This window comes from Elgaria multicarinata, chromosome 10, assembly GCF_023053635.1.
Source record: "Elgaria multicarinata webbii isolate HBS135686 ecotype San Diego chromosome 10, rElgMul1.1.pri, whole genome shotgun sequence".
NCBI classification, from domain to species: Eukaryota; Metazoa; Chordata; class Lepidosauria; order Squamata; family Anguidae; genus Elgaria; species Elgaria multicarinata.
Window position 1 is genome coordinate 16,226,092 of NC_086180.1, and position 144,179 is coordinate 16,370,270.

A 144,179-nucleotide genomic window follows, 5' to 3' on the forward strand; every position below is an offset into this window, starting at 1 on the left:
CACCATGGCATAAATAAGTTTAAATAAGCCATGGTGCACTGCTTGATCATGTGAACTGGCTCACTGAATGACTAACACCTTAGCCACTGCATTAATATAAAGTAGCTATGGGGCCTGTTCAGACAACACACTAAGCCACGGATAGGCCGCTGACTCTTTTGCAGCAGATGGTTATTGAGTGTGTTATGCAGCCACCATGGTTAGGAATGGTTCACATGACACACTAAGCCATAATGTTTAGCTCAAAATGCTTAACCACTATGGCTTAGTGTGTCATCTGAACAGGGTCACCGTGTTGTTAAATGACAGTTTGCATCCTATTTGAGTCATTTTGGCTGCAAACCAATACTGACTTAACTGGGAACAAACCCCATTGAACCCAAATGGTTCTGAGTAGACTGGAATAGTATTGCAATAGATATGGTAGATGCCTCAGTACCATCTCCATATGCTATCAACCTGCCTGAGTAGTAAGAACTGCAGGAGAGTTCTTTTTGAGGGCACCATTACTAACAAAGAACCAGTGTGGTATAATGGCTAGAGTGTTGGACTGGGAGACGGGAGATCCGGGTTCTAGTCCCCACTAGGCCATGAAAGCCCACTGGGTGACTTTGGGCCAGCCACAGACTCTCAGCCCAACCTACCTCACAGGGTTGTTGTTGTAAGGATAAAATGGAGAGGAGGCGGATCATAAACGATGCCTTGGGTTCCTTGAGGAGGAAATAAAGGTAGGATATAAATGTAAGAAATAAAAATAAAATAAACAGAGGCCTGTTTGTTGTCCACACATGAAAGCGCCTTCTCCTGTGGAATGCACTTCCTCAAGAGCTGTGATTGGCCCCCACTCTCTTGGCTTTTAGGAACAGTGTAAAGATGCATCTTTTTAATTTAGCCTTTCAAAATGTTTAGTTTGTAATGGTTTATTGTTTTTAATGTCCTTTCCCCCCCAATTGGTACAAGGTTTTATTGTTTTAAATTCTTGTACACCACCTTGATGGCTTTTTAGCAGATAAGGCAGTATATATATGTCAATAATAAATTAAAAAAATGCAATTTCATTTGGCCCCATTCACTATAACTGAAGTCCACCTGACCAGAAAGCCATTTTTAATTTGCACTTTAGAGGCAAAGATACCTTTAATGTCATATGCCCTGAATGCTCCTTCATTTATATGCAGACTTCCCATACTCAAAAAATGAGATGTTGGAACGAAGGAGTCTAGTGCAGCCTTCCCTGACACCCTGCACTTTGCACACGTCCCAGGGAACATTCATACATGCAACCATACCATCACCACTACCACCAGGGCAGGATCTACACTGCTGCTTTAGAACGGTATAGAAGTGCTCTGACAACTATTGGGGACCATGGGGTTCATCAGATGAGTGTTTTATTGCACGCTCAGTACTGCCCGCTCAGTTTTTTGCGCATCCTTTAGACGACACCATCCACCTACCACTCCCTCTTGCCTTTTTTACATCTCAAAATGGACCCCTTTTAATCCAACTTTTTTGTGGGGAAAACAGAATGTGCCGCCATTTCCTACTGCGTGCAGGAAATGGTGGCCCCTGAAAGGGCCACGTGGTCTTTGTTTACTTCCTCTTTCTCCCCCTTGTGAAGAAAGAGAAAATATTGTGGGACAGGAGCGGGGGCATCGAAGCAATGGTAGGGAACTGCAATCCCCCCCCCCGACTGATGACGCACCATAACACATTCCATATATTGTTTTCAAACCACTTCCAAAGTGTTCTATCCTCCTTGGTGTAGATGTGGCACTCTGAAGTCGTTACACAGTCTAGGTAGGCTTTTTTCCTCCTGAGCTATTATTTGTGTTGACAAGCTGAGATCAAGGAGAAAAAAAGAGAGAGAGCCTCACGACTGCTATCGAATGGCTCAGATGTCCTTTATCATCTGTCTACAGGCAGCCGTTCCCTGAACTTAGCTTCTAGGAACAACAGGGGAGTAAGGAACACAGTAAAACCTGTCCCAAGTGAGACAATATCAAACCAGCCCTAGTCTTTACCTATAGGGCTGGCTCAAGACATGTTGTTGCCTGAGGCAAAGGACAAAATGGTGCCTGTCACATTCCACTTACAGAATCTGTCTGGACAGGCAACTGGATCTTTAACTCTGGGGACGGATAATGGGGCAGAGCAGGCGAATTCAAGGGGTATAGAATAGGCTATGTGCCATACACAGCTCTGCCCTCCAACACAGTGAAATGGCCAGGAGGCTCAGGAGGAACAGCTGGGGCTGCTGCTGCTGCTGCCCCCCAGCCTCTGTCACCTGAAGCAGTTGCCTCAATCCGCCTAACGGTTGGGCCAGCACTAGAACATTCTCGGTAACGAGCCAACTTCTTTTCTTTTTCTATTTTACATCAAGTGTTGCTAATAAACGAAGCAAAAAATAGAACGTATTAACCATATGCACCGGAACCCACAGCTAGGAAAGAATGAGAAAAATAGCAAAAACTAGACAGAAAACATTGCAGATAATGAGACGTGAGGGTTTCAGCCTCCCCCCCACTTCCCCAGCCTAAGTGGTGAAAGCAAGCAGGGCAAATGGTGTCTGCAGCAAGAAGATGAGGGTGCTTCTGGCCTCCTTCTTCCAAGTTTTCAGCCATAGCCTGCAGTTGAATCTCTTCCCTCCTCCACCACCTTTTACATACAATGCCAGAGCAATCCTACCTCCACCCCCAAGGTCAGGAAATGACTCAGTGTCTCTTGGGTTTCATATTCCCCCTTCTTTTGTCATCTCCTAGGATAAAAATGGGCTATTGAGCCTGATCTCCATTAGGCCTGTCCAAGTCTATCGCCGGTTGGTAGGTAACCTTAATAGGCACCGTTGGAAATTGGAAACATGAAAATGGGCTGGAGTGAGAGTGCTGAATTCTTATTACTTGTGCAATACGTTTATTCATCAGCTATTTGGGGGATTCATTGGAAAACATGGATCAGTCCCTAACAAGATATATGATGTTTTTTGAAGAAGAAGAAAGTGAACTAGGAAATACTAATGATTGAAAAAGGATTAGCAATTTGGGGCAGAAAAAAACATCTATGTTATGGCTAACTATTCCCCATTCTCTGATCATGTTTTCCCCCCATTCTGAGAAACTCCTTCAGCGTAGGGATAAGGGCTAACAATTCTATGGATATACAGAATTTTTCAGCATGTTAAAACTCACTATTTTTGGAGTCAATCTAAAGGGCAAGGTACAAAATCAAAACGCTTCAGAAGAGAGGATACGCCATGCCTACATCCCTCAGTTTGGACCACAAAACTGTGCTGGAGCATTTGGAACGGAGTGCTAGAGATAGAACCATTTCAAAAGTTTCCAATAAAGGACTTAAGTCCTATTACGATAACCCTGGGCAAATAGCACTTCCTAAACCATGGGGGGGGGATTTCAATGGGGAAGGACATATGGGGCGATGTATGTATGCATGCCCTCAACTGTTGGTCTTCATCCAATGGATCAGGACCCACTAGTGCAGGGATAGGCAACCTTTTTGGGCTGTGGGCACATTTGGCCATTTGAAAAACTGTCCAGGGCACCAGCACAAGATGGCTGCCATGGGAGGTGTAACAAAAGACCAGTAACCTGCCCCAAAGAGTGAGTACAAGGTAGAGGTGGAGGTTTAAGTTCCAACACACTAAACATCTTTGAACCTAGTTTTTAGCACCAGAAGCCGAATTCGCAGCAATCTCAGCTGGCAGTAAGAAAACGTGTTAACTAAAAAAATAGTGGCAACGATAAAGCACCAAGAAAGGTGTCCAGTGACACACTGGTGCCTGTGGGAATTACACTGCCTACTCCTGCATATGGGTTGCAGTCTAATCTAAAGTGGATTGCAACGGCAGCACTACCACCACACAAATATATGGTAAAGCAGTAAGCCCCATATTTGGGCTAGGGGTGGATTTCGGGTCTGGAAAAGTTGAAGGCTACATCCCAGGACTTTGGGCTGGAGGAACATCGTTAGGTGCAGTTGGGTAAAGGAACAGGGCATGGATGTGTCCCAACTGTAAAAGTGCATGGGAGTGGGGAGAGAAATGAAATTGGGAAATTCTAGGAGTGGGCAGCTTTTTAATTTCAAACACACTGTGCACCTGAACGGGGCTACACCAGGCAGTTTTGACAGATTAGTCTATCATGCCAGAGGTGGGTCAGCTGGCATTTACTGGCTTTTCAATCCTGGAGTGGGTGAGTAGATAGGTACCCTTTGAAAAAAATCTGTGGAATCAGGTCTCCTCCTGTCTGAACATCCTCCAGTGGCGCTGTTGCCAGTGGTAATAGTCCATTAGCTCAATTACCCGGCCTGGAATCCAGTAGGATAAATGTCCCAACTGCTAAACTGGTTCAGCTGTAATTCAGATTGCACAGAATTCTAAACATTCAAAATATGCCACAAATGTGAAAGTTTAACCAACCTAAAAGGCCCAATTGCTCTTTTTGAGGCTACATTCTAATGTTATTGAGATAACTGAGATATACCAGTAAATTAACTTTACTCATGAGCTCAGAAGAGCAGATAGAATGTAGTCCTTCTAGCTCCCTCTTCGCACCCCCCACTTCTACAAAATGATGCTATTCACATTACTTGCTGCTGTGGCCTCATTTGTTTTTTTCCTCTCTATCATATTACAGAGCTGTCATTAAAACAAAAACAAAAGGGGGGGGGGAAAGATAGCATCACTGTTGTTCTATATCCCACTGCAGGATTTGTCAATACAGAGTTCATGAGTATCAGCATGACCCAGTTTCACAGAGGAGAGAAAATAGTTCACTGGAGCTAGAGGACAGCTTCATCCATGACCACCAGAGAGAGACAGAGGTGGAGAAAGGCATATCCCACAGACAATGTAGGGCCAAGGTTGGGAAACACTGCATTAGCCCTTACATCAGCCTTGTAAAATGGGCCACGTTTTCCCCCCACCCTGTATTGCAGTAGCAAGATAACGGCAGAAATGAGACTTCAGCCAGGGACTTCCAGGTTCACAGCTCTGTCTTTCAACTATTATACTATATAGTAGGTGCGAAAAGCCATCTTCCTCTGTCCCTGAGTTAATCAATGAAGCAGAGTTCAGGACTTGCAATTATTAGTAAGTGGGGTGGATACCAGAACCTACCACTGTGTAGGCTACGTGTCCTTGGTTCCCTCCCGTCTCTTCTAGATTGCTTTAAAAAGGCAGATGGCTCATCCTTCTCCTGTATATACAAAGCTGCCTGGGGATCATAGGTGTCGTAGTCCATCAGGATGGGGAAAGCTGGACTATTGGGTAACACACATGAAGCATTTGAAGCACTCTTAAGAGTGCTATATAGCTCAAGATATGGCTTGTAGAATGCCGGTTTGCTGTCTCCAATAGAAATTATAATGACCTGTCATTATTTTTATTTATTACACTTTTATACTGCCCAATAGCCAAGGCTCTTTGGGCAGTTCACAATTAAAACCATAAAATACAACAAGTCAGAATATATTTAAAACTTTAAAAGATAAACATGCCATGTAAAACCAAAATACGTTAGTCCAGGAAAATCCTGTGTGAACAAATGTTTTCAGAAGGTATTTAAAGGATGTTACAGTTCCCGCCTCCAGATGGTGGGTGCCGCTACAGAGAAGGGCTGCCGTCAAGTTTCTTCATGGTGACATTCCATTCGAGCAGGACCTCCTCTGAAGATCGTAAATGTCGTCTGGGTGTATATAAGGGAAGCCAGTCTGCTAGGTATCCTGGTCTCAAGTTGTTTAGGGTTTTATAGGGTAATAATAACATAACCTTGTATGTAGCTCCGGTATCTAACAGGCAGCCAGTGTAGTTCTTTTAGCACAGCTTTTATATGAGCAGAACTAGGTGTCCCTGTGAGCAACATAGCTGCTGAGTTCTGCACTAGCTGCGGCTTCCAAACCACACACATGGGTAGCCCCCACATAGAACATGTTACAGTAGTCTAATCAGGAGATTACCAGTGCATGAATGACCATGGCTAGGTTATCCCTATCCAGGAACAGGCATAACTGCTTACCAACCACAGTTGATAATGGACACCTGGGCCTCCAGTGACAAAGATAGATCCAGGAGCTCCTCTCTCCTCTCTCATCTCACACTATTGCCCCGCTCGTGCTCTTCGCTCCTCTGATGCCATGTTTCTCGCCTGCCCAAGGGTCTCTACTTCCCTTGCTCGGCTTCGTCCATTTTCTTCTGCTGCCCCTTATGCCTGGAATGCTCTTCCAGAACATTTGAGAACTACAAGTTCAACCGCAGCTTTTAAAGCTCAGTTAAAAACTTTTCTTTTTCCTAAAGCTTTTAAAACTTGATTTTGTTCTGACTTTATACTGTTAGTTTTACCCTACCCAGTGCCTGTTTACCCTACCCTGTGCCTGTTTGCATTCTCTTCCCCTCCTTATTGTTTTATTATGATTTTATTAGAATGTAAGCCTATGCGGCAGGGTCTTGCTATTTACTGTTTTACTCTGTACAGCACCATGTACATTGATGGTGCTATATAAATAAATAAATAAATAAATAAATAAATAAATAATAGGAGCACCCCAAACTACAGAGGGAGTGCAACCCCATCCAGAACATGCAAACACCCCAGTTTCTGGACCTGGGAACTACCAATTCACAGGGTCTCTTGTCTTATCAGGATTAAGCTTTAGAGTTTAGGGGTTGTTCATCCACTAAAACTTGAGACCCCTGATAGAATTTATTTTCATTGTGGCAGAAGTAGCAGGCCAAAGAGAGTTGATCCATCAAGCTCAGAGTGAAGATGTGGAAAAGTCTGATTTCCCTCCTGTACCTAAAAGTAGCGCTACAGATGTAGATCTGCAATTGCATTCTTGTTCTAGAAAGTACAGAGAAAACTTTTGGGTATAAAATGGATCAAGGGGAAAGTCACAATTCCACCCCGCCCCCAAGTCCCTAGAATGTGACATGTAGTGGGCACTTATTGTCCTGTTAAATGTTAGGAAAGAGCAATTTTACAAAGTGTTCCAAAGAAAAGCCCATTATATGAATGAGCCAATTATGAGGTAGGCCTCCAGAGGCAACTGCATGAACACAGAGCATGTAATTAAAACCAAGAGAGTTCTTAAATTTGTCAAAGGTCTTTCCAGAATATTATTGGTGGGAAATGCAAGGGGGAAAGGGAGTGTAGGAAGGCCATAAGAACAGAAGCCATGTTTATGCCTGCATTCCACAGGAGTCTAGAAAAAATAACAACACAGAATATAGCATTGCCACTGTATTCCAGCAGACCGAATGCTTGGCTTGGACATGGGTTGCAACTGTGGTCTGTTGAACTGGATGGTCTCAAAGCTAGCTCAGAGCTTGGCAGAAAAAGGTTCACAGGACGAAGTTGGGAGTTTCTGTCTTGGTTTACTTTAACTGAGATTGTTTGCTGAAGAGAGATTAGTTGCTCCTGCAGGGACTTGTGATATGAGCAAACCAAGCTTTCCTCGGGTTATGTGCTGACAAAAGGTGTACTTGGCTGTTAACTTTGTGAAAGTGGACACTTCCCAGTAGTCAAAGAGTTGGAGACGCAGCAGAAAGATCATCAAGGTAATACATAAAAGGCTTTGGTCAGCACAAAGCATTCCTCAGTCTTATTTGCCTTTTAAGTTGTTTCCTGCAATCTTACATATGTAATTTTAACATGTAAAGTGGAAGCTACCTTGTGTATTCCCAACCAGGATATAAATTGCTGCAAAAAATCTGGAAAATCCTATTTCCGACCATGGATAAAGCTGACAAAGCTTTATTTGAACCAACCTGAAGTCTCTGCCCATCTGTATCCTTCCTTCCTTGAGTGCCCAAGATCAAATAAATAAATAAATGAGATGACCCTGGAAGGCTGCAGGCCAGTTCACACATAACGATAGCTCAAGCTGGAGAGAGCGGTTGTGCTTCTTGCAGCAAGCCAACTACTTCCACTGTTAATCAACAACCTACAATTGGCCATGTCGTATGTTGATTGTGATGTGCGAACCTGGAGGACTGGGTTGTTTAGGGGCTAAAAAACACAAGGGTTAACCCACCAACAAACCATGGGTTAACTGCCCCTAAACAAATTAAAAGTGGAAGTAACTGGTGTGTAGGAGGCAGTGCTCCTGCTTCCTCCTGCTTGTCTCCAACAGCCCATGGACTGTTTAACCCAGGGCTGTCACTATGTGTGAACTTGCCCAACACAATGAGGAAAAGTCCTCCTGGTTCAAATCTAGTAACCTGTCTGGAATTTAAGTCTTCTCAAAAGTGGCATCTCCAGATTGTTGTAAATCGCCCAGAGAGCTTCAGCTATTGGGTGGTATAAAAATGCAATAAATAAATAAAATAAATAAATCCCAACGTTCCCAGACAGTATGACCAATGAACTAGGTGCATACAACCCATTTTGGCGCAGGGGAAAACTCCTCAAAAAACAATCTTCCCTTGGTTTGGTAGGCATGAGCAAATACGGAGTTTGTCCCAGGATGCATTTTCACCACATGCAGGGCAAAGTTTAGGGCCCATGGTATTGGTCAACGGCCCAGCACCATGCTGTGAAGATGCCGCAAAACCCTCTGGAACGTAAAGCACAAGACAACACGTAAAGCAGGGGTGTAGAACCTCAGGCTCAGGGGCCAAATCCTTTGTGGAGATCTCCAGATGGCCTCCACCCCTTCCGCTCAACCACCAATTGTTTAGTGGTTCCTTGGTTTTTGTGGATTTTTCCACCATTCTAAAAGGCTATGCTGGCATTTCTAAACTATGCTGGCATTTCTGGCCCTGCTCTTTATGCTGCCCCATAAAGCTTCTTAGAAATGGAATGTGACCCTTGGGGTGAAAGAAGTTCTCTACCCATGGTATAAAAGGTTCCCAGACGGTACAAAGTTGGAAAACCACTGCTCTGAAAGCTCAAGACGCACAAAGTGTTCAAAAGACATCAATCTGGCACTGTGATTATATCAGTGGCTGGACAGCATGGGGACTCTGCGGTCTTTGATCTATCAAGAGCAAGCGTAGTGCAATTATTATTATTTTATTATTATATAATAATAATTACAGTGAGGTTCTCTGACATTCATCTAATGCAAAAAGGACTCAGGCCCACTGGGAGGCTGTGTTTTTGAAGCTCAATTTCATGGGGGACGCATTTAAATAAATATTTATTCATGGAGCCCATCAAATAAAACGAGGCTGCTGAACTATTTAAGCGCACTGAAAATTAAGCTAATGACGATCGACGCAGATCAAGGTCGCTTGACAAGGAATAACTCGGCAGACGTATAAAATAGAATCTGGAACTTTTAATTGGTTGATGCTGAGGAATGTGGAAGGAATCTCTCTTGAGGGCAGCCTTACACACACACTCCCTTCTCTTTCTTGTATTTAAAAGCCACTTTCAAAGCAGCAGGTAACATGCATTTAAAATGGACGATATGGGGTGGCGTAATTAAATACATTATCCATAGGTAAGAATAAGAGAAGATGAACAGAGAAAGAAAAAGCACCAGGACTCACTAGCCCTTCTAAAATGAAGCTCATCTGCAGGACCCCGGTTGTGGCCAGCTTTCTAGCGCATCATGCTCTAAAGGCCAAGGTGCGGTCTGTGACACACGCTCTCCCGAAGCGCCGCGCTTCTCTGCGGATGCTCACTTCACACGCCGAGCTTATTGGCCTGGGTGAGGACTACTTTCAGCACAGGCATGAAGGCCGATGTCTCGCTGAAGTTACTAGTGCTGACGATGTGGGTGTGGATGTTCAGCCCCTCCGTGTAGTTCCGCGTTTCAATGCTCCTGGCGATGTTGTGCAAGCCGTTGATTATCGTTGGGGAGAGCTGGAAGGAAGCAAAAACAGTACGGAAAAGGCATCTGCCTGCACATTCCAGAGCTTGTTTCACAACCTGGCTTCACCCCGGCACTGTTGCAGCACCAAACTCTCTGAAGCAGGAGTAGGCAAGCCGGTGTGCTCTAGGTGCTTTGGATTACAGCTCCCACAGTCCCTGACCATTGGCCATGGTGGCTGGGGCTGATGGGAGTTGAAGTCCAAAACCTATGGAGAGCACTAGGCTGCCCACCCTTGCTCGAAGTAGTCACTCTAGAAATCTGACCTGCGGCTATTTATTTCCTTTAAAGCTGTTCCTTCTCTGCTCCAACAGCAGCTGATGTTGCCTGAGTAGGCAGAGGCAGCTGCTACTGAGAGTAATGAAATGGCTTTTTCAAAAGGATAGTTGCAAGGACAACAGGCTGATGTAAGGCAGTGGCAGCAGCCCAGCCTCCCTCTCCAAGGATGCATGGGATAGTGAGCCATTTCCCAAAGCTTCTTTTGCTCTGCCGACTGATCAGAAGGTCGGTGGATGGAAGTCCCAGGCCATTCCTGTCCTCCTCAATCCACACTGTGACAGTAATGTAGGAACTTAGCTGCTGAGCAAAGTTCTGGAGAGCCCCTTTGACGCAGAATAAAGTGTCCCGGACAATGCATAACCCAACGTTTGTGTTTGTTTGTTTTAAACATGTGACTCTCTCATCATCTATGCAAGTCTATGAAACAATGTTTTTCATCTTCCCAGGAAAAAAGGACTGGGACATACCCCATATTCATGGCGGATTGGTCAATCAATGGCTGTCAGCCGTAACGACTATGTGCAAGTTGTCTATTCAGAGGCAACTCAGCTCTGAATGCCAGATGCTGTGGGCCAACCGATCCCTTGTTGCTCCATCTTATTCTGCTTGGCTACCGTGGAAACGGAGTGGCGGAATCAATGGACCAACTCTTAGTCTGACCTAGCTCAGGAAGTTCTTATGCCCACAAAGGAGGTGTCATGATTTATGCATTGACCTGGGGACTCCTTAGAGCCTGATCTCACCACATCCCCAACTTATCAGACCATTTAAAACATCCAGCTCCTCATACCAAAATCTACCTCTTAGTGACATCGCCACTATACTGAACTTACGCTTCAGAGTCACTGTGCTATGGGCAAGTCCTGAACTTGCCCATAGCACAGTGACTCTGCACAATTGATTTAACAGCTCAAACAGAGAGAAATAAAGCTAAAAATAAATTAAAATGCCCAGAGAATGATCTGAGGACAAAACGAAATAGTTCTACTGGTGGCTTGGAGATCTCCTGGGACCTATAAGGCAGCTGCTGGGATCTCTACGGAAGAATTGCAGGGTACAAGCGTCATGCACAACAACAAGGAAAGCTTACTGTCTGATCTCTCAGTTTATCATACAGAGACTCCAGGCGTTTGTTGGCATCATCGAGTTTCCTCTTGGTTTGCTACAGGAGGGAACAGAACATAAGGCAGTTATAGTGAAAGTGTTTGCCTCACTTTACGGACGCAAGACCAGAGCCTTATTCGTACATACTTTGAAGTGCATAGAATGCATTTCTGGATGAAAGGAATGGATTTCCCCCTTCTTGCTCACCATCTGATTGGCTAAATCTCCTTGGACACACTGCTGCCTCTCCTAAGCTCCCTGGGCCCACTGCATGGGACTGTGCAACTTCCCTCTCTCTCCTGTGTAGGTTCCCCATCTGACCTGCTTAGCCATCATACATTTGGAGGTGGGACACTTAGAATCATAGAGTTGGAAGGGGCCTATAAGGCCATCGAGTCCAACCCCCTGCTCAGGAATCCACCCTAAAGCATCCCTGACAGATGGTTGTCCAGCTGCCTCTTGAAGGCCTTTAATGTGGGAGAGCCCACCACCTCCCTAGGTCATTGGTTCCATTGTCGGAATGCTCTACCGGTCAGAAAGTTTTTCTTGATGTCCAGCCGGAATCTGGCTTCCTGTAGCTTGTGCCTATTAGTCCGTGTCCTGCACTCTGGGAGGATCGAGAAGAGATCCTGGCCCTCCTCTGTGTGACAACCTTTTAAGTATTTGAAGAGTGCTATCACGTCTCCCCTCAATCCTCTCTTCTCCAGGCTAAACATGTCCAGTTCTTTCAGTTTCTCCTCATAGGGCTTTTGGCTGTAAATTTCAGCTGTAAATTGCCCAAATTGCTCAGAAATTTGCACAATTTGCAGAACTCGTGGGGAAATGTGCAAAAAAAGTTCCTGGACTTCTGCAGTCTGCAGTTCAGTTCACAAACGCAAATTGAGTCGCAAAAAAAAAAGAGGGGGGAAAAAGAACAAGATTTCCCAGTGACAGACATCCCTAGCTGGACTACAACTGTCATTATCCCCAGCAAAGGTAATGCCTAGCTGCTGGCTGTAAATCATCTCTGGTGACTCGCCACGCAGTGATGGACGCCACCAGTTTTGAGCGTGTGATTACACTTCGCAGATGTTTTGATTTTTTTTTAAAGACACAGAGCACCTGCCGTGCTGTATAAAAGACATACCGGATCAGTAGCTGAAGAGAGACATCTCTGGATCAAAGCTTCAAATGTGGTCTTCAGGATAAGGTGCTCCTCGGGAATGGGCTTCTTTGTTATCTTCTCGGTTGGCAAGGCCTGCACATGCTATGGGGGAGGAAGAGTGGCTTACGGTGCTGTCCTATGCAAGTCTCTTGGAAAGCAAGCCCCATACAGTTCAATGGGGCTTACCCCCCTCCCCCCCAGGTAAGTCTGAACAGGGATTGCAGCCTTAGAAGATCAGTTTGGGTTAATTTATTCCCAGTCTTTTTTACTGAAGGGGAACAACAACCTACAGTTTCCTCGGAGCCCACCACTTCCCAAAATGTAATTCTCCTCCCCAGCTGGACTGTAATGTCCACTCTGGTTAAGTATCCAGGGTTGGGCTAAGACATTTTGGTGCTTAAGTCAAAAATAAAAACCCAGCTTTCCTTTCCATTCCAGCCCCCACCCACCCCAATATGGTAAATATATATATATATATATGGTGCCCTTTAAGAGTTCCTCCCCCAACTCCCAAATTTGCCACCCAACAGTAGGGCCGACCTTGCTACCAATGGAGAAAACATAACACTGACAAATGCGGCTTCCCTGCTTATCGTGGGAGAATCGTATGCTGCAGATCAGTCTATAATTCTGCCCTCAGTACATCTGAGTCTACATTCAGCGATGAAGAAAGCAAACGTTAACCTCAGCATAAAACACCCCTGTGTTCCAGTTAAAATCAATTGTGATTGACAAATTCTGTTTGCTTTACAATGAGGCTGAAACGAGCCAACGTCTCCCACCACATAGCAACCCACCCACATGGCTCTCACGAGCCGCCATTTATGAATCATTTGCTTTTATTGACAGCCCACTGAGTCAAAGGGACGCTTGTTCCTTAATGCAGCACCTCACAGGCTTCCCACTGCATTAGTGGGAGGGAGAGCAAGCAACCACCTGCTCAGACAGCCAGCAGCTGCCTGTCTAGGGAGCCTCTGCAGCTTGGTAAGGCATCAAGGGATTCAGCCAGAAGATGGCCTCCCAACCCATGAGAGAATGGTGTCTGCACATACGATTGAGAAAGGGTTGCCTAGACCAGGGGTGGGAAAACTGTAGTCCTCCAGATGTTGCTGGACTCAACACACATCCCCGTGACTACTGGGACCAATGGGCCACATCTGGAGGGCCAAAGGTTCCCAGCCTAGACAGACCTCTTGCCTTCTGGCAAGGAATGACCAAATCTAATGGCCAGTTAGATGGCTTGAGGCAACAGACTGGAAGACAGGGGTGCAGGATCCTAGGCCCGTGGGCCAAAACCAGCCCTCTGGAATTCTCCAAATGGCAACATCCCCTTCCCCTGCCGGTGGATTTGATGCTTTCCTGGCTTTTGTGTAGATTTCACACACACACACCCATTCTGAAAGGTTGACATGCCTCTCCCGAGGCTTAGTTACTGGCAGGAAGTGCTTCAAGCTAAACTAGGCCGGATTCTTTCCTCGCCCCCTTCTGCCTTTGGCCCCGCCCTCTTTTGCCTCTTCAAGAGACCCTGGGCTGATTGGAAAAAGCTCTGGGGGCCTGCTCCAGAACTCTGGGGCAACAAGGTTTGGGGCAGAAGGGCAACAGTTGTCCATCACACCCCACTGCTTCTCCGCCCAGCTCAGGGATGACACTCATTTCACTTGTTCATTTTAGGGAGCAGAGAAAAGGAACGTTGGACTGAAAACCTAACTCCCCCCACCCCTCCACTGGGCCAAAGCCTGGGGGATTTTCCCAAGGGCAGCGCATCGTCCTTGTCTCATTGATTGAGGAAAGAGGGAGCACAGCTCCTTCCAAGAAGATGTCAGGCAGGGGCCACAAGTCCTTTCTGCCTAGGCCAGCAAAGGGCAACAGTCGTGGTAAGAGAAAAAACAGGTTGCTTATCTGTAACTGTGGTTCTTTGAGTGGCCATCTGTGCATTCACACACATCAGAGCTCCCATATGTGTGATGCACGGAGACCACGAAGAAGCAGCAGCACGTTCAGAGGGAATTTGGAGAGTCCCAAAGTTCGGGGCCGGCAGCAGAGACAGGGGAGGCAAACGCCTCGCGCCCCCTGCTGTCTTTACTGGCTGGATTTACGGCCGGAAAAGGGTCTGCATCCAATCCCAGAGCAAACAACTCTCTGCCTGCGGTGCTTTAAGACGCCGTGGTAAAATTACTAGTCATTCAAAATGCTCCGGAGAACGGTTTACCGTGGGAAGCTTGGCGGTGCAGTTCCTGCCATAACCCTTGCAAACAAGATTGCCCCCCAAACCCCATGAAGCCATAGCCCACCCCCTGGGATACGGACGGCTGCCCGAAAGGGAACCAACACATTGCACTGGCTCTTACGTGTATGGTATTGCCAATTGGAGCGCCTGGAGCTCCTTCCATGCTAGGTGTCGACACCGCAGGAGTCATGATGGTGTGACCCCCAGGCTGGGGAACGTTCTGGAAAGGGTGCTGTAACATGGGCTGCCCCGGAGGAAAGTGCGAGGGCTGGAACGGAGCCTGGGGCGGAGGCGGGCCTGAAGCCGGAGGCTGCTGCTGTTGCTGAGCTTGTGGGTCTGACAAAGGATTCATGATCGGGGTTGTGATGGGAACAGGAGGCATGAAGTTGTCAGTCATCTAAGGAGGAGAAAGAAAAAGAAGAAACAGCTTGACTTCTTATCCCCCCCACCCCCGCACCCAAAACATTAAAATTATACAAAAGAGGCACTTATATTTAAGACTTTATTGGGGATGGGGATGTTCACCGATTAAAGCAGGGATGCACAACCCTTTGGGGGCAGGGAGACGAATTGCTTCCCCAGTGGGCTGCATCTCCCCCACCCCACCCCAGATTTGCCTTTATTTATTTATTTATTTATTTATTTATTTACATCCTGCCCTATATCAATAAGATCTCAGGGTGGCGTACAGATAAAAGCATATAGTATAAAACAGTAAATACAGCTAAAAACAAATTAAACTATAAACCAAGTTAAAACAATATGTAATTTAAAAGCAGTAAAACTATTAAAACAGCGTGCCAGCTTAGTGAATTCAGCCAGTAAAAGCTTTGTTAAAAAGCCATGTTTTCACTTGGCGCTGGAATAAAATGAGCGTTGGCGCCAGTCGGGCCTCCAAGGGGAGGGCATTCCACAGTTGGGGGGCCACCACAGAGAAGGCCCTCTCTCTTGTCCCATCATAGCCAATGTTGGGAGAGGCTTGGGTTTCCATGCCACTCTGAGCACGAGGAAAGGGATTCAGCAAGCGCTGGAAGGCCGCTCTACCCAGCGCCAGCCTGGTCCCCAGCTTTGGCAATGCCTGCTGCATGAAAGGACTCAGCCAGTGCTCCACAGGCCTGAGGCGCCACATTTATTTATTACATTATTTATTCCTCAGTTGCCCAACTGGCCTTGGCAGCCAAGAAGCTGCGGTCTCGCCACATCAAGAATGATGATGTATTATAAACCTCGTCTTTTTAGCTTTGAGCGTTCAACTTCCTTGGTGGCTGGTTAACACCGCCTCTTCTGAACCGTCTTGCCAAATTTTATAATAAGCTTTTATTCAAACCAAAAATTGTATTGGGAACAGTCTCTTCCCTTTTAACTTTTTATGCACTGTAAAGGCCCGTGGCTATATACAGTAAAGTTTATGTATGTATTTATTACATTTCTATATTGCCCAACAGCTGAAGATTATTCTACTTCATCACTCACTTGGTTTTTAACTAATTAACTGCCTTTAAAACACATCCTGTTATTACCAAGCCTTAGTAGAAGACCCTTTCTTCAGCTGTTGAATGAATAAATAAATAATTAGGAGGGCCATGTCTTAAAATTTTTTTAAAAGGTGGATAAGCTATTTTTAAGAACAGAGCATGGGTTGATCTCCCTGGTTGCCACCTGTTTAACAGCCAACAGCAGGAACGCCTAGAGAACGGCCTTCAAAGATGCAACTCAGTGTGTGTGAATTTTCCTTTAATGTACCTTCTTTTTCTTTTGACCCCTGGTTAAGGCAGGAGGGTCGTTCCAGCCATTCTGCGGCCCTGCAATGAGAACAGATAATATCAACAGCTGTCTAAATCAGGACGGAGAAGAGAGAAGTTTGCCACGTTCTATCGGCTAGTTGCTATTTCATCAGGATCGAAACAATGCAGAGGATGAGGGTGTTCTGCATTTGCAACATGAATGCAAAACCCACCTCTCCCACGTAGCCTGTGGCCACAACGCCCTTTGCCCCATCCCCAAGTGAAATTAAGCCTAGCTACATTTGCCTGCGTTTGTGCAACATTGCCGCTGTTACCCTTTCCTCTCCTCCCCTGTTAAAACGCAGGTTACAAACCTCTTGGGATAGAGACCTGTGTGTGTGTGTTACTCTGTAGTGTAAAAGATTGTGTACATCAATAAATAAAATTATTAAAATTAATTACAGTCATTTGTAAGCAATGCTCTCTGCGAAAATTGGGATTGATTTATAAATAAATTAGCATATATTATAGATTTGTTATTTAGAAGATGATGATGATGATGATTAGCTTGCTGACCAAAATTTGAAATTTTAGAGATTTGTTTTGGCAGTAGTTAACAACGGAGAGCACCTTGGAAAATTGTCTTAGGAAGATGTGCGTTGTGTGGATACATGGGCCATCACCCACATCAATGCTCTTTGTATTTGACGTGGTGAACGATGCCTCAGAATCTTTATACTTGGAAAGCACACACTGGTGGCATCTGGGTAATTCTGTTAAGATGCATGCCTCTACTTTAAAAAAGCAAAGATAGCCTTGCTGGCCCATGAGAGAGGGGAAAAAAGAATCCAAAATCCACAGCTGGATTATACTTATATATTAGGACTAACCAAAAGGCCACAAAAGAGTGAACACGCTTTCGAGTTCCTCAAAAGCGAAGCGTGGGGAAACCCCAGCCTCAACCAAAAGGATGAAGATTAGGCCAGACGTCATGGCCATAAAGTCTGTAACTTAGTTTCAATCTCAAGATGGAGACTGTGGACTGAGCAGGTGAGCCACACGTTCGCCAGTGGGTATCAGAACACCTCTGCTTGTTTACTTTGGAAGATTCCTTTACCAGCCTAGGTTTCAGAAGACAGAGTGCTACCTCTGGCATCATTTTATTAATGTCAGGCTGAAATCAGCAAAGAATAGAAGATGCTGGAAGAATGCAGGTAGTTTACACACGCCGCTGCTCAACCCGTTTTGAATTTCGTTGCCTGCCCTTCTGAGAACAGACAGTTTAAAAAGGCAGCTAGACTTTGCTTGCATTAATACAACTGGAGAATGATTGGGCTCTTGCAAACCATAAATCCACAGCAGCACCAACATTAAATAAAAAATCCAGTTCAGATTAAACAAAGAAGATAAAAAAAAACCCAAAGCCGCTGTAAACATGGCTCAATTTGGCTGTCTAGTTGAGATTTGCAGCTGTTTTGCACAAGATGTGTTTAACAGCCAAAGGATGTAATGGCCAATCTTGCTACCTGAATTCATAATCATCGTAACTGGGTAGAGAGGCTGCATGCAATTGCTCCTCCTGGGCCTTGGAGTCCAAAAGCCTGGAACTCCCACACTGAAAATATTAGCCCATTCATGGAGAAAACAGTTTCACACATATACATGGAAGGCATATACAGAGCTGCTCCCTAGAGTGACATAAATGTGCAGCAGTTTGCACGCATTGCGGTTTGCACGCAATGGCAAATTGTCGGTTAATTAACCCATGATTTCCCAGCTATGAGTAGGAGCAAGCGAGCTGCCTCTGGCACACTCCTCACTACCACTATCATTTCATGACCTACGATAGTCCTGATCATACGTTGCTCTCGTGACGTCTGAGAATTTCAAAGTAGTGGATGCAGATTTTCCTGGCAGAATTTGCTCTTGTACAGGATTATGGAGGGTGGCAGCCTTCATTTGATCCATTGTATGCAAAGGATACTCAACTTAAGGAGAAACGCAGGTTTGCTACTCAACATTGCTAACTGAGCGAAAACAATCACAGCTGGAGTTTTTAATCACGGCATTGTAAGTCCAGCAAATTGCAACATCCATTCTCTTTAAAATCTAGGATCCAGTCAATTCTGCTGAGAAATTTGGTACACATTTCACATGGCTCCGCAGCTCACTTGCAACTGAAGGCAGGGTTGTGTGTAGACTCAGAATCTGTCCTGAGAATCTCAGTTTTGTTGCCATTGCTTCTTTTTTAAAAAGCAAGGTTCTAGCACTCATGACTGAGGAAAATACGCTGACGGCGCGTGGGCAAGGCTTGCTGGGCTGAACATTTTCAGGGGTTAAGGGTGGGGCTTCAGTGCCCTGCCTAGCTCCTTGGACAAGGAAAATCAGAATTACTCAAAATTGGAAAGGCTGCAGAATAAATTGGTTGAGGGCCCTCTTGATCAGATTTGAGGGGTGCACGGGGGGCGGAGAGCAAGGGGAAAGGAGGCCTGTTGCAGAAGTCCACTCAGGTGACCCTGGACTTAACCCATAACAAATAAACATTTTTTTCTTTTTAAGCACAGCATACACACAACCCTGACTGAAGGACAGCGGGAACTATTCTGAGAACTGGATCACCTCAGCTACTTCGACCACAAAATGTAGCCATACTGTCCTGCTTGCAAAAAAGGACGTTCAATAATTAAGAATGCAGATTATGGCAATTAATATTTTAGAAGAATACTACTGTGTATTATAAACGTCTGTTTTAAAAGTTGTTCACATCTGCAGATATAAAGCCCAGCTCTGCTGTTCCGGTTGATTAAATGTTATTAGGTGTTAAATTTCATTGAATTTAACAAGAATTATTAGCCCAGGGTATTGAATCTTTGGTCACATGCACTGCTATTGTGCGATTCGTTAGGTATTTCCATGCTGTGCCTCAATGATTTCCATTTTATTAGGTACCTAAATCACCTTGCAGGATACTGCCTCGTTCTTGTACGGATTGATATTCTGCAGACAAAATGCAAAAACAACTCAAGAGGTGATAAAAAGAAGATCCATCTCTCTTATTAGCTTTTTGATGTTTGCAAGGATACAGAAAACACGTCAGAATAGTCCACTCTTATCAGTTTTACCACCCAATTAGTCACGAGGGTTGTTTAACTCATAGGGTTGTTGTGATGATAAAATGGAGCAGGCTTATGTAAGCTAGCTGCCTTGGATTCCTTGCGAACCATGATTCCTCAGGGAAGAAAGGTGGGATATCAACGTAATAATAAATAAATAAATAAAATGTCTCAAAGTGCTTGTCAGTTGTGATCTTCTTGAGGAGAAGCTTCCAAGGAACGGCAGGGTCCGGAGGGATCTGTGTTTGAAAATCACTGGTTTAGCGGAGAGTGCTAGGCTTGGACTGGTTAAGTCCTGGTTTTAAATTTTCCACCCATTAATGAAACTCACTGGGCAGTTCATGAGGGCGACTCTCTTTTCGGCTTCATTTAACCGCACAGGGGGATTGCAAGGATAAAACGGGATGGCCCCATCAAGGCTGACCTAAGTTTGCAGGGCAGACATGTAAACCGAAGTAAAATGGTGGCAAGCAGCTGGAACATGCCTTCCACTCTTAGGAACATAGGAAGCTGCTGCATACTGAGTGCTTGGTCCATCCAGCCCAATACTATTGACACTGACTGGCAGCAGCAGCTCTTCAGGGTTTCAGGCAGGATTCTTTCCCAGCCCTACCTGGAGATGCTGGGGGTCGAACCCAAGACCCTCTGCATGTAAAGTAGGTGCTCTAACACGGAGCTACGACCTGTTCTGTGCCACTCTTCCTGGATTTATCCTAAGACCATGCCCTGTCTCTCCCAGCGACTCCACACCCTGAAATTTGGCCTCTCTCCCAGCCGCTCAATTCAAAAGCGATATCATCCCTAAAGGCCAAGTTAATGGACTTTTAATTGAAAACGCTGGATTTATAGTCATTTGCATTCAGGGAAGAAGGAATCTAGGGTGTGGCAAGGCAATGCATTTTTGCTTAAAATCAGCTGCGTCTGACTAGTGTCAGTCATCAGGGGGACACCTGGCTAAGGCACAGTTTCCTTTTTTTGTTTGTTTAAACAATCCAGCATCTACGGTTAATAAAACTGCCACATATTTGTCAAGGACAGGTGGTTATGTTATTGAATCAGGCCCCCAAGCTGAGGTGCTTTGCCCGTGTCAGATCTATAGATCTGCACGGAAACAGGATGCGAAGTAGTCAGGAAAAAGTAACGGATCCCTGGGTATCTAAGAAGCAGCGTGCACGGGCAAGGGGCAGAATACGGGGACACCCTCTTGAAGCCCGCTCTCTTCCAGGGCTTAGCATAGGACTCCTTCTGCTGCTCCCACCACCTCAAGTAAACACCACGAAGGAGGGGAGGGAATGATGTAGGCAATGATTCCAAGTGCCTGCTGCGCTCCGTGTTGTCATTGGGTGCATGACCGCGTCTAAGAAACCTTGTTTATTTGTGGCTGATCTGTTTATAAAATTTAATTCCGGACATCTGGTGGATGTTCTTAACAGCACAATCCTACACACACCAACTCAGAAGTAATCCCCGTTGACTCCAATGGTACTTACTCCCTGGTAAGTGCATATGGGATTGCAGCCGCAACCGGCTTTGAACCAATCCGTTGCAAGCTGGAGGCATCCAGCCGTCGCGACTGGAAACCTTCTGTCGCCAGCACCCTTTGCAAAATGAGTCAAGATGCTCTATATTCTGGACGTGAATTCCCCAAGTGCTCTAATCTGGTTTTCTAACACAAAAGGGCAACAGCCTTAAAAGTCTGCAAAGGCAGCTGCTGTGTAAGTAATGTCATTTCAACTAAGACTTTAATCTCCAGGCGTCTCGCTCCCTTCACCTCCTGGCGAAACACACACACCTCCCCCCTTTATCCCTTATATCAGGAGTCGGGAACCTCAGCCTGGGAGCCAAACCCGGCCCTACTGAGTTCCTCAGATAGCCACGCCCACTCCCCCTGGCTCCACCCCTTTCCCACAACAACATTGTTTGGTGGTTTCCTGGCTTTTTGCACAGTGTCTCCCTATTTGAAAAAGCTGAAATGCCTCTCCTATGGTGTCGTTCCTGCCAGTGAGGGCTTTCAGCTACAATATGCCAACATTTCCTGCATTTTTAGCCACGCCCCTTTTGCTCTCGGCCTTGCCAAAATGTGGCCCCCAAGAACTTCTCAAAAATGGAATTTGGCCCTTGAAAGAGGTTCTCCAGTCCTACTTATATTGTATACACATTCACACACACACACACACACACACACACACAAAACTCGTTATCCCTGACAAAATACAATCCATACATCTACCTCTTATGGTATACCAATTTGGATTATTATTATTTTTTTAAAAAAGGAAAAAAGATTTGAATGACAACTATAAAGAAACAGGTCTGCTACCTGAGACAAAAACACATTAACAGAAGCAGTGTCACAATCGCTCTTTGGTTCTAGGCCACTCATTCTGCACACCATGCAAGGTTCTAGTCATGCACACATGCTTCTGTTTAGTTTATGGGAAGGGAAGACATGCCGTTAAAAGGTGTTTCTAAATTGTTTCATCAATACTGGTGGAACTCCAAAGGGGGGGGGGAAATACTTTTCAATTAATAAAAAGGGCCGGGGGATTGATAGGCTGAGTCACCAGCCAATACATTTTGTTCTGTTTAGAATTATGATGCACTTTTTACAAGCGTAGCCTGATGGCAGTCTTCAGAAGTTTTTGTTTTTAACGGAACAGATCGGAACAAAATGTTCCCAACTTCTACTTTAAGCAAGAATCGAATTCCACATTCATCTAAAGCCAACTCTAACCCTATTAATGGAGCAATCTTTGTTAGGGACCGGGGCTAAAAAGGTGACAATTAAGGGTTGCTTTACACAGTGCTTGTAGAGGTGTGGTTGCTGCCACTACAACTGTCATTCCCATGATGCTTTGAGGAACTATGACGCTTCTGGAATTTTCATGCTTCCATAAATACACACGGGCACCGTTCAAATGACACGCTAAGCCACAGTGGTTAAGCATTTTGAGGTAAACATTTTGGCTTAGCATGTCGTGTGAACCATACCATGATGGCTACATAACCACGGTTTAAACACACCCATTAACCATTCGCTGCAAAAGGGTTAGCGGCCTAACCATGGCTTAGCGGCCTAACCATGGCTTAGCGTGTTGGCCTATTTATGGTTGCGCTCAGGGTGGCTAAAAATCAACGATTTTTTAAAAAAAAGCAAAACCAAAAGAATCGGATTTTTTTTTATAAAATGCTTTTTGAGGGGAAAAAAATCAATCTAAAGGTAGTTTTCTATTTAAGATACATTATAGTCCAATGGTTATTCATCATGAAATAAGGATTGGTTTTTAATTATGTTGCATGAGGCTGTATATTCACACAATGTTTAAATTTTGGGGTAAATGAATTCCATTAATCCATTCACAATGCCATGCTCTTCCAGAGGTTTCTGTAAGATTACTGGGCAATTTTTCTATCTAGAAGATATTATCACAGATGCTTGGTTTTACAGTTCTCAAAACTGTGAATTTGCGTCTGCAGAGATTTATTTATATTTATTTATTACATTTTTATACCGCCCAATAGCCGAAGCTCTCTGGGCGGTTCACAACTCTCTGGGCGGCACAATCCCATTGTGCCTTTGCAAACCTATGTACACAGAATCAACCCCTTTACCTCTTAAGTGCTAAGTTTAAAAAAATTAAATGAATAGAGTGCACCTTTTGTGTGTGGGGGGGAAGTCACATGATTAAATCGAGTCTTTCTGAGTAGTGGTTTAAATCATGATTTAAATCATGATTTAAATCAAATCCACCCTGGTTGCACTGCAGCGGTAGAAGCCTTAATAGATTTTCCAGAGCACCATGGGTTCAAGTCACAGAGATAAGTAGCTTCACCACCACTCCAGGTCACATGTAAGGAAACCCTGTACTGGGAGAAGTAATGCAGTATAGTGGTTCGAACCAGGGAGAAATGGGTTCTAATCACGGGCCGGTCATGATCTCTCAGCCCACTTCAAAAACAGGTAAGGGGGAGAGCCATACATGCCGCCCTTCCTCTATGGGAAGAAGGGTGGGATAAACATTTCAATAAAGTAAATAGGGCACACAGCCTACAGCAAGGGGACTCATGGGTGCTAGAACACAGATTGCAAACAATTGGTGAAACGATTTTGGGGCATGATAAAAACAAAACAGAAGAGGAGCCAGATTCCCTTGAGCTAGATAACTCCCTGTTCTTACAAGCTACTGATTTGGAGTCGCCAGCTAATTTAGACAAGCATTTAACACATTGGGTCTCTTTCTGTCAGCAGTTTTAGGTCACCCTTTAAGAAGATGCCCTTGTTAAAGTGAGAAATTGAAGTAGAGGAGCGGAGAGGACAGCAAGGTCCTTCCGCAATGGCACATCAGCTTGACAGCCTCCTTTCCATAGGCAACCGATGGCTCTGGGTCCATTTCTGGATACTCCACTTGCTGGCTTCTACAATCGGTGACGACGCATTTAGAAACACCAAAGGGAAAGCAAAACATTGCACCATTCGGGGAAACCAAACCAGCACAACACGTGCAATATTAGTGACGGGAATAAAAATCATAAATGAAACGTGATCCCCCACCCCACCCCACCCCACTTCCAAAATGCGAAACCAAAGCCCCCTTGTCAAGCGCAGACCTGTTCTTTGGGATGCAGCGAGCTCACAGGTTGCAGGCTCTGTACCTGTTGGTCCAGAAGGCAGCGCATACGGCAGAGAAGAGGCTGGGGCTCCTGGCCTGCCATGCTGGAAGGAGGAGGAGCCAGGAGGAGGGGGAGGAGGGAGAGGAGAGCTCGGGTTCAAGCTGGTCGGAGAGGCTTGGGGCTGTGCTGGGTATAAGGGAGAAGGCATGGAACTGGGAGGGTTAGGGGGCATGTAAGGAGGGTTGGGGTTCGCGTAGGAGGCCGAAGCTGGAGGGGCGAGGGGCGGCTGTTGGGGCTGATAGAGCGACGGTCCCCCCGTTCCGAAAGAATACTGCTGTGCTGGCTGACAAGCTACATCAGAGGGGGAAAAAGGAGAGCGTTAGTTTGCAAAAGTGAGGCCTGACTCATCAGTGAGAACACACACAGCCCTCCTGAGAAGGGGATGCGCGGGTAATTATTCCAGATCACAGATTTGGACTCGGTTCCTCGTTAACATTTAAAAAGAAAACTGCAATCCATCTCTACGCAGAGTTAAGAATCAAAACAAAGAACATCGGAACTTATGTAAGTAGCGTTTACTAGTTTAGAAGACACATGGGATTCAGTGGAACGCCATTTCTTCCTTTGAAATTATAGCCATTAGCGCCGGATTGACAATTCCTTGGCCCGTAAGATCAAAAAAAGCTCTGCCCCCCCCACCCACCCCGCTCCTGGAATAGAAATTGCTTGGCTGTTAAGCACTAGAACATTAGTTATTAACTTGGGCAGGGTGGGAGGAAAGCAAGAGGAAACTCAAAGGAATACCACAAGGTTGCAGTTATTTTATTGCAAAACCTATAGCTCTTTTATTTCATGCCTGCAAGAAACATTCATCAATCCTAATAGCAACCCACCCAGTACGGTGGACCAAGGACCGGGTTTGAAAGGGAGAAAGCCAGAGAAGCAGGATGAAAACCATGCTCAGGCATAAATCTCACTCGGTGGGACCTACTAGCTCTTTCCCAGGGTGGATAATATAAGACACAGTTACAAGCCATTCTGGGCCTTTGGGATAAGACAGGAAAAGCAGCCCAAAAGTAGTCCGATTTTTATTATTTAAAATGTATCTATCTCCTGCTTTTTCTGGCCAATTCTCGGGTTTTATAAGGTTACTATAAAACAGGGATGGCCTATGGCAATATTCTCAGAGGCCGCTCTCCACGCAGGGGTCCAAGAGGCAGATACGTCTCTTGCCCTCATCACACGTGGTCGTGCTGCTTAACAAATCTGGTGTGATCTAGCATCATGCGTTTTCCCCATGCCTGAGCACAGAAAAGGCACTCAGGCCTAGTATCCAGAATGAATACCTTTATTTACATATTATAAACAAGGTCTAAAGAGAGATGAAGAACGAGCGTTGGGTCATTCTTACAATTTGAAGGGGGGGGGGGAATCTTTTGGGAAGCGAAGAAAAAGTGGCTTAAACTTTTACCATCAGAAGTGCCCTTATGCTGGATCAGACCATGGGTCCATCTAGTCCAGCACTCTGTTCACACAGTGGCCAACCAGCTGTCGACCAGGGACCAATAAAGCAGGACACGGTGCAACAGCACCCTCCCACCCATGTTCCCCAACAACTGGTGTATTCAGGCTTACTGCCTCTGATACTGGAGGTTGCACTTAGCCATCAGGACCAGTAGCCATTGATAGCCTTCTCCTCCAGGAATTTATCCAACCCCCTTTTAAAGCCACCCAAAAGTGGTGGCCATCACCACATCTTGTGGTAGTGAATTCCATAGTTTAACTATGCCCTGTGTGAAGAAGTACAATCAACTTCATGGGACCTTTTGATTAATTTTTGGTAGGGCTACCTGAGCGAATGGAGGCTAGATTCACCCTGCGGGCGGCCAGCTGCTTTATAGCAGGGGTGCAGAACTTCAAAGACAACTTTCCTGGAGCCCCAATCCAGCTTTCCTGGATGCTGCAGATGGCCACGCCCTTTCCCCTTGCTCCGCCCTTTCCCCCGGCTGATCGGGGTCCCCCCGCTTTTGCATGGGCTTCTCCACATTCTAAGATTGAAATGCCTCTCCAAAGCTTTACTTACTGGCAGTGACCATGTTCATGGTTAACAAATCATGGTTTATTAGTGCGGCTGGGTTCAGAGAACACGATAACCCACAGTTCAACGACAACCCATGCTCAACCTTTCAGTGAGGGTTATCGTGTTGGGTGAACCCAGCCAGTAAGAGCTTTAAACTAAAATATGCTGATATTTTGGCCACAACCCTTTTGCCTTTAGCCCCGCCTACCACTGGAATGCAGTCTCCGAATGCTTCTTCAGAATGGAATTCGGCCCTCGGGCTGAAAGAGGTCCGACACCATGTCAGGTTATAGACTACACCATCCCACAAAGCTCTACCCAATCTACAGAAGGAAGTTTACAAGAATTCCCTGTTAATTAAAATGGGAGAGGAGGAGATCGTCACTGCTTACGTTGTGGATATGCCTGCCGCGACGCCACCTGCGAATACATGTTATAGCCAGGAGGTGCAGGCTGATGCGGTGGTGCATTCGGATTGATGGACCCTGGCATAATAAACCCTGGAGGAGGGGGGACGTTTTCTCCCTGTGAAACAAATTAGAGAGCGGGAAATTAAAATGAAGTTAGGTCTGCTTTGTGGCCACAATGCAGGACGGTCCTGGGATTATGGTTTTCATATGTCAAGGTTCTGAACTCACAGCAGCCATTATTAACCCACGTATAATTCCCTTCTACAGCCCACCTTTCTCATATGACCATCGTTGCACGCCAGGGATTTTGAACGTAAAGATAGACTATGTAAGAGGCTACAAGAAGCTGGCTGCAAAGACATTGGTGAAATGGTGCAAGCTAACATATGCTGAATTTATTACTTGGGTGTCTGTGTGATCATCTGTTTCAAGATGTTTTCTAAGGGCTAAATCCTTAGATTTCTTCTCGTTAGGGAGAAATCCAAGGGTGGGGAAGGAAGATTAGATGACTTAAGCCCATCTGTCTCCCCCCACTGCCAACTAAAGTTATTGGGATTAATGCCTGGACTCAGAATTTGACTCAAGGGCCAGCTGACCTTTCCTTTAGGCTTCTGCAAGGATCCTGAACGATAGCAATAGCAACAGGGGGAGGTGGAATGACACCTGATTGGGTCGAAAAGCTGAGACTGCTCCCCATATGGCCGGGAACGCATGGGGAATTACGAAGTGTATGAAGAGGCAAGGGGGCTGCAGGGAGAGGGATGCGTGGCACGAAGGGCGTGGGGCGCAAGGGTAGATATTTAAAAAGGTATATAGAAGGAGAGCAGATCCTGCTCAAAGAGGAATAATTGACGTTATACCTGTGTCTCAGAGGGAGAGGCTGCAGAAGGATGACTAGGAAGGGCAGTGGGGGTTTTGTTACTCCAGGTAGTGACAGTAGGGGCAACTCTAACCTGAATTGAACAGAGAGATACCAATCATGGAAAAATAAAAAATAAATAATAGTAATAATAATAATAACAACAACAACCCGAAGGTTGTCAAAACAGCCAGAATGTTCAAAAGCGCACTAATAAAAACAACGTTTTCTGTCTTTCATGCCATTTAGTATTGAGGATTTGTTTAAGATCTCGATCCTGGCACACGAGGAGCCAAGCAGCAAGGGACGGGAGGGGAGCGGAAAGACGAAGCACACTGGGGGAAGCGAGCAAACATTCAGGAGCGCTCTGCAATCTCCGAGAAGAGATTTGAACATGCTACTTCTGCCAGACTGTCGCTCTTGTGCATCGTTTGCCGCAGACACAAATGAACCGAAAACGGCGGTCTAGGTGCCAAATAGCTTATAGATGAAAGATTGAAATAGAAGCACACTTGTCAGTGTTAAAACGTTTAAAGGTAGCCATCCTTATATGTCATGCTTGCAAAGAAACGTCTATTGTTAAGACATGAATGAATAGAGGAACCCCGGGGCCACATGCAGCATGAAATCCAAAACATACAAGTAAAGAATTTGGAGCAGAGAACACAAAACTCAGTGTTGACACTAGAGCAGCCTTCCTCAACCTGGGGCGCTCCAGATGTGTTGGACTACAACTCCCAGAATGCTGCCTGGGGCATTCTGGGAGATGCAGTCCAACACATCTGGAGCGCCCCAGGTTGAGGAAGGCTGCACTAGAGTTCTATGCCTCGCAGAATTAAAACATGGACAAGTACATACGGCACATACGGTATTTCCCCCCAAAATCGATAAATGTTGCTATGCAGTTAAACAAACTAATGTAATTCCCACGGCACACGACTGCTAATATATAATAAACATCAAAGCTGGGGTAAGAGAATACTTTTTGTCAGATATCTCAATGTATATATTCTATATATACAATATCATTGCTGAAACATGAAATAACGTTGATACCGTTTTATAGGAACAAGCTGACGCAGCTGAGCATATAGCTATGTAAGGCTTTGCAATTCCGGCCGGGACTTCAAGTGAATTTCTATATCGAGCTGAGGAATGAATCCTTCCATCGAGCCACGGCAATAGCTTTCACGATGGTGCTAATACACAACAGTGTCTGATAAAGCTTATCGCAAAACAGGTTGAAAAAAACCAGGATACCGGTTGTTCCCTTTGAATAAGCCGTGTTTGTTCTCTTTGAAAAAGTTGTTCTCTTCGTAAAAACAGTGTGGTTCGTTTGCCTTGTTTACTCTCTTTGTAAAAAATAACGTTGAAAAAACCCGTTTGTCCTCTTGGTATAAAATATTTCTGCTATAGCATTTGCTCCTCATCATCGACTTTTCCATTGTTTGTCAAAACACTCACCCACTTCAACTTGTTAATATAAACTGTATCAATGTTATTTCACGTTTCAGCAACGATATTGTATATATATAGAATATATAAATTGATATATCTGATAAAAAGTATTCTCTTAACCCAGCTTTGATATTTATTATATATTAGCCGTCGTGTGCCTTGTGCATTACATTTGATTGATTTTTGTTAACTGCCTGCCTTCTGTATTGTTTTACTTATGTCGTTAAGCTACACAAAGGTAAGGACTTGGTCCATTTATCTCCCCACCCCCACCCCCAAAGACGGCGTGTGTCTCATGCAGTTGTCCATATTTTAATTCTAGAATCCCAAAACAGCGATCCGCTTCCTTTCTGCATACTGGTGTACATTTAAGTCTCCTTCACAGATAGGTACTTATTGGGGTTTTGGTGTTCAGCTCAGAAACAATTAGGAAACAACACTCGCTTCTCAAGCCTTGTCAAATTAAGTATATGCACCTGGTTTCAGGCACAAAAATGCCCCCATTTCCTTTCAGAGTTTACTTAATCGTTCAGTACCACAATATTTCTGTTTGCAAAACAACAACGGCCTGGGTATGGACTTAACAGGGTGACTTGTAAACCATGGTTTGGAGAAGAATAGAATTCCCCTCCTGTAAACCATGGTTTGGAGAAGAATAGAATTCCCCTCCTGTGGTTTCGTGTAACCACCGTCTAATATTATGCTAGAACTGGCATGAACATGTTTAAAGCTAACCAGGATTCCCCTGTAACCATGATTTTTGTAAGCACACTTCAGACTTTGCTTACGAGGGGAATCCTGGTTAGCTTAAACCAAGTTTGCATGATGCTACCTTGGCAAAACTGCTCACAGTGTCATGCGGATAAGGGATCAAAGTATTTATTGGGGAGAATTTGCAGACAACATGAAAGGGCGCTTAACTCTTACCCTGCCCACCATTTCTCCCTCCCCCTTCCCAGCTGTTCTTAATCTTTCTCCCCTGCCCCAAAGCCAGGCTCCAAAACTGGAATTAAGCAGGCTTGCATGGAAATGGAGGATTAAGCACCGGTCCCTCACATTGCAGAATCATAACATTTTGGAAGGACCTTGGAGGTCAACTAATCCAACCCTTTGCTCAATGCAAGACTGCAATGAAAGCATCTTTGTCCAGTGGCCATCAAGACTCTTTCCTAAATCCAAAGAAGGAGAGCCCCCAACTCTCACTGTAGGTGGGTTATACTTGGCAAGACAATGTCACTCAATTCTTTAGGACTCTGCAGTAATACATCTGATTACATCTGCAGTTCCAAACTGTCTTTGCCATCCCAAACCAATCCTTTAGCAATAGTGGGTTTCTGAACCTTAACTATGCTTTCCCTCTTTTATTAGGATTGGATACGCTACTCTTCCCCAACCTAGTACCCACCGGACATTTTAGACTACAACTCCCATCAGCCCCAGCCAGCATAGCCACTGATGATGGATGATGGCAGTTGTAGTCCAAAACATCTGGAGGGCATCAGGATGGACAAGGCTGGGATACACGGACAGCCCCTTTCTCTGCAACGTAGTACCTCCTAATATCTTACAATAAATTCATCCCATTCACTAATAGATGCAGACTGTTGACATAATATTGCTTTTAATTGGCTCTCTCCAGCCTAGCACCTCCTATTCCCCAATATAACTGCTTTTAATTGGCTCACCCACCTAACACTGCCTACCTGACTCATATGGACTTGCAGATCTTTTCAAAGCACCAATGGCTGACAAAAGCCGGCCCTGACCATCTGTGCTTTGGATGCAATCGCTCTCCTTGAGCTGCTCATATCCCACCTGCCTGGTTGCAAGGCCTGAAGAGAAATCTGACCTCCAATTCTGCTTCCAGGTCGAAGCGTGAGCGTTAACGAAGGCAATTTACTGCAAAACCAATAGGTGTAAGATTACTGGGAGGTGGAGCAGTTAATTGCTTTTGTTAACACGCACCCTTTGGCCTGAGGAAGGAGAAGAGAAGCTTCCCGAAGAGTGTACCCACAACCTCGGCTGCTGGCCCTGCCCAATTCATCAGAGGCAATGGAATAATGAAATACATGTCACATTTGTCCCATCCATAAAATAAACTTATAGAAGTTACTAGCTTCTAAAAATGTTCAGCAACCATCCTGTCCACAAACATCTCTGCTAGCCATTGTGGCCTAAAGAACGACTCATCTCTTTTCCATACCTACCTCCTTGGTCACCTATGGGAAGGATGTTGCTCACCACAGACAACCAAGACAGGCAATTTATCTATTTATTTATAAGCCTGCTATAAACGGGCCGCATTAACTAAGTTATAAATTTGCTCTCATAGCTGTTGGACAACTATACTGGTAGACTACGGAGACATAAGCTTTGGAGGGAAACTAGCTGGCTTACTCTGAGCTGAAGAAAACATAAAAACAAAAGAAGAGCCAATGCTGGATCAGACCATCTAGTACTGCACTCTGTTCACACAGTGGCAAACCAGCTGTTGGCCAGGGATTAACAAAGCAGGAGATGGTGCAACAGCACTCTCCCATCCATGTTCCCCAACTGCCTCTGATACTGGAGGCAGCACGTAGCCATCAGGACTAGTAGCCATGGATAGCCTTCTCCTCCAGGAATTTATCCAACCCCCTTTTAAAGCCATCCAAATTGGTGGACATCACTACACGTTGTGGTAGTGAATTCATAGTTTAACTATGCGTTGTGTGAAGAAGTCCTTCCTTTTATCTGTCCTGACCCTCCCACCAATCAGTTTCATGGGATTGACCCCACTGGGTCCTAGTATTATGAGAACGGGAGACAGCGGTAAACACAACCAAATTTCAAGACCCGTATAGTAGGGTGACCATATGAAAAGGAGGACAGGGCTCCTGTATCTTTAGCAGTTGTTTTGAAAAAGGAATTTCTGCAGGGGTCATTTGTATATATGGGGAACCTGGTGAAATTTCCTCTTCATCACAACAGTTAAAGCTGCAGGTGCCCTGGCCTCTTTTAAATCTGGTCACTCTAGTATAGCTCCTGCAGTTTTAACTGTTGTGATGAGGAGGGAGATTCACCAGAAGCTGCATGCATACAAATGACACCTGCCGAAATCCCCTTTTCTATGCAACTGCTAAAGATACAGGAGCCCTGTCCTCCTTTGCATATGGTCACCCTACGTATAGGGAATTAAAGCAAGGGGGTGCGGGAGGAAAACAGATTTTATAAAGGCTTCCAAGCAGTATTTTGGGACTGAACACTTTGCGTTTAAAAGCGCATTTTATTTTTAAAATGTGCAGGACACGGAATAATGGGCTCAAGTTAAAGGAAGCCAGATTCCAGCTGGACATCAGGAAAAACTTCCTGACTGTTAGAGCAGAACAACAATGGAATCAGTTACCTAGGGAGGTTGTGGGCTCTCCCACACTAGAGGCCTTCAAGAGGCAGCTGGACAACCATCTGTCAGGGATGCTTTAGGGTGGATTCCTGCATTGAGCAGGGGGTTGGACTCGATGGCCTTGTAGGCCCCTTCCAACTCTGCTATTCTATGATTCTATGATTAATAAAAGCTGATTTGGCCATCATGTAACACTTCAAGCAGAATGGTGGATAAAGATTTCCGAAACCGCTTTCTAGAAATGGGGAGCACAAGATGCCTTTGTACAAATTGTAAAAAGCACACAGACACGCACACGAGTCGCTATTCAAAAGGCTTAGAAGAGGCTCTTCCTACCCACGCCAGTGGTGGCGATGCTCAGAACACGGAATGGAGCAATTCAAACAACAACGTTTTGAGTGGCCTAACCGGAAGCTGAAGTGTGGCTGGTCCTTTACCTGCTGATAATATTGATGGGCTGGGGCTTGTGGCATCTGCATCTGGCCAGTCGCAGGCCCAACTCTTCCCTTGGCTGCAGGTTGTCTCTCGTAAGGTGCCTTTGGTGCCTCCGGGCCCCTGGGAAGCTCTCCTTGAGCTCTGCAAATTCTGTCCCGCAACTGCACAATGTTTGGCTGCAAACCATAAAAAAAGGCAACTGACACACGTACCCATGACCAGCGCTCCTGGTCCATTCCCCAATCCTTTAGAACAGCAGTCCCCTAGCCAATGCCCTCCAGATGTGTGAACTGGGTGTGTGTGTAGCCCAACACATCTGGAGGACAACAGATTGAGGAAGGCTGCTAAATTCTGCGAGTTTAATTCAGACTGTACCCAATCTGCATTCTTTATTCAGCAACCCCAGAAAAGGTGACATATCACCACCCTAGTACGGGCGGACTTCCGACATCATGAACTCAAGTCAAAAAGTTGGAAGGAGTTTTTGTCAAGTCCCCCCAGCAAAAAGAGAAGTAGGGAGATAATTCTCATGGTGAATGAGATTAAAAAAATATTCCTCAGAGAGAGACATGCAGAGAAGTACTGTCAGGCATACTAGTACAATCCCTATAGTTCCAGTAAAGCCTTTGCTCTCATTCTCAGCCTGACACTGACTTTTTTTTTGCAGGCTGCCATGCAGTGTTTCACCTCTCACTTTAACATGCACAAAACCACACCACCAAGTAGTAAAAGTTTGGTCTGGGACTCAGGAGATCTGGGTTCTAGTCCCCGCTCAGCCATGAAGTTCCTTGCAAGAAGAAAATGGTGGGATATAAACGTAGTAAGTAAACTGTCTTCAACTGTCGGTTTTATCTAGCATCTATATTGCAAAAGAAAGTTTTGTTTTTTCAAAGTTTGAAGGAAAACTAAAAGAAAAAGAGAGAGAGAGAGAAAAGAAGAAGCTAAGCTCATTTACCTGGTTGGTGTTAGCAGGAAGGAAAGCTAATGCTGCAGCAATGCTGCCCTGAGAAGCCAAGAGGTTGGCATACTGACTCATCTTTTCAGCCAGAACGGCCCCTACAGCATTGGCATCCATCACTTGCGTCTGCTGGACCGCTTTACGCAGGATTACCACTTTTTCAATGAGGTCCTGGAAGGTTAAGACGGAAGGGAAAAGGAAAAGAGCCAATAATGAAGTGGGAAGTAGAGCACCCCTCAAAGAAGAGCTTCACTAATGTACGTGGTACCCAATTTGCAGGGGTTGGTGGAGGTGACGGTGGTGGCCACATCCCTTTTAAGAGCGGGAGTTTTACTGGAGCACAGGCAATTAAGTGGCACAAGACCACAGTTGGCTTATTTCCACAAGCCCAAGCACTAGAACGGGGGAGCTACAACTTTGCAGCTGAGCAACAGTAGAGGGGGGGAAAGTGCGCGAACCACAGGACAAAAATACGGCAGCATTTATTTGTTACCTTTACACCAGGGGCGGGCAGATCACATGCACACACACACCCCGTCCTGTCCTCAGCTGTGGTCCCCATTGCTGTGCTGCCAAATTTGGTGGTGTGACAGTGGCAAAAAACAAGAATCATCGGCAAACCGCTGTTTCGGTGGTAAAAAGCTACGGATGCTCATGAAGGACAAATCGAGCTTGAAAACAAGCTAAAAGTGACCTTCCTAAGCTTCTATAGTGGGTTGAGAGTTTTGGTTTCTTTGGGCTGTTGTGACACCACCGAATCCGACAGGAGTGTGGCTCGGAGGAGTCAAAAGTGCCCCCCAAATCCTCTGAAGGTGCCCACCCATGTCTTACTGTAACATCTAGCAGCCAATGGGAAATGGAAGTAATGAAAGGGGCCTCCAAAAGCCGATGGGATTTCACATGAAGTTTGAAACGCCACGTATCTCACAAGGGAGCCTGCCTAAAGGGAACCAATTAATGAAGACGCTAACCTGCAAGGACAGCGGGTGGCTTCCGTCCTGGGCTTTAGTCCAGCAGGCAACTAGCTTCTCCACGTTCCCAGCACAAATGTAACACAGGCAAGCCTGCGTCTGCAGGAGGCTGTCCCCTTCCTTTTCAAGTCTAGCGCCCAACAAATCTAAGAATCAGGAATAAGAGCAAAGGAACGACACAACTGAATTAGTATTAACAAAATGCCCAAATCATTAAAACACATAAAATGGCAGGTGTGGCAGCCATTTTCCAAATCAGAAGCATGTGCTGTGAGGTCACGTACTCCTTCCTCCACTCGGGGGTGCCTACCTGCTCCTCCACCTGCTGGTTTCATCTAATCACTGTTTCCTGGGACATCCAACTCAGACAAACTCTGGTTAGTCCTAACCACAGTTTCCCAATCTGGACACAGCAACGGAGTGGGAAGAGGAGGGAAAATGAGGAAGCACACAAGCCTGTGGTATATAGCCAATTGTCCAAACCATGACCACGCTTTGGAGGATCATCTGAACGGAGTCAGAAAGGTGGTGGCAAGTAATTTGACATGGTTCAATTGACCTTAAGATTTGCTCTGCATGAGCAGGAGTAAGTGAGCCTGCTGCCTCCCACACACGCTCCTCATTTCCGCTTTTAATCAGCAATCTACGATCATCCAGGTTGTGGATTGCTGAGTGTGATGTGCAAACCCGGAGCAGTGGGATGTTTAGGGGTTAAACAACCCAATGGTTAACCTATGGCTGATTAAGCCATAATTTGCTGTTACATGCAAACTGGTTCACTGTATCAGATCCAGTTAATACATTGCAGTCCCTAGAAGGGCCTTGAATAGGTAAAACAAGGTTACATGGTTTTCACTATAAGTAGTAATTTTTCAGCAGACCTCAGAATTCACCAATTACAAACTAAGGCGGGTCAAGATCCAGAAAGTTCTCGTGTAAAGTAAGCAAAGAGGGCCCAACTCCTAGAGAACATTCCTTGCTGCTGTGTTTTGATTGGCAGCTCTCTAAGAGAACAATAAAGCTATGATGTTACTTGAGCCAAAAGACCAGCCTTCCACCAGACCTTAGCTGGCTGGAGATAATGGGAGTTGTACCCCAGTACATCTGGATGGTGCCAGGTTGGGGGAAGCCGGCAATAGATGATAAACACTGCCAAGCTCCGGAATGTCTGCCTCCCCTATGAATTCTCCTTCCTGTCATAGACCAATGGACCACTGTTAGCACAATGAGGTGGGGGAACACTTAAGTGATGTGACGAACTTAAGAACTGGAACGCTATTTTCAGTTTCAGGAATTAAAATCCCAAGAGCCAAAATTAAAGGAATTATTTAGTAACTGAAATGTGGCTGTGTACTATTTCTCTGAAAGAAAACACGAGGTGTATTAAAAATAAATGCTACATTTACATCAAAGAGAGTAACCCGACACTTCATCAGAGTCCATTTTCCTTACCGCAGAGAGCTGCAAATTCGTCTGGTCTAGCGTAAGTCAAGACAGCAGCCAGAGCCTCTCTCCAATTCTGCAGATCACAAGACTGGACAATCTCCTTCCAGTTCTTGGTCACAACTGCAGTGATGAGCTGGAAAGGAAGAAACACAAATTGTGCATTCAGAATGTCTTTTCCCAGCGCCGAGTATCTTATCGACGAAGGGCCCCCAATCATGAGATACACAATGCACTAAGAGCCAAGAATTTTAAAAGGTTCTGTAAGTCTTGCTTTAAAACAGGATCCAGTAACATTTATACTGTACAGTAACATTATTGTTACTTCTACTACTGCGCTAAAACTTTGGTCTTGGATCACTTCAACTGCAATCCGTCACGGCTGGGTCTCCACATGAATGGGTGGAAGAATGTATTGACTGGATTCAGACAACACAATAACCCACACTCAAGGGTTGAGTATGGTTTGCTGAAGTATCATGTTGTGCCGTCCTAACAAATCATGCTTTGTTAACCACAAACAACCCATGAAGAGAACCCATCATTTGTTGTTGGGTTGTGAACTGTGGGTTGTTTGTGGTTAACAAACCAGGATTTGTTATCACACCTGAGTTCAGACAGCACAATAACCCATGGTTCACACTCAAACCATACTCACCTCTTGAGTGTGGGTTATCGTGTTGTTTGAACCCAGCCATTGTGTCATTTCACAGTGCAGGCTGAGGATCACATTTTTGAATGCCCCCACATTTCTTTTAAAGCCTTGCAAGTAGAAAATTAGTATATAAAAGTGAGAAAAGTGGTGGTTCAGCCCTCTTGGTTGGATTAGCTTTTCCACTTACAGGGAGTTTATTTTTCATACAGGGACATTCAAAAATTCAATTGCCTCAACTTGGGGTCTGAAGTGATGCAGTCCAATTTACTACCTCACAACCTGATAACCTCAAGCTTGGAGGAGCGAGGAGTCATTTTACATTGTTACTGTTGAACAACTGGCCATCGGAAATCCTTTCCAATCTACTGCAAATCACCCAGAGCTCTACCAGTAAGTACTCAGAACTACTTCCTGAATACCCCTGAACTAGGCCTTACATTTCTACTGCTAAAATTCAGCCCATGCTCACAAATACCTGCCATTTTGACCCAGTGCCAGCTCCAGATTGTTGGGGGCCCTTGGGCAAGACACCCTCAATGCCCCCCCTCCATCAGTGAGTCCACCTTCTCACTGCCATTGTCACTAGCTGGTCTTGTTCCTCATCCTCTTCCTCATCATTTTTACCACCACTTGCTCGCTTGACAGGCAGAGAGCCAGTAGTGGTATCTACTGCTCCTTCTCCTCACCACCACCACTGTTATTTGGGCAGAGCGAGAGGCTGGTGAACAACAAGGTTCCAACGGTGAAAAGAAGGAGAAGGTACAGGAGGCTCTTGTCAGTGAGCCCATGTTGAGGTCTGAGCCCTGGGCAGTGGCCCAACTGTGTCTACCCTTGATGCCAGTCCTGCCTTCACCACTAAAACTTAAGAACACGAGAAGAGCCCTGCTGGATCAGACCAAGGATCCATCTAGTCCAGCGCTCTGTTCATGCAATGGCTGTCAACTAGGGACCCACAAGCGGGACCTGAGTGCAACAGCACCCTCCCACCCATGTTCCTCAGCAACTGGTGTGCATACGCATACTGCCTCTGATATTGGAAGTAGGATATGGCCATTAGGACTAGTAGCCATTGGTAGGCTTCTCCTCCAGGAATTTATCCAACCCCCTTTTAAAGCCATCCAAAGTGGCGGCCATTACTACAACCTGTTGCTTCTTGCTCAGCTTTTGACCAGTCGTATCTCCTCTCTTTAGTCAACCGGGGACACCTCCGATAAAAGTCATTCCCCTCTCCGGTCCCTTTACCATCTCATTCTGTCCATGCTGGCTTCCGGTCACCCTCTTAATCAACTCTGACTTTCTACACCCCCCCGCCCTTTAACCTGCCTGCTTTTCCTTTTATCTCCCAATATTTCTCATATCTTATTACACCCCCACAAGCTCATTTACAGTCTGGCGACACCCTCTCCTCTTTTTTGCTGTTCGCAGCTTCAAACATGATGAAAGTGCAGTAAATATAGGACAGCGATGGTGGCAGAAAACACGCGCATCTATCTGTACTTCTCCATCTATACATTAAAATGTTAAGGTTTTTTTTTAACGTTGTAGACACTGAACATCGGAAGACGTACAATGAACAACAAGACCCTCCCTCCCTCCCTCCCTCAAAAGTATACGATTATACAAACTAGAATACGGTGTATGTAAAATGGCGGAGAGTGGAGAGGAAAAGCTAGAGGTATGTATGAAAAAACAAACAAAACAGAGCCATATGAGAACAGGTGGAAAGAGGAGAAAGTCCAGCAGAACAGCATATCGTTGTTGCTGGCAGGTAATTCTACACCTCTTCAGCGCTGCCTATCTGGTATTTTCAAATGTTTTATTCATCAATCTCTATGCCACTAAAAACTGTAGATTGGCACAGGCGACGGCACCTTTTGTTTTATCAGTAGAACTTCCTGGATCTTGCTAATCTAATTCAGGAACTTGATTGCCTAAAGTTGTGCCGAAATGACTTTATCTACATCTCCCGGAGAACCGAGTTACTTTTGCGTCACAGCGGCCTTTGTCGGGACGAACAAAGAAGACTTCGATCTAGAGGAGGTGTGAACAGCTGTCAACCGGAGCAGAATGAGGGGACAGATAGAAAACAAACCAGGCCATGGAAATGGAAGCGCAATTGTTAGGATTGCGCCCTTAAGTTAGTTAAAATTGCACTGATGTGCGTGCAGGTATACACTTTATTTCAGAAGCACACTTTCTTTGAGTTTAGATGATGTAAATAATAGTAGTCATAGGAGAGACATTCTGTCTGGGTGTGAGAGAAGAGCTTGCAATTTGCAGTTTTTATAACCACTTGTTTAAAAAACAAAACAAAACCCTGCTGCCTACTTATTTGGAGACACTGTTTTTTAAAATAAGATTGTACAAAATCTATCACATTTCTTTCTATACTACTACGTTTATATCCTGCCTTTTTTCCTCCAAGGAACCCAAGGCAGCGTACATAATCCTCCTCCTCTCCATTTTAACCTCACAACAACAACCCTGTGAGGTAGGTTGGGCTGAGAGTCAGCGACTGGCCCAAAGTCACCCAGTGAGCTTGCATGGCCGAGCGGGGACTAGAACCTGGATCTCCCGTGTCCCAGTCCAACACTCTAGCCACTACACCACACTGCAGCCCTAGAAAGAACAGGAGAATGTTCCATGTTAGCTGCATCCAAGGATGTTTTCTGGGTCAGCCTTTCCCCAACCTTCCAGATGTTTTGGACGTCAACTCCCAGCAGGCCTAACTAGCATGGCGTAAATGGTCAAGGATTCTTGGAGATGTAGTCCAAAACATCTGGAGGGCATCAGTTTGGGGAAGGCTGCTCTATGTGAAGTAGAGCTCCCATTACCTGAACTTCCTTGGGCCGGTACACCTATTATGAGACCAATCTGTCAAGACTGGCTAAGTGACTGGGTAAAGGAGGACAGATTATGTGCTTTTCCCCAAAGCAGGCTCCCTGCTCCTGCCTTAAATGCAATTAAAAGTTATACTGACATCAGTGTTAATTGCTGTTAAGGCCAGAGAAGAGAGTTCATTCTGGAAAGTGGCTGGTGGTGATGGTGGTAAAACCTGCAGTCCTACAGCCCACTCCTGACTAACAATAGAACTTCAGCTATTGGGCGGTAGAAAAATGCAATAAATAAATAAATAAATAAATCCATTATTTGAATTCACTCGTCTCCCCACACAAAAAATATAATCTGACGTTAACATATTCTCCTGTAACTAGACACACCTGTTAACCTGATCTCTGGATTATCAGATTCTGCTGGATGCCTGCCTAATCCTTTGGATAAATGATGAGGTTGCGATACACACGTTTTGCCCACACTTTCAGCTTAAAAGCCTACATACCCTGGTAATTTTTCCATGTGTCTTTGCAAAGTATTTCTTCTGTGTCTTGGACAGCAGCTCCTGGCCACCAGCTATAGCCAATATAATGGCATCAGCCATGCGATTGTCATGGAGGCAGAGATTGACGGCGCCTTCAAAGTTGCCAGTCAGCAACGCCTGAGTGATTAAGCCATCGATATCTGTCTCAAGGAAAATAAAAGACATGCCGTTAATCACCATTGCAGCCTGGCGAAGAAATGTCAAACTGCCGAATTTAGCCACGTTTGAAGATGCCCTGTACAAAAGTTGGCTTGTTTGTTTTTACCTCCGGTGATAGAAATATTAAATGTTTCATCTGCAGATGGCAGCGCTTCCATCTCGTCTTTGGTACTCTAGCAGGGAGAAAGAACGCAGTTTAGTGTGCTTGTTAAGGACTTGTCGACATACATCCAAATCAAAAGGAGGCTAAAGGGAGACATGATAGAGGTGTACAAAATTATGCATGGTATGGAGAATGTGGATGGGGAGACATTTTTCTCCCTCTCTCAGAATACTAGGACCCAACAGGGTCATCCCATGAAACTGATTGGTGGGAGATCCAGGAAAAATTTATTTCATTTATTTATTTTATTACATTTATATACCGCCCCCCAGCTGAAGCTCTCTGGGCGGTTTACAACAATTAAAAATAGTAGACACTAAAAGTATACAAAAAAATTTAAAAACATAAAAACAGTATAAAAACAACAACAGTATTCATTTAAAACAACAATTCTGGGGTCCATTAAAACAAACTTAACGTTATTAAATGCTGTTAAAATGCTGTTAAAATGCCTGGGAGAAGAGAAAGGTCTTGACCTGGCGCCGAAAAGATAACAACGTTGGCGCCAGGCGAGCCTTATCGGGAAGATCATTCCACAGTCGGGGGGCCACCACTGAGAAGGCCCTCTCCCTTGTTGCCATCCTCCGAGCTTCCCTCGGAGTAGGCACTCGGAGGAGGACCTTAGATGTTGAGCGCAGTGTACGGGTAGGTTCATGTCGGGAGAGGCGTTCCATCAGGTATTGCGGTCCCAAGCCAAATAAACAAATAAAAGGAAGTACTTCTTCAGACAGCACATAGTTAAATTATGGAACTCACTACCACCAATCTGGATGGCTTTAAAAGGGGGTTGGATAAGTTCCTGGAGGCAAAGGCTATCAATGGCTACTAGCCCTGATGGTTGTGTGCTATCTCCAGTATTCGAGGCAATAAGCCTGTGTGCACCAGTTGCTGTGGAACATGAGTGGGAGGGTGCTGTTGCACCATGTCCTGCTTGTTCATCCCTGGCCGATGGCTGCCTGGCCACTGTGTGAACAGAGTGCTGGACTAGATGGACCCATGGTCTGATCCAGCATCAGCGCTCTTCTTATGTTCTTAAGATGCACAGAATTTGCACTGGAAAGGCAAACTATGCTTCCATACGGTCATTTCCCGACGAGGCTGCTTAGAAATGGGAGGCCGTTGTTACTGCTGCACATATATTACAAGGGACGTGTCAGTGTAAGTCCCTTCGTGCTAGAAACACAACATATACGCACCAGCTTTATAAGCACATACCCCAAACCTCCCAAGTCAGGGGGGGGCAAAAACGGAAGAGAGACTTATTTCTTTTTAATGAACTGCATCCTCGTAGAAGGGATGCTGGCAAACTGTGTGTAAATCCTGCAGGGAAACTTTAATTAGCCCTCCCAAGTTAAAGAATATTTCTGGACACACTAATGGGATACAATTGGAAACACAGCATTCATATTTCATTCTATTCAACATAATGGGGAAGCTGATATAACGTGTATTAAACCACACACACACACACACACACATATCTGATGCCATTTTACCTCTCTGGCCTCTTTTCTGAGAATGAGCAACTTGGGGGCTTTTACACCTCTTTTCAAGACGGAAAGCTGCTCCGTTAAAGGTTTCTGGGCATTGCTGCCCTCCGGTGTCATAGAGCTGTCAATGCTCCCAAAAAGGGAGTTTATATGCCGCACTGGGCAACAAGGAAGCAGCAGAGCCGAGCCTCGTATCTGGGGTGGGGGTGGGGGTGGGTTGCAGGGCCAGCATCAAAATTAGGCATGGTTGAGCACCTGATACCGAGAGAACTGGTCGGCCTCCCCAGGAAAACATCCATTGGAAATTGCCTCCTTCCAGGGCTAATTGTCCAACGTTTAGAGGACTTCATCTGAATTGACTTCCATTAGCGTGGAGAGAGCACAGGAAGCCCATCTCAGCTTCAGCTTTCCTGATACGCTTTTCACAAGCACCTGCCTCCTTCAATGTATTTACTGCCCCACATCACAAGGGTCTTTGGCTGTGGGGCAGATCCCAGTCTCCCTGCTCTTTTGTTCTGAGACTAGCAGCATGCATGTGGGGTCAATGGAGAAAGGTCACCTGCCTCCTAGGCCACTGGGCCAGGCCTGAGGAATGTATTTAGATCCTTAGAATCAGAGTCAGCGTCCAGGACAGACATGGTTGGGCATCTGCATAGGGCCCAGCAGGGGCCCACAAACCACACCCACACACACACACACACACACACACACACACACACAGAATTATTCCTCTTCTTCACCACTGCAAAGCGCTTATTCACCTGCCTCTCATTCCGGCCCAGACAATGGTGGTGATGAGAAGGAGGAACAGAAGGTGCTGCTGCCTACCTGCTCACTGGCTCTCTGCCTGTCAAGCAAGCAAGTGGGAGCAATGGTGAGAGGACAAAGAGCGATAGCAGCTAGTGATAACCATGGTCAGTAGGTAGGCTCACTGAGGCAGGGGGCTCACTGAAATTGCCTTGCCCAATGGCCTCAAAGTGATTCACATGTAATGGCAATTCCTGGGTTGGTTAACCCGGGACTGCCATGGTGGAGCAGCAGCTGTCACCACGCTGCCTCCCGCATACCCATTGCTTCCACTTTCCTGGGTTATCGTGATGTCCGAAACACAACAATTGCCCACAGTTTGTTGCTGGGTTAACTCTGGGTTGTTTAACCCCTAAACAACCCAAAGTTCCTGGGTTCGGACATTACCAGTTGTTGACTGAAAGCAGAAGAGTCGCGTGCTTGGGAGAGAAAGTGTGCATCTGCTCCCACTCCACCATGGCAATTCCTGGATGAAACAACCTAGGAATTGCCGTTATGTGCAAACCAGCCCAATGTGGCAGGAAATACACACAACTTAGATTAACTGGCATATTTCCTCAAGTTGTCAAGTCTGGTGCAAAAGAATCTGGATACTTTTTAGAATTTTTACAGTCTTGCCTTAGTACATCATACTTTATTCTCCTCAGTCATATATACATATGGCTAGCTATGAGTGTGCATCCAACGTACACCCACATGCAGACCCATTCAAGAGCAAACTAGATAGCTTGGAGGCAGTGAATAAGTACCCACGCGTACAGCACCCTTAGCATGGAAGAGAACGGGTACCTCTGCCAAGAGCTGATCCTTAGCCGGCAGACCCTCTTCGCCATCGCTCTGTGCAGACTGGTCAGATTCCTCAAGAGCCTTTCCCCGCAGACGAGAAGAGGGTGCGTTTCAATGATTGAAGCAGAGAGAAAGACACCAGTGCAGTCAAGCCAGCCCCCAAATAGAGCCCAATTGCCCCAAGTGTTAGTAAACCTGCAGTTCCAGCAATAAAAAAAGGGCACCAGCTTCCCTCCTTCCACTCCCCTTTCTAAGTCGTCTCGCAACACAGTGACTAAGGCTTGTCAAAAAATATACAGTTGTACAAGGATAATTGCAACCCACGCTGACAAAGGAGTGAGTGCAGTCAGGGGACAAATACTTTGCAGCTTTAGAGCCTAATTACTGCATGAATACCAGACTAATTAAGAGGAAGGATAGCTCATACTGAAAGGGGACGTTTTCAGTAAAAACTGCAGGACCGGCAGCTTGGGATAGCATCACTTTCTAGATTGGGCAAGGGTTGAGAAAGAGAGAGAGATTAGCAGGGACTAGCTCGAGGAACAGCTGCCATTACAGACAAGCATTATTACTGGGTTGAAATTTTCTCAACACAAGAAATCTCAAGAGCCATGAAATCTGTGACCAGAATGAGAATATGCTGGTCTGCATAAATTCCTCTACATGGGAGCTTTGAGGTCCTGACACAGGCTGAATTATTCCAATACGATTCAGCCCAATAGTAAAGATCGTCAGTGGAGTTCTGCTCATTCTAGTTCATTCATGTCATTCTAAACCAAGGGTGGGCAGGAAGTAAATCTCCAGATGTTTTGGACTTCAGCTGCCAGCGTTCCTGACCATTGGCTATGCTGGCAGGGCCTTCTGGGAGTTGAAGTCCAAAACACCTGGAGATCTACTTTCTGCCCACCCATGCTCTAAACCAGCCTTCCTCAGTCTGGTGCCCTCCAGATGTTTTGGATTACAACACCCAGCATTACAACAATTGCTCATGTGGGCTGGGGTTGACGGGAGTAGAAATCGAAAACATCTGAAAAGGCTGCTCTAAACCATGGTTTAGTGTGACATACAATCCAGTGTCTGCCATTTCCCAAGCTTTATCAACTCTGCGTTACAAAAGGGCTTACATTTGCTTTCTTACCTCATCTAGTTCTCTGCGGGGAAGAGCCTCTTTACTGAGAGCTGAAGTAATCTGAAGGGAGGAAAAAGAACAATACACTGTTTACCCTGGAGAAGGAAACAAAACTTCAACGCTCACAATTTGCCATAATGGCAACGGGGGGTGAGATTCCTTCTTTATGTGACACTTGCTTGCTGCCTAGTGAAGGGTTTATTATTTTGACATATCAATCTCATATGAGAACAGTAGTTTCTAAGAATTAGGCATATGTTTATTTAAAAAATACTTATTTTTAATCTTTTTATCTGACCATTATTTGTCAGATTGTGTACAGCAAGACAAAAAGTCCCAAAACAAAACCTAGAAGTGATACTAGAAATTCATGTAATCCTTCTCTGCCTCCTCAACCCCCCTCCCCACCTTTTTCCTTTTGAGTCAGGCATTTTAGATTAGTCGGTGAGCAGGGACTGACTGGGTTCGGATGACATGATAATCAACAGCGGGTTAAATAGTCAACGGTTGGTTATTATGTCATCTGTTGGGACTTTTTTACACCATGGTTGGTTATTCAGCTGAAATAACCAATGCTGTGCAGAGTTGATTATTTGAACAACCGTTGGTTATTGTGTTGTGTATCGGGCACCGTTGACTACTTGGCTGCACACCGCTGGTTATTTTCAGCGACCACAGAGTCCCCTGGCAAGAGCAACCAAAGTGGCGACAGCTGCTCTAATCTGGCCAGCAGAACTCGCAATAGCTGATGGGATACCAGCGGGAGGACTGAGTGGAGGGAGAGGGCCTGGTTAGGCCTCATCTAGAGTATTGCGTCCAGTTCTGGGCTCCACAATTCAAGAAGGATGCAGACAAGCTGGAGCGTGTTCAGAGGAGGGCAACCAGGAGGATCAGGGGTCTGGAAACAAAGCCCTATGAAGAGAGACTGAAAGAAGTGGGCATGTTTAGCCTGAAGAAGAGAAGATTGAGGGGAGACATGATAGCACTCTTCAAATACTTAAAAGGTTGTCCCACAGAGGAGGGCCAGGATCTCTTCTCGATCCTCCCAGAGTGCAGGACACGGAATAACGGGCTCAAGTTAAAGGAAGCCAGATTCCAGCTGGACATCAGGAAAAACTTCCTGACTGTTAGAGCAGTACGACAATGGAATCAGTTATCTAGGGAGGTTGTGGGCTCTCCCACACTAGAGGCATTCAAGAGGCAGCTGGACAACCATCTGTCAGGGATGCTTTAGGGTGGATTCCTGCATTGAGCAGGGGGTTGGACTCGATGGCCTTGTAGGCCCCTTCCAACTCTGCTATTCTATGATTCTATGAGGGCGGAGGATGTGTCTATCAGACACATCGTTGACTAACAGCCAACTCTACGCTGGCCTTAATTCACACCACGGCTGATTATAATCATGTCATGTGGGGAGCACCCCCTCAATAACCAACCATGAAGTTGACTATTAACCCGCCATTCACTGCTGTGTTGTCCGCAGCCTCTGTCTTGTTTTTAGCAATTGTACATCAGCTGCCCTGTGAGCCTTTTCAGCTGAACAGACAGGTAACAATGCTTTGAAATACAAACAAAACCTGGCTGGAAAGTGCCTTTGGGCATGTGCCAAGTACCTTCCTCTCCCCAGAGAGGAACAAATGAGCACAGGCAGCCGTGTGGTGCACCGACAGCTTTGAATTTACCTTTTGCCCCAGGTCATCTCTCCGGTACCCCAGGAGTTCCAGATATTTACCACGCGAATCCTCCTCAAAATGCACCTTTAGAAAAAAAGAAGTTAGGGAAAAGCAGTTGTTTTAGAAACCAAATCCACTTTCATTCTCTCTTCCCTCACCCAGCCCCTCACAACATCTCCCCTTCTAAACAATTACTGTTGTAAATGAGGCATGGTGGATTTTAAGCAGGATACGATACACAAAGAAAACCCAGTAGCACCAGTTGGTTCTCCGATGCGAAGGGGAAGCACAGGACAGCGGCTGAGCGGCATGAACAGTTTTGCATGCCGCATTGGCAACGGGACTCAGAACGCCCGAGGCTGAGGATTTCCCAGAGAGCGAATTGGGACGCCACCGGAATGGCAGACGAAGCTGCAGCTCTGTCCCTACTGGAATTCCACACACCGCTTACATCAGGCTAGAGATGAAGGGGGAGGGAGCTGGGGGTGGGGGGAGCAGGCAGAAATAGTCATGTAGTAGAAACCAGGTGAGCGGACTCAGGGTTTCCGGGGAGGGGTAGTGGGAGATCCACGATGTTTGCAAGGTGCTGCAGTTTCTGATTCTCCCTGCCAAATTTGCTGCAATCCTACAAATTTCAGCCCCTGTTTTTACAAAGTTAGCATCCACAGTCCTGGGCCAAGGGCCAGGAGAATTCACATAACAACTCAGCCTCCGCCAAAAAATAATATCTGAACCCTGCTTTGGGAGCATTAAAAACGGAAGATGGGAGAATAGGGTTGAATGAAGCCAATCAGGCCACATTTCTCATTTGACGGCTTTCCATACAGCAATATCTTCCATTCCAATAAAAATAAAACGTGTCATATATGGATAATTCCACAGTGCAAATGACTGAAGCCCATTCTTTCCAATGCCTTAATATTTCGCCCTTCAAACATTGCCCCTATTTTTTTTCTGAAAATGGATCCTGCACAGGTTAAGTGGCCCCAACCATGTGGGTAGGGAACCATGCACATGGGTCTCTCCTTCAAAATCAGCCCTTCTCTCTCAATGGGGTGCTGATTCTGTTGGGCAAGACCTGCACCATCTGCCTCTGCCCACTTAGCTGTATCATGATAAAAACTGTGTGCGACAGCGCCGACCTCACCCAGAAGGCCTTGCCTAGCACTCCCTTCTCAAGCCAAGCGCCACCTCTTGAAAAGCCCGAGGAAAGGGTAAAAACAACACAACCTCTCCCCTATCTGTGAGGGAACAAGGTAAAGGGTTTTGGCAAATAGGTTCTATTACTGAGGTACGGAACAGCAGGTGTATTTTTAGACGTTTTTAAACTGCGTAATACAGCAGGTAATCACTCTGAGCTGACACGTGGTTTTTGGTAACAGAACACAAAGTAATGTTTATTGCAAGTTAACAAATCTTTAGTATTTCAATTTAAATCAAACCTGCATTTTTTTATATTCAAAATGACAATCCCAAGTCCCGTAAAATTCTCACTCCTCACACCAAACACTCTCACAAAGCACACGCTAGACTAAAACTCCTAGACTAAAACCAAACCTCCCACCAAACAAAACTCAATCTCCCCAGCCAACCTATTTATACTCCTCCCTCCCTCTCTCTCACCGCATCATCAGCCACACCCACTCAGTCAAACATTCCGCACTCACTAGACATACAACCCCTAAGGGGCAGAAAGGTGGGTATTGCCACACTGTGCCTCAGCCTTGTGGGAGCTGCCAACGGAAAAAGGTGTTCGTAGGTGTATACTCGACATCCTAAGGAAATCAGGCGCTCAGATAGCCTGTTTAAATCTGGGGCACAGGGTAGAAAAGTGTCGAGGGGGACGATCAGCCGCTGGGTTAGGGCTTGCACAGCCCTAGCGCAACAGCCCAAGGGTAGCTTGGTATCAGGTGGCATAACGGCTCACTCTGTTGGCAGCGTTTGACCCTCTGGAGGGTATCTGTAAAGTGGCTACCTGGGCAAAGCCTTCCACCTTTATAGGTTTGATCAATATAGCATCCTTTGGACATCGGGTGTTGCAGAAGGTATTGTAACCGTCGCTCTCCCACTGTTCTTGGGATAGTGCTGATATACATTCCATTCATGTCATTTCCACCTTCCACTGACCCAAGAAGTGAAAGCTGGACTTACCATGAAGGCCTGGTTCAGACAACACGCTAAACCATGTTGCTTAACCACAAAATGGTTAAGGGAATACATGCATTCCCTTAACCATTTTGTGGTTAAGCAGCATGGTTTAGCGTGTTGTCTGAACCTGGCCGAAATGTCCTTCTGGTCAGCGAAAGGTGGATCCAACAGCCCATCCCTTGGCTTAGGGTCGTCTGTTTTTTGCCTATCTGAGTGGGTGAGGATCAGCATATTGCGTTTGTGCGGTGCCCCACCAAGGAGATAGATGAACGAAGCATAGGACACCCTGTTTGGTCCACTTTCTGGGCAAGTTGCATTTGCATTAGGTTGCGACTCAACTACTTTACAACAACAACAACAATAATACATTCATTAGATGCCTCCCTCCAGAAAAGACCCAAGGCATCTTGCAATGGAGTTTCTTTGTAAATGACTGGGAGCTTTCATACAGAAGCAACCTGTAAAATTACCTTCAAGAAAGACCACACGTTCTTCTCAAAGTCATTCTTGGCAGCATCGATTTTCTTCTGACAATAGTTGATGAACGCTTCGGCCTGCACAGCCTCCTGCAGCTGATCAGAACGGCTCAAGAATTCCTTCTCGGTGACAACTTGGCTGACGTAGACGTGGTAGCGCGGCTGAGGCTGCTCCGCTCCTTGCTGTGGAGGCTTGCTGTTCTCAAACGTAACCAGCTTCCCTCCAAACTGGAATTTAAACACACCGCAGACAAGGCACAGACAACAGTTTCAGTCCATTGCTATGAACATCAATTCTCTTAAGACTGTGTTGTGCTCAGAAGAGAGGGCATTTGCAAGCCAGAGGACTAGCTTTGAAATGGGTGCTTGAAGGAGGTTTGCAAGCCACAGTTAAAAAGGAATCGTGAGAAGATGCAATCCTACACCAGGGTTACTGCTGAAAAATGCAGGGAATTTGCACGGGAGAGAGCACAGACACCTGCAGGGCACTCACAACCTCTTAAACATAGGGCATATCTACACCATGTCTATATCCCAGGGTCGTCCCCAGGTCATCCCTGTGCATCCGCATGATGCACAGGGGATGCCAGGGGCAACCTAGGATGATCAGGGACTTTCCCTGGGATATCTGGGACCACGGATTTCCCAATATTTCCACGGTCCCGGGACCATCCCAAGGAGAGCAGGCGGTGTGGCTGCTGCTCCCAGGTTGTCCCTTCTTCCCCATGAGTAGCGGGGTTGTGGAAACAGGCATGGAGCTGTGCCGGAGCAGTCCGTGCCTGTCGGGAGTAGGGAGCAGTTGCAAGGTTTTTTTTTTTAAAACTTAACTTTGCAGTGGAGCACAATTGTGCTCTGTCTCAGTTCCAGGGCGGGGCGGGAGGGGAATGGTGGCTGCGATGTCCCTCTTCCCTTCCGGGATGTCACACGGCCGTCAAGACGCTGGGGGAGGACCGCGGAAGCAGCTAATTCCACGATCCTCCCCCGTCCCTCCCTCTACACCCTTCGGTGTAGACATGCCCACAGTTAGATTGGGAAACAATACTCCTGAACCGGGTTACACTTTTAATTTATTGCTTGCAGAAAACAAAACCCTCCACAATTTTTATATTGCTAATTTCAGCGTAAGGACCGGCAGTGAAATGATACATTCCTGGGCTCAGTTTATCTATATATCGACCAGACTCTACCAGATGCGGAGTTAATTACGTTTCATCATTTCTAGAAAGGGGGTGCCATTTTCCCTCCCTCAACCAGGGCTGAGTTGAAAGTAGAATGTCTACCTTAAGTTGTACGATACGATCTGGACTAGCCTTCCCTAACCTGGTGCCCTCCAGATTTGTTGGACTACAACTCCCAGCATCCCCCAGTCAGCATGCTGGAGGGCACTGGGTTGGAGAAAGCTGAGCTAGACTGTCATACCCTCCCAAGGTCTAATTTTAAGGCAGTCTTTAAATCAAGGCGCAAGAAGCCAAGCACATTACAGAGTTTGGCTTGTATGTCTACCTCATGCCGGGAGAACATAATTGTGATTATGGTAACCCTCACTTTGAAAAGCCTGGAAGTCTTCAAAGCAGCAGAACAATACATTCGTAGAACAGACAACTCTGTTCTCAAAATACAGTCTTGAGACTTGCTGATCCTTTTAAGCATCCTTTATTAAACAAAAATGGATGGCCACGGTCTACTTCCCAGTAAGGACTGAATGACCTAGAGCTGAAGCAAAGTTGTCTGCGCTCCATAACTTCTTCATTAATGTATGTAAAAAGAGGTATATGAGCAATCTGGGAAAGCTATAGAGAATCTAGGCTTGGAGCTGCTTGCAAAAGTCAGCTAAATAAACTTGGAAGAAGGGACGAGGGGATAAGAACAAAAGAAGAGCCAATGCTGGATCAGACCAAGGGTCCATCTAGTCCACCACTCTGTTCACACAGTGGCCAACCAGCTGTCGACTAGGGACCAACAAAGCAGGACATGGTGCAACAGCACCATCCTGCCCATGTTCCCCAGCAACTGGTGCACACAGGCTTACTGCCTCTGATACTGGAGGTAGCATATAGCCATCAGGACTAGTAGCCATTGCTAGCCTTCTCCTCCAGGAATTTATCCAACCCCCTTTTAAAGCCATACAAATTGGTGGCCATCACTGTATCTTGTGGTAGTGAGTTCCACAAATTAACTATGTGCTGTGTGAAGACGTCCTTCCTTTTATTTGTCCTGAATCTCCCACCAAGCAGCTTCATGGGATGATCCCCACTACGTTCTAGTATTATGGGAGAGGGAGAAAAATATTTCCCTATCCACATTCTCCACACCAGGCATAATTTTGTACACCTCTATCATGTCTTCCCTTAGCTTCCTTTTTTTCAATAGATAAAATGGCTTCGTGTGGAAAATGAACTAACTCCATGCAATGATGAATACGTGGTGTCCGTATAGCCCAAGGATGCTGAACTTTTTGCAGCCCAAGGACCAAATTCAATTTTGGGGATAACTCTCGCGGGCTGAATTTCAGTAGTAGTAGGGGCAAATTACCAAAAAATTCCAGCCTATTTTAGCTTAAAGCTCTCACTGTCAGTAACTCAGCCTCAGGAGTTGCATTTCATCCTGCTAGAATTGGGTGGGGGGGATGAAGGCAGCTGGGGGAAAGGCCATCTGGGGGAACCATTTCATTCTTGCAGGATCAACTTTATTTTTGACTAGAACCGTGACATCCACCGACTAGAATCAGATGCAACATAGAAGCTCACAGGCAAAGCCAATCGCCTACTGAACCCCATGAGCCCATACGCCAGGATTACCTGCAGGCACAAACACAGATCTATATCCAACTTACTACACAGGGATTCTAACAGTTTGCTTTAGAACTAAACATTGCAATTTTTAAAACCAATGGGAATTAGAGACCCTTGTTGATCTACTGCAAATCACCCAAACATTTACCAGTATATGCCCACCTCTGCTTTATCTCAGACTCAGATCTGCATCCCAGTAATTCTAATATCACCGTTGTATTATTTTGCCTATAATTGAGATCCAACTCTAAGACTGAGAGATAGCCCTTCTTTCAGTCCCACCTTCTTCACAGGCACGCTTGGTGGGAACATGGGAGAGGGCCTTCTCGGTGGCTGCTCCGGTGCTCTGGAACTCTCTTTCCGGGAAAGCTAGGCTGGCTCCCTCCCTGATGGGCTTTCGGAAGCAGGCTAAAACTTTTTTGTTCCAGCAGGCCTTTGGAGAATAGTCTGGCCCTCCATCTATGTTAATGTCTTATAATTTTGTTGTGTATTTTAAATGTTTATGGTTTTGTTTCCCCCCCCCTGTATATTTTAAACTTTGTAAGGCCGCCTTGAGGCCCAGCATTGGGCAAAAGGCGGGATACAAATAATAATAATAATAATAATAATAATAATAATAATAATAATAATAATAATAATGGCCTAGTTTACACATAATGCTAACCCATGGTTTATTTAACCCATAGTTTGTTGCTCTGCCAATAGTTTGTATGGCATACCATTGAACAAACTGTGGCTTGTTTTCTCAATCCTTGGGCTGTTTGTTTCCCTTCTCCTTCACCTGCTTCCATCCTGTATCTTAAATCCCTTGGGGAAACTGTAGTACTTGCATGCAGATCAGCTGGATGTTTCTTTACCACTTTCCACGCCATCTCTATAGCGGGATGAAAGAAGCTATGAACAGCCCCTGGTACTGGGTTCGCACATAACGACAACCCACTCGTAAAGACGACCCATGGCTTAAACAACCCATACCATGTGTTAGTGTTATGTGTGAAACAGGCCAGTGGCTTGTCTAAGAGCTTTTGCATCAAGGCTGCAACCGGAACACACAGAAAACTACAAATGGAGCATAGGAAGATGAATATTGGGGTTTATAACCAAAGAAACACTGGGCGGGGGGAGTGTCTGTAGCCCACTGCAGAAGATCCCCGGTTCAATCCTTGCCATCTTCTGCCTGAAACTCTGGAGAGCTGCGACCAGGATCATTTTCCCTCTCCTGTTTGAGGTTGGGGAAGGCTGCCATATGGCAAAAGAAAAGCCATCCTGCGATGTGTTTTGTGGAGACGTCAAGAGCGCCCATAGCTTCCCACATAACAGAGTGCAGCAGGTCTTCCACTTACAGAGAAAGAGGCACCCACGGGCCGGCGAATCCACTTGGGGGGCTTCTTCAATGGCAGGACTGTGGGGGTGGTCTGCTGTGGAAGTTGTAACGGAGGAAGGGGCTGCCCTGTTCCAAATGGATCAAGATTCCCAAAGGATGACGACAGCTTTTAAAGAGAGGAAGAGAGAGAAAGATTAATGCACAACTTCTGCTCATCTTCACAACTCATTTTAGAGCTTGCTTGCCCAACTGGCAATCAATTCCTGCGCTTGCTTTTTGCCTCTCATTTGATTATGTATTCAAGGGGAGGATCAGAGGATAAACTGAGCTGAAGAGTCAACAGCCGCTTATCAATATTATTATTATTATTATTATTATTTATTTATATAGCACCATCAATGTACATGGTGCTGTACAGATAACACAGTAAATAGCAAGACCCTGCCGCATAGGCTTACAATCTAATAAGTTGTAGTAAACAATAAAGAGGGAAGGAGAATGCAAACAGGCACAGGGAAGTGTAAACAGGCACAGGGTAGGGCAAAACCAACAGTGTAAAGTCAGAACAAACTCAATATTTGAAGGCTATAGGGAAAAGAAAAGTTTTGAGCTGAGTCTTAAAAGCAGTGATTGAGTTTGTAGTTCTCAAGTGTTCTGGAAGAGCGTTCCAGGCGTAAGGGGCAGCAGAAGAAAAAGGACGAAGCCGAGTAAGGGAAGTGGAGGTCCTTGGGCAGGCGAGAAGCATGGCATCGGAGGAGCGGAGAGCCCGAGCGGGGCGATAGTGTGAGATGAGAGAGGAGAGATAGGCAGGAGCTAGGCAGTGAAGAGCTTTGAAGGTCAGTAGGAGAAGTTTATATTGGATTCTGAAGTGAATTGGAAGCCAATGAAGAGATTTCAGAAGTGGAGTGACATGGTCAGAGCGGCGGGCCAAGAAGATGATCTTAGCGGCAGAGTGGTGGACAGAGACCAGCGGACTGATGTGAGACGAAGGAAGGCCAGAGAGAAGAAGGTTGCAGTAGTCACCTAAGAACCTAAGAAGAGCCAATGCTGGATCAGACTAAGGGTCCATCTAGTCCACCACTGTGTTCACACGGTGGCCAACCAGCCATCAGCCAGGGACCATCAAAGCAGGACATGGTGCAACAGTATCCTCCCACCCATGTTCCCCAGAAACTGGTACACACAGACTTACTGCCTCGGATACTGGAGGTAGCACACAACCATCAGGGCTAGCAGCCATTGTTAGCCTTCTCCTCCAGGAATTTATCCAACCCCCTTTTAAAGCCATCCAGATTGGTGGCCATCACCACATCTTGTGGTAGTGAATTCCATAATTTAACTAGGCGCTGTGTGAAGAAGTACTTCCTTTTATTTGTCCTGAAACTCCCACCAACCAGCTTCATGGGATGACGCTGGTTTATAGTATTTTGAGAGGGGGAGAAAAGTCTGCTCATATGAAAACAACTCCAAGATTGTTTTCCTTGGCAAGTTAAAGATTACAGCCTACTAGAAAAACTACTGACTCTTGAGATATCCAGGATAGTTAGTGAAACACCCTAGGAAAAGGATCAGACCCATCTCTGAATCCTGATTGTATGAGCAAGCTCCAAGAGCCTGCAGTATTGTGTTCTTATTGTTTTACTATGATTTTATTAGATTGTAAGCCTATGCGGCAGAGTCTTGCTATTTACTGTTTTACTCTGTACAGCACCATGTACATTGATGGTGCTATATAAATAAATAAATCAATAAATCAATAAATAAATAAATAATAATAATAATAATCGTCACAGTCAGTGCTTTCTGCATTTAATTTCCTTCCGACTTCACTTCACAACTCTGCCCCTAACCCCAATCCCCGATGTACACCTGAAACTGCAAAATATCCTTACATCTGATGAAGTGAGCTACAGTCCACGAAAGCCTAAATTTGTTAGTCTTTCAGGTGCCACAAGACTCTTTTGTTGTTTTTGCTGCGATATAGTAACACGGCTACCCTCTGGAAATCATTACAATCATTTCTGAACGTCAAAGCATTTCACTAAGAATAGCAAAGGTCTGCCTTCCTCCAACCTGACACAGAGTTCTGCTTTGTCTCGTTTTTCAAAATACCTTGTCCGCTTGTTTCTGCCGCATGTTGTCTGGGCTTCCTCCCATGATTGAGTAAATGCTAATCCTCCCATCGAAAGAAGCAGCGGAGAGGAGAGCAGGGTTTCTGGGGCACCACTGAACGTCAAAGCACCACTGGGTACTGGTAGGCAGTTCGTACAGCACCTGCGCCCCAAAACCGGACACATTAGAACAACAGTGGTGGCTACCGAAAAGAACAGGCACAAGAAAGATTGCCAAGGTACATGGATGTATTTCAACAACACGTACAGATCTCCAAGCACTTCTGACATCTTGAGTCCTCCTTCATCTGCTTGTCTGGAATGATTTTGGGACAAATTTAGCTTGTAAATACATTTGCTCTCGTCTACATTATCCTTGCTAACTCTTTCCCGGTCATTTTGCTTGGTTTCCAAGTGGATGCCAATGACACAAACCAGTGGGGTATAGCAGTCTTAAGGCCCAGGGGGCAAGGAACGGAGGCAAGAATCAAGGATCTTTGCCCCCAAATCATAGACCTTTGTGCACCTCAATGGGAGGCATGTGCCTACCCACTTGTACATTCCTACATTTGCCCGGTAGGAAAAATCTTCCACCCATACTGATCAGGAATGATACTCTGCTTTGTGTACCGTTATTTAGGGAAGTGTGATCTAGCAGTGAGGGGGATACAGCATTTTCAGAAATGGAACTGTTGCTGCTGAGCCATGAGAGGGAGCAGGAGGGAGCCACCCTTCCATCATGCCTGGATACAGATACAGCTGAGAGCCCCTCTCCTTCCAGGCCATCAGGAGGAGAAGCAGCAGCAGCAGCCCTTGCACTGCGCCCAGGACCTGCTGACCTTTGAAACTAAGAATCCAGTGCCCGGATTTGCTTTTTTCCTTCTCCCGCCCAATTCCCTTTCCTTTTGCATCATGCCTTTTAGATTGTAAGCCCGTGGGCAGGGACTGTCTTAGTTCTTATCTTTGTAAGCTGCCTTGGAGGCCTTTTGGGGTAAAGGGTGGGATAAAAATGCTACAAATAAATAAATAAGCAGTCCGAGGAAGCTTGAAAGTCCCTGTTGTTCCCCATGTTCTGCAGGAATGTGAAGTTGCAAATGTATTCCCACCCTAGTTTTGAAGTTGGTATCTCTTAAGTTGTATTGGGTTTTAAATAATGGTTATTTAACCATTATTTAGAGAGCTCCGGCTATTGGGCGGTATAAAAATGTAATAAATAAATAAATAAATAAATAAATAAATAAATAAATACTTATTGCTATCCAATTTTTAAGGATTTCCCCCCTTCCCCTGAATTGCATGAGTTTGTTTTATTATAACATTTGGCTGTTATGAGAACTTTATAAGGCTAACATAAATATTTTCATTATGCGCCTGAAAAAAACCGCATGGGAATCAGAAAGTTTGTTTGGACAGGTTGGCCCAGGTGAGTTCGCCCGATCACAGAGGGGGAAAATAGACCACTCTAGCTTATTTTCCCTCCGTGATCAGGTGAACCCGCTGTTCTAAAAGCTTAAACATTATTTGCAAACAGTACCTCTCCTGTGTTTGGATTGGAACAAAGGATTTTAGCATCCTTTCCACAGCTCAGCAACAGTTCAGGATCTGCCATACTCCATGCAATGGTCAAGATACCCCTACGTAAAAAAAGAAAGAAAGCAACAAATAAAGAGTTTTAAAAGGAATAAATTGAAACAAGTGCCATATTGATTTCACACCTCCCCACCCAAAGCTATAGCAATAAAGAGGATGTAGCAACACTTCCAACATCTGCATTTCTATATTTTAGCAATAACATCTGCTGTACACATTATATTTTGCTGTAATGTTCTCCATCTCCCCAAGATCTTCTCCATCTCTTTTGTGAACCGCCCAGAGAGCTTCGGCTATTGGGCGGTATAAAAATGTAATAAATAAAATAAAATAAATAATAATAAAGTAAATTTTGTAAGAGGGAAAATAAATATATATATACCTTGCATGGCTCTCCAGAACACGCAGTGGAGAAGATGCAAACCTGAGGTCCCACATCTGGATCACAGGCAGCCTGTCGTCTTCTGAAGCCAGGACCATCTGCGTAGCAACGTCGGGATGCCAAGCTAGCCCTGAGCAGTGCATCTGAAAGAGTATGACCAGGTTCAACTAACAATGCTAAGCAGGCTTAAAGGAAAAAAACCCCTCTTTCTTATATCCAAGACCTTCTTCACACAGTCCCTCACCAGCGTGGCTGCAGAACCATCCGAGATAGCTTCCCTGCTGGTCCGTGAGTTAGTTGGAGAGCAAAAAGGTGGACTTCACAGCATTCCTGTGTGCTGGTGGGTAGCCTCCAAGAGACCTGTGTAGTTTAGCTTAACCTGTAGCTTCACAGTTAATTAAGTAGGCTTTTACCACCACACCTTAATTGGTTTCAAGCAAGTACAGCTCCATAAGTCAACAACTGCACACTGCTAAGCCTTTGCCCAATTATCTCATGAAGTGAAAGAGATAAGGGTGCTGTGCCTTGAGTCTCACAGAATTGCTGGGAGGCTCCCTCCTCCCAGGAGCTGGAATGGTCCTGGTCTCAGAGAAGGGGGGTTTGATTTACCAGACTGCGATGTTTCGAGCAACTTTCGGGGACAGAAGCCCCCTTCTCCTGATTGTCTGTGATTGCCTATCAGCTCCTGAGCTCGAGGAAGGCATCTAGCACAGAAATTCTTAAGATCCAATCCACAGGCTTAGTGCTTTGGTTTCGCTCCAAAGGGGCAATGTCCCCGCGGCCAGCTTGGAGAACCTTTGCTGGTTCTAGGGGAAATGTATTCTCATACTATGTTGGGGAAGGGGACAGAGTACGACCAAAATTTCTTTGGATATATATTCTGCATTCATTTCCCATTCATAAACTGTCACCCAACTGGCTTTGTCTCACTTTAGTCATAAAAAGAATCTGTTTTGACTGGAACTTGATAGAATCAGAACCCCAGATCAACACACAGGCCTACCCACGCAGGGCCAAGTGCACGATGTATAGGATCCCTTCCCCGAAACAAAGAGGGGGAATCATGTAACCTACACGTGGAACATTTGTGTCATATGTTACTTCGGGGCATGGTGACAGAGGCCACCCGCCTGCCCCTCCACCACGCAAAAGGAATCTTTGGCCAAGCAGCTGTGTGAACCCATCCTAAATTTATTTATTTATTCATTTATTTATTTATTAGATTTTTATACCGCCCAATAGCCGAAGCAACACACTTGACTAAGATGACTGTCTAAACCAGATTTCCCCAACCTGGCTCCCTCCAGATGAGTTGTGACTGCAACTCCCATCAGCCTCAGCGGCCATGCTGTCTGGGGGATGATGGGAGTTATAGTCCAACACACCTGGAGGGAGTCAGGTTGGGGGAACCTGTTCTACAACAAACCGGCTGATCAGTTACCCGGTTACTGTGGTCGCTGACTTTGATGATGGGTTCGTTTTTCCTGAGATCCCACACTGTCGCACGGCCGCTGGGGCTCGCCGAAGCCAAGATATGCTGGACTTGCCTGTTCCACGCGATGCAGCTGATGTCTTCAGGAGGCTGATGGAAACAGAAAGTGTTGTGATACCAATCGCAGCAGCCCAGACTCCCAAGCTGTATCAACAAAGTACATCACTGCAGACGGACAATTCTACTGCTGCCTCAGCTACAGCCTATCGTCAGCTCTACCCCAGAGGTAGCCCGTTAGAGCCACCGCGCAAGCCCCCAGAAAACCCCACACTGCGGCTTCCAGCTGGGGAAACATGGTATAGCATCATAGCATCTGTGTGCTTATACTCCCTGTCCACTCCCCTTCCCACAGGTGTTAAAGACACCTGTGGGAAGGGCAGCAGTGACGGGCAGATAATGCTAGCAGCGGGGGAAAGGAGGGAGAAGCAGTCTGCTTGGAGGGAGGAGAAATAGAACAAGGAAGACAAGTATCCGCTGAATCGTAGTTGCAGGGCTGCGTTAAGAAAGTGGTATGGTTACTGCAAGGGTACAGAACCAGAATTGGGGTGGGGGTGGGTGGGTTGTATGCCTACCTGCCCCTCCATGGGCTGGATGATGGCAGTGGATATGGCTTTCTCAGCACTGAAAAAGGGAATTGGCCGGTGCTGGGAGAAAAGCTTCTTCGTCCTTGGCTTCGTGTGAAGCCCCCATGGGGGTGGCCGCATGAATCCACTCGATCGGCACTGGGAAGAGCACTGGCTCCTTCCAGCACTGTCTAAGTCCCCACTGTTATCCCAGATCAAAGATAACAGCAAGACTTCCTCTAGGAGGTGGGGCTTGGAGGCCAAGCCCCGCCTCCTGGAGGGACCCAAAGAGGCTCCCATGGGTCCGATGCAAAACTTCCGCTTGGCTGGGTGTGTCACATCCTTGCTGGGTAAAGCATGGAGGATCACACCTACAGATGCAAGGACAGGTTAGATAACCTTCAGAACTACCATTCTACAAATCTCTGATTCTAAGAATGATTATGCCTCCTTCTGGGTACCACACTTCAAGATGGATGCAGACAAGCTGGAGGGGGTTCAGAGGAGGGCAACGAGGATGGTCAGGGGTCTGGAAACAAAGTCCTATGAGGAGAGACTGAAAGAACTGGGCATGTTTAGCCTGGAGGAGAGAAGATTGCGGGGAGACATGATAGCACTCTTCAACTACTTGATAGGTTGTCACACAGAGGAGGGCCAGGATCTCTTCTCAATCCTCCCAGAGTGCAGGGCACGGAATGATGGGCTCAAGTGACAGGAAGCCCGATTCTGGCTGGACATCAGGAAAAGCTTCCTGTTAGAGCAGTAGAACAATGGAGCCAATGACCTAGGGAGGTTGTGGGCTCTCCCACACTAAAGGCATTCAAGAGGCAGCTGGACAACCATCTGTCAGGGATGCACTGAGCAGGGGGATGGACTCGATGGCCTTATAGGCCCCTTCCAACTCTACTAATCTATGATTCTATGAATCAGAAGTTGCCCTGCTGTTCTTTTCAGGTTTTTCCAGAGCTACTGGACGTTTGTGTGCTTTACAATGTGCACACACCTTAACAGAAATGAGTAAGTGCATTCTTTACCCAAACAATCATCATAAGACACACTCTCCAAGTGGAAACAGGACAAACCACAATAAAGGCACGTGGCAGTTCCCACTGCATAATCTTCCGGCATGTCTGGAGGAAGGGGAGAGGGGCAAATTTCTATTGGCAACTAGGAATGCATCTATGCTTGATATCTCCAATGTGGGGTAGTGATTAGGGCAAGTGTGGGACACCTTTTTTCTGTCAAGGGCCATTTTCCCTCATGGGTTGGGGATTCACCTCGCTTCTCTTTCTGCCAACTTCTTATTGATCTCTTTCTGCCACCCCCATTTCTCTCTCTCTCTCTCTTGTGTCTTTCCTGTCCAGCGGGCTGCCAGGGAAGGAACAGATTACTCTAGCCACAACTTCTCTTTTTCCTAAAGCTTTTAAAACTTGATTTTGTTCTGACTTTATACTGTTAGTTTTACCCTACCCAGTGCCTGTTTACCCTACCCTGTGCCTGTTTGCATTCTCTTCCCCTCCTTATTGTTTTATTATGATTTTATTAGAATGTAAGCCTATGCGGCAGAGTCTTGCTATTTACTGTTTTACTCTGTACAGCACCATGTACATTGATGGTGCTATATAAATAATAATAATAATAATAATAATAATAAGAAGAAGAAGAAGAAGAAGAAGAAGAAGAAGAAGAAGTCTGATCTAGTCACATGCAGAGGGCATTTTAAATTAGTCCGTGTGGTATGCATGAAATTAGGCTGAAGTCTACACTAGCCCTAAAGTTGTGGGCTGCCCACCCCTGCTCTGTAGAAACAGAGATTCTGCTGGGATACATAGGGCAAAGGATTGTTCCCCCACTATGCTTCAGCCTCGATGCAATTTCGACACACACATCCTACCATCCTTTCAGTCTCTCTTGCAGTCAACAGTGTGTCATGCTAAATCCGTCCATATCTATGGTGCCCAAGCACTATTAATCTTACTGCTTCCACAAATTAATTCAGCTCCCCTTCGGGAAAGTTAATTTTAAAGTAAGCGCCAGGCCTGCTGGGAAAACACACTAAGCCATGGTTAAGCTGTCAACCCCTTTGCAGTAAATGGTACGTGAGCATGTCTAAACCATGGTTATGTAGCCACCATAGTTAGGAATGGTTCACTTGACACATTAAGCCATAACGTTCAGCTCAAAATGCTTAACCACCGTGGCTTGGTGTGTTGTCTGAACAGGGTCATCCTCACACAACTGGACGTTTATCAAATGGCTTTACAAGATTCTAAGACATTTCCGCACAACCAGGGGAGCAATCCTAAGGGTGTTTAGACAGAAAGACATCCTAAAACTCCCAGCATTCCTCAGCCAGCCATGCTGGAATTTGTAGGACTTTTTCCCAGCAGAGTTTGTAGGACCCATTTCTGTCTAAACATGCATAGGATTATGCCCTAAGACACTCCTGAAAACAACGTGAGACCACAGCAATCATATAAGCTCTTCATTCTCACAACCGTTACCCAATGGTTTTCTTTACACTATATCTATATCTACACCTACATCTATATCACACACAGACACACACTCCTTTTACCTGTGTCTTGGCTCCCGGTGTCATTGGTGTTGCAAAGTTGTTCAAGTCCCAGATGTAAATCTCAGACTCATTTGCACCAGACGCTACTAGGTTTGTCTATAACAGAGAACACACAAAGAAATCATGCAATGAGATTTAAATATAATCTAAAATGATACTATGAATATTGGGGTGGGTGGGGTGGGGCTCTAACCTGGAATACGTTGACGTCCAGAGCTCTCACAGGTCCTGTGTGCTTATCCTTCTGTGCAATCACAACTTCGCTTTCACCAGCTAGTATTTTAGCTGGGTCATACAAAATGATATTCCCATTTTCGCCACCAGCAATAAGTACCCCTGAAAGAGTCCCATCGGACGCCGTTTTGTGAGGGCCCCATATCAGTTTGTGATACCTGCAAGATAATTTTGAAAGGAATGGGAATAAAAGTTATCTGTGAAATACATATTCTCCTATCCATCTAATCAAGCCACTAATGAGTTTGGCCTCCCCTCGTGTGATGACCAGCGTGGTGCAGTGGCTACAGTGTTGAGTTTGATAGGAGGTGATCCTGAACCAAATTCCCACTCAACAATGACATGAAGTGGGTGGCCTTGCCTTCCTCACAAGGTTGTTGTGCAGATAAAGGAGAATTCTAGAGAAGTTTGAACTGTAAGTCAGTAGGCCTTACAACTGAAAAGCTTTAGATATTCACCAGATTGCATATATTGCATTTGGTGTAAGATGTGGGTGGGAAAAAAGCCTAATTTGCTTATGTAAAAAATAATAAGTCAACACTACAGCCTAAGTAAGCCAGGTGCCTCAAACGATAACAAAAGTAGGAACGGGGTCTCCTGTTGACATCGTTATCTGCTATGAAAAATTCATGGACTCACTCAAACGTCAATGAATTTATTTATTTATTTGCCTTCCTCATCGCTCTAGGAGCATCTCTGCTTTCGTTGACATTATCCGAAATGCTCCGTCACAAGAAGCAGCTGCTGTTAGCTTAGCACTAGTGCTGCTAAAGAGGCCACTCAAGACAATTCTAGCTAAAGATAAATTTAAAAACATGGAAGGAATTCAGGATCACTCTAGAAATGAAGGGCACGATCCAAGGGCATTTCAGTGGGGACAGGAGCTTGTGCACATCATTGGCTTGTGCGCTGGACTATATTTGGGGGGGGGAGGGGGCATCCCAATGATAGGGCCCTCCTATAGCCTGTGTGGTGCTCCTGTTTATGAGGACAAGGAGGGAGGGAGGAACTAGCCAGTGCAAAACAGTCTGGCTTCCCCCCCCCCCCCCCACGATCTAGCCATCCTAAGGACTATTGTAACCTTCTTCTGACCGGCCTTCCTTCTTCTCACATCAGTTCGTTGGTTTCTATTCACCACTCTGCTGCTAAGAGCATCTTCTTGGCTCACCGCTCTGACCATGTTACTCCACTTCAGAAATCTCTTCACTGGCTTCCAATTCACCTCAGAGTCCAGTATAAACTTCTCCTGTTGACCTACAAAGCTTGTCACAGTCTAGCTTCTTCCTAGCTTCCCTCTCTCATCTCACACTATTGCCCCGCTCGTGCTCTTCGCTCTTCAGATGCCATGTTTCTTACCCGCCCAAGGGTCTCTGCTTCTCTTGCTCGGCTTCGTCCATTTTCTATCGCTGCCCCTTATGCCTGGAATTCTCTTCCAGTACATTTGCGAACCACAAGTTCAATCACAGTTTTTAAAGCCCAGCTCAAAACTTTTCTTTTTTCTAAAGCTTTTAGAACTTGATTTTGATCTTACTTTTATACTGTTAGTTTTACTCTCCCCTGTACCCGTTTGGTGCATTCCCTTTCCTTTCTTATTGTTTTATTATGATTTTATTAGACTGTAAGCCTATGCAGCTTACATTCTAATACATTCTAGCAGGGTTTTGCTATTTTATGGTTTTACTCTGTACAACACCATGTACACCGATGGTGCTATATAAATAAATAAATAAATAAATAAATAATAACAATAATAATAAGCCCCAGAGTACCTGAGCATGATGCTCTTGCTAGCATCTTCCTTCTCCTTCCCACCTGTCTGTCCCAGAAAGCCCAGGGGACGTAGCGGGGACTGTTGGGCCCTGCTCTAGGTAGGGCCTGCAGCAATGATCCCTCTCTACCAGAGATTGCTTTGGCATGACCCCTTCCACAGCCTCTGTCTGGGCCTGCCATTGCTATGCTCTGGCCAAATGCACAGCGGCACAGTTGCCTTGGTGTGGCAAAGAAGCTGTGCATAGGCCCCCAGGGCTGGATGCAGACCACTTACCCATTTGGCTCCCGTGTCCAAATCCAGATGTTGAATGCTGCAGCCCTTAGCTGCCAGCATTCACAGCCTGACCTTTCTACGCATGTTATGTGCTGCGGTTATCATAAGTGGATAGTTTTAAAAAAAACAACACATACCTATGTGAGGAAGAGAAAATGGCACAGGACTTCATATCCAGCGAGGGGTCTGTCAAGTCAAGTTCAAATATTTCCAGGGAAGCATTGCTGCTGAAGGTCGCATCTAACTGCTGAGCAGATGTACCTGCATAGAGACGTGCAATCACTTCCTTACCACTGATCTACTATAAACATGTCACTTTTGAGGGTTAACACAAAACCTAAGCTTGTTTTTCAACTATTTTTAAGAACAAAAACTATCACTACTCTTCACCAAACTTTGAATCCTTTTGTGGCTGTTGTTGTTATTAACAATATTTATAAGCTGTTCAAGGATTTCAGAGCGCTGGGCAAACAGAATAAAAGAATACAAACAGAATAAAAACACATTAAAACTTTATTTAAAAAACAAAAGCAAAGTGCAATAAAACCACGGCTGGTCATTAAGGGAAGGCTTCCTGGAACAACAACGTTTTCAGGAGGCATCAGAAGGAATACAAAGTTGGAGCCTGCCTGACCTCCAGAGGCAGGGAATTCCATAGGAAGGGGGCCACCACATTTAAGGCTTTTCTCCTGGGGGAGTCCAGTCGGACCATAGGTCCATGTGGAACCACCAGGAGCATGCCCTCAGATGACCTCCGTGACCAGGCAGGTTGATAGGATTAGAACACATTTTACTGTTTGCACAATCTCCCTCTCACTTAATGATGTCAGTAATCACCAAGGAAAATGGAATTTAGGGTGTAATCCTATGCATGTTTAGACAGAAAAAAAAGTCCTACAATTCCCACGATGTCCCAGCCAGCCATGCATAGGATGGTGCTCTTAATGTGCTGTAGAAGAGCTGAGCTGAACTTTTGGTAAGCACTGCACAAACCCAATGATCCTATTAAGGCTGCACGTCTCTATATTAGGGATGCAGAACCTCATCCCAGGGGCAGGGCAAATCTGGCCCTTCGGAGATCCCTAGATGGCCTCACTAGATCACCGAACCTTTGGTAGTTTCCCAGGAATTATTTCCCGATTCTAAAAGGATGAAATGCTTAGTTACTGGCAGTAAGAGCTTGAAGCTGGTATGCTGGTATTTTTGGAATGTGGCCCCTGCACAAGAGCTTCTCTGAAATGGAATTCAGCCCTCGGGCTGAATGTTTTAACAGGACCAAAAATTGGCTCTTATAAATCTTCAAAAATACAGCAAAAAAGACGGGGGACTAGGTGTTCCCTCCTGTCTCCAAGAAACTTGACTCCCAAGTTGTATCTGAAGAGTAAATAATATCTCTAGTTCATGCAGGCTTATGAAAAGTACTGACTTCAAAAGTTTATGTATGATAAGCTTGCTATATCTTTGAAAGTTTATAGGAGCCAATTTTTGGTCCTATTGGAAATCCTTGTATCTGGGGGATAAAAAAGTTTTTTTTAAATTTGCATTAAAAAGTTTAAAATCTGTATAAAATTATTTTCCCACTGATGAAGACCTTGTGGGTCGAAACGCATTTGGGATTTATGTTTGTTGTACGTTTGTGGACCATTCTGTTCAAATTTTAAGTGTACATCTTTGTTTTATAATTAAATATATTTTAAATGGACACATGATTTTATTTCAACAGGCATAGTTACATGAGAATTTGACATACTGTTTCTAATCAGTTTCCTTAAACCTATTTTGTTTTCAGGTTTGTTTTTGGTTTAAGATAACACTTTTTTATCAGATCCGAATGTTTCCACACCAACGGGAAGGCCTGTGGAACACAGAGGGACTTGCGTCCAAGTAAACGTGGCCAGGATTGCGCTGCAAGTGAAATTCTCGCTTTTGGTAATGGCTGGATGAAGTATGTAGAAAAGCCATGTAATATACTAACCAATGCTGTTGTACATTTTTATAGGTGGCTTTAGAACGAATTCAGGAAGGACAATTCTGTCAATGGCTATGAAAGATAAGTGGAACCTCCACGTATAAAGGCAGCCTACCCTAGAATACAGATGTTGGGGCTAAACAACAGGAGAAGGCTTTCACCTTCATGCCTGGCTTCCGGGCAAGCAGAAATATCTGGCCGGTGTTGAGCAAGCTGTTCTACTGTTGGTCTGATCCAGCAAAGAAAGCCACATGTTCTTATTTAAAGCAAATATAAATTAATCCAGACCAACAAAAGACACAGGTGGAGGTAGAGGTTCTGATTTGTTGGGAACAAGTACCACATTTTTAAAAGACCAGATGACAGGAGGATGTTCTTCAATTATGAGTGTCAATTGCAGTCATAATAAACATTTCCACATTTGCATGGAATATTAACGAAGTCTTTTTCAAAAACTCACCAGTAGCCAAGTAAATGGGATGGTGGTCAGATGGACTCCATGCCTGCATGGCAGTACGGTCTATCTCTTTTAGCTTCATCCTGCTGAAAACAGAGTAACAGACAGCATCACTAAATGAAAGGCAGGAAACAAAACAGAATTAAAAACTGACACATCGGAAGGATGAAAAACAGCTTTGAAGTCAAAACTGTGCAAGTGGAAACATTTGCTTTTATATTTAGAATTGTATTTAAACATTGCTGAAAAATAAAGCCAAAATAGCCTTCGGAATATTCAGCAACATTTAAAGAAGTTACAATAGAGGTTGGTCTCACTCGAGCTTGTAGAACCGACAGTGCAACTCCATATATGTCTACTCAGAAGTTCCACTGATTTCAATGGGGCTTACTCCCAGGTAAGTGGGTACAGGAATCCAGACTTAATTTAAGCACCTAGAAAAAATGTTTCCCATATGGCAGTCTAACATACCCTGAAATAGCCTTTTCCCAGTTTTCTTTTCCAAAGGGCCTGCTGTTATTGCTAACCATGAATTATGTAGCTCAGAGGACCTCTAGGGGAAATGTGTTTGATCCATTTTAGCTGTTTTAGGGCGCAATCCTATTCATGCTTAGACAGGAAAAAAGTCCTGCAACTCCCAGCATTCCCCATCTAGGACAGCCCTTGGACTTGCCTTCAGGGTATTATGACATCTGTAGACAAATACATCTGGAGTGCGCCGGGTTTGCCACGGCTGGGTTATAGCTTCCTGCTATCTCCCACACCTGATGTAGACTCCAGGATAAGCATCCAAATAGGACACTAGAGCTGAAACTTCTCTCAAGGCATGATTTGCCAAGGATGAAACTTAGAAGAGTTTTCCACGGAGAGTAAATACCTTCAAATTCTCAAGTCAATCCACACTTTGCAGGCAGGACATGACCAAGGAGCCGGGGAGAAGAGGAGCTGTACCCCTTATCATTAGTATATTATGGTCATTATCCAATAGGTACTCAATGAACTGTAGGATAAAATGTGTACTAAAGTATTTACTATGCACTGGAATGAATTTCTTTCACTCTTTGATTTCACCACCAAAATAGCTTTTTGTGATCAAAATGACTATGCCTCAAAGTCACATGAAACAAATATAGTATTTCTTTCATGTCTAATGAGCTTTAAGTATCAAATACTCTTAGAACTCCTTGGACTCTCCTGATACATGTTTTTAATCATTTTAATAACAAATGCAGAATGTTCTAAAGGAAGGCAGTACAGGTGACCCTTATAGAATCATAGAATAGTAGAGCTGGAAGGGGCCTATAAGGCCATTGAGTCCACACACACACACAAACACACACCCCGTTCAATGCAGGAATCCACCCTACAGCATCCCTGACAGATGGTTGTCCATATGCCTCTTGAATGCCTCTAGTGTGGGAGAGCCCACCACCTCCCTAGGTTATTGGTTACATTGTCATACTGCTCTAACAGTCAGGATTTTTCCTGATGTCCAGCCGGAATCTGGTTTCCTGTAACTTGGGATGATCGAGAAGAGATCCTGGCCTTGAATAAATTGCCTAGGCCAGACCCGCAGGACACCATACGCTTACCCTCTACCTCACTCCAACCCATAGGATGAAGCATGTGAAGCTCCAATTCCTGGTCCGCTTGGAATGCAGTGGCTGGAAAGAACTAATGATCTGCTCCAATTGCTTTCACACTCTGCTGTATTTGCTCCAAGTCCTGTCCAAAGACAGGCAGGACTTGGAGCGCACAAAGACCCTGAAAATTATTAGTTAGGAGCAATGGTGGATCTCTCTTAGAATACCTGTGCCTCATCCTCACAGCACACTCTAGTTGGAAGCCTATGTCTCTGCTTTCCCTCTCCCTTTTTTGCTTCCCTGGAAATGAGAATCTCAGGACAGAAAGCCACATGACTCTCTACGCAAACACCCAGGCACAAAACCACAAGCCAGACCTAATTCTGAGCGGCTCAGTCATCAATTGGGAGCTTGCTTCTGAAGCTCTGTGTGATTTTTCTTGGCTTTGAAGCTCTAATATGACCATCAGGTTTTTAAAATAAGTTTATATTCCATGCTGTTCCTCGTGGCTGAAGAATAAGTATTTTAAATCGGATAAAATACATGCTGATGCTCCATTATTAGAAGTTCACCCAAACTCTATTATTTTTAATCCTATTTATAGCACCTTTTGGGGGCAGAGGACAACATAGGCAATGCAGCTACTGGCTGTTAAGATACTATCTATTCTTCCTCCTTCCCTTTGGGTAAGCCATCCAATACAAGCAACAGTTGAAAGAGTTATAGCTGGTCCACGTACCACTGTCTTAGCTGTACATCTAAAAAGCACGGTCTCCACCCTTTTCAGACCTTTAACCCCAACCTATCTCACGAGATCCACTTTTAAACATGTATATCCCCCCCCCCTCACCATCGTCCCTCGCCTTCTCTTGATCTCTGTCCACCATCTTTTCGGGTTTACCTTTCCTCTTTCCCATTCTCATAACTGTTCCCTCCCACCCCACCCCCCAAAAAGGTGCAAGAAAATGGTGGCCGTGCTCTGGAGGCAGCCCACTTTGCACTGTCCTGTGTGTCAGCTTGGGGTCCCAATCCACCAGTTAAAGACCAATGAGATGGAATAAAGTCCAAAAGTAAAAAGTATGGCTTTGCAAACTTCCATGTTCTACAGGGATCTGAGCCCGGCTTCAACTCCCTTCTTAGTGTACACATGATGCCAACTCCAGGTTTGCTGCTGCGTCGCCAGCGAAACCACCTTGGGGAGCCATTATGGTTGAAAGATGGTCTATAATTATAGTAAATGAATACAAGAAATAACATCCACTCCAAGTTCCTGTTTACCAATTTCAACTCCCATTGATCAACGAGATCAAATACACACACTGATCTGAAGTCCTGCAAAGTTAGCTAGTTCAAATGTTGTCTGCTGCCCAGGATAGTAAAACAATCTTGCAATTAGTATAGAAGTATTCTAGGTAGGATGCCTGTGAACTGCAGTAATGAGAATGTTCTGGAATATCTTAATCCTGAAATGTTGATACTTTCCACCTACAGTCCTCTATCTAATTGCCTTAAAAAACGACAATGTGGCTCTCAATATGAAGACAAAGTGCCCAAAGTTGTATTCTAGCTACTGCTTCCTCTTACCGTTTTAACTAAAAATGATGTTGGAACATCACAGTAACTTTCATAAGAACGTGGAACAAGATAAAAGGAGAAAGAGTAAAACAGAAAGACTGAACACTTTCAGATAAGCATCTCTCAAACCTATCTTTGAGGCTATTTGCCAATTGCTTGAATGGCTAACAAGACTACACCAGAATATGCAGCCCTTGGAGATCCCATTTTGTTCTTTAGCACACTACCTCCTAAAAAGGTACACTACTATAATTTTATACCAATATGGTACTACTCCAGAGGCTTAAAAAACCAAGGGCAGTGTCTTGTGTGAACATGGCCATGGCAACCACCTTTTTCCTTCACAAGGAACTAAACATTCCCTTCCCTGTTAACAGTTTGTCGGAGTTGAAACAGTTATCTGAAAATGACTTCTAGCTACAAAGAGATAACGTTTGCAATAATTAAGCCCATGAATAGGCTACTTCCAACATGACAAATTCCTTAGGTGGAGAATACGTCTGCAGCCCAATACATCTGGAAGGTTGGCCTGCAGCCTGGAGGGGACTAGTTTTCTTGCCTCTACATTTGGCATGCATGGAGGCTACCCAGGTAGAGTGAGTTGCAGTAGTAAAACCTGAAAGTTAAAGAAGCATAGACGAGTGTAGCAAGGCCTAGATTCAACTTCAGTATGTTTATTCTCAGCTACTTCTAGCCAGGTTGAACCCTACTACACTGATTCACTGATCCGTAGCATCTCGGTTGGACTACTGCCATACGTTCTACGTGGGAATGCCCTTGAAGACCACTCAGAAGCTTTGACTGGTACAGAATGCAGCTTTGCACACTCCGTCATTTTGTGGGGAGGTGTGCTCATATTCAACCTGTGCTGTGCAAGTTATACTGCTTACCAAATCGCTTCTTTTTTAAAAAAAAAATTTTTATTTTATTTTTACAAATTAAAACATCTTACAAAAAAGAAACAACAACACAACATACTACATACATTTTGAATAAACGTTGAATACATATATATTGAGTAAATATTATCTATAACCTATCCTATCATACAATATAATCATTCTTAACATATAAGTGCACCCCCCACCTCAGGATCTATTCCTGCTTCCAAAATCTCATACTTTCTTCCGCTGGCGGTTTCCCACTTCCCTTAGAAAACACAAATATTAGGAACTGTTTCCAAATTCCTTCAAACTCATTTATTTTAATTATACCTTTCCTCCACTTAATATTACAAGTCAATTTATCATTAATAGCTATTTCCCAAACTTCTCTATACCATTCTTCAATAGAATATTCCCCCTGAATCTTCCAGTTCCTAGCTACCATCAATCGTGCTGCTGTCAGCAAACTCGATATCAATTCTTTAATTTCTTTTCCACATTTTAAATCTTCAAATAGTGACAGTAATGCAATTTTTGGTGTTTGTTCTATTTTCATTCCCACTATTTCTTCAATTTCAAAAAACACCATCTTCCATAATCTTTGTACATATTTGCATTCCCACCACATATGTAAATACGTTCCTTTTTCCCCACAACCTCTCCAACAATTTGCTGAATGCTGATTATTTATCTTATTCAGTCTAATCGGGGTTAGGTACCACCTCCACAAAATTTTATAGTAATTCTCTTTTGTTCTCACTGACATACCAAATCGCTTCTGCATTCAATGCAAGGTAGTTGGTTTAACCTTTAAAGCCCTTTGCAGACTGGGACCTACACACCTGAAGGACCACCTATCTATATATAAGCTCACATGCAAGCTGAAATCAGGTTAGCTGGCATTACTTGTTGGGCCATCCTTAAGTAAGGACAATGGGAGCTAGAAGCAGAGACTTTACAACACTGGCTCCTAAGCTCTGGAACATCCAGCCTGAAGTTTGAAAATCCACATTGAGGTTCTAGAAAAGCCGTACAACTCCTTTTCCATTAGGCATTTGGCTGATCTAGTTTCTGTGGCTAATTCTGTAGTGTGTTCCTGGTTTTATATTGGTTTTTATTCCTGTTACTACTTGTTAATCACATTTCAACTTTTAGAAAAGTGTTTCTACAAATGTTTAAAATAAAATGTCCCATGTGGTAAAAGCACAGATGTCATTTCGGCGTTTGTATATAACGAAATGTAGCTTCTAAATTCTCTTGCCGAATTGGAAAAGGAAAATGAAGTTTGAACAACAGTAGACCTCTGGAGCTCTTATATTCAATGAAACTTTATTTGCGACAATAAAAAACAAGGTACGGCAATTTCTCTAATTTGTCCAATTTCTGCTAGTGTTCCAACTTAGTTTGCAAGTTGCAAAGGATCAATTAAAAAGCGTATGCTCCTATACCAAGAAAAATGTGAAGTAAATTGGGCAGTTTCCAATGGTACTCGCAACACAGAGTAAAGCCACTAAAGTGAATAGGACTAGTTTAGATAGGACTAACATTAGATACTGCTCATTGTCATGTATATATTCTATACGTTCTCTGGGACCAATCTTGCAACAACTGACCACAGCACTTCTTCATTTTGGTTAACGTACAACTGCCATATAAATCACACTTCCTGAAATAAGATTGCTTGACAGATCATGCAGCAGGAATTTAGGTGTTGCCACATGCCAATTTTAAAAATATACACTATACAAATGGAGGTTTAGGTTGTTCTGGGCCTACGTCCAAGATAGAAATTTAACTTGTAACATATTATAAAAGCTCAGTTAATCACTATTCTTCAATAGGCATGTGCAGAATAAGGAGTGATTCCTATTTTCCAGTCTGACATAGGCCAAATTTCAAGTTCCCTAAACAACTCAACAAAACAGCATGGGACAAGTTTTTTGCATTATTGTACTTGGAAAGTATCATTGCAGCCTTGCGTCCCTTGCTTGTAACCTTCTAGGTGTGTGGAAAACGGATCATTACTCAACTGACAGCACCAAAACTTTTGATACTGCCCCAGCCGCTCATTTAGATAGATTAATGGGCCAAAGGGCCACATACTCAAGATCACTTAATGCTGCCTCATTTCTCCTTAAACCACAGTATAACATTTGATTGAAGGGTGGCTACTTCCCACTTGCCATGAAGCAAGTCTGCATGTAGAATGGAGATTCTATCCCATGTTTAGTAAAAGCCAATACAGAATCAGTACCAATACACACAAGATCGCATGCTTGAGATGCAACAGCAAACCATGCTGGCTGGGGGATGCTGGGTTTGGTAATCCATCACCTCCCAAGGGCACCAGGTATGGGGAGGTTGTTCTGTGGTAATTAATTCAAAACCCTCCCAGTTTTTGTAATATAACATTTATAACATTTTATCTATTCTTTTGTATATAACACACTTTTATACTCTGTGTATAACTTTTGTGTATGTAATTGGCTAAAACCTGTATTTGGTTGCCTTCAGTAAATTGACTGATTAAGCAATTCACCCACAATATTACACTGACATGAAATACACACACACACACACACACACACCCATTTTGCCTTCTTAATGAGCCTGGTCAAGGGTGATTCCAGGTGGAGGGTTTGTAGCATTACTAATTAGAAGTCACTGTATAGCTATTCTGGGTTTTTTTTCTCCTTAACTGGTATTTTGTGATAAGAAACAAGATGGAAAAAGCAGTGGGAAAACAACATCATCTGAACCCCCTGAAAAATTCTTTGAATGAAGTAGGGGTGACAAAGGCACAATAAAACCCTCGTCTGGAAACACCCCAAAGATCCCAGGCTCAGCCCTATGGGCAAAGCAGTTTGCATTAAGTTATCTTTGGTGTGAATTCCAGAGAAGGCAGATATTCTGAATTAACTGATCTTGAGTAAAAGTGCAGTTTTCTGTAGGAATTACACAAAAATATCAACCAAGGCCTTGCAGAAAATATCAAGAACGAGTCGGGAATCACTGGGTGAGTTTTAATACACAAATCAATTAACTTTTACAATTCCCTTCCCAATTTATCCTTTCAGGACAGTTTTAGGGTGGGTTAAAAGGTATCTACTGGTCTCATAATCTCTTAACATACATTGGTAATGGAAGGGGGTTGCTTTATATAGCTTTTCAAGCACACTTAGGGATTAAAGTGGGGATTCTAACTAACTCTTCCAGATTTATTACTGCCAAGTACGTACAGCATAATTTTGCCTATGTGGTGTTGTCTTCCCCCTCTCCACATACACACACTTTCTACAACTACAAGCACATATGCATACACTCTACCACACCAAGGGGAAGAAGTGAACGACTCGGCCAACCCCCAACCCAAAAGAACAAAGGAGGTGCAGCATTAAAAAGAAGTTTCCTCCAGATCCAACCCAGGCGACCCTCTCTGAGCCCAAATTCCCATTCTTCATAACTCTAGGAAAAGGGAGGGGGAAGAAGGGGTCCCTTATCAAAACAAACATGACTCTGGTGATCTCCTGTCTGCAAAGAGAGAGTACTAAGGTCACGCCCGCCCCACATTCTGCTTCACCCAATCATTCCAATTAGGGCTGCAGTCCTACTTGGGGGTCAACCCCATGGGGCTCAGTAGGATTTACTTCTGAGTAAAGATACACAGGACGCAAAACACTGGAGAGCGCGCCCTGGAGCTCCCGGTCTCTTTAAAGGGAAGCGGCCCATACAGACCGTTTAACTGGGGATAGGATGATGGCGAGCAAGGCAGCGGGTTGCCGCTAGCCCCTTTTCTCTCCCGCCTCCTCACCTGCTCCGGCCGGTCACCCTCTCCAGGAAAGGCAGGGCTCAGTTGCGGCCTCCTTCGCCGGCGGCTCCTCCTCGCTTTCTATCAGGGCCCGAGGCTCCTCCACGTTCCGCTTCAACGTGGCAGCCGGAGCACCGCCTCCATCCCGGCGGCTTCCGGGACAAACTGACACCCGCCCCGCCGCTTGGGCTGGGCCTGCCTGGGAAGGGGACGGGCCTACCCGACGCCACGCAGCCTCCGAGGCAGAGACAGCGCCGACGCGCCAAGTGGTCGGAGTGCCCTGGAGTCTCGGGAGCGGGAGCGGGAGGCCGCGCTGGGCACCATTGGAGCGAGGCCCGAGCCCTGTTTTTCTTGTTCCAGGCCATGACAAGAGCCAGACTTTAATTTTAATCCTAACAGAGCTTATACTTGTACCAAATATTGCAGTAACTCTGTACATGTGCAAAGTACCTTTCCCTCCCCGCTGAGCTTACAGCAACAACTACTTCAGCAGAGCCCTAGCTGGATCAGACGATGGGGCTGTACCAAAAGTTAGCCTCACTTAAGCCCCATTTATTTCAATGGGTCTACTCGAAGTAGGACTAACACAGGGCACAACCTCAAAAGCCTAGTCCACCCATCCTGCTTCCACAATGGCTAACCGAGAAGCCCACAAGCTAAAGTAGGGTATGAAGGCGATAGCTGGTGGAGCAGGTGACATATAGGAGGATATACAGCTTCCCCGCAAATTTTCTCTGCTGCCCCTAATTTTTTTTTCAAATTAATAAACAGTTTTAAAGGCTTGCAAACCTGATGGACTACTCCCCTTCTTTACTCCCCCACCCTGAACTTTTAGGCTGGCTACAGGGCATCAAGGGCCAAAACAGACATTACTTTTAATGTGTGCCTAGCAGCTATGCCTTTTTCTCCTCCATCACCTCATTTTTACTTACTTGTTTTGTACCTGACCAAGAAAATGCCACTCACGGCAGTTAGTGTAGATGGCTAGAGTAGGCCATGATACATATCAGGAACCTAGCGCAGTGAGTGGGCTTTTAATATCTGGATCAGGCCCCCTGTACCTACTATAGAAATTGAAAAATAAACATTACTACTAGACACACGTTTAAAATAATGTCTGCTTTGGTCCAGAGGGTAAGAACATTGGAGATTCCTTATATTTAGTCAGGTCACTGATTCTGGCAGTGGCTCTCCAGGATTTTGGACAAGGGTCTTTCCTAGCCTACCTAGAGATGTCAAGGATTGAAACTGGGGATTTCTGCATGTGATGCAGGTGCTCTATTATTTTTTATTTACTTATATAGCACCATCATTGTACATGTACTATAGCTCTACCACTGAGCTATAGGATTTGCCCCAAGCTGGACTTGATTCTCAACTCTTTATAGATATTAAGTCTGCAATTCTGAGAGTAAGTTCCATTGAACTCAATGGGGCTTATTGCCAAGTAGACATGAATAGAATTGCACAATAAGCAGACAGCTTTGCTCCTGCACACCTTGGATGGAGGCCAACGTTCTGATTTCTGCTTGGGATAAAAATGACATCCAAGTCATAATTTAGCTTTCGTGCCCACACCTTATTTCTGAAAATATGTACTGAACAGGATGCTTATCTGGAATGCTCTTCAAGGGACAAGTTTTAGCTGTGCCCCATTGCCAAGCTCTGTTACTGAAAGCTGCTCCCTTGTCCATGGGTAGGCAAGATGGTGCCCATGGGCTCCAGTGTGTCCCCAGACACCTTTGGTGCCCACCAAAAAGCCTTACTCCTCCCAATTTTAATTTTAAAAGTTTACATTGTTAGTGGCGGCTGGGATTACTTCAAAGTGAAATGGGGGTGTCTAGCTGCTGCCATCTTAATTTCTCATGAATACCTCTGGACAGGTTACTTGCTCTTTGTGACTATGCCTATCCATGGCAGCCATTTTATGGTTATACTGAGTTCCTCAAATTTATTTATTTCATTCCTATCCTACCTCCCCCGCTCCCCCAAGAAACCCAAGGCAGCGTACATAACCTTCTCCATCCTTACAACAATCCTGTGAGGGAGGTTGGGCTGAGAGGCTGTGACTCTTCCCAACGTGCTCATGGGCCCAAAAGATTCCTTATTGCTGCCCTAATCCAACATGGCTGGCAACTCTGGCTCAGATTAAGCTCTTCACATGCACATTAAACCCCTTATCTTTTATAACTCCACAACTCTTTTCTACCAATGTATTGCTTTGGGCAAGGTACGCACTCTGCCTAGCTCACCTCATAGGGTTGCCATGAGAGAAACACACAGCCCAGCTTCTTGGGGTGTTTTATTCTTCTCTTGTCTTTTATTAAGCATCAGAGATGAGAGGTATAAGAGAAACAACCCCTTCAGCAGCATCTTGTTGCAATACCCTGTGCCCTAGACACTGCCTGCCTTCAAGCAAGGGCAAGGAACACATTGGTCCATTTCTAATCATCTAAGGAAAAGTGCACTGTATCATTTGACATCTAATATACTGAATTTCAGTCCAATACTATGTAGAGGGGAGACATTGGTGTTTTCACATATTACAGATGTATTTCAAGTACCTTTGCACTCTCAGGTGGTAGCACTTTCTGTGAGTGGAGAAGAGGCTGGCCTTCTGAACATAAAATCGAATATGTTTTTTAAAAATGTAAATCTATGAAATTTCATTTTTTATTTTTTTAAAAATGTAAATCTATAAAAACTATAAACTGGATGTGTTACTTGTGGTTGTTGGTTTTGTTCTGAAGTGCTTCTAAAAACATACAATTGCTTTTCTTTATTTAGCTATTTATCTAAAGTATATACTGCCCTTCATTGTCAAATCAGATGGTGATAAATAAAATTCATTAAAAACAGTTAAAATGAAATACAAAGTTTAAAAAGTTTTAGTAAGCTAGATATTAAATCAATAAATGCCAGGTAAAACATGCAGCAGTTATGGCAATAGATCATAACACTGCAACTAAGGATGCAATCCTATACATCTTTAGACCAAATAAGGCCCTGATATGGCTAGCTGGAGAATAATAGGAATTGTAGGATTATTTTTCTGAACATGCACAGGATTGCACCCTAACTACTTTACATAGCTTAAACCCTAAGCAAAAGGAAGCTCACATTTAACATTCAAGTTCTTATGTAGTATTTAAATAGCACCGTAATTGTGCATGGTGCTTTAAAGCAAAGCTCCTGCTCTGTAGGGCTTGTCAGCATACATGGGGTAATAACAGAAGGGGAGTGAAGGTGGAGATAAATGGGAAGAGCGAGTCTTTCAGTAAAGAAATGCAAATTCCAAGGATCCAAAAGGTATTTACTTCCAAGTAAAACATGCATTGGATTAAACTACAAGTCTCACCATTTCTCCTCATTTCCTTAGACATGAGCACACAATTGAAGTTTGCGTTTTCCCATTTAGAGGACTGCATGAAATGTTTGAGTTAGAGGAACTCACAGTAAGCCTAGAAACTATTTTTAAAATAACTACTCAAGAATTAATCTATAAGCCACCACTATCAGCTTTTGTTTTCTAGAGATCTGGGACTAACTTTGCTAACGTTATGACCATGAGATCAGGCCAAAGGCTATCTAACCCAGCATCTCAGTGGCCACCAAGATGCCTATGGCGTAAACAGGACGTAAGAGTAATAGCCTGTTCTGTTATTGCCCAGCAAAATAGCTATCATGTCTAGCAGGATTCAAATCAGGCCACTAAACCATGTTAATTTACAACTAAATGCCCCAGTTCAGAAGACACCTTAAACCATGGATTTAACCATGGTGAAGAAGGCAGAAAGTCTTATTCACCATGGTTAAAGCCATGGTTTAAGGTGTCTTCTGAACAGGGGCCATTTCTATTTCTTTCTTACAATCTAGCTTCGTATCGCTTTGTCTTAATGTATATGTTTTGCATGTGTACACGTGTTTTTGAAATGTTCCTGTAAGGCCTTTCTTGTGACAAGCACCTGTGATAGTTTGAAGTTACCAGCAGAGTCCTATACAAGTCTAGTCAGAAACCATTCCATTTGAGTTCAATGAGCCTTATTCTCAGAGAAGAGGTTATAGGATTGGAGCCTAAATATGGGAATATAGATAGATGCACGCTGGAAATGTGACTTTTTCTTTCGAGTGTTGCTCCTTCCTTCTTCACTCACTGTCTTGCGCCAGTATTGCCCTCACCAGTAACAATGCAGATTTTTGGGGAGCCCCACTTCTTGCACTCCCCACCCCCACTGCAAGAATGGTCTAATTATCCCAACTCTCTGCCCCTTACTAATCCACTCTTATCCCATGACTGCCAAGTTTACTCAGGAACCTTAATTTTCATTGCAGAATATGCAGCAGAGCACTTCACCTTCATTACTTTGAAGTTGTATGATCCTGTACAGATGGGAAAGACCTTCCAATACCTTGAATGGAAAGCATCAGACCAACACACAAACACAAAAATCCATCTTCTGTCAGGCTTCTTCTGTAATTTAGATTTAACTTCTGTCAATTCCCCAACTGGGATAGTAAGTTTTAGGTAAAGTGTGTTTAAAAAAATCAAGCCACAAGACAATTCAAGGTCAAAGTATGCATTTATTATCTATACAAATCAGGAAACAATGTACAATATGTTGTCTATAAAGATGTCAAAATTTACACATTCTGGCCATCACAAGCATGTTCAAAGGTATTCTGCCTGGAAATTTGTCCACTAGATGGATAAGTTGCAAATGGGTAAGTTAAACATAGCTTAAGACATCACACAAACAACCCAGATGAAAAAAACTAGCTGGAATTTTTGTTTCACATAACTAAAATACAAAGGAAATGGCTTTATTTGTAATCTATTTTTCAATACTGTATGACTTTATTCTTAACTGCTGTGCCTATAATTAACTTTTATATTTCAACATTCTCAATAACTGTTTCCCTTTAGGGATTGTGGAATGTCCCAAGTTTTCTTAAGAAATTATTGGGGGTTCCAGTTTTAAGACTGGAATTAGGGTGGAAGACCAACTGGGACCTATAAGCTGTTTTGAAATTTTTTAAGGAAGAACAGGATCTGTTATTTTATATGTATGCAAAATAAGCTTTTTCTATAAATGAACTATGCACGAAATCCAGATTTTTATTAGAGCTAGTTTACACAACACATTTTCCACACATGTGAGCAAGGCTGACGGCACATATGCTCAAGGACATTGTTGGCCAGTTCAGACAACACACTAACACATGGTTAGGCTGCTAACTCTTTTGCAGCAAATGATTAATAAGCATGCTTAAATTGTGGTTATGTAGCCTCCACAGTTAGGAATGATTCAGACGATATGCTAAATCATATTTAGCTTAAAATCCTAGAATCCTTGATTAGTAGAGTTGGAAGGGGCCTATAAGGCCATAGAGTCCAACCCCCTGCTCAATGCAGGAATCCATGTCAAAGCAAACCTGACAGATGGTTGTCAAGCTACCTCTTGAATGCCTCTAGTGTGGGAGAGCCCACAATCTCCACTGATAATTGCTTAGTGTGTCATCTGAACATGGTCAATGGATTTAACAAGCAAACTGGTTAATCTAGCAGCAGTTTTCATGATCACAGTAGCAGTTTATTCAGTTGTTAATAACATATAATTTCCCAGTAACAGTGTCCTAATGAACACCAATTTTCCCCTCCTCTCCTGTTTTAACAAAACTGTTTTAAAGGTTACCTGGTTATCCTGGAAAGAAACATCTTGATACCTGAAAGCAGAAGGTCAGGTGGAGAGAGAGAGAGAGAGAGAATTATTGTGAGTGTATGTCATCTACTGGCTGAATTACATTATGTTAACAATCTGATTTAGAACATTAAATCTTGTGTCCTCATCTACATGAAAAATAATCACAGCAAATCATGATGTGAACAGCATAAAAGGTTTAATCACTGGACACAGGGAAGCAGCAGAGAAGAAAAATAACATACAATGTTGATGTTTAGGTCCTTAGTGAAAAATATTTACATTGGACTTTTGTTTTGCACATTTTAAGGACTATATCCTGTGATAAAATTCTAGTCTTGCCATAAAGTGCATGTATTCCAAGCAGTGGTCTGAATACAGACAAGAGCAGATCCATGGAATTCAAAGTTCTATATGACTACATCTGGATCCTGTCCATTATCTATTATCAGACATGAAGTTTTGCATCACGAGAATCTCACATTTGGGGATTGGTGTGTGTGTGGGGGGGCTTTTTCTATTCCTTATGAGATCCTATGAGAACCTGAGAGAAAAGATCAAAGGTCTTAGTTGACTCTAGAAGGGTACTCTTCCTGTGAAAGGACACAGTACCCTGGGATTATAGCTACTATTGACAGCAAGGCAACCATTACTATCTTTCCTACAAATATAAGAATAAACATTATAATTTTGATATTATGGAATGACTTTCCCAGATATAGACATAACTTATATTTAATAATAATAATTTATTTCTTACCCGCCTCTCCATTTTGTTCGAGGCGGGGAACAAGAGTAAATAAAAAATACATAAAACTGAATTAAAACATAATATACATTGTTAAAACATCCTAAAAAAGAGGGTTCAAAGCAACACCGCACCTCACGTTGGGTCTTCATGTTCTAACTTTCCCATCTGTGGTGTAAGCAATTTCTGAGGAAATAAAGAATAAGATTAATAGTTCTTTATACCTTCTGCCAACAACAAATGCTACATATGCATAAAGCACACACATATAAGTTAGTGGTATATTAGTTTAAAATGCAGGTTCTCAAACTAAGTATTAATCACACTAAATCACGTGAACAGGAAATAATGGGTTTTCATAATTGTGTATACCATTAAGCAATCATATTCAGCAACTAAAAGGATACCCATTATCTCATAGTACAACATACAACTTGCACATTATACGTGCCACACATGGGAAAAACATATTCAACTTTCACTCATGCCAATTGTTAATTGAAACTGCAATACTGATAATCACATTGGGAATCATACTCACCCATTTTGTATTTGCTGCTGCAACAAAACGTGAGCGGCACGCAAGGGATCCATTTCATCCCAAATAAAAATTAAAAAGACAAAGCAGGGGAAATCGAAATATTCTTAACTGTGATCATGGGTGGAATCCAACTAAAGTCCTATTTAGAGTAGACTCAGTAATTAATGGGTCTACTGTAAGTAGGAGCTTAGTTGGCTTCTACCCATGGTATTTTGAAGCAGCAACAATTGGCGAACCTCTCCCTGTCCCTGAAGGAATTCAACCTCATATAAGCAAGGGAGAAAATTTCTCTCGCCCCCCCCCAATAGAAGTGATTCCATTTAATTAAGTCAGAAAGAGAAAATTATAATGCCCCTGAGCCCCCCACCAAGGGAACAAAATGGCGCTTCTTCTTAAACTGAGTGGAGGGCTACCGCTGCCCCGTGAGGCCTAGCCCTGAAGCCTCTGCCCCGCGCAGACACCTTCTCTCCACACAGGCAGACGCCAAAAGGACCTCAACTCTGCGCCACGCGGAGATAGCCAAGCTCTCCCCTCACATAGGGGCATTCCTATTGGCTTAACCACACGCCGCTTTTGATTGGCTCTTGCCCCTTTTTCTACTTCCGTTTCCGGCGCTTGAGCGCATGAATTTTCGACCTATAGAGATAAGAAAATCTTAGATGTACGCAGCATCGCAGTTTATGTTGACACTTCCGGTAAAACTTTGAACTAGTTTTTCACTGTGGCGGCTAATGTATAATCATGTAGGACTGCGGTTTCTGATGTGAATTATATACGGTTTTCATCATAGAGACGAAAAAGAATTCGCGATGACACAATGAGCCCATAGAGGACCATAAGAATTTTAAACCCCTTTCTAATTCCTTTTGTAGAGCGTCGTGGCTAACGTTGGCGTTCAGTTTTTCTCGGCCATTCGTAATATTTGTCTTTCAATACTTTTGCCTGTCTCTACATTTTCGTCTGGGGAACGTCTAAGTCGCTTCACCACAAAGAAAGGAATCTCAACTAACGGAGCTAATCCTGTAAAGGAAAAATGACCAATGAGAAGCAAGGTTACACACGCACAGAGAAAGAAATCCAATCAGAAGCAGGTGCACCGTAGGAAGGGAGCCAATAGGAAGGCGTGGTCCATGAGAATGGCGGTTTGAATCGGCCTTTCAACTGGCGGCGGCGAGTGTGTGTGTTTTTGTTTATTCGTTCAGTCGCTTCCGACTCTTCGTGACTTCATGGACCAGCCCAGGCCAGAGCTTTCTGTCGGCCGTTGCCACCCCCAGCTCCCCCAAGGTCAAGTGTGTCACCTGCAGGATATCATCCATCCATCTTGCCCTTGCCCTCTTCCTTTTGCCTTCCACTTTCCCTAGCATCAGCCTCTTCTCCAGGGTGTCCTGTCTTCTCATTCTGTGGCCAAAGTACTTCAGTTTTGCCTTTAATACCATTCCCTCAAGTGAGCAGTCTGGCTTTATTTCCTGGAGTATGGACTGGTTTGATCTTCTTGCAGTCCAAGGCACTCTCAGAATTTTCCTCCAACACCACTGCTTTTGATAGATGTTCAAAAGCATCTATCTTCCTTCGCTCAGCTTTCCTTATGGTCCAGCTCTCGCAGCCATAGGTTACTACGGGGAATACCATTGCTTTAACTATGCGGACCTTTGTTGTCAGTGTGGTGTCTCTGCTCTTAACTATTTTATCGAGATTTGTCATTGCTCTCCTCCCAAGAAGTAAACGTCTTCGGATTTCCTGGCTGCAGTCAGCGTCTGCAGTAATCTTTGCGCCCAGAAATACAAAGTCTGTCACTGCCTCCACGTTTTCTCCCTCGATACATAGATCTAAAAAATGTGAAGTATCATGTATACTGAGTTTTTATTGGAACTTGCGGTCCGACACTGGATATGTCTTCCCTCGCAAAAAGTAGAGAGGGTTCTCCCCACAGACAGACCAAGGGCTAAAGCACTCTGCATGACGGACTGGAAAAGACATTATAACATGTCTGTGGTTTCCAAGAAGAATTATGGCCGATGGAGGATTCCCCAATTATTTATTAATAGAGATTTTCTGTGTGACTCTCTACTTTAATATCTCTATGGGCAAGTGGGCCCTATTCTCGCGAGAGCGGGCGCAGAAGACGTTAGCGGCCCCCTCCCGCCCCCCTTCAGTTGGGGCTGAATTAGCGTAGTAGGAGCGATGACCCGGAGTTGTTCGGCTTTGGGCTGCACCACCCGGGACAGCGGGCTGAGCCGAGAGAGGGGCATCTCCTTCCACCAGTGAGTGTGTGTGTGTGAGAGAGGAAGGGAATGGAGGAAGCAGGTCGGAGAGACCCGACTTCCTCGCCCGGGGTGGGGAGGGCCGCCCTGTTCACACATAAACAAGTACACGTGTCAGCGACGCTTAGGGCTGTTTCTCACCTTGCCTTTTTGGCACGCACCGCTCACACTTCAGTCGTAGCGCGCGAGTCTTACGCGTGTTATGAAATACGCGCCTCTCTATAAAATGAATGGATTTGGCCCTCGGAGGGGTTAAGTAACGTATGAAAAGGGGACATCCGAGTATTCAAACCCGCAGTGGCTAAGAGCCAGGGATCCATTGGATTTAGAGTTCATGTCATTCTCTGCATACATTGCATTAAAAAAAAGTCACAGTGAGAGAAGCACATATTTTGTAACTTATGAATAAATAAGAACATACCAGAATGTGAGGTATCAGTGGGGTACAGCTATATAAACTTTGTGTTTGTTATTAATATATATGCATATATGTGGCTTAATGAAATCTTGTAAGTGGTTTAGGTATATTAAAAATCCTATTTAAAATGCACTATTAACCTGGTTATCAATTAGTTTTGCCAGAAGAGAGTGAAAGCGAGCCAGTAGGGATGGCTGTTGCCTTCACACACTGCTTCGGTAAGTCTCTGAGACCTCTGGCTGATCACACTTGAAAACAGGATAACAGACAAGATAGACTATTGGTTTGATCTAGTCTTGTTCATAATAGTACACTACAAAAATGTGGTATTATTTTCTCAGTATGCTATGAAAAAATCCTGCTTGGGGTACTGTATGTTCTGTGATCAATTCAATCCATTATTGATCTCCCATTACGGCTTTATTATTAATTTGGAATAACTCCATTAATTTGGAATAACTCTACTCATTGGTTCTACTCTCCTAAGCTTTGTTAACAATCACTATTGTATCTAAACACGTGGGAAAGGATGCACATTTTATGCCACTTTTATGACAGCTAGTACCCTGTATGCACACACATGCTGCAAGGATTGTCAACTCCTTGAAGAAAGAGCAAGGGGACAGGAGCAGGCAGAAGAAACATCATGGCCTGCTCCTGTTGGACTCTTCCCCCACCCCCACAGGGCAAACTGTCATCTTGGCCCTGTGGGGAAGAAGAAAGAGCAAGGGGACTGGAGCAGGCAGAAGAAACATCATGGCCTGCTCCTGTTGGACTCTTCCCCCACCCCCACAGGGCAAACTGTCATCTTGGCCCTGTGGGGAAGAAGAAAGAGCAAGGGGACTGGAGCAGGCAGAAGAAACATCATGGCCTGCTCCTGTTGGACTCTTCCCCCACCCCCACAGGGCAAACTGTCATCTTGGCCCTGTGGGGAAGAAGAAAGAGCAAGGGGACTGGAGCAGGCAGAAGAAACATCATGGCCTGCTCCTGTTGGACTCTTCCCCCACCCCCACAGGGCAACTGTCATCTTGGCCCTGTGGGGAAGAAGAAAGAACAAGGGGACAGGAGCAGGCAGAAGAAACATCATGGCCTGCTCCTGTTGGACTCTTCCCCCACCCCCACAGGGCAAACTGTCATCTTGGCCCTGTGGGGAAGAAGAAAGAGCAAGGGGACAGGAGCAGGCAGAAGAAACATCATGGCCTGCTCCTGTTGGACTCTTCCCCCACCCCCACAGGGCAAACTGTCATCTTGGCCCTGTGGGGAAGAAGAAAGAGCAAGGGGACTGGAGCAGGCAGAAGAAACATCATGGCCTGCTCCTCTTGGACTCTCTCTTTCTCTCTCCTCCCTCCTGAACTCCTGTTCCTTGTGTGTCATGTCTTTATTAGATTGTAAGCCTGAGGGCAGGGACTGTCTTTTTTGCGAAGTGTAAGCCGCTCTGACAGCCTTTTTTGGCTGAGGAGCGGGGTATAAATATGTTAAATAAATAATAATAAATAAATAAATAAACTCACAGCCCTCCAGATATTTTACCTACAACTCCCAACATCCCTCCCTCTTGGCTGTGCTCGCAAAGGGCTTGTGGATAAGTGCTTTGTTTGAATTACGACCTTAGAAACCATAGACTAGTAGCTAATTGGGTCTGAACTTGGCCAGAGTTCAGGAAAAAAAATGCAATCAGGTTACGTGCCCTTTCCCAACAACCTACAGTCTGCTTTTTCTAGCTAGCTGTTCTGTATTACCTTTACGCAAAGAGGGTGGAGATATATGGCATTACAATATACATACTGCTGACGTTCTTGATCGTGGGAGGCTACACAAACCAGCCTAGTTGCATAATGTTCCTGACTCCTATTGCGTTATATCCTGAGTTCTGTTTACATCAGAGCCAAATGAGGTTGCCGTTCACTTCCAGGTTATGTGTCCTAATCCACCCCCACCCCCCATGTGTCTTCCCCAGTTGGTTCTCTAAGGACAAAGCTAGCCCAGGCTTCAGCGACAGCATCTTTGTTCGCCTTCAGCAGGGAGTCGAGAGCCATCCCAAGGCATACCAGTATTGCTCCCTGATGATGGAGAGCGTGGCGCTCCAGAGCCAGTTGGAGTGGGATCTCGCCATGCGGCGGCTGGCTGGGTTTGTTGATCTGGGCGCCAGCGCACTCGGCAGTGACGAAGCACCTCTGGCCTCGGAATGCGTCATCCTAATGGCCGTTGGCTCTTTTGGATGCTGGAGGGCTCCCTTGGGATATTTCTTTGTCAGTGGGGTCACCGGCCACGTGCTGGCCCAGCTGCTTCGTCAGGCCATCAGCAAATTGAACCATGTTGGGGTCACGGTGCTATCCGTGACGTCAGCCGCCACGGCCCCTGGCATTGCAATGGCAAAGGCGTTGGGGGTGAGAATGGACGCTGGCGACATCCAGCACACGTTCCAGCATCCTCCCAGTTCTCCCCGTCGGATTGCGTACTTCTTTGACACTTGCCACCTCCTGAGGCTGATAAGGAACGCATTCCAGCTCTGTCGGAGGATCGAATTTGCAGGCGACGCTGCAAAGTGGCAGCACAGAGTGGAGCGTGCGGCTCTGCAGGAGAAAAAGATGGGGATCCCCGGCGTGCGCGCAGCTGGCAAGCCCAGGAGCAGCCAAGGCCGTCTCTTAACAGCGAGTCCAGCCACACAGGTCTTCAGCTCAAGTGTGGCAGAGAGCCTGAAGCATCTCCGCTTACTGGGCCTGCCGGCATTCGAGGGCTGCAAGGGTACCGCCAGGTTCGTGCGCTTGATCAGTGATTTGTTCGAGATCTTCAGCAGCAGAAACCATCACGGGAAAGGACGGAGGGGACCTGTGTCAGCTGGAAACTATGCCAGAGCGAGTCGCCTCCTTGATGAGGCTGAAAGGGTTGTCGTCACGTTGAAGGACAGTTCAGGGAGGTGCCTCCTGAAAGGAAGACGTAAGCTCGGCTTCTTGGGCTTTCTGCTCAATGGCAGGAGCTTAAAGTGGCTTTACACAAACTACGTACATACAGAGAAGGTGCCCTCCTGTGTTCTCCTGACTTATGTCTTCAGCCTGGACCACTTGGAACTATTCTTCAGGGCTCTCCAACAAGCACAGGCAGTCAGGGGTACCCTCACGTGCATTACATTCCAGGCTGCTTATTGCAAACTCCTGACCAATTACAGATTTGGACCAAGAATGCAGGTGGGTAGTCTTTTAGGCGATGTGAGCACCTTAGACGCATCTCTTCTCCTAAGGACAGACTTAACCCTTCATGCTATTCATGCTCTGTACAGCCCCGCTGCAAAGGAAACCGATTCGTTGCTCTGCTTGGAACCCGTCCCTTCCTTCTCTGTGCTCAGTAACGCACTATTAGAACTCACTGTGTTTGCGGGACGGCCCTGTGCAGCTGGCTTGCTTACGAAAAAATTGGCAGCGGCTCTCAGGTGTGAAGTGTGCATTGCAGCTCTCTTTGCCTCCGAGGACAGTCTCTTAAATCGCAATTCACGGTGGTACGTGAAGATGGGCAGCTTGAGTCCACCATCAGAAAGTGTGCGGCGGATTGTAAATATCTCTGTGTGTGTTCTAAGAGCCCATATTAAAGCCAAGGATACCCTTGTAAATTTAAAGTGGGAACAATTGTCTCTTGAACAGAAAATCTTGTATGAACTTTCTGAGTATGTTCCATTTTTCCCAGAATTAAGCGAACACCTCTTTGACAGTGAAATGTGCATTCCCAACCACTACACAATGCTTTTGAGGGAAATAGTGCAGAACTACCTCAGTATCCGAGCTGAGCAGGAACAAAAATGGGGTCTAATAGGCTGTTCTGGAATAAAAGAGTGGAAGATGTTTCTTACTTACTGCCCTTTTTCATAAACATATAAACCTATTCACATTTTCACCAGGCCGCAATAAATTGTGACTTGTTCTGTGATGATTCTTCACTGCTGAATGGGGACAGGTAAGGACTGAGCAGTGAAGACGTATCTCTTGATCAAGGTAGTATATTTTGATGTGCTTTTAACAAACCTGTAGCCAAAGAGCTTAAAAAAAAAAGACAGCGCTGGGTGATCTTAATTGCCAGTCTTTTCATTAAACACTTCATGAATTGCATCGACATCTTGCAATAAGCAGAAACAACCAGTTATCATGATACTGGTAAGGTAGCATACTGATAAACGTATGAAGTTCACTGCTAAACCCTAATGCAAATCGGCGTGTATTTCAACACCACTTGCTGTTTCGTATTCAAAGCATTTCTTGATTGCAGACGTGACATAATCTCAGTCTGTTAAACTGATTCAAACGTAAGCCAGGTGTTTTTGTGCTCCCTCCTGCGTGCCCAGCTTCAAGGAAGATATCCTAGTTCAGAAGCAGTGCTTCATCACAGTTTCACTTTTATGTTCTACCTGGAAACATTTGCTCCTGGACATTACGCATTCTGCAAGGAAAAAGTAAGGCCCTGTCACAAGAAGTTGCTGTGTAGGGTGATTCTTTCACTCTTCTACCTCCTGGTTTCTGGGTTCTTCCCCTCGCTCACTCAACATTCCATGCCAATGAGTTAGTGTGGGGCTGTTAGGGGGTTCTTTGTCCCCCCACCCCTTGGGATTTTCTTTCTAAAGGTTTTTTAAAATCTATAACCTCAGGGTTGCACCGAGTCTGTTAGCCTGGGGAAAATGCAAATTGCCATGACAAGGGCTCAACCTCCTCCTGTTCTCATCTGATCCTGCCATTTGGCTTGCTAGACCCAAGAGTTTGCAAACTGTTTATTTTGGGTTGTGCATCGTGTCTGGCAACTCGTTCAGATCATTCACTAGCTAGAAATATTTATGTAGGAAATTCCACTTCTTTTTTTTTTTTTTTTTTTAATTTTTATTCATTTTCAACACTATATAAACATAGATAAACATTTCCAAAATATAACTGAAACTAACACAATAAGAAAAAAAATACATCAAATATCTGCTGCATACATATTGAATAATTGTTGAGTACAAATATCAAAAACTATTACATATGCCTTATCACTCTACAACATCTTCATTCTTAACATAAATGTGCACCCCCCACCTCGGGATCATTCTTGAGTCCAAAATCTAATCATTTCTTCTGCTGGTGGTTTCCCACTTCCCTTAGTAAACACGAACACTAGGAACTGTTTCCAGATTCCTTCGAACTCATTTATTTTAGTTACGCCTTTTCTCCACTTAATATTACATGTCAGTTTATCATTAATGGCTATGTCCCATACTACTTTATACCATTCCTCAATAGAATATTCCCCTTGGATCTTCCAGTTCCTAGCTATCATCAATCGTGCTGCAACCAACAAACTCGATATCAGCTCTATAGTTCCTTTTCCACACTTTATATCTTCAAATAGTGACAGCAATGCTATTTTTGGTGTTTGTTCTATTTTCATTCCCACTATTTCTTCAATTTCTGAAAACACCATCTTCCATAATCTTTGTACATATTTGCATTGCCACCACATATGTAAATACGTTCCTTTTTCCCCACATCCTCTCCAACAATTTGCTGAATGTTGATCACTTATCTTATTCAATCTAACCGGGGTTAGGTACCACCTCCATAAAATTTTAAAATAATTCTCCTTTATTCTTACTGATAAACTTCTCAACACTCTTTGTTTCCATAGTCCCTCCCAGCTCTGTCGCCCTATTTGTATCTTCAAATCTGATTCCCAAATCATTTTCTCTGTATTCTCTCTAAACTCCTTCTCTAACAATATTTTATATATTTCACTCATTAATCCTTTTGAAACTATACTACTTCCTTTTCCTTTCTCCTTACTTACTACTAATTCTTCAAACCTCGTCATCTTTCTGCACATTCTATTATCTTTAATCCACTTTTTATTCCATTGCTCTAATTGACCATATTCTAGCCAAGATAGCTTCTTCTCCTTTAACAAATTTTCCATATCTTCTCTTGTTTTAATATCTCTTACCCAATCCTTTAATTTTATTTTATTTTTCTCTTTTAATATTTTACATAATCTACCCTTTAGATCCTCTGGGAAATTCTTTAACATTATTATCGGTGCTAAGGGAGAGTTGCTCGGAAGCAGCTTCCCTTTAAATTTACTCCAAATTTCCCATTGAGTCCTCAGGAGTGGATTATCTATACTTCCAACCCACTTTCTTCCTCCATCTTTAAAAAAAACATTCTCCAGATTCATCTCTACCTTACTTATAATTTTTTCTTCCATCCAATATAAATCTCCTACTCCCATAATTGCTTCTACAACATGTCTTAATCTATTTGCTACGTAGTATAATTTTATGTTTGGGAGACCCATTCCCCCCTTTTTTTGGCTTAGGTACCAATTATTTTTATTCACTCTTGCTCTCTTTTCTCCATTACAATATTTATTAATAATATTTTGCCAACTTTTTATCTCGGTTTCTGATATTTTTATAGGTAACATCCTAAATACAAAATTAATTTTAGCTAATATCTTCATTTTTATCAAAGCTATTCTCCCAAACCAAGATAAATTTAATCTTTTATATTTTTCCAATTTCTCTAGTACCTCCTTCTTTAACCTCGTTAAATTTTCCCTTTCTAAATTCTCTAGATTTTTTGTAATTTTAATTCCCAAATATTTAATCTCGTTCTTAACTTTCAATTCCATTCCCTTAACTTCCCAATCCTTTTCTTCCCTCTTAGTATAGTTAAACAACATCATCTCTGATTTAGACCAATTTATTTTTAACCCTGTAATTTCCTCAAATTCCCTCAACTGATATTTAATTCTTTCTAATTTTCTTAATGGATTCTTAATGGTCAATAAAGTATCATCCGCAAACATGTTTAGCTTTATTTCCCTTACCTCTCCAATTCCTTCTAATTCTTTATCCTCCCTTAGTGCCTTCGCCAAAACTTCCATAACCATTACAAAAAGGACCGGCGAGAGCGGACATCCTTGTCTTGTTCCTCTGGCTAGTCGTATCTTTTCAGTAAGTCCGTCATTTACCACCACTACCGCCGTATTTTGGGAATATAGCTGTTCTATTACATTTTTAAATTTATTTCCAAATCCCAATTTATCTATAATACTCTTTAGTGCCTGCCAGCTCACACAATCAAAAGCTTTAAAAATATCTAATGCCATAATACCTGCCTTAATATTTGCTTTTTTTATTACATTTATTATATTTAAAACTCTACCCACTAAATTATGCATATGTCTTCCTACCACAAACCCACATTGATCTGCTCCTATATATTCTGCCAAGAATTTATTTAATCGTTTGGCCATAATAGATGTAAAAATTTTAGCATCCTGATTTATTAAAGAAATAGGTCTATAAGAATCGGGATTAGTCAAATCTTTATCTGGTTTTGGGATCAGAATTATCACTGAATGTTCCCATGATTCAGGTATCTTCTCTCCTGATAATATCCTATTATAAAGTTCCATTAATTTTGGAACTAGACAATCTTTGAAGACCTTATAATATTCTGGACCCAAACCATCTGCTCCTGGTGATTTACCCACTTTTAACTTATCAATAACCTCTTCAACTTCTCTTTGAGTTATTACTGACTCCATTAACTCCTTATATTCTGATTTTATTTCCTTCTTTATAAACCTTCCAATATACTCCTCCACCTTTTCTTGTTGAATTTCTTTACCCTTGTACAATTCCTGATAAAATTCCTGAAAAATTTTTATTTTAGCTTTCATTGCATGACAATAATTCCCTCGGCTATCTTTCAACGTTTCTATCCCATTCCTCCCTTTTTCTTTTTGTGTGAGCTTGGCAAGCAACCTCGAGTTCTTATCACTATTTTCAAAATATTCCCTTTTCATATACATTAAATTCTTTTGAATCTCTTCTATATTTAAATTTTCTAATTGTTTCTTCTTAGCTTGTATTTCCACTAATTTATATTTATCTTTACTTCGCCAATATCTTTCCTCCAAGTTTTTAATTTCTATCTCTAACTTTTCCTGTTCTGCACGTTGTTGTCTTTTTAAACTACATGTTTCTCTAATACAGATTCCTCTTGCTACAGCCTTCATGGTGTCCCAAATGACTGACCCAGCTGTTCCTCCTTTTTCATTAATTTCCCATGACTCCGACAGTTCCTTCCGAATTTTATCTACTATTTTATTGTATTTCAATATCTTTGTGTTCAACTTCCATCTATATGCCTCTTTATAATCTTTCTTAACTGTAAATTCTAAACTTAACAAGGCATGATCAGTTACTTTTATTACCCCCATTTCCATTTTACAAATCCTCGTTGCAAAGTCTTTTGAAACAAATATATGATCTATCCTGGAGTATGTATGATGAACTGGGGAAAAATATGAGAATCCAGGCCTATTCCCGTTAAGTAAGCGCCACGAATCTAAATAATCATTTTCTTTTATTAATTTATTCAATATAGTCATATTGTTTCTCTTTTCAACATTAGTGGGATTTGACCTGTCTCTTTTATTATCCATAACCATATTAAAATCCCCCGCTAATATAACATACCCCTCCTTAAATTCTTCTATTTCTTTAAACAACTTTATAAAAAACTCTCTATGCCTCTCATTTGGGGCATAAACATTAATCAAAGTATAGACCTTTCCCTCAATTTTACCTTTTAACATAAGATATCTACCCTTATCATCCTTTTTTACCTCTTCTAATGTAAACCCACTTTTTTTTGAAATCAAAGTGGCCACTCCATTTTTTTTTGATGTCCCTAATGACTTTTCATAATAGGCTAGCCACTTTAATTTTATCATATTCGAATTCTCGGAGCCTTGGTGTGTCTCTTGGATCATTATAATATCTGATCCCTCTTTATTAAGCATTTGTTCTATTCTCTTCCTTTTCACGACTGCCCCTAAACCTTTAACATTGAGTGTTGATACCTTTATCTTTTTATCCATAATCACCCTTTTGAAATCTCTTCCGATCCCTTGTGCTCAGCAGTTCAAACTTGCTTACATAAAAACACAAACTCCATACATAAAACCCCCACCCTCCTACCCCAATCCCTCCTCCCCTACCTTCCCCCCCTCCCCACCCCCCCACTCTAATCCCCCCCCCATATCCCCGTGAGTCTAGTACTCCAGCCATCTACTTTAAAGGGGGAGGGGGGAGGCAGTGCTGTGCCTGGCCGGCAGATTTCTATATTAGCACTTTTATTTGCAATTATCTCCAAACATAATTAACAATTCTCTTACTCTCCAGATGTCCCAGCCTCATTCCCTCCCCCACCCACTCCAGCCCCATCTGCTTCCCCATCCCGACCCAGCCTCTTCAGCAAATCTTTACCTTGATCCAATGAGGTTACTCTGTGTTCCCTCCTCCCATATGTAAATCTTAAAAAAAAACCGGGTAACCCCATGCATAAGGAATTTCATTCTTCATTAATGTTTCCATTATTAGTTTAAGACTACTTCTCCAATTTAATGTACGTTGAGAAAGATCATTGTAAATTTACACTGGTTTGCCTTTATATTATATCTGATTCTTAAATCTCAATTCTTTCATAATTTGCTCTTTTTTATAATAATTACCAAATTTCACCAAAATGTCTCTTGCCCCTTTGTGGTTTTGCCCCCCCACACGATGGACTCGATCCGGATCCAATCCGTCTATTGATATATCGGCATCAGCTCCTTGAACCAGTTCACGATGATTTCTCTAAGATCTTCTCCCTGCGACTCCTTTAGCTGCTTTATTCAAAAAGTAGATCTACTAGATTAATCTTCCGAGGCAATCGATCACAGTACCCATTCTTTAAATTGTATATTAGTTGATTTCTCAAAAGCCTCTTATTCCTTCTGGTCCAAGTCCACTTTAGCCTCTATCTTTTTGATCTTATCCGAGTTTTCCACCTTTTTTATCCGCTAAATACACAATTAATGTCTAAATTCACTCATATGCTGATCCATTTTTTTTAAAATATAACAATGTTATTTTCAGCTATAATGGGCCTGATCTCCATCAACGAGGGAGGGTTACTACCACTTTCTCCTCCTTCAGTCATATTTTTTCTTTATTTGGTATTGTATCCAAAGGGACTGGGTCTTTATCTTCCTCCTCTTGCTCAACTCCAGGGGCTGTCCTTTCCAGGAGGGAGAGGCATGCCGAATTATGATTTGAAAGTTCCTTTTTTTTTTATAATTTGAAGGTTTCTTATTTTTTTTTTTTCTTCTTTTTTTTCTTTTTTCTTTTTTTTTTTTCTTTTTCTTTTTTTGTATATTAAGCTTTGCCCAACTTTTGATCTTTCTTTTAATGTTAGGCATGGGACTCTTCTGGGTAGGGCATAAGTCTTAGAGTGTAACTCGCTTCCTTAGCAACTTATGCTGGCTTCTCTGTTATATATCAAACACTTTTTCTTTCTTCATGAGGGGGGGGAATATCCAGTTCACAACAGCATTCACTAGAGGGGATCAGTTTAATCATTCGCATCCTCTCAGCTTCCCACATCTCCCTCACCGAATGCCGAATGCAGCTTCTTCCACCTTCTCTCCCCCCCTTCTCACCACGCCAATAAATCCAATCAACAACTTCCACCTTACAAAGCCAGCATTTCAATCTTTCCCATGTGAGATAAGAATGAAAGGTTATAACACAAATCAATGTCCAGCAAGCATAAATTCCTTCTTTTTAAACTGCGTCAGTGTTACTTTCGGTTTCGATCGTGTTGCCGTTTATACAGACATTGTATTAAATATCAATCATCTCACCTCCCTTCTTCAAATCTCTCAGCTTTTCCAGCTCCTGTGACTTTTATAATCATTTTCTGTCGTTTGCTCAAAGATTTATGCCCATTAGAAGAGAGATAATTGCTTTTTCCGGCAAACGCCGCTTAGAGCCTCAGAAGAAACCCGCCATTGCTCAGGCGGCCAGCTCCGCCCCCCGGAAATTCCACTTCAGTAGCTCTGTATTCCATCCAGTTAGGATACCCAAGATTGCTACGATTGTCAAACCCATCAGGCCGTCAATTTTTTTTAAAAAAATATCCTGGAGTGTACCTTGTGATCTCTAAGACAGTTAATTGCAGCCAAGGCTGAAATCCTCTACATGCTTCTTGGAAGTAAGTCCCATTGCCTTATTTCCACGTACATATGATTGGGTTGTTAAGCATGCCTAAAAGGTTTTATTGATTTCAATGAACTCCATGGCATTTGCCAATTGCATTGATGCCTTAGCAATGACTGGGTTCGGATGATCGCAGCAAGGGCAGCAACCATCATGGCTGCTCCCCTCATCCCTACGACGTGCTGTATAGGTCGTAGGGTGGGTACAAAGCTCCCCCCGCCGGGTTCGAACAACATGCCAACCCACACTGCAGTGCAGGGAATAATGTAAAATGGTTGTGCACGTATGGGGGGTGGGGGGAAGCAAGCAGCCAAGAGGGTTGCTTCTCTTGCTGTGATAGTCCAAACTCACCCAGTAAAAGGATGGGATTTGTTTTTATACAAAAAATATCTATTTATGTAGTGCCAGTGTGCATGCACTGCACAGTATAAGAGGATAGATCTCTGCCCCAAGAGCTTACAATATAAGCAATCTGCAGTTGCTTCAATTACATGTGCTTAGGCTCAGTTACTGTGGGTTATGGGAACTAACGGGTTGTGCCAAAGGCGTCACAGAAAAGGTGGATTTTGAGGAGCGATTTGAAGAGGGGGTATCGTGAAGGTGTTTTAGGACACCTGCAAAGGGGAGCAGGAAACCTTTGGATGGTTGAGGGCAATAAAGCTGGAAGAGTGTAAATCACGGGCAGGGATGAATGAAGGTATAGGGGGGAAAAGGAAGAGCAAGGCCATAGAGGACATTGTAGGTGAGAGACAAAGGAGCTTGCGCTGGATCTGGGGGCAGACAGGAAGCCCGTGCAGTGATTTAAGAAGCTGTGTCCTGTGGTAAAAGCAGCATGAGGGTTGAATGTTTAGCAGCAAAGTGCTGGATATCTGAGGGGACCAGGGCTGAGAGTACAGAAGACCAGAGAAAACACTGCAGTCACCTAGGTGAGAAATGACAATGGCATGGAGCAGAGTTTTGCTAAGGCAACAGAGGAAGGGTGGTATTTTTGTAATATTATAATGGGATAATTTAGCAAGAGACTGAGTATGGGGAACAAATGAGAGGAGTTAAGAGTGGAGATTATGTGGATGGCAACTTTGTCAATAGCTCCAAACTGTATGGGACAGGAGCGCTTAAGAGGAAACGTGAGAAATTTGGTTTTGAACATCCTGCGTTTGAGACAGTGATGAAGCGTTTTAGAGTGTGAGACCACTTCTCATGTGAGTTGCCCAGGAGGTGGCCCTCATAATTCCAATAAGATCTGGTACTTTAATAAAAAGCCTTCATATTCCTGTTCGTTTAAGAAAAACATTCAGCAGTCCATTTGTACATAATAGTATAAACGATTTATTTTTCTTTGTGATTTATCTGACATTTGTTTTTACAATATAGAAAAGTGTATTCTTTGAATAGGTCTAGTAAATATAAATCTATTTTTAGATGTAAACCAGAACTAGAAAATCAACCCCAGACACCCTCCCCTCTTGAAATCTGCTGATAGTGGATATAATACAAAAGCACTCCAAGCTAGGCACCTGCTAATCTTTTCCGTAAGTGTTGCGACAGAAACGTTGCAAAACTCCACTGAAATGGAACGGCTTGCACTTCAGGAGTGCTTCATAAACTGTTCCCAGTATCTTGATGTATTTTAACTAGCTTGCTCAGCAATGTCATGCAAAGGACCATGTTAAAAAACGCAAAGGGGACGCAGGGCAGAACCAAGCGAAGTGCAGGAGAGAGCTTGCTCTAAGAGACAGAAAACTAGATCTTTGATTGCACCTTCTTCAAATCTTTTACACGCAATTCTTCATACATAATCTACAACTGGAATCCAAACTTCACAAAAGGTTTTCTGCACACTTATAAATACACATCACAAAAAAGGTGCACATTAGAGTAAGACACAGAATATGTACAAAATTGAACACAAATTTAGTTCTAGACAAAAGGATGCATGTTTGAAAAATAACTTGATCAAGTATTACTTTATCCACTCAAACTAATTTACATTTTTACAAATCTCATCCTATGGATGCTTATGGAATTAGTAAAAAAGGCAAGTTTTCAGCATCTATTCTGAAAAGTAACGCCTTGACTTATTCCAAGTCAGAGTTTTCCTTTTAAAACAATTCTGCTAAAACAAACAACTGATGCCCTTTCAGGATTTTGTGTACATATATGCAAGTCTGCTATGTGCATACATACAGTTACATAATACGAATATATATGTACAGTTAGTTATGTGGAGAAAACATCCCTTTAAAAAAATTGCATTATAATTACAGGGCAAACTAAGGTATCTACGAAGTGCTTGCTTATTCAAACATGGAATTTATATCCATTCATGAAATTCATTGAACAAATTGCTGCAAAGAACATGCTATCATATTTAGCATATAGTATTTGTTCCAGAGATTCTGGCTTCTAAGCATCTCCATCCAAACAATACTATTTTATCCTTTTTTCCTGTTCCACCAGTTTAATTATGTCTTAATATAGAGTGTCAGGTCAACACACTGCACTGCTAAAATATACTTTAAAAATTCAAGCTAAGTTGAGGCAATATTAAAAAAAAAAAAGTACAAATGGCTTGCAAGTAATTTGAACACAGCTATATTTGAACAGTTCAGGTGAACACCTACAAGGATTTCGTTTGCTCTCTGCTGAAAAGAAAACCCCATGCCTGGCTGTTTTCCACCCAGTTGAAACATTTTTAGATAATGGTTTTGGTAATTCCTGAACGGAAACTTCTGTTGTCTGGTCCAAAAGAAACAGGTGAACTTAAGGCTACCAAAATCAAGTGTACCAGTATCGTATGGTGACCAGAGTGTTAATTCTAGTCAAATCTGTACATAACTACAACATAATTAAGGAACAACACCCCTCATCCTTAAAATGTGCACCCTCAAACTTCACTACACAATTTAAAATAAAACACATGTAGCACCTATGAAGACAGTCGATGTAATCCTTGACCCATTTCTAAGTATCCTCACTGACGCTGCGATCCATGACGATATGCGGAGGGGATTTCCCATGCCAATCACAAGCTGATTTTGAAAGTCCTCCTTCAAAAGTGGTTTGCTATGTGTAGTCTGGGGTGGCGGGGAGTTGTTGCTTAAGAAACTCAAGTGGCACAGACTAGTGTGGACGGTTGCTTTTTATTTTTTTGAATCCTGGCCAGTTTGGAGATCATCCCAGTATGGGCTTTTCTCAACCTCATGCACTGGAAGTGCACAAAGCTTAGAAGATTAATTAGTTATGAGGTACTGCAAATATAACTGGAATTATGCTGTCATAAGATCTTTTGATGAATCTGTTGGAATATCTCAAGGAGAATTCTCTAGCTGATCAGGAACTTATGGGGAATCTAGGCTGCTACTGGGATGATAGCGAGACAGGAACCAGAGAGAGAAATTTGCCTTCAATCCCTTCAAAAGACTGAAGGATATTTGGGACATAACAGAAATGTTAAAAATCTCTAGTTACATTAAAGTTTGTCAAACAAAATATCCATAATCTCTGAAACCAATGAAACTGGTTTATTAAAATTTGGAATATGACATACATTATTTTTTTAAAACTTACCAAAGAGATCGTTTTATGATATTTGAAAATGATATAATTTTGACCTTGATTTTTGTATATCAATAGCATATATTCCTGTATCTAGCTCTGTTAATGCGTTATTCTTAGTATATTAAGATCAACATAGTAAGTATTCCCACTGAAGTCAGGACTGCAGCTAACAAGACAACTGACATACTTGCATCTCTTTTTGAAGTGCTATTCAGCAAGTATTTATTTTTATTGATGTCCTTTCAGCATTAACTTGTCCAGGGATGTACTGTTGTTATCTATGCTGATGCAAAGAAAATATGTGTTTTGATGCTGATCCAATATACTGGGAACATCTGCCCAAGATGCTGTTCCGGCCAGAATACCCAGTAATTTCAATTAGATTTCCACAACAGATGTTTCTAATAGACTGGCCGGTGTTTCTCCCTTTCCCCTATACAAAATTCAAACACTATACATTGCAAATAATAATAATTATAATAATTTAAAGAATTGCCTGAAGAACATCTTCTAAGACAGAAAGAGGAAGGAAACTATCTAAACTCTGGGCAGTCCCAAGTAGTTTAGAGGTTCAGAAGGGGGGGAAAATACATCTCGGATGTATGAAGTATAAGAAAGTTAAGCTAAAAGAGTACTCGTCATTACAAAGCGTCAATATTAACGTATGCCAGTGGAAACTGAGCAGCGCCAAATTAAGAATGAAAACTGCTGCTGTGAACTAAAAAGTGTCCGTGTGCCTTTTAGTGTCCCGGTACAGAATGCATCTCATTTTCAAGAGTCAGCAGTTCATGGCACAAGGGTCACTTTTGGACTTCCCTGCTGAGTTAATGATTCTCATCAGACAACGTCCAAATTCCTCTAGAATCATCCGTTCCGCTGCTGCCTTTGACTTGCCTGCCTTCTCAGCCTGCTCAGCCTGCGCAAGTAAGCAGTCACATGTTGCGTCTGCCACCTCCTTTGTCACAAACGTAAAGGGCAGCCTGGAAAGAAAAGAACAAGTCTGAGCTGCTGCGTGTCATACAATTGTGGCAACTGGATTTTTATTTTTATTTTTGAGGAAAGTGCCAAGGTAGCTGCAAACAGGAAGAAGATTTAGACAGGGCCCCCAAACTCTCTGGGTCAGTGGGCACATTTCGGTGCTCTCATAAAATGGCTGCCATAGAGGGGCATGGCCAGTCACAAAACACTCCCACAAGGCAAACTTGTGAAGCTAAAAGAGAAGTAATTCGCACAAGAATCAAAGTTCCAAGGTAGAGATGGGTTCCAAAGACACAAAACTACTGTTGTGATTCCAAATGAAAATGGCGCTGGAGGGCAGCATTTCACTTTGCAGCCTCCATTTTTAATTTTTAAAATGTATATGAAGAATCAAAATTAAAATCAGGAGGGGCCGGGAGTCTGGTGGGAGCCGAGAGAGCTTTCCGCAAACACACTGGTGCCTCCTTCCCCCACCTTGGAGAACACAGAGCGTATCTGAAGTGCCAGTGTGATTCCTGACACTGAAATGTCAGTTGCAATGTTGTTTTCTACCTCTTCTCTTTCCTCCTCATTTCTTTAAATCTAGCCTGACACTGACTGACTATCACCATTTCAGCAGCTGTCTAGCTCCAGGTTTAAAGGGGCACCGGTCCATTAAACCTGAAGTGAGAAAAAAACGCCATATATTAATCTATGGTACCATGTTCGCTTCCACAGCTAGTCAGAGCAGCAGCAACGGAAACGAAGAGCGTGCAAGCAGTAGGGAAGGGCTGGGGGGAAGTGGGGAGAAGGGCAGAGGAAAACCCCAGGTAGGTGCAGCAGCCATCACCTCCACTGTTAATCTGCATGTTCTCTCTTTATTCCCCCTCAATCTGCAGTAGTAATTACCAAATTGCATACAAATAATACCCTGAAGGCCACAAAATGAAAGGGAACGTACCTCCCCCCTCCGCTGGTCAGCACTGGTGCCGGCCTGGTTAGCAAGTCTGAGATCTGTGAGGACAACTTTGTCTTTGCAGCCGTTTGTTGCTGGACTCGCACTTCCGCAGCGTCCGCCAAGTGCATCAACGTCTTCCGCTCTGGGCTTTCTTCGAAGTTCTTGCAGCCGATACATTTGCATATTGAAGAACACATGATCTTTGCCTAAAAGGGAGAGGGGGGGGGGACAAGGAAATATTTTCATTGCATATTGCAGAATCTCACACATTACAGATTTTATAAGTGTAGGATAATGTGCTTGGTACAATACTCAACAGGATTGCCTTTTTAAAACGCATCTTTTAGTGCAACTCCAGCTAGATAAATAGGACGGAGTAATCCACAATAACACAAAACTGTCATAATGATCTTTCTTTCAACCTGCCTGTGCATTACAAATGCAGGCGCCCCTTGTAGTAGAAAGGAAAGGGGCGTCCTTGGTGGTGGTGCCCCAATTATGGGATGCCCTTCCTAAAGAGGCCCCTTACACACTTTTTGGCACCAGGTAAAAACATTTTTATCTTCCCAGTCATTTTAATCTGCTGTTGCTTTTAGCTTTAAGAGTTTTACGGTGCAGTCCTATGCGCGTTTAAACAATAAAAGCCCTACAACTGGAGTATGCTGGGAATTGTAAGACTTTTTTCCGTCTAAACATGCATAGGATTGCGCCTTTAACATAGATTTATTATTGTAAAGTAATTTAAAAGTATACTCTTTTGAAACCCAAATAGGGAGAAATATACGTGTTTTAAATAAATAAAAGGATGTGATCCTTCAGCTCAAACCACTAGAGAGATTTCACTCTCATATACCCCCCTTTAGGCCCAAGCTCAGTCTCAAGGGAGCTCCTGAAGTTAAATGGACTTGACACCCCAAACCATTACAGGGAGTGCTTTCTTGTTTGAACTTGGGCCTTCTCTTATAATGTGGGCTCTCCCACCCTAGAGGCATTCAAGAGGCAGCTGGACAACCACCTGTCAGGGATGCTTTAGGGTGGATTCCTGCATTGAGCAGGGGGTTGGACTCGATGGCCTTGTAGGCCCCTTCCAACTTTGCTATTCTATGATTCTATGAATGGGTATGCCTATTTCTGCTATTTAAATTGCAAAGACTTTTGCAAGTAGCACGGCAACTTAACCTTACTAAAATAGCCATTAAAACACACACACACACACTAATTGTTACTAATTACATAATGGCAAGCCATGGAAGTGATTATCTCTGTATGGGCAATATACCTTTTAAAACACAAAACAAAACACGAAAGTAAGTTAAAAACACCAGAGATATCGAAGTTGTTCATTGGCCCTAAAATGCTTCCTGCTCTAAAATTCTGCCCCACCTCCAAATGCAAAACTTTCCCCACTCCATTCTTCATGCAGCCCTCCTCTCTTCCACAAAGATCATCAACTTACAAACAGCTCTCCATAGCCTTGCCTGCTCAGTTAGCTATCTAAGATCATTTCTAGAAGGGGATCCTCTCTCAGGGCTCTCATGTTTCTACTGTATAGTGACATCAAAATTATTTCAGGAACACTGAAACAGCCCTCAGATGGCAGTTACCAAAAGAGCAAGAAGGTCCCCTCTTGGTGTCTGACATATGCAAAGAGCTCAATGTGAGGAGCCATGCTGGATCAGACCAAGGGTCCTTCTAGTCCAGCACTCTGTCAGCCAGGAACCCATAAGCAAGACATTCAACAGTGAAGACATGGCAAGAGGCCATTTTTAAAAGCTTATCTCTGGAACTCATTTCCCTATAGAGATCGACCAAAGTCAGAGCGTGGGTCTTTTCCAAAACATTGATATTTTTATTTAAGCAGGCTTTCAGTGGCTGGAGACATCTTTAGGATATTAGTATTTCTTGTACTTAGGCATAAAAATGGGTTAGATTTTCTTTTTTTAAAATGGAGATGCTGCAAGTCTGAACCGGAGAGAGCAATGCCAAAAGGCTACTCAGAGAGGAGAGGTACAGCCTATTTCAAGTCTTACCTCATAGCACTCGCAATAGTTTTTGAGGCATCCAGACCGCTTGCAATTGCAACCTTTGCTGTGCCGCCTGTCCGATTCGCCTTCCTTTCCCTTCCCTATTTTGGGCTTGAAGGCCTCAGGGTTTCTGTCAAGGCAGGCCTAACAAGGCAGATGCAAAGAAGTCCATCACTGTACGTACAAGGGAAACAAGTGCTGGAGACTCAAACCCAGCCTCTTGCAGGAGGCAATGGCAGAGACACTCATTCAGTCCAGGAAAGGCAAGAATCACGCTCCACGGACCCCAGGAAGGTTACTAAGGTAAGGGGGCAATTCCACTTCAAGGGTGCTAATGACATTCCCTAAGATTCAACCATTTTAAAGCACAGGACTTTTAAAAAAGGGAATCTCACCTTGATTGCTTTTTGTCTATCATTTTCATGGTCCAAATTGTTGTAACAATTTGTACAGTTGCAGTTGTTGCAGAACTCACCATTGGCAAAGCAATCACAGTACCTGAAAAAGAAATCCCTGATGATGCTTTGAATGCACCGGGTTGGATCCTGACCATAACACATGCAATGTTTATGAAGAGACTCTCATGAGGATCGGGAGAATCTGCTGAATGGGGTACACTGTGACGTAGAGGACTGAAAAGAAAAAGGGGTCCTGAAAACAAGGCGGAGGCAACCTCCTGATCTTTGTCTGGATCCAACCCAAAGTTTGCACAGCCTGTGCAAGCATGAATATACGAGCTGCATCAGTTCTTCCCACTGGGGTCATGGCGGGCAGATCAGCCTCCCAAGTGGGCTTCGCAGCAATACTCAAAATTTATCATGAAGTTAAAATGTTGCATCCTCCCTGGCAAAATGAAAATGAAAATAAAAATCCCCAAGACCAGAACCGTAGGGTTTCTGCAACTCTCAAGATGAAAAGAAACCGTCTCATGGCCCCCTCACCTTGAAGTAAGCTAGTGTGGCATGGTCTTGAAGGAAAAGAAAAGGGCAGGCCTTCTTCAGCCTAGCAGCTATGATATGAATAAGTACGAGAGGTTGCTTGTGGCCACCAGACAAAAGGGTTGCTTGAACCTCCTACTCAGCCAATCAAACCCATTGATGTTATGCCTTCAAGGTACACATCATAGCACAAAGAGGCTTCAGCCTATCATGCTCACGGAGCTTAGGGGTATTGTGCAAGCTGTATCTCTGTTGATAATACAAGTACAAAGGTATAACATTATCTGTTATCTTAAAGCTAGAATCCCTGGGATATGTGGCCTCCATTTGTTCTTCCTCTAACATAGGCTTTGCTCCCAAGTATGTACTTCATTGCTAACAGAAAACAGGGTTTTTAACATTTGTGGATAGGAACACACAGCAATATACTTACAGCTTAAGACACAATGATTTTGTACAGTTGCATGGCTTTCTGGGACGATTTGCTGATTCAGAGGGAATTATTCTGGAAAACAATTTTAATGATTGCTTCAGATATTTTTTTTCCCAATGCACAAAAGTTTAGACCACTTAGACCATTTACCCAACAGTCTCCCCACAGATCAGCCTACACCACCCAGATCACCCTGTTCCATAGAGAGGAGGAACATCGTGCACAGCTGCCTCCAGAGCAAATGGCTCCACCGAATGGCATGTCAAAACAGTAATTCCCAAACTCTGTGCCAAAAGAAAACCACCTGAGAAATAAATCAAGCCAAATCTACTGAGCTCAGTTCATCTACCAATACTAGAGGATACCTACTGCTTGCTTTGCATGAGCATCAGGTGTCACTGGCTCATTCAACCACTCAAAGAGCACAGATGCAGAATTATTTATTCTCAGGAGGCAGCTCCTTGTTGGGTCTCTGCACGAGTCACAGCTTTAGGCTTTCCTCCTTCGAGTTAACAGGCATGCCAAAGTCATACATGCGTGCAGAAAACACAGGCTGTGGACTCTTCTGAAGATGCAGGGGTGCAGAGCCTCAGGACCATGGGCAAAATCTGGGGATCCCTATCAGGCACTTTGGGGTTCCCACCCCCTTTCCCCCAACCACTGATCATTTGGTGGTTTCCTGGCTCCTGTGCAGTTTTTTTCCCCATTCTAAAATGTTGAAATGCCTCTCTTAAGGCTAAGTTACTGGCCGTAAGAGCTTTAAGCTTATACATGCTGGTATATTTGATGTTGTCCAGCCCCCCTTTTGCCTTTGGCTGTGCCCACTTTGCCTTTGGCCCACTGGAACACCCACCCACCCACCCCCCGCCCGCACCAGCTTCTCCAAAATGGAATTCAGCCTCTGGCTGAAAGAGGTTCTGCACTCCAGCTCCAAATGGGAAATTTTCAGGTGTTAACAGGGGAAAGTATCAAACATTTGGAAAATACTGTAGCAGAGAATCCACCTTTACCTATACATCCCATCACAATTTGTACCACTGACCAAACATGTCCTGTCTTTGCATCATTAGGACCAATAAGGTATGGAGATGTGTTCTGCGTGCCTGCTGCTTCCTTGCGGGGTTCCTTCCCCTGAAGACTTGGCCAAAGTCGAAGTCTTTGCATCTTGTGGAAACTTCTTCAGTTATGATTTGCTCTAGGTAACTGTTTTATCGTGTGTGTGTGTGTGTGTGTGTATCTTTGGCTAGATAAAGCTCTAGAATCACTGCTGTGGAACAAAATTCTTTTATGGCCGTAAACAGTACCCTAGGATCACAGCAGTCATTAAATAGCTGAACACCAAACAACAACTCTCAATAGTTCCTCCAGTCCCTGCCCCTTCCACATGGTTGAAACACTGTATGGAAGACGTACTTTTAAAAATTCAGCTACACAATACACACCCATTGAACGGCAGTCGAGCCTGGGTCTGGATACTAGATGTCCCACTAAGATTGGTGTTGCTTGCTATGGATACATAGGACGACTGCTGTAGCTAAAAATATATATATACACACACAAAGTTAGTACATTTTTTTTAAGATTATACTTTCATAAATAGCTACATTAACCACATTCTTCTTATTCTGTGCTTAGGAACAGGAAGATGACATCTAGCATTTTTAGGCAGGAGGGCTTTTGCTGTCTTTAGATTGTTCAAAATGTAAATCATTTTCCTGTGCCCCACACCTGTTATTTATTAATTTTCAGTATTTTTATGCCTCTCCTCTGCCAAAAAGCTTCCCTGAGTGGATTACAGGTAATTGGTTAAACAAGACAGTCTCTGCCCACAGGATTACAATCTAAAAAGACACAAAAGCAAATGGGGAGGGAAGAGGGGGGGAAATTAAAATATATGCTATTACAGTGCTTCTCACTGAATATGAGATAAAAGCTCATGTTATATTTATGTTTAGATATGACTACACTTTTTTTGGTGCCAGGGCGAGATGAATCTATCAGCCGTCATACAGCAAATACACTGCTTGACTAAACATCTGCTGAGAGTCAATGAAAACACTACAGCTAATTTGCAGTTTGTGCTGTAACAGTTCTCTCACATTTTATTCTCCCCAAGTAATATGGCCAAACAAAAATGGCAGAAAAACGTTTTACTGAAGAATCCAACCTAGACTGAATGAAAGAGAAGGCTTTTCATTTAAAATCCTGTTAAGAATTCCTCCACAGCTATACTATTTGTTTTGGGTCCTTTTGTTGTTTCTGCTGCTATTAGGGGATTTCCACAAACCTGGACTAAATTTCATTACAAGGGCGCCTGGGATTCATTTTGTGATACAAAACAAAAGTATCAAGCAAGGAATCTATAAAAAAAGTAGGTTATCTATGAAAAACTAGGGATTAAAAAACCACCATCAAAAACTTAGCTACCTGCTATGAGCCTGTTTTGATTCAAAATGTATGGTCATGAATCTGAAAAGGTGGAGTGAGGAAGAAACTATAACCAAAAGCAATCTCACGGGAACATGGTTTTCCCTTTTTCGTGCTTTGGGTTTCTATGTCAGACTTCTGTTGACATGGCTTTTTCCTATGTCTTTTTACAATGGCAAAATAATTAACATGCTGTGATTTGCCTATGAGAAAACACCCTCTTGTACAATCAGCCCTCTGCTTCTTTTTCGATACGTTCTCACATTTAAGTACAGAGGTCATATGCAGCTGAGCTTCTGTTGGAACTGTGGTAGAGAGGTTGTTTGTATTTGCCAAATTCTGCATATTTGTTTCCTTTGGAGAAGCAGATGAATCTTCAGGAAGCAAGATGTCTAATGGTCCCACTTTTCTTCCTCCAGACCCTTTTGCTAATCCTAATTTCCATTGGCCTGTGTGACCCTGTTCAGACGACACAGTAAGCCACGGTGGCTAAGCATTTTGAGCTAAACATTATGGCTTAGCATGTTGTGTGAACCATTCCTAACCATGGTGGCTACATAACCACGGTTTAAACATGCTCACTAACCATGTGCTGCAAAAGGGTTAGCGGCCTGACCATTGCTTAGCGTGTTGTCTGAACAGGGTCTGTACCTGCAAGGCAAGGTAATGGTGAATCAACAGCTACAATTAATTCGATCAGTTCCTCTTGGTTTGCCACCTTTTGTGAATGTCTGCCCTATTTTAAAGAGACCATTCAGGTTTTCAGATTCAGAATTTTGTCTTTTCTTCTTTTATTAGGAAACTGACGTCCCACGTCCTTTTATGGCCAGGATCTCTTCTCGATCCTCCCAGAGTGCAGGACACGGAATAACGGGCTCAAGTTAAAGGAAGCCAGATTCCAAAACTTCCTGACTGTCAGAGCAGTACGAAAATGGAATCAGTTACCTAGGGAGGTTGTGGGCTCTCCCACACTCGAGGCCTTCAAGAGGCAGCTGGACAACCATCTGTCAGGGATGCTTTAGGGTGGATTCCTGCATTGAGCAGCAGGTTGGACTCGATGGCCTTGTAGGCCCCTTCCAACTCTGCTATTCTATGATTCTATGTCGTCCACAATTTCTATATCTAGTTCTCAGAATATACTGAACCTAACACTCCTGATGAAGTCTGTTTTCCTTCTTTCAATCTTCCAGGAGAGATATTCCCACTTCAGCATTGATTTGGGAGCAGATGGAACTCAGTTTGGTTACAAAGCATTCTTCCAAGCTGGCAGATAATATACAATTTTGGCAACATTTTTTTTCTTAACTGACATGTTTTTGTCCTTTAATTGCTGCTGGGTTGAGTTCTTCACAATCACTTTTTCTGGCAGAAGATACATCATCTGCTTGAGTACTATGAGTACTATGGGGCAGTATATAAATGTAATAAATAATAATAATAATTATAATAATAATAATAATATATTCCACCTGGCCATCTGTCTCAAATTACATCATGTTGCAGCTCTTATTTCTTACAGCTGTGCTCTTTAAGTCTTTCTGGCTATGGGAGACTGGGTGATGTCACTGTTCACCCAATGAGAGGTATTTACAATGATTTGTAATCCATTAAGCCTCTACGTAACTGTTCCGCATACAATTTTCTATCTCAACTTTCCACAGATATTCCCCAGCCTTACCAGCTGTAGACAGGTTTCTTCAGGCATTGAGCCAGAGGTTTCTAAAGTGTGTGTTAAAGCACAGTACTGTGCCACAAGGAAGGTGAACTGTGCCCTGAAAAATTGAGCCTCCATGTTAGATGCAACCCTATTCTTTTTTGTGTTAGAGTAAGAAGACCTTACGTGGCACTTATTTTTCCAACGTATGGGCAGCAAGTAAGGATTTCATGAAGCATTCATTATTGATGTTACTATATCAGTTACTATTAAAAAAAAATTCAATGATGTAGACTAGTATAGCTGAAAAACTGGGAAAATCCCCAAAGCATCATCATAGGAGATTGAAAAACTTTATGTATTATTTTCAGTTTAGTACAATGAAGTGTGATTCCACTGTTAATCCAGGAAGAAAAAGAAAACCTTATACTTTAGGTATCAAAATTTGGGAAACCTGGATCAGGCCCTTTTTGTTCTAGCAGAGAATTATGAAACTAGGAAATTTCTCTCTTGAACTCCAAAGTGCTTCCTGTTTGTTAAAAACTAGAAACAAAAAGATACAAGAGGCAAAAAGGTATACCAGGGCACCCAAATTTCCTCAAACAGCCATGTAAACAAACATTCGAGCCCCACAAGAGGATTAACTATAAGCGCCACACTCCTCATTAATTACTTTGGTCAATTTCATCTCTATACCAACACCATACCTGAGTAACATACTGAGCTGGGAGAACAGCATATCCCACGTTTCCTGCCCCAGGGGCTGGGGCCAGCACAGTGCCCGGGGGAAGGTTGGTGAGGTTTGGCTGGATCTGCGGCAGTGGCGTGGCAGGCATAATAAGTCTTTGCTGTGGCTGGCTCGTGGTAACGATCTGCGAAGTTGCGTTAATTGGCTTGGGTGCCACCTGGAATGAAGGAAATCTTCATGACATCGCCATTAAATGCAAGATCTTAATCTTCTGCAGAAAGTTACTTTCCAAATTTCTTTAGAGATTCCAGATAACTGAAAGCATCTACAAAAAACTAGGGGTTCGTAAAGACTGAGTTCACACAACACACTAACCCATGATGGTTTATTTTCCAGAATAACCCATGATGGGATAGCGTGTTGTCTGTGGAATGTTGCCCCACCCACCCCCACCATGGTGGGTTATTTCCCCCAAATAAGCCATCCTGAGAACTCACGGTCTGCAGTAGGGGTTATTTTATCTATGGTAGGTTAACGTGGTGACTGTCATACCAGTGTGGGTTATGGAGAACGCCTACGGAACTGTTTGGTAAACATGGCCAAAAACGCCAACACTGCTCTGCTCCTCTCAAGCGATCTGTATTCCCACCACAAAGGAAGCTGGGATGGAGGGGTGAGGGGAGGTGAAATAAATGTGTAGCTTGTCTGCCTGATCACCTGATGGGAGTACAGTAGGTTGTTTGCATGACCACCTACCCAGTATACCTTGCCACCATGAGTTAGCATGACGTGTAAACCCAGCCATTAAGTAAGTGCATCAGAACTCACTTGTTTGACAGTCTGTGCTGCTGGAACAATTGGGACAGACATCCGCACGGGGGTCGCATTCACCACCATTGGTTTAGCTGTTCAAAAGAAACTGCATCAGACACAGTATGCAACTTCCTATGCAAAGACATTAAGGTGGTGAGGAACTTCCTTGATTAGCAGCCCGCTGTGTTATTCTCATATTCTAGAGAGGGAACTGATAGATTCATCTGGATTTGTGCCACTTCCGGCAAGAAATGCTGTCCTCTGTGTGCTGCCTTGGGACTGTGCTGAAGAGCCAGTGTGGTGTAGTGGCTAAAGTGTTGGACTGGGAGTCAGGAGTTCCAGGTTCTAGTCCCCACTCAGCCATGGAAACCCACTGGGTGACTTTGGGCCAGTCATAGACTCTCAGCCCAACCTACCTCACAGGGTTGTTGTTGTTGTGGAGATAAAATGGAGAGGAGGAAGAGGATTATGTATGCTGCCTTGGGTTCCTTGGAGGGAAAAAGGTGGGATATAAATGAAATAAATAAATAAGAGGCAGCTCTGTCAGCTCTGTGTGTGTGTGTGTGTGTGTGTGTGTGTGTGTGTGTGAGATCAGAGCTATATTAAAATAGTATGAACTGCAAAGTATGTATTGCGTTGGCCAAACACAATGCCATTCTTGACCTCATGCAAGAATCACAAAGTTTAAGTCCATGGTGTCCATCTCTTATTTTGAAAGTGTCAATTTAATTTCAACAGGCATAAATAAAGACAAATATACAAAAACAGTAGATCAAGCCAGCTTTGGCTTTATTTTATCATAATATATCCTAATTTTGATACAATTCTCCGAGTGCTGTTGCTTATGTAGCCAAAATTTCAACAGGCCTAGCCAAGAGGAAGATATCAGCAGTTGCTAAACTTTAGCAAAAACACAAGAGATGGAAATAGCCCGATGGGGCTGTTGTGCATGGAAAGCTAGTTAATGTTGAGAGAGAGAAAATAGAATACAGTAGGGATAGGGGGAACGTGGGGAACCCTGAAGAAAAGTGATCCAGGATGAGTAAGTACTTCTTTGCACAGCGCATAGTTAAATTATGGAACTCACTACCACAGGATGTAGTAATGGCCACCAATTTGGATGGCTTTAAAAGGGGTGTGTGTGATAAATTCCTGGAGGCAAAGGCTATCAATGGCTACTAGCCCTGATGGTTGTGTGCTATCTCCAGTATTTGAGGCAGTAGGCCTGTGTGAACCAGCTGCTGGGGAACATGGGTGGGAGGGTGCTGTTGCACCATGTCCTGCTTGTTCATCCCCGGCCAATGGCTGGTTGGCCACTGTGTGAACAGAGAGCTGGACTAGATGGACCTTTGGTCTGATCCAGCATCCGGGCACTTCTTATGTTCTTAGAAGTGTTCTACCCTGCAACACTTTGTTGCAGGTTCCATTTGTTTGGTTTCCTGTGTTCAGGCATGAGTGCTGTTGCTTACATAGCGAAAATGGGACCACCACTCATACACAAGAGGGAGTTATTAGCAGGCCTGGGGAAACATCAAGGTGTGCAGAAATAGAAAAAGTCTTAAGAAAAAACCTTGGGGCAGGAGGGAACCTAAAACAGTGCAATAATGGATAAGTGTGTTCAGTGGCTACAAAATGCTGGATAGTGTGAGGAAAATGGAAAAAATGGCTGCCTGAACAGTGACCAGGAGCACTCCAGACTGCAACAATTTGTTGCAGACCCCATTTATGCATGGATTATTTTCTATTTATGGGGTAAAATAATCAAACTAGATGATGAGCCTGAGCACCATTATTACTTTAACCAATCAAGTAATTTACTATACTGGGTTAAAATTAAAAGGAAAAAAGGAACTTTTAAATAACTTTCAATAAAGGAAAAACACACACATCAAACCTTTGTTTACTACCTAGCTGTTCAACCTAGACGTGTTCTGAAAAAAGAATGCAATACAAAAGAGACTTTACTTCTAAAACACCTCATAGGGAAATCCCCAGTGCTCTACGAAATTAAGGTTAAGGCATGCAAGCTCCAAAGAGCAACTGTGCTGAACACGCAACGTTCGCCAATGCTTACCTAATTCCCCTTATAGTTGTACTTCTCTTAAAGGCATTCATACGTACCATTCTACAAAGGACGCCACTAACCTTGCTGAAGGGGTGCCGTGCTGGTGCTGGGATTCTGAGCAGCTGGCTGTGCATTGCTGTTGGCTGTTGTGGCAGTTACAAGCCGGACATAATGGAATTTGCTTCCAGGTACCTGAATCTGCTGAACATTGGGTGCTGTTGCCAAGGGAATTATGGTCTTAAACTGCGATGTACCCATTCCCCCCACAGTGAGGGTCTGAACTGCAGATTTCACAGCCTGTTAAACAGTTATAAAGTTACTCTTTTTGTCTTGAGATATCAACAGCTTTTTTTTTTTAATCACTGGCAAACATAATCATTTCTAGAAGGGCCAGCATTATTTCCTCTCATGTTCCAGACTAAAGCACAAATAGAGAAACACCTGAAATGCACTATAACTGAATTATTATTAGACCAGAAGTTATTTGTTGTAAACCACTGCTTGTATACAAGTTTGTTTTAAGCAACTTTTTTTTTCTCAATAGTACTTAGCTCATCAGAACAAAAGCAAATGTAGTATGGATAAATAGTCAACAGTGTCTGAAACTATGTAATGCTGCAACTCAGTCTGAAGGAGAGGCTCTCTCAGAACAAGTCCGGTTACTGCATACCTGAGCAGTTGTATTGTTAACTACAGCCTTTCCTGGGGAAGAGGGTGTCGAATGTTGCACTGTGAGAATCTGCTGTCCCAAGGCTACGTTTAAAGGAACACCGACTGTTTTCTGAGGGGAGCTTGGAGGCTGCGAGGCGACCGACACTACCGTTAGCTGCTTAACAAATTGAAGACATCAATTAAATAATTTTGTAATAGACAGATCAACATAAACATAGATCTTTCAGTTTCAAAATGTGTACACAATATAAATGCACAAGTGGGCAAAACACGCCGTGGTGGTGGAGTCGGGGCAGGACTTTTGGGGGAGAGGTTGAGAGCCCCAGTTAGCAGAAAAAGCAGGAAGGCAGGGTTGGCTTACAACATTTTGAAGAAACACATTGCCATCTAACAAGGAGGGCTCCTGCAAGACTTAGATCTAGAGCCTCAAGTTATCTAACTGCACCACTGTGTTGGGATATCAGCATTCTCCATTTGAAAACATGTAATATAGACCTATGAGATTCATTTTTTTAGCGAATCTCTGAATTGCTCTTCAGTATACACTCCCAGGGCAGCAGAGTTAAATTCACAGTAACAAACCAGGACATACAGAACCACCAGTGAGAAAAGGCAATGCCAGGGTAACGAAAGCGAGCAAGAAGACCTTCAGAAAATCCATCTTCGTGCTCAAGATTATGTCTCTAGCATAATCTGTGTTTATTCAATGCCTGATTTGAAAAAGGTATCAATTCCAATTAATCAGTGTGCATCCGTATCCTAAATTACAGGAGTTTAGGCAACAGGAGCTGCTAGCAAAATGAAACCCCACTGAAGAATTTTTATGTGTTCAGTAATATTGTGAGAATACCAATTTCATTGAAGAGTTGTAAACAATAAGCTTCTAGACCTCATTGCTGTATATAATCTGAAAGTGTGATGAAAAGAAACGGCAAAGGATTAAAAAGAAGGCACCTAGAAGCTCAAGTTAACTCTTCTTCAAATCTTGTAGATTTTGAGCCAACACAGACTGAGTTTAAGAGGCTAACTCATGTTTCCAAACTGAGAGCCACCACCTCAGAATAAGTTTTTGGTTTAAGCGGAACATGTCCTCTGTTTGCAACACTTTTCAGACCAACACTAAAACCGCTGTAAGCTTCTATGCAAATAGGAGAATAGTTCTGCAGCATTTATCAGCAGCATGAATCATAATGATAGTAGGAGCCATACATACAATACAGATATAAAGTTAATTAAATAAATGGTTTACCTTGTTAGGTGACTTCAGGGGAGAGATGGCTATCTTATTTGGTGTCTGTTGAATAGTAGAACTTAAAGATGCCCCAATAACTCCACTTTCTGAGATAGTTACAGTCTTTGGAGGTGTTCCTGGAGTAGTCTGCGAGAGAACTCTACCTATTAAAAAAGGAGCAAAGAGACAATCTGATTATTTTAGTGGCTACAGTCTTTCCAGCTTTGGCTACATGTCATGGATGTTAAACAGACTCTCACTTTATTGCTCTACACCATTGCACAAGAGACGCTCCTTAATCACATCTTTCTACTACTCATGTAACAGAGTAAAACACATTTTCTGGCCATGGTTTGCTTTTTTTAATTGAAGCAACTGAAAAAACCAAGAAGAAAACAAAAACTGAAAATAGAGACAAAAGAAAGTTGGCAGGGTACCAGTTCACCATCCAACTGAAAGTGGAAACTTCCAGTTAAAAAGGCTGATAATTTTTCTCCTGTGTTAGCCACTTAAAGATGAAGATATATCATAAATAAAATTAATGTGGTTTCCCCCTCTCTTTCCCTAACAAAAACAAAATCCTGTTATGAATTAGAACAGAATGCTAAGGAAAAAATAAAACAGATCGCTACTAATCATCTTAAGAGACAAGTTCTACCAAGCCCCACTCAGAGCCTGGGTGCATATATCCTAGAACTTCCTGTTGGCAAAGATGACTGGATTGGAAACCACAAGCGTACATTTACAGCCTTAGGCAAGCCTGTGTAAACTTTAGTTCTGCTTGTGCCACCTCAGTTTCCTTTCAGATTTTAGCTTGAAATTATTACAGCTTCAACTAGAAATCGGAAAAAGTGAAAGGAAAATGACAAATATATTTAGAGATGTATCCTGAAGAACACTGGTTGCCCAGGAAAACCCAGGGGGGGGAGGAGAGGACAGGGAAACAAGCATATGCATTGCTGAACTTTAAGTATAAACTGAAATTAATTTATTGAGCACTGAAACTTTTCCTTTTTTAGTCTTTTAACAGACTAAAATGTTAGCAAAGCAGTTAGGCAAGAGATTTACCAGGTGCAGTTTGATAAAGGCAATCCATATTGTGTAAAAATAAAATGTCCATTTAGATAAAGACTTCCAGCTTATGGCATGTTTTAATGTGGCATTTGATGCTAATGAATTTATCCCATAGTAATAGAACTAGTAAGGAATCAGAGTAGAGCAACAGCAACTGCAGAATAGTTCAAAGCCAACTGCCATTTGTATAACTGTGTTCGACCTGATGTTTACAAAGCAGGTGAGCTTTCCCACATTTACCACATGGTAAGTTGGTTGTATGTGAGCTGTCTTTGTGTAAATACAATCTGATCCTCTGAGGGAGAGATAACTCAACATTGCTGTTAAGTTTGGAAGGCATTTTAATGACACATATAATCCATAACTTCTTAAAACTCTGAACTTTGACACACTTTCCATCTGTATTGAGAACAGCATGAGAAATAGGGCATAGGATTCATTCTGTGGCTGGGATCGAAAGATCTCTGTGCATGCTCAGAAAGCAATTCTGTGAACAAACAGGAGTTATCAATTTCCCCTTACCACACTGAATGTCACACTGGAAGATCCCCTGGGCTTCAGGAACGACTTTTTTTAGGGTACTTGTAAAGCAGTGGAGGGAAGAGAAGAAAGCCTGAAAAGCCCCTATGAATATCCCAGCCTGTTGGATTCCAACCCATCTCTCTGACTCCATTCACATATCACATGCTTGAAAAACAGCACTTTGTAAGAAGCCACACATAGATATATAACCTGCAATGACCGGCGACACTTGAGTTGTCTGCCCTGTAACTGCTTTACTGTTGATTGGTTTTGTGAAGATCAACTTCGTGATTACTGGGGCGGAGGTTGGTGTCCTGTTTTTCTTAGCAATCTGAAAAACAAGAGAAACCCAATAGCCAATTTAGAAGTTATTTTTGTCTGTTAACATTAAAGTTATCTCTAGACCAGGAATAACTAGATTCTGCCATCTGGGCAGCTGGATGTTCTAACCTGCTTAGAAGGGAGAGGGGCCCATCCCACACCCCTCAAATGAAGATCAAGAAGTGAGAGAATGGCACAGAGGACTCTCCAATCACACAGAAGCCTTATGTTAAGGCAAACTTCCATTTAACATTGAGAGGGGAACCAGTCAGTGGAGAAGAATGGTTACGCTGCCTTTGGCTTGACCATCACGTCACTTCTTAACAAAGTTATTTGGCACACCCAGCCCTTTACAGATTAATCTAAGGAAGAATGGTTCTTGACCCACGGCAGTCACAATGGCCCTGTTTAATGGTAAAAGAATCTAAAGCAAAATTGCAGCTAAAAAACCAGAACACTCCACTGAAACATAGAAGGGCAGAGAAAAGAGGTAAGCTTGCAATGATGGGGGCTGATGGGGGGGTCACTAGAGAAAAGGCCCACTCTCATATACTTGCCCACTTCACTTCCCTCAAAAATGAACAACTCTGAACGGCCTCTGAGGCTGTTCTTAAAGTGCGGACAGGCTGAAACTTGGGAAAGCAGTCTGTCAAGTAACTTGGTCTCAAAAGCATTTGAAGTTTAAAAGTTTAAACCAGCACTTTAAATAGAGCTTGGAAATGCATCAGAAACCAATGCAGCTGGTGCAGTATAGATGACATATAATGCGACTGCCTCGCCCCCACCAATGCTCGTTCAGTTGTATTCTGCACTGAGATTTCCAAACAATCTTCAAAGGCAGCCCCACATACAACTCATTACAGTAGTCCAGGCTGGATACCACTAGTACATGGATAACTGAGGCAAGGTTCATATTCTCCAGGTAGGCTTGTATACCAGCCGTGGCTCTAAACTGGTAAAACGTACTCCTGAACACCACATCTACCTGAGCTTCCCTTGTTAGTGCATGAGGGCTCCTGCACTATGTATTTGCTCCTTAAGTTGGAGTGCAACCCTATCTAAAACCAGTAAATCTCTGTCCAGAGTAGTCTGTTTCCCAATCCACACCACTTTAGTCTTGTCTGGATTAAGTCTTAGCTTGTTCACCCTCATCCATCCCAAAACTGCCTCCAGGCTCTGGTTCAAGAGTTCTATAGCCTCCCTACGATGTGTAGATAGAAACAAGAGGTAGAGCTACGTATCATCCACATATTGATAATGCTTCCGCCCAAATCTCTGGATGACTTGCCCCCAGCAGTTTCATGTAGATGTTAAAAAGCATAGGGAACAGGATGAAGCCTTGTGGCATCCCACAAACTAATGGCCATGGGGTGGAATAGAAGTCACCAAGCACCACCTTCTGAGACAGGTCCTCCAAGAAGGATCAAAACTATTGTATTAACATGCTTCCTAAGCCAAACACAGATAAAGAATCCTGAAGGACAATATGGTTTATGGTACAAATCAACAGGATTGCACTCCTCCTTCCATTTCCTGGCATAAGTCAACAATTAGGGCAACCAAGGCTGTTTCCATCCCATAATTATGTCTGAAACCAGATTGGAATGGATCTAAATAGTATCATCCAACACTGCCTGGGAGTTGAGAGGCCACCACATGCTCCAGCACCTTGTTCAAGAATAGCAAATTCGACCCCGGGTGGTAGTTATCAGAACCTAAAGGCTCTAAATTTGGTTTCTTCAATAGTAGCTTCACTGCTTCTTTCAAAGCTTCAGAGACCTCACCATCCCACAAAAGGGCATTAACCACCTCTGAGGTCCAAGTACCCAGCCCAGCTCTGGCTGATTTCATAAGCCAGTAGAGGCAAGAATCTAAATAGCACATAGGTTGCACAAGCTCAAAGGTATCAATGTGACTAGATGGTCAGAGATGGACAGGGCTAGTGCACCATCAACAAAAACCTGCCATCCAAGCTGGCATGCATATGAGTTACTTTATCTGCAAAATGTCCAGCAATTTGATCATAACTGGCTTTTAAGGGTTCAAGCTGCTGTATTCCAGAGCCTACACCCAGGACATAGTATATTCCAGAATCTACACCCAGGATGTGTGGTATAGTTGCTAAAGTGTTGGCCTGGGAGTTGGGAGATCCGGGTTCTAGTCCCCACTTGGCCATGGAAACCCACTGGGTGATTTTGGGTCGGTCACAGACTCTCAGCCCAACCCACCTCACAGGGTTGTTGTTGTGAGGATAAAATGGAGAGGAGGAGGATTTTGTACGCTGCCCTGGGTTCCTTGGAGGAAAGAAGGCAGGATATAAATGCAACAATAAAAAATAATAATAACCACCCAAAAAAGCTCTGTTGGACTGAGTGGATGCAATAGTGTTGGAGAATTAAGATTGCATTGTCATAGAATAAAATCGCAAATGAATTCCCACCTGTATACGATTACATTCATTACAAGCCATCGCCAACTACGCTCTAATCATTGACTCTGTTATTTCACTGTCCTCAGAATACCAAGGAGCAGACATGGTACTATGACTGGGTAGAGAACCTTATGGAGCGGTTGTATCAATAGCCTGGGTCATCCCGTCATTCCAAGTGGAGACCAGGGCTTCAGCAGGACCGCTGGCTAAGTATGCAGGCTATTCCCCAAGAGATCTCAGAAAACCATCTTGATTTATTATTCTCTGGGAGCAGACCATCAAACTCTGCCCCCCACCCCACCCTTGCAGGGGTTGCAGATAGCAACAGAGTCACTCCTGGCACCCCCAGCCACAGATCATTTTCTCCCAACCCAGTACAGAAAAACAGATCCCAAATGTGCCTTGCCCCATGTGTTGGGCCAGAAATTATTTGAGACAAGCATGATTATGGATGACATGGTGGCCATGAAATCCTGAGCTGCCGCTGACAAGGTAACCTCAGCATTAATATTAAAGTCCCTGAAAACTACAAGTCTTGGAGTTCTCAATACTACACCCAAGATCACTCTGCCGGCTCAGGCAAGGAGAACATCAGGTGGCTGGGTGTGCAGTACAGTAACATAATCCTAATCCTGTCTTAAGTGTCAAACACCAGGTGAAGTCACTCAAACTGGCTGACGGTTGGATGGGATACCTGACCAGGGAGATGGGAGTCCCTACAGACCAAGGCTATCCCTCTCCCCCGCCCCTCTAGCTGCTGCATAAGAAACCCCAATGAACACATATGGAAGAGGTTAATCCCTCTCCCTTCATACAACCCCTCCCACGATGGTTACTATAAACAATAAGTGGGGAAAATTCTTAGCCATAAAACCTCTTTCCTGCTACAGAAGAAATCAGATCCAAGAAAATGCTTCTGTCAACCTAGGTGTGGGGATGAGAAGCTGAGGGTACTTGTGGGGAGGTTGCGGAATGTTTGTATACATGCACACACCCCAATGCTCCCACCCATTCTTACCTTCTCTTTACATATTGCCTTTACTCTCATTCTCCACTGTACACAAACTGCCATCTCCTGCTTCTACTCATCACCGGTGATGTTTTATCTGCTCATGATTCCCATGAAGCATTCTCCAAATCATTCTTTGCCGCTGTACTCCATTATTATTTATAACCCTCCATTACACTTTAACTCTGCTTTACATCTTGCTTGTCTTATTGATTTACTGGGGTTCCTTTTACCAGCCCAACTCTGCTCCACATACTTTGCTGCCCATGAAAGGGAATCCCAAATAAGAGGGCATAGTATAATTATCAGAACTCCTTCTTACCTGCACTGCTTTTAATTGCTGGGTCTGCAATACAGTGGATTGAGTGGCAGTATTTATCAGCTGGCTCCCTGGTGTCAAGGCTGACACACCAATGACAGGTTTCACCTCCGGTCTTCCTGCAATAGTGACCACCTTGAACTGCTGTGTTGACACCTTGGAGTCGCTTGCTTGCATTTGTGATGTAGCCTTCGGAGACTGAGATAGCTGGTTGTGGGGTAGAGCTAAGACAATTGGCTGCCCAGGCTTCCCCAAAGTTGTTACAATGAGCTTTTGTCCTTCCTGTTTCACAGTCTGTTTACCAATTTTCAAATCAGTTGCCTTGTTTAGAAAGATCTGATTGGCTGATATAGTGACAGGTGTCTGAGTACCCAGTTTTTGGAGGCTACTTTGAAAGGAAGGTTGTACAATTGCACCAGTGTCAGCTTTTGCACTGGCAGTATTGCCTGTGACATGGCTTACACAATTGCTGGGCACTGTGACAGTCTCTGTGGCAATTGACAATGCAGCGGTACTTGTAGAATCACCAACTGAGCTTACATTTGCCATTCCTTCCAGTTCCGTTTCCATAGGAATAGCGTCCCCTACAATTACAGCCTCAATGTTCTCATCTTCTTCCAGCGTTATACCTGTGTCCATGATCTCTTCAGGAAGCAAGCTGTTCACTTCTGCCGACACTACCTCCATATTGCAAATGTTGACGGTAGGTTAAAGATGAGGCACTGCAGTGAAATTTCAAAGGAAATTCAGTTTTGTCAGCTGTGTAACAATATTTAAGTTCAAGTATCATATATATTATTGCAGGACACCACACAACAGCAGATACCATATCTACATGGTATCAGCTTTGGCTAAAAAAAAAAAAAAAGCCCCCAAAAGCAAATACGGCTAACAAGTATACCTACCGAATATATTGAGCGCTGATGTAGTGTGGTGGCTACGAAACTGAGCTGCGAATCAAGAATTCCCTGGTTCAAAACTCATGACTCCATGAACTCACTAGAGCGCCTCAGGCAAACCATTCTCTCTCAGCCTCAGTCGCCCCCATCTGCAATATGGGGGACAATAATGCTGACTCGCCTTACAGGGTTCTTGTAAGGATTACAGCTGATTCATATGAAGCGGTTTGAACATTTGAATATGTTATACCAGGGCTGGATAAACGTTTTTGGCGTGACAGCCACATTCCCTTACGTAAAACTTTTCCTGTATCTCTCTTATCACACACGAACACGCTCTGTGTGTATCTCGCTCTCACTCCCGTTTTTCTGTCTCCCCTCCCCCAGTACTCTCTCCCTTTCCTCCCCACCTACCTCCACTCCTGCCCTGGTATTGTAATAAGCCTCAAATAGCACCAATGGGGACTTTAAAAAAAATTAACAATGGAGGTGGGGTGGTAAAGTTACAACATTGGGGGAGGGTTAGTCTTTCCCTCCCCAGCGGTGACGCCTCTAATCATCCCCACCCTACACCACCATAGCAATTAGGCCTTTAAAAAGCCCCCACTAGCACATGGGATGGGGGCAGAGGGCCACATCCTATGGCTTGCATTTGATCTATGGTCAGGAGGCTCTCCACCATGCACTATATGAATGTTAAGTATTACTATTGTTGTTGTTGTTGTTGTTGTTGTTGTTATTATACATTAGTAGTATAGAAGTTAACAGCAATTTAGTTGAAAAATGGTTTTATATTTCTACTTCTACAAACAACTAGGGAAAACTATTGATGAGAGTGGATTATTCCGTATTTCCTCAACCATGAGGGAAGCTTTTAAAGAAATATCTGACACCGGCAACTCTCTAGACTGGACATTCACTGTCCCTGTACAGGCATTATTGTGACTCGATGAAATACTGAAATTAAGAAAACTACCAATTCTATTTTAATGTAATTACCTGAATTTCTTTTAAATACTGCACTACATCAGACCACCTCCAGAAGCATCATAACGCAGCACCATCTGCAGAGGCCAAAGAAGATAAGGGAGTTACAGAAAAGTTCTTTATAAATCCAGTTCTGAACTGACAAAATGCTACAGCTTAAGGATTTTCCCTCCCCTTCCTAAGCTTTCTATCACCCTTTCACAAATCTGAATTTCAACTTCAAAGCCCCTTATTAAAACATATTTTAAAAGAATAGTGTTCCCAGAATTGGATGTACCACCAGCACAACTACAGATAAGAACAGTACCAGCTTTTACAAGAGCATTGCACAGAAATGCAAATTTCATTTACCATCTTGATTATCTTTATAAAACTTAGAAACAGTGTTTCCCCAAATAGCAGAAGGCAACTTTTTTTTCCTGAATTAAAAATGGATGCAGTAGTCTTACGCCTAAAAGAGTTTACTTTTATAGTAAGAATTATCCACTTTCTGAAGCATATTCCTCCCGTATTTAAGCATGAGTCCTGACCTATGCATGCCTGCTGATTGGAAAGAGGAAAGACTAGAACAGAGACTCACACAGAGAATCAACTAGGAAATTCTGTTGCAATCCCAAACACAGATGTGCAGCAGAATTAAATGCTGTGGAAGCTGATTGGGAACAGGCCAGAGCAGCAAGTCACCCAGTGAGGCAGCAGCTAGCTTCTTTTTGGGTGAGTACTTTGGATTCACAGGAGTCTTTGATTATTTCTTATGACATATTGAAAGTTCTCTTGGAACACACAAGAGCATATTAGGGAGCCCTAGCACACAGACTGAGAATTACTGGCCAAAGGAAGCAACATGACAGGGTCAACACAGCCTATAAAACCAGAACATTATCACTTGTAGATCTTCCCGCACTAGAAAATGCAATTTAATGTCCATCAACAGGAATTGAGACTATAGGCCATGTCTCTTTCCTCCTTTTTGCCTCATCTGATCAGCACTTTTCTTTCATGCAGGACTGTCTCTGTACCCTCCAAGGATATGTAACACTAATGCTGGATATCAGGCTGCAGCAACATCAGCACAGCTCCTCAAAATGAATGAACAGGCCACAGAGAGGCCATTTATGTAAAATCCCCACGCATAATTAAAAGACTAGCACTTAAAAGGTATTGCAATGCATTAATGAAATACTAAGAGTTTTGTTCATTGATTACAAGGGTGTTTTATGGCACAATTTGTATCATTTTATGATTAACGGTCAAAACAGACCACAGAATAAAGTTTATTCATCCATGAAGCACAAAGGGAAGGAGTGATGGATTTTTCTACATAAGACTGGGGTGGAAATTGAAGCAGTTCAAGTTCTCTTACAATTAGCTACCCTCACCTCCCCAAAATTACTCAATCAATAAGGTAATATATCATATGAGACCTGTTTCAGATAGTTTCATGATGTGCTTATTTCAGAACAAGTATCACTATTCCACTACAATATTATATCTACGTAGGTAGAAATAGCTAGTTAAAACATGACAGGACACCTAGAATTGATCCGAGGTCCACCTGCACCCTTATTTGCCACAGGAGGATTTCAAGCTTCACCAGTCACTAGCAATGGAATATGAGTTCCATTATGGGCTCTCCCACACTAGGGGCATTCAAGAGGCAGCTGGACAACCATCTGTCAGGGATGCTTTAGGGTGGATTCCTGCATTGAGCAGGGGGTTGGACTCGATGGCCTTGGAGGCCCCTTCCAACTCTGCTATTCTATGATTCTATTAGTTAAATAATATAGCACCTAGCAATGAGAAGGGTCACTAGCACCAAGTGGCGTAGAATAATTGAGGATACCCTTCTTCTATAAAGGTCTTTTTTTTTTAGAAAGCACAAATCTAAAGTTTGTTAACTTAGCAGATTTTATAGCAGGGGTGGCCAACCTGTGGTTCAAGAGCCACCTATGGCTCTTTAACAGTTTCGTTGAGTCTATTCAGCAAACAACTAAGTCCATGCATTTAGCAGCTCCCAGCATCCTCAAGACTGGGCAGTCTTTGCCTTCTGCAGCCACTTGGGCTGCAGTCACCGCTGAGGATAAAAGGGAAACAATTGACATTCAGGAGAGAAAAGTAATTCAAGATGCATGGACATCATGCAGGAAAGAAAACATGGAGATTACCGCTGAAGAAGCATGGAGGAAGAGGAGACTGAAGCAAATACCAAAGAGGTGTGGATAGTGGCTGCTGAAGAGGTGTGAACAGCATGGAGAGAGACAGAGAGCATGAGCAAGCTCATCCAAAAAAGAGCAAACACAACTTCAGGGCAGGGAGAAAAACAGCTACTAAGGCCGGATCTACACTACTGCTTTAAAGTGCTTTATAACAGTTTTATAGCACTTTAAAGCAGTTAAAGCGCTTTACAACTGTTATAAAGCACTTTAAAGCAGTAGTGTAGATCCTGCCTAAGACCCAGAGAAAGGCAGCTAGCTTTGCCCTCTTTGGGTCCCATGGCCACTTTGCGAATTGTTCACATGCATATAAACCTTACTTAACTTCATTAAAAGTTATAATAAATCATTCTGATTTTTTTTAAAAAAATCTCATTATTGTCCAACAAGTAACTAATCGGTTTTTATAACTAACATAAGTTTCAAAGCTGTCTATAATTCAAGTATCCTTTTTGTTGTTCTAATAAAGTAAACGCTTTAAAAAATATGACTGTTATCTGACAACAATCAGCCATAACTTCTTTCTTTTTTTTTGGACTGGTCAGATGCCCAGCCATCATTTGAACCATACTGAGTAGGAGCGAGAAAAAGTTGTGTTAAAAACATAGGTTATGAAATACTGTATACATGCAGAATGTGATACAAAACTTAATTCCAGAATTCTTAAAACATTGAAAATCTGATTAAGTAAAAACTGTACATCAATAAGCCATTGACTGCCTTTACAGATCCCACAGGCAAATGGTTAATTTTAATTGTTCAGCCGGGCTAAAAAAAACACCAGAGCTAAAAGTAGCTATAGAAATGTATACATTAATCTTTCAACATAATCCCTGAAATTATTAAGATTCCCTTGTACCCAGCAGAGCTGGTACTGTTCCATTTCAACTGGCATAGGGCTTTGCCAGAGACAACAGCTGGTGGACCCTTAGTGCTCATAAAAGGGTATTTCAATTCAGTGTGGAAGATCTACACAAAAGCACTATTTATAACTGCCTAGGCAAAGGAAAATGATACTGATGCATTGAGCATAGCACCAAACTTGCCCTTATAGAAGTATGGACTGAAGTTCTAACATATTCAACAGGAATTCTTCTTAGATAGAGCAGAACAATAGTATTTCTCCTCTGTGAGCTATTTTAAGTTAAAGTTTAAACATTATTTTCATACCATTAACATGAAAGAAATACAAATTTAAAAGTGAAAACAAGCAAGAATAATTGAAAGTGAGAAAACACTGAAGATCACAGCTCTGAGGAAGAATGTTCAGCCCTAGAAAAACTCTCCACTAATGATAGTTAGCTTTAACTAGAATTTACAAACCAGCTCAGAAAATATCATCTCTGTGCCACTGTCTTTTTTCACAGAGCCAATTCAAGATCCTTGTCAGGTCATTAAGGTTGCAATCCTATGCCATATACCTGGGACTAAGCCCCACTGAGATCATTGGGCTTGCTTTTGAGTAGAGTTGTGCTGGAAGAAATAAATATCCAAAGTTCTTCAACTACCTTCACTTGGGTCAGGAAGCAAAGTCTCAATATTTCTGCCCTAACACTCACCTGCTAATAGCAGCATCACAGGGCCTCAGAAACTTGATAATTTATGTCATCTCTATTGCAAATTTTCCTCAGAAAAAGTCTATTGTTCCTTCTTAAAGGTCACTGTATCGAACAGAGCATGTCACCCCAGGTTTTTGTGATAAACGAAACCAGCCTTCCCCAACCTGATGCCTTCCAAATGTTTTAGATTTCAACTCTCATCAGCCTCAGCAAGTATAGCCATTTATAAGGAATACTGTCAGTTGTCATTCAAAACATCTGGAGGTCACCAGGTTGAGGAAGTGTAATCTGAACTTTAAAAATGAAACATATTACTTCATGATTCCCAATGGTCATCTGTACATATTATTATTATTATTATTATTATTATTATTATTATTATTATTATTTATTTATATAGCACCATCAATGTACATGGTGCTGTACAGATAACACAGTAAATAGCAAGACCCTGCCGCATAGGCTTACAATCTAATAAGTACCCTTCTCCAACAAAAGGCTTCTTACGTATATTTATTCAACACATCTAGATGGGGCAGACCTTACAAATTTCAGTATCTCCAGTTCAGGAAGTTACCAGCTCAAATGAAGAAGATGGCAGGTCACCGGAACAAAGAAGCATGCTGTTATGAAGAATGGATGTTGTCACGCAATGGAAATCAAAATTCTGTAAGGCCCATCATTTGATTCAAGGCTACAGATTCGAATGAAGGTCAAGCTAAAGTTCTAGATAGGTAGGCTGACTGGCCAGACAGATGGACCTCTGCTTAAAAAGACAAAAGTGCAAACAAACAAAAACTAGAGGGTGCCAGACGTTAAAGAATGAAGACCTGTGACTTCCATGACGGCAGTAGAAACTGCTACCAGATCAACTGTGATTGAGTCAAGTTGTATACTACCAGCTGGACATCATTCAAGTTGGGTGCATCTATTCCCTGCAGGTTGTTCATTCACTGTACTTGGGACATAATCTGTTTCTCCATATGTAAAATATCTTCATTCTGAAAGCTGACTGGATTAATATTTGTTGGTTGATCAACAGAACATCCCAGCAGAACTGAACTGAGTCTGCAGCACCTTTTATTTGTTGAATGCCAGTGAGAATTTGTTGAATGCCAGCTAAAGAAGCAGCAACTAGAATAAGAAAAATTGTTATAGGAGTAATACGAACAAAGATGCCCTTTGCATTCATTCCATATTGTGCACCTACCAAGATACAGATCAGTGGGATCATGAAAATGAAGTCAGTAATAGATATTCATCATTAGAGAGTAATGAACTTGAAATTCTGGCTAAAAGTATGATGTCAAGGGGTTCATTAATGACAGCCATCTTTCAATAAACTCATGGAACTGTAGTAAAACGTTTTTTCATGGCAGTGAGCCCTGTAGCAGGAAAGCATGTTCTTCTGCAGAGGTCATGCTGTTCCAGCCTAGCTGTGCCTTCTCTGTAACCCACTCATAATTCTATAAAAGCATAGTAAAGACACAGTGAACTGACTCATCATGAAGAGACTCACCAAGCGATGTGAAGCAGCTTGGTTCTATAATATCATGGCACCACGTGGATGGGGCTATAGGTAGGTCAAGCCAACTGAGGCCCCTGGCAATGTACTGCAACTGGCAGATCTCTTCTCTATGGATAGTTCCCAGAATTAACAACTTCCGTTTATTCATTAATAAGCTGCCCTGAGAATGCCAATTGGCTACCAAAGGGCAGGCTCTACATTTTCAGCAATAAAAAACAGTACTCCACAGTTCTCAAAGGTATCATAGAGGGGAACTCCAGATTACTAAACTTGCAAACTGTGGCTGTATTTGATACACAATGACTGGTAATATGAATGCATATATGCCTTACAGCTGATAGTCAACTTTCCAGCTTAAAAAACTTCCATCTTTTAGCTTCTGCAGTATATGCAGTAAGCTGAAGGATGGCAGTACCTGTGTGTAAACACACTACAGGGGCAGCACCAGAAAACAGGAGATGAAAATCCAACAGGTGCAGAGCCAAATCAATACATTAATTTTCTAAAATTGTCATCGGATGAACTATTTGCTCAGAGTTGGATTTCAATCTGCTCTCCTGGTGACTGCTACAACTTTCAAGTTCTAATATTTCAAACAAATTTGAAAACAATTACTTGGAAGCAATAGTTTCCAAATTAGAAGCAGTTCATTTCAATGCCATCTGCCTTCATGTAGATTGTTTTAGGTCTTCAGTGCTACAATCTTGTTGTTCACTATATTAAAAAAAATCCTAATGCATTCTATCTCCATGGGAATATCCACCTTCTCCAAATATCTATGCATAATTCGTGATAACATACTCTCCTTAAGTTTCAGGGAGGGCAAGCCAAAATAAACAAATCATGATATATGTAACAAATGAAATAGCAAATGAGTGAGCTACACTAAATTTTATTGTGGACTGGTAAATATTTTGTACTTAACTGCAAGGCTACTTGGTATTTCAAGTGTACAATTTGTTGAGCAATAAAAAAAGCAGCAGAAATAAATGCCAGAAAGCTGAACCTTGATTATTCCATTACAAATCAAGATCTTCATAAACTCTGTACATGTCAAACTATGGCTGGTGGAATTTGGTACTCACCCTATAATGTCATACAAAGTAATATGAAACTTGATCTGTTTAATTAGGAAGCTGAAAAAAGTTAAAGTAGTATTTCGGTTGGATCCAGAAAGTCATACTTAGAGTAGACCCATTGAAATCAGTGTACAAGTCATGACTAATTGAAGTCCCATTTATTTCAATGGGTCTAATCAAAGCATGACAATCAGGATCGAGTCCATTAAGTTTTTAACATTTTTTTATTAACCTAGTTTGCACATATTGCTAACCAATGGTTTATTTAACCCATAGTCTGTTGCCCTACCCAGGATTGTCTGGCGGACAATCAAAGACGTTGTTTGTTTTCTCAATCCCTGGATTGTTTGTTTTCCTCTACTTTGTCCGCTCTCCCCCTGTATCCCAAATGCCTTTATGGAACTGTAGTACTGGCATGTAGAGCAGCTGCTTATTTTGATCACTCCCACCCACCACTTCTGTAGCCTGGCGAAACTACCTATGAACATCCCATGGTTGTGGATTCACACATAATGACAACCCAGAATTCAACAAGCCATGGATAAAATAAAACATGGGTTAGTGTTATGTGTGAACCAAGTCATACAATTTTTTCACTGCAAATCTTAAGAGGCAGATCATTGTAAATCACACAAAAGTAGATAGTTTAGTTTTTAAATTGTTTGAATAAAGATAGTTTTATTTAAATTATTTGACTAAATAAACTTCATTTAAATGTGGTTGGAATTTTCTGTATTTTAACAAGAGATTGCAATATTGCAAATAGACCCAAAACCTCCATTTAACTTGCAGACTCTGTTGGCTTCTACTTTATAGTTTTCATAATGCCTTAAATATAGAGAGGTCTGCCTGACGCCTACACTGTACTCCTTTTGTCGCCAGCTGTAGACCTTTTTATTATCTCAGTATTTTAACACTTAATTTTAACTTAATTTTAAATTTTATTCTTCTAATTCCGTATTTTAATTTTATATCAATTTCTGCGGCATGGTTTTATCCTGGTTGTGCTTTTTATACTGTATTTTGTATTTGTGTTTTTAGACTGTTGGTTGTTTTATTATGGTTTTCATTTTTGTGAACCGCCCAGACAGCTTCGGCTATTGGGCGGTATAAAAATGTAATAAATAAATAAATAATTCTACTGGTTTCCCCCCAAGTAAGAAGTTTTATTTTACAAAAACAGAAAAGGTTGTTTAGCTGTAATTCAAAATCAAGCTGTTACTCCTTAGATGTCTACACAGAGCAGCTTCATATTTAATTTTAATTATATTTTAGGAATGTATCTATGTTATTTTGTTGTGAGGTCCTCTGAGTATTACAGCAGGATATAAACAATAACTGACTTACATCAAAAATGTATAAAGCATCTTTGCTCTACATTTCAATTGAACATATAATACTTAACCAATTATTTCCATATCAAAATCACCCTCAGTTAAGATAATTATCAGACTGTTCTTTCTGCATTTCATATCCCTCTGACATCACTATTTACAATTTCCCCTCCCAAGCATGTGTATATAGATCTGCCAACTTGGGGTTAACGCTTCATGCATCTGATGAAGTGGGAAATGTCCATGAACACTTTGTTAAAATTCATCAAGAAAACTTTATTAAACATTGTTAAACTTTATCAACAATATATACACATGCTGTGTGTTTTACTAAAAAATATGTTCTCCAAGGTAACTCACCTAGAAATAGGGTAGTGTATTTAATACATGAAGCTCATATTGCAGGGCCAACAAAAATTGGGCACTACAATTTTAATTACTTATATAATACATTTATATCCTGCTTTTCCATCAACAAAAATTACTGGCAAGATGGCCAGTAACAGATAGAGATACTCAATTTCATAGACAGGGGAAATGGAGAGGAAAATCAGGATTACCCAATTTCTCCAGATCTTTATGTGCACTGAGTGCTGAATGCCCAAAGCAAAAGAGTGATATTATTCGTTACACTTTAGGATCCTGACTGGGTAAACAATATTAAGATAGAGCTATTAGTATTTTTTTCAGAGAAATTACATAAAACCAGTTAGAATTCATCCGAATTTTTATTTTAAAAATCCACCTGTCCTAAACTATTTACACACCCATATTTCATTTAAAAACGATATTCCATTGCACCTTTTCGTAATATCATAAATGCTTTTTCTAGAAAAACTCATTTCTTTTCTGTATCATCACTGCTGCATTGACCTTTCCCCACCTTTCAAAGGTTAAAGAGGATGCATTTACAAACTCCCATTTATTTACAGCTGTAATGACTGAACATGCTGTGAAGGCATTATTTGCTGTCCATTGCAACACCGCAAGTGTTAATTATATTTTAAGAAGAGTTAACACACCCATGATGAATGTGACTAATCTTCTGTGAACGTAATTAGCTTCTAAAATGATTAGGGACGCACAAGCAGTTTAACATACTAATGTTCTTCACTGCACAGTGCGCTTAGAGTAAGAACAGGCACAGTTCGTTCAGTAATTTGTTCTACGGAGATTCCTCTAAGTTCTGTATAAGCACTGTCAAGGACTACCCAAAACCTCAAGCAACAAACACGGGACGAGACAGAAACCCCGGCACATTTCAAGAATAGTCCGAGAACCAGACCTTGAAAAATGAATTAGGCCTTAGCAGCTCCAAATACTCCCTTCATTGCAAACCATATTAACTGTTAGTCTTATTCTTCACAACACCTGAGACTAAGGCAGCAGGGCACCCTTCCCAGGATGCAAATTCCGCTCATCCCCCATGTCCTTCCGTCCAGGCCTTGGAGCGTCTCTCACCCTCTTTCGGGCGCAGCCATCGAGTCCTTCCCTGCTGTTAAGTCCCAGCCCGAGGCGGGGAGGGAGGGGGCTTCCCCCTGAAGTGTTTGAATAGCTGGAAAGCGGCTGCTCAGGAGCCGGAGGAAGAGGCGAGCAGAGGGAGGGTTGCTGGCAGCAGCGGGCAAAGGAGGGGGGAGCCTCTTAGGGCTGTTTAGCTACTGTCTCTGGTATGTCAGGGGCCGGGATAGTATTTCGAAAGATCCGCCATTTTCACTTCGTCATCACCATCACATCCCAGCTCAGCAACAACCTCAGCCTCCTCCCTCCTCGCTTGCCTCCGCCCTGACCAGGGCCTGAGCCACTCCCACCGGAGGATAGCTGCCCTCCCCTACTTCCACTACGCTCCCTAGCAAGAGAAGAAGCAACAACGCTGATAGAGAGCTGACCTACAGGGAGAGATAAAGCACAGTAGCTTTTCTCTTTCGGACAACGACGACGAGAGAACGTGCAAACACACACGCACGCACAGCTCTCTGCTTCTTCCCCGAAAAAAATTTAATAATAGGGGTGAGTGGTGGGGAAGGGCGCCAGCTTCAGAGCGATAAAACAAAACTAATTCCAGAAGGGTAGCCGGATTAATCAACTGCAGCAAAACAAAACCAACAACAAAAAAACCTCGGGGTCTACAGCACCTTAAGAAGTAAATGGTATATTGTGGAATACAATTAAGCAGGCAGAAAAGGTGGTGGGTAAACACGCGATGAATGAGAAATCAGTTCATTCCTGTATATATAGACTAGCAAGAATTTTCATTAAATAAAAGCTCTTACATCTTATCATCAGTCTCTTAGGGCGCAATCCTATGCATGTTTAGACAAAAAAAGTCCTACAACTCCCAGCATGCTCCAGCCAGCTGGGGCATACTGGGAGTTGTAGGACTTATTCTGTCTAAATATGCATAGCATTGTGCCCTTAAAGCGTCAGCACCACTTAATTCTGACCATGAACTATTTGAATTTGTTAACAAATTACATGGAAGGTATTTCTGGGGTTGGGGAGAGATCTTCCAACAACTCTTACTCTAGTAAGCCAAAAACAAAGCTGTCTTCCTTTGTGTCAATGAAGAAATATTGAAAGGATTTTAAAATAGCATACAAAAATGGGAAGGGCTGTTTTTCCACCCCAAATCATGTATGCGTCCTTCCCCCCCCCCCAAATTAAAAAATACATAGGATTGGATACATATCAAAGTAGTTGCGGTTAAGTCCCATTGACTTCAGTGGGAACTAAACCATGACTAACTTGTCCTAGTGATTTCAGTGGGACATAAGTTCAACTATTTTCAACCCGTAGTAATTTAACAACCCAAACATCCTTACATTGAAAGACCCCACATTTCCAAATTTCTTAGAACTTACTTCCGAGAAAGGATGGCAGGCAGAATTCCTACCTCATGGAGACTTCATTCCATATATTTTACGTAGTTTCTAACTACAACACTTCCAAGATATGTTGAATACAAGCGCCAAGATATAAAGCCCGTCTTAATGACATTTCAGATCTTACAACTACAACACCCATTATTAAAGTTTCAGTTCTGCACCCACTCTACTCGTCGGCAAAACTCACAACTTTAGAATTCAAGCCAATACTTTGTTTTGTTATTGAGTAAAACACAACATATTTTAAGACGTGTGAGGAACATTTGGCCCTCCAAATATTGATGGACTGCAACTCCCATCAGCCATAGTCAGCATAACTACTGGTGAGGAATGATTAGAGTTGCTGTCCAACAAAATCGCTAGAACCATATGTTGGTTTCTCCTGCTATAAATGCGATAGAGTTCATCTTCCAGCATTTCACCACTAGTTGAGTCCAACTGTTCAATACATTCACCTGTCCCTCCCAATAACATTCTTGTTGATTTTCGCAGAATCAGCATAACTGGAAGACAGTGCTATAAGATTAGAGCACTGATAACGTTGAAATATAACTTGCCCTTGTTAGACTTAGCAGATAAACATTCCTTATACAAAACAAATTCTCTACTGGTTCATTTGCTCTTTGTTGGAAAATGGGCTGTAATGAATAGTACCCATCTGAAGGAACTATTATGTTAGTTCCACTAATATCAAAGTTAATGTATAAATTTGAATGTATACATACTTGCAAAATTAGAATCCTAAAGTTATCTGCTCAGTGTGTTTATGACAGGAGGGCTGCATTTTAATTACAACTCAGCTAAAAAAATCTTTAAAAAGGAAAATCAAGACCAACTTAACAGCTTTAGAAAGAAAGGCTTGGGTTTGCCCCATAATTTTTTTTACCACAGGCAATATAAAGATAAACAGAAATTGTATTTAACTAATGTCTGTCAAGCAGTCTATACACTATAAAAATTAAAGTACTACATTTCCTACAAGATAAATGCTAGCTCTTTAGACAGGACCCAAACAAAACAAGCAAACAGCAGATTTTCTTAGTGTATTGACAAAATATTTTACAATCCTTCCTTAAGAAAATATATCTGCAATCAAGGCACACTCCAGCAAGGTATGTCAATTCACAATAACAATTTGCTAATTACACCATTGGATCTGATAGGATTATTACAAGACAATATCCCAACAATTCCACCTAGTATAAAGTTAGACAACTCAGCTGGCTGTAGAAAACATTAAACCCCTGTAATATTATGACTTTCTGTATATTAAACTTCTGTCTCGTTACCTCCCATCTACATCAGATTTAGGGGGAACTAATAACCCCAATAGGGGATGATGAATATTTCAATGTTTTTGCATGATGCACAGAAGAAAAACTACTCAAATAACCATCATAAGGCTGAAGAACGAGATCAAACTCGATTCTCCCATAACATGTGAACATGAGATCCTTTTTCACTCCCCCTTAGAAACCCACCACATTTGAATAATTTCTGCTTACCCCACCGTCGGGAACATCTGCGCAAGAATTAAAAGCAATTTGGTTTCTTTGTTTTGGTAATCCACTTTCACTATTCCCACAATTAATTATAATAATGCATCTTATTCAGCGACAGTCAATCTCTACAACCCGCTGGCACGACTGACACTTGACACCTCCACCTCTGCACTAACACCTGGCACCCGGGCCGAAATCTTGCGCTGCTGCCGCCGCCGGGGCTGAAGGCTCTTCCGTCTCCATCCCAGCTGGGGGCACCCCGGGTTTTGAGAAGAAGAAGCCGCTTCAGCGCCGCTGCGCTCGTAACCTGCGGCAGAAGCTTGTCATGAAGACAGGAGAAGGGATGGGGGGGTGGGGGAGTGAGAGATGCGGAATAGGATGGGGAAGGGCGGAAACTGCGCCTCGGCCTCTTCTTCCCACAGCCGCCCGCCCCTTGCCCGCAAGCCAGTCCTGTCAAGCAGGGGCCGCGCTTCGCGGCTCCCTCCCTCCGTTCTCCGCGCTCATCAGCGCTGGCCTGGCAGCGCCTGTCTCTCCGCCACCTTCTCCGGCCACCCCGGCCCTCGCCTCAGCCGCCGTTTAACTCCCCTCAGCCCGCCTCGCGCTCACCCTCACCTGCGGCGGCCTCGCTCCCACAGCCGGGCACTTTTACCAATCTCTGTCCGCCCTTCTCCTTCCCTCTGTCTCCCCGGCTCCGCTCTCGTCTCCACGAACAACGACATACACATACACACACACACGCCGCCGCAGCCGCGCCCCTCGTCCTCCTTCTCGTCGGGACTCGCTGCTGCTGCCACCGCTCCGGCAAGAGCCGCCGCGGCAACAGGTTCCGTGTTTGTTCAAAATCACGCGCCCAGCGCCATTCCACCGCCGCCGCATCCCATAATACCCGGCAGCGGCGCCCTGGCAACCGGCGCCGCGTCACTCTCAGCGCTTCATTCCCTGCGCCCCATTCTTCCCGCCTTCCCTCCTCAAAGCTCCCTCGACTTCCCGCCCGCCAGTCAGTCAGCCAGCGAGCATCAACATCCGGCTCAGGAGCTTCCGGGTGGCTGGCGTCACGACGGACGGACGGACGCACGCCCAGTCTAGCAGGCGCCGCTCTATGGTTACGCCGCGGCGTGGGAGGCCTTGTTGTCTCTACCCCATCCCGGTTTCTCTTTCCCTTGGCTCGCGTCTGAGGTGCCGGCGGAAGGGACGGCGCCGCTTCCCCATCAGGAAGGGATTGAAAAGCAGGGGGGGCAAAGATGGCGGCTGCCGTGAGGCAGGAGCTGACCCAGCTCATGAGCTCCAGCGGCTCCCACAAGGACCTGGCGGGGAAGTGAGTGACTCCTCCCCCCTTCTCGGTTGCTAAGAGTAACGGGCGTCGGGTTAGAGAAGCGCGGGCAGGAGTAGGCCTCGGCCCGGGCACGGAGAAGGCCTAAGTCAGCCTTCCCCAACCCGGTGCGCCCTAGATGTTTTGAACTACATTTCCCAGCATTCCCGACCATTGGCCATGCTGGCTGGGAATTATGGGAGTTGTAGTCTGGAGGGCACCAGAGTGGGGAAGGCTGGCCCGGGTGGTGCTTCTTGTCATGGGGGAAGCACGGACTGGCCTCATCCTTAGCCTTTAGTAGTGATTTGATCTGCAGGGATCAGCAGGAGACGCTCTTAAGCATGATCACCTGTCAATTGCTGGTGATCAAACTGCCTTTAAAAGGATCAGCTAGAGTGGCTGGTTCAAAAGAAGATAAATATATATACCACCCCCAGTGTACATGGCATTTTACAGAGTACAATTGGATAGATCCCTGCCCTCAGGAGCTTACAGTCCATAATTCAACCAGCGTAAATAAGGAATGGAGACAAGAACAGGGTAGTCTTTATGCTGCAGGGCAGACTTCCCCAACCTGGAGCCCTCCAAATGTGTTGGACTACAATTCCCAGCCAGTTTGAGGAAGGCAGCTGCAGGAGGATAAGAGTGAGCAAATAATTGCCCACCCGTAAAACTGTTCTGTTACACTCTGGTTAGTGCAAGAGTGTAATTCCAAGCTGTCTTGGCTGCTGACTGGAACTCATCACTCAGGCAGAAAGTACAAAGTGATTCACCCGTTTTACTGATAATTTGTTTGATATATTCTGCCATTGGCAGCAATTTGAAGCAGGAGCAGGGTACTAGAGTACTGAGGTATTAAAGGGTTTGTATGAGTTTCGCCTTCATTTGGGTTTTTGAAAGCTCTTGGGTATTATGTCTGGTCACAGCTAATGTATGAAAAGGTGAAAGTGAGTGAAAACCTTCTGCAAACTGATTGCCATTTCATTGCAGGAGGAAAAGCACCAAATGTATTAGACATCAGAATTAATAAAATGTGTGGTATTTAGATATTCTAAGAGAACATATAAGAGAAGAAGAGAATATACAAGAGAAGAATGGCATTCTACATTACTTTGTGCACTTTGACAGCTCTCTCAGCATTTGATAGTTTTCTGCATGCTGTTATGTACATGTGGAAAACAGATTCTAAAAATATAATGTACCCATTATATAGTGTTAACTGATTGATTTTTTATAACTTTCTGGCAGGTATCGGCAGATATTAGAGAAAGCAATTCAGCTTTCGGGAATGGAACAACTAGAGGCATTAAAAGCATTTGTTGAAGCAAGTGAGTTTAAATATCATTTTTCACGTGTGCTTGAATGACTGTGTGGTAAGTGTAGAATCGCAGTCGAAAAGAAAATATACACTGCTTGGGTTTTAGGAAATATGTTGAGGCTGCAATCATAAGCATGCATACTTAAAAATAAATGTCATCAAAATCAATGGGATTTAGACATTTGTAGATATATGTGGCTTGTATCTTCATCTTCCTATCAGCATACAGTCTCTAAAACACCACAGAGTAGGCAATGTAGAAAACAGATAATTGACTGAAACCTTAATAATATTACTAGTTGAAGAAAATGTACTAAGATCTCTAGCTCTAAAAGACATCTAATTAAGGGCCCAATCCTATTGGTTGCATCCTAGATGATCAGGGACAGTGGTGGAGGCAGCTTTCACCTCCCCTTCTTCCCACTCTGCATTTTTTGCTAGACAGACGTTGGTGCCTGCCTAGTGGCAACACTTTGGGGGATGGGGGGAAGGAGACTGGAAGAGGCTCAGGATAGCGCATATCCTGGCCTCTCTGATCTTCCTACCTGCTGAAACATCCCCTTTTCTCCCTCTCCAAGGTTTCTTGTCCAATCTTGGAGGCCAGCTGGCACAATTCTTTCTATGCCAGCTGTGGGGGGAGGGGGGCATATCTCTGACTTCCCCTTCCAAGGTTGGAGCACTGTCTCCGACCTTGGAGGGAAGAATCCCCAGTATTCTATGGCCCCTCAGACAATGTCTAGGGGCCATAGAATTACTTCTTAAGCCTCATTGATTTCAGTAGCAATTCCTAGTTAATAGTGCAGTCCACTGCCAAACATAGCAGTAGGCCCCACTGAATTCAGTGAAATGTGCTATGTGCTAAGGATGCTTAGGATTGCAGACTGTCTTTGAATGAATAGCTAATTCGCTTTAGCGCTTCTTTGCTATAGGCTTAGTTTATGCAATGCAGCAGTTGGAATTCTTAACAAGTAATTCAGATGATTCATTTCTATGACTAACTTGGAACCTCTGGCAGAAATACAAAAACAAGAACCAGTTTTACCAGTGTAAGTAACTGGAGGAGCCTGTGCAGCCCATGACATGGCAGGGCACAGGTATCTTGACAATTGTTCAGCATTTCGTGGGCAGGGTCTCGTCAGGGCATGATGAGGCTGTGCTCGCAATCTGTTGCTATCTAGATTTTGGACTGGAGTTGTGTTGACTGTAGCAGAGCGGCAGGCATTGTTTTGGCCACTTTTGCCAGGGGACTCTGTAGCCAGCAAAAGTAGTCCGCTCAACGCTGTGAAATACTCAGTGGTGCCTGACAGACACCACGCTAACCAGCGGTTGTGCAGATAGTCAGCTCTGTACATAGTTGGTTATCTCCATTGGTTGCTCTGGCAGGCCTTTGGTGAATAATCTGGGCCTCCAGCTATGTTAAGGACTTGTAAAATTGTTGTGCATTTCAAATGTTTAATGTTTTAATATTGTAATGTATTTAATCTTTTTTTAAAAAAACTTTTGTATATTTCTTTTCATAGGTTTTAAAATGTATATGTTTTATATTTTGCAAGGCTGTCTTGAGGCCCAGTATTGGGCAAAAGGAGGGATACAAATATATAATAATAATAATTCACTTGTGTGCTTTTGTGTTTGTATTGTGATTGCCATTGGCTATAAACAATAAAAACTTGAAAGAGAGAGACTATTTTATGGAAATAATCAACTGTTGTGTGGAAAAGTCCCGACAGACGACACAGTAGTCAACAGTTGGCTATTTAAACCACCGTTGACTAACATGTTGTCCGAACCCGGTCATTGTGTGAGATTGGCCCAAATCCCAATAATTTTGATTGATGTTGCTCTGAAATTTGATTATTGCCATAGTAGTAAGCTCCATGCTACATATATTTGAAAGTGAGTTCCATTCCAAATAAAAATGTTTGTGACTGGACTGTCAAAGCAGAAGCAATTAGAATCATTGGCAGAAGCATTGCAACTGTTAAATTCCTAAATGATTCCCCAATCAGTCATCTTTGAATCAAGAGTAGATGTGACAAACTATAGCCTCAAGGAAAATCTCTCTGCAAAATGTTAATACTAGTATAAATATTTGGGCACTTGATCCTAAAACTCTGCTGTCCTGGTGCACTGAATGGCTTGTGCCAAAACAGGAACAATGCTTTCCTGTCTGCCTGCTTCTATGCCATGCAACTGCTTTGTGCAATGCTGGATAACTGTCCAGGTGCACTGTCACTACTTGAGTCATTCAGTGATGATGGCACAACATTAAAGTTTTAATCCAATTGTGTGCTTATGAAGAAGGCCCAATTGTTTATTAGCAGGTTCAGCTGCCTGAAAATTTGAGTTGCAAACTCGGTGTTTAGTCTTAATAATAGCAATGGTTATGTGCTGAAAATTCATTCAAATGACACCCGAACAAAAATCTATAGTGTGACTTCCTTCCTTGTGTCTCTTAAACCAGTGGTGAATGAAAATGTCAGTTTAGTGATTTCACGCCAGTTGCTGACAGATTTCTGTACCCATCTTCCAAGCCTTCCTGATAGCACAGCCAAAGAAATCTATCACTTCACCTTGGAAAAGATCCAGCCTCGTGTAATTTCATTTGAAGAGCAGGTAAGCTTCTTAGTGACATTTTTTCTGGGTTCATAGTAGCATCAGTGGTATAATATTTTTGCATTGGCAGTATTAAATTTATCGCTTAACTTGCAATACATTTTCATCTACTCCAGCTGCAGTCTTGTAAATTAGGATTATGTTTATCTGAATGCTTACGTTGGTGTGCTGTTTTCATGTTGCAAATCCTTACACATTTAACAAATGGCTCTAGTAAATGCTGTTTCCTCTCTTAAATTGTTCAAATACATTCTGGCATGATATGAAGACGGGCTCCTTAAGGCTTAAAAAAAGAATTGTGGTAACTCCTCATGTATTTGGTGCACCTTGGTAACTGAATTCACTGCGTATCCCCACATTGGAGCTTTCCTGTGTAAATAGAGCTGTCATTTATCTGATAATTTAAGTGTTTTATTATCACCCATAGCTTTCATACTTAAATACATTGGGTCCTGATTTAACACTGACTGGGTTCACACAATGTGATAACCCAGACTCAAAGGTTGTGTATGGTTTAATGTGGGTTGTTGTTGAACCATAGCATATCATGTTGTCTGAAACCAGCTGCACTAACAAACTATGGTTTGTTAACCACAAACACCCCATGAAGAGAAGCCCTGGTTTGTTGTTGGGTTGTGACCTGTGGGTCACAACCATGGTTTGTTAGCATGGCTGGGTTTACACAACACAATAATCCACATTTCAACAGCAACCCATACTCAACCCTTGAGTGTGGGTTATTGTGTTGTGTGAACCCAGTCATTGTGTAAAGACTTCACTTGCAAAAAGCGGAGAACAATTATAGCCATTAGTTGCAAGTCTTGCCTCACTACATTTGCATAGGGTTTTTTTTTTCCTGCTGTTCGGTATACAGAAAGATACCATTAGAGTATTTGTGGTTAGATGAGCAAAACACTACTAATGGGGGAAAAGAGGAAGTGGAGAGGAGAAAGGGTATTGGAAAGTGGATCTCTTTTATGGATGACTTGATTGTATTACACATTACCTCTCTTCCCATCCCCGTTTCCAGGTTGCTTCTATAAGACAGCATCTTGCATCAATTTATGAGAAAGAAGAAGACTGGCGGAATGCAGCACAAGTGTTAGTGGGAATTCCTTTGGAAACAGGACAAAAGTAAATACTTTAATTAGAAAATCTGACCTTTTTTCGGTACACTGCAGCTCCTCTTAATGAAGAAAGTGCATGATGAAGAAAGCAATCTTGCATCAGCATTCCAAAACCTGAGATCATACTTTATTATAGTAAAACTAAAGCTGATATGGACGCTGTGAGCGAATAAGCCTCCACACACTCCCAAATGCATGATCAAGCAATGGCCAATGGTGGTTTTCCCCCCAAATGTAGCTGGCATGGAGAGAGGCTGCCTCAGGTAGGTCCTACCACTCCTGATAGCAGGAAAATACCTGACGGAACGCCTCTCCTGACATGAACCTACCCATACATTACGCTCAACATCTGGGTGCCTGCTCTAAGGGAAGCTCGGAGAGTGGCAACAAGGGACAGGGCCTTTTCAGTGGTGGCCCCCCAATTATGGAACGATCTCCCTGACGAGGCTCGCCTGGTGCCAACGTTGTTATCTTTTGGGCACCAGGTCAAGACTTTTCTCCCAGGCATTTAACAGCATATGCTGAGTTGTTTTTTAACTGACCCCAGAATAGTTGTTTTAAAATGGATGTCTGTTTTTATGCTTTTTATGCTTTTAAATTTTGTATATTTGTTTTTAACGTTCACTGTTTTTAATCTTTGTAAACTGCCCAGAGAGCTTCGGCTATGGGGAAGTATATAAATGTAATAAATAAATGGGGCAGGTATCAGCAGACACTGGATGTGGCCCTTGGGGCTGAAAAGGTTTGCACCCCTGGCTTCTGCATCTGCTTAATCTTACTAGTCAAGGGAAACAACATAAGGCATATGGGGGACGGAGGGTTACTAGTGAGCCATGGCATATTTAATACTTTCCATCAGGTACATTCCTAGGAGTACATTTGACCCTCAAACCAAATTTATACAGTCTGTTTATATTTATTTATTTAAGATATTTATATCCTGCCCTATATCGCTAAGATCTCAGGGCGGCGTACAGATAAAAACATACAGTATAAAACAATAAATATACACAGTTAAAAACAAATTAAACCATGATCCAAGTTAAAACAATATATCATTTAAAAGCAATAGATACAGAAAACAGTTAAAACAATGTGCCAGTGAGTTTAACCATCAAAGGCTTTGTTAAAAAGCCATGTTTTTACTTGGCATTGAAATGAAATCATTGTTGGCGCCAATCGGGCCTCCAAGGGGAGGGCATTCCACAGTCAGGGTGCCACCACAGAGAAAGCCCTCTCCCTTGTCCCAACATAGCATATATGTTGCATTGGTGGAATGTGGAGAAGGGCTCCTCCAACAGATCTAAGGTCTCGGGCAGGCATATATAAGGAGAGGTGCTCTCTCAAGTATCGAGGTCCCAAGCCGTTTTGGGCTTTAAACGTCATTACCAACACCTTGAATTCCGACCGGAAGCGTATAGGCAGCCAGTGCAATTCCTTTAAGACCAGTGTTATGTGGTCTCTGTAAGATGTTTATACTCATTGATATACCTCCCTCTGTGATAAATTGGAGCAAATATGTAAAACATTTTGTTCCTTAATTTTTATGGGAGCTATAGACTATCCTTCCTTTGAGCCACAGGTGGCTGGCAGCAAACACTTTTGAGATTCAGCCTGATTGTAAATTCCTGCTGATGACTTATGTATATTTACAGACTCATAGGACACAATCGGAATAGGCTGCAGTGTAAACATTGCACATTTCCCCCCTTTTCATTCAAGGCAATACAATGTGGACTATAAGTTGGAGACCTATCTGAAAATTGCCCGACTGTATCTGGAGGATGATGATCCTGTTCAGGCTGAGGCTTATATCAACAGAGCATCACTTCTTCAGAACGAATCAACCAATGAACAGTTACAAATCCATTATAAGGTGAAATATTTATATTAGTATTTGTTTTGAGAGAAAAGAAATAACGTATTGTAGGAGGTCTTAGTAAAAGTATTGATCAATCATTATAGCTTCTAGCATTTGCACTCATCAGTAACCCATTGAATTAAAGAATAGATCCTGATATGGTAGGCAAAGTCTGAATAGTGGTGTGAACAAGACAGACCATAGAATCATAGAATAACAGAGTTGGAAGGGGCCTACAAGGCCATCGAGTCCAACCCCCTGCTCAATGCAGGAATCCACCCTAAAGCATCCCCGACAGATGCTTGTCCAGCTGCCTCTTAAAGGCCTCTAGTGTGGGAGAGCCCACAACCTCCCTAGGTAACTGATTCCATTGTCGCACTGCTCTAACAGTCAGGAAGTTTTTCCTGATGTCCAGCTGGAATCTGGCTTCCTTTAACTTGAGCCCGTTATTCCGTGTCCTGCACTCTGGGAGGATCGAGAAGAGATCCTGGCCCTCCTCTGTGTGACAGCCTTTTAAGTATTTGAAGAGTGCTATCATGTCTCCCCTCCATCTTCTCTTCTCCAGGCTAAACAGGCCCAGTTCTTCCAGTCTCTCTTCATAGGGCTTTGTTTCCAGACCCCTGATCATCCTGGTTGCCCTCCTCAGATACAGACCAGTGTATCTGTGACTTAGCATTTGGACTTGCATCCCCCAGACAGCAGGTTGTCCAGTGCTCTGTACCCCTATAATCAGTCATTTTGAGAATATTATTTTTATGAAAAGCATTCTTATCCCGCTCCTCTGATAAAAAGGCTCCTAAAGCAGTCCCTGCTTGCAGGCTCGCAATCTAAATTGTGTTGGCACATTATTTGGGGTGCAACACCTTCTCCCACTCCTCCCCAAGAATTGTATTTGGCCTATGGGCTGCCATTTGCTAAACCCTAATTCTACATACTGGTAGAATTAGAAATGTACAGATTTGTATAGACCGGTAGAAATATTCTAATTTGCAAGACAGGGTAGAGTAAATGAATAGCAAACAATGTGATCAATTAAATACTAACTTTGGTTTTGGTTTTAAAAAGTAGTATGAGTGATTTTTTTTTATAATGCTATTTAAATGCTCCTCTAGCAATCTCAATTACTGTATGTATGTTTTTATTGATTCTGGGTTGTGTGTTTTTTCCTGTTTCAGGTGTGCTACGCCCGTGTTCTTGACTATAGAAGGAAGTTCATTGAAGCTGCCCAGAGGTATAATGAGCTCTCTTACAAGAGTATAGTCCATGAAAGTGAGAGACTCGAGGCACTGAAACATGCTTTGCATTGTACCATCTTAGCATCAGCAGGTAAAATAATAGCTGAAGTCTTATTTCTAAATCCCATTTTTATTTTAATCTTTGGGATTGCATATATGATAGCACTGTTCGAGGGGAAGCCTATATGTGAAAGTTAGTTTTTCTTGAGGCTCTGAACATAGATAGAAATGAGTTTAAATCTCTTCATAAAAGCCTTTATAGTGTAATTCACATGCACTTAAGGTGATTGAACACCATGGGAGTTTAGTTTGCTGATCCTATGCACATTTACTTGTGCAATAGTCCGGTTGATGGAATCTACTCCCTGGTTAGGGTGCTAAATGTCATAACCTTAGGCTGCAGTCCTAAAGTCCCTGGATAGGCTTCCAAGGGGCCGTAGAATATTGAAAGCCTCTTTGCAGTTTCATCATTGTGTTGATAGAAACTAGAAACTTCCACTATTGATGCTCCGATGGTGATTGGAAACAGGATGTGTTGGAAGCAGATTGAGGGAGGCCTTGGATCTGCAGTATCCAAAGCTCTCCCATATCCCTGTCAAAGGTGAGAATTTTCCCTCCCATTAGTGACAATGTTAAAGACAGAATGGGGAAAAACAGCAGGAAATCTGGGTGGAAGGCATTTTTCACCCTGTCTGGCATGAAAAAATCGTGGTTCTTCCACCATAGATTCTCCATCCCCCATTTGCTTTTGGTCTGTTTAAAAGAAAATAGCAATGTATTTCCCATGGCAAAAATGTCATCTGAATATCTAAGCTACCATAAGTTGTCTGCCTTTTCAATGGAATATCCATATTTACCATTATGATCATTGAAGTCAGTTGTCTTGGTGATATAGCATCCTAGAGAAATTGCATCCCTAAGATTCCTTTGCCTGAACTCCGAGATCCTTTCTATGTAAGCAATCTGCATCTATGAAATATAATTTGAAAACTCTTGGAGTACTGGCAGTAATTGTGTGATTAATTTTTAATAAAAGTTGCTCATGGACCTCAGGTCTCCAGACAGTCTGCCTCGCTGACATTGGAGCACATCTGTCAATGACCTCATAGTAAGTGAAGATGGACAGAGAGAGTTAAAAGTCCAGGAGGATTTTGCAGAAGTGCAAGGAGTGTAGGAGCTTCAGCAACATTTACAACCTGTTGTGTAATAATGATGGCCCTTCAGCCGTATTTTGTCTGGGTTTCTATATGCACAGTTCCTCCCATGGTGTGAAAGGAAGGATCATAGTCAACCTTTTGTAGCTGAATCAATGAGGGGAGCATAGAGTTTTTTGCCCACCAGCATGGTTGCTGTGCTGTGGACAGAATGGATGAAATGCACCATTTGACACTGACCCACAAATCAGTAATTGAGAAAAATGCTGATGTAGACTTTATGCATTGTAATTGAACTGAATAATACTGAATTGGGATGGAACCAGTTCACAGTATTCTTACTGCTTTTCAGGACAGCAGCGTTCCCGTATGTTAGCCACTCTCTTCAAGGATGAGAGGTGCCAGCAGCTTGCAGCCTATGGGATACTGGAGAAAATGTATCTGGACAGGATTATCAGAGGGAA

At 43.3% G+C, this 144,179-nt stretch overlaps 3 protein-coding genes and 1 long non-coding RNA gene across 20 annotated transcripts in view; 1 reads left to right on the forward strand and 3 right to left on the reverse strand.

Moving 5' to 3' along the window:
- Nucleotides 1-9,279: 9,279 nt before the first annotated feature.
- Nucleotides 9,280-74,433, reverse strand: SEC31A (SEC31 homolog A, COPII coat complex component). Of its 13 annotated transcripts, none has more exons than XM_063135908.1 (29): nucleotides 74,284-74,433; nucleotides 66,434-66,516; nucleotides 64,142-64,265; nucleotides 61,920-62,118; nucleotides 61,727-61,822; nucleotides 58,535-58,675; nucleotides 57,094-57,236; nucleotides 56,656-56,755; nucleotides 55,123-55,284; nucleotides 53,030-53,176; nucleotides 48,889-49,122; nucleotides 46,280-46,354; nucleotides 44,607-44,657; nucleotides 43,472-43,549; nucleotides 40,329-40,395; nucleotides 40,025-40,203; nucleotides 36,039-36,165; nucleotides 34,587-34,732; nucleotides 33,613-33,786; nucleotides 32,660-32,833; nucleotides 27,384-27,476; nucleotides 26,506-26,638; nucleotides 24,076-24,384; nucleotides 19,259-19,306; nucleotides 16,329-16,387; nucleotides 14,707-14,982; nucleotides 12,341-12,460; nucleotides 11,201-11,272; nucleotides 9,280-9,824 (listed from the first exon to the last, which is right to left on the reverse strand). In XM_063135908.1, exons 2-29 carry the CDS (start codon nucleotides 66,510-66,512, stop codon nucleotides 9,645-9,647), a joined length of 3,786 nt encoding a protein of 1,261 aa, XP_062991978.1. In that variant the 5' UTR covers nucleotides 66,513-66,516; nucleotides 74,284-74,433; the 3' UTR covers nucleotides 9,280-9,644. The 13 variants fall into 13 exon arrangements, with proteins under 13 accessions (XP_062991978.1, XP_062991977.1, XP_062991975.1 ...); XM_063135907.1 differs by having other exon boundaries at nucleotides 19,268-19,306; nucleotides 24,031-24,384; XM_063135905.1 differs by having other exon boundaries at nucleotides 24,031-24,384.
- Nucleotides 74,434-78,849: 4,416 nt separating this feature from the next.
- On the reverse strand, nucleotides 78,850-81,738 carry LOC134404634 (uncharacterized). Its single transcript, XR_010025891.1, has 3 exons — nucleotides 81,269-81,738; nucleotides 80,862-80,913; nucleotides 78,850-80,004 (listed from the first exon to the last, which is right to left on the reverse strand). It is a non-coding gene; the product is annotated as an uncharacterized LOC134404634 (long non-coding RNA).
- Nucleotides 81,739-96,320: 14,582 nt separating this feature from the next.
- On the reverse strand, nucleotides 96,321-134,033 carry LIN54 (lin-54 DREAM MuvB core complex component). Of its 4 annotated transcripts, none has more exons than XM_063136312.1 (16): nucleotides 133,708-134,033; nucleotides 121,011-121,075; nucleotides 120,018-120,160; nucleotides 119,116-119,834; nucleotides 115,243-115,363; nucleotides 113,455-113,600; nucleotides 112,204-112,359; nucleotides 111,614-111,830; nucleotides 109,484-109,560; nucleotides 108,675-108,872; nucleotides 105,329-105,420; nucleotides 103,887-103,958; nucleotides 102,911-103,013; nucleotides 102,522-102,659; nucleotides 100,495-100,697; nucleotides 96,321-99,556 (listed from the first exon to the last, which is right to left on the reverse strand). In XM_063136312.1, the coding sequence occupies exons 4-16, from the start codon at nucleotides 119,797-119,799 to the stop codon at nucleotides 99,355-99,357; spliced, it is 2,409 nt and encodes an 802-aa protein (XP_062992382.1). In that variant the 5' UTR covers nucleotides 119,800-119,834; nucleotides 120,018-120,160; nucleotides 121,011-121,075; nucleotides 133,708-134,033; the 3' UTR covers nucleotides 96,321-99,354. The 4 variants fall into 4 exon arrangements, with proteins under 4 accessions (XP_062992382.1, XP_062992383.1, XP_062992384.1 ...); XM_063136313.1 differs by lacking the exon at nucleotides 133,708-134,033 and adding an exon at nucleotides 130,173-130,439; XM_063136314.1 differs by lacking the exon at nucleotides 133,708-134,033 and adding an exon at nucleotides 130,083-130,160.
- Nucleotides 134,034-134,192: 159 nt separating this feature from the next.
- The window catches only part of COPS4 (COP9 signalosome subunit 4), a 12,421-nt gene continuing 2,434 nt past the window's right edge, over nucleotides 134,193-144,179 (forward strand). Inside the window, exons 1-7 of one of the 2 annotated variants that reach the window (XM_063135484.1) lie at nucleotides 134,193-134,410; nucleotides 135,653-135,732; nucleotides 138,187-138,338; nucleotides 139,369-139,472; nucleotides 141,188-141,341; nucleotides 142,502-142,652; nucleotides 144,068-144,179. The exon at nucleotides 144,068-144,179 is cut by the window's right edge and continues 77 nt beyond it. In XM_063135484.1, coding sequence (XP_062991554.1) covers nucleotides 134,337-134,410; nucleotides 135,653-135,732; nucleotides 138,187-138,338; nucleotides 139,369-139,472; nucleotides 141,188-141,341; nucleotides 142,502-142,652; nucleotides 144,068-144,179 — 827 coding nt within the window. In that variant the 5' untranslated portion in view covers nucleotides 134,193-134,336. The remainder of the gene's footprint in view (nucleotides 134,411-135,652; nucleotides 135,733-138,186; nucleotides 138,339-139,368; nucleotides 139,473-141,187; nucleotides 141,342-142,501; nucleotides 142,653-144,067) is intronic. The other variant, XM_063135485.1, reaches the window with a different exon arrangement.

Bases quoted from the DNA above. Each gene is read 5' to 3' on its own strand.
- SEC31A (XM_063135905.1), bottom strand. From the start codon at position 66,512: ATGAAGCTAAAAGAGATAGACCGTACTGCCATGCAGGCATGGAGTCCA. The intron at 24,385-26,505 runs GTAAGCAGTGAC...CCTCTGATGTAG, and splicing joins GCGGCAGGCATATCCACAAC to CTTGTCAGCCAGCACAGCAG. The intron at 19,307-24,030 runs GTCTGCGCTTGA...TTTTGTCTGCAG, and splicing joins CGCTGCATCCCAAAGAACAG to AATATCAATCCGTACAAGAA.
- LIN54 (XM_063136312.1), bottom strand. From the start codon at position 119,799: ATGGAGGTAGTGTCGGCAGAAGTGAACAGCTTGCTTCCTGAAGAGATC. The intron at 108,873-109,483 runs GTGAGTTCTGAT...CCTTCATTCCAG, and splicing joins CAGCACAGACTGTCAAACAA to GTGGCACCCAAGCCAATTAA. The intron at 102,660-102,910 runs GTGAGATTCCCT...CTGCCTTGTTAG, and splicing joins ATAGACAAAAAGCAATCAAG to GCCTGCCTTGACAGAAACCC.